Genomic DNA, 144,179 nt, shown 5'->3' on the forward strand with positions numbered 1-144,179 from the left:
TGACCCACGCAGGACACTGAATCACCCACGCAGGACACCCATGACCCACGCAGGACACTCAATGACCCACGCAGGACACTGAATCACCCACGCAGGACACTCAATGGCCCACGCAGGACACTCATGACCCACGCAGGACACTCAATGTCCCACGCAGGACACTCATGACCCAGGCAGGACACTCAATGACCCACGCAGGACACTCAATGACCCACGCAGGACACTCATGACCCACGCAGGACACTGAATCACCCACGCCGGTCACCCATGACCCACGCAGGACACTGAATGACCCATGCAGGACACTCATGACCCACACAGGACACTCAATGACCCACGCAGGACACTCATGACCCACACACGACACTCAATGACCCATGCAAGACACTCAATGACGCACGCAGGATACTCAATGGCACACGCAGGACACTCAATGACCCACGTAGGACACTCATGACCCAGGCAGGACACTCAATGACCCACGCAGGACACTCAATGACCCACGCAGGACACTCATGACCCACGCAGGACACTGAATCACCCACGCCGGACACCCACGACCCACGCAGGACACTGAATGACCCACGCAGGACACTCAATGACCCACACAGGACACTCAATGACCCACGCAGGACACTCATGACCCACACACGACACTCAATGACCCATGCAAGACACTCAATGACGCACGCAGGATACTCAATGGCACACGCAGGACACTCAATGACCCATGCAGGACACTCATGACCCACGTAGGTCACACAATGACCCACGTAGGACACTCATGACACACGCAGTGCACTCAATGTCCCGCGCAGGACACTCAATGACCCACGCAGGACACTCATGACCGACGCAGGACACTCAATGACCCACGCAGGACACTCATGACCCACGCAGGACACTGAATCACCCACGCAGGACACCCATAACCCATGCAGGTCACTCAATGACCCATGCAGGACACTCAATGACACACGCAGGACACTCATGACCCACGCAGGACACTAATGACCCACACAGGACACTCAATGACCCACGCAGGACACTCAATGACCCACGCAGGACACTCATGACCCACGCAGGACACTCAATGAACCACGTAGGACACGCAATGACCCATGCAGGACACTCAATGACCCATGCAGGACACTCAATGACCAACACAGCCACTCAATGACCAACGCACGACTCTCAATGACCCACGCTGGACACTCATGACCCAAACAGGACACTCAATGACCCACGTAGGACACTCATGACCCACACAGGACACTCAATGACTCACGCAGGACACTCATGACCCACGCAGTACACTCAATGACCCACGCAGGTCAGTCATGACCCACGCAGGACACTCAATGACCCACGTAGGACACTCAATGACCCATGCAGGACACTCAATGACCCATGTACGACACTCAATAACCAACACAGCCACTCAATGACCCACGCACGACTCTCAATGACCCACGCTGGACACTCAATGGCCCACGCAGGACACTCAGTGACACACGCAGGACACTCAATGAACCACGCAGGATACTCAAAGGCCCACGCAGGACACTCAATGACCCATGCAGGACTCTCATGACCCACGCAGGACACTCAATGACCCACGTAGGACTCTCAATGACCAACACCGGCCACTCAATGACCCACGCAGGACTCTCAATGGCCCACACAGGACACTCAATGACCCACACAGGACACTCAATGACCCACGCAGGATACTCAATGGCCCACGCAGGATACTCAATGGCCCACGCAGGACACTCAATGACCCATGCAGGACACTCATGACCCACGCAGGACACTCAATGACCCACGTAGGACTCTCAATGACCAACACCGCCCACTCAATGACCCACGCAGGACTCTCAATGACCCACGCTGGACACTCATGACCCAAACAGGACACTCAATGACCCACGCAGGACACTCGTGACCCACGCAGGACACTCAATGACCCACGCAGGACACTCATGGCCCACACAGGACACTCAATGACCAAGGCAGGACACTCATGATCCACGCAGGACACTCATGACCCACACAGGACACTCAATGACCAACGCAGGACACTCAATGGCCCACGCAGGACACTCAATGTCCCACGCAGGACACTCAATGACACACGCAGCACACTCAATGACCCACGCAGGACACTCATGACCCACGCAGGACACTCAATGTCCCACGCAGGACACTCAATGACACACGCAGCACACTCAATGACCCACGCAGGACACTAATGACCCACGCAGGATACTCAATGGCACATGCAGGACACTCAATGACCCACACAGGGCACTCAATGACCCCACACAGGACACTCATGACCCACGCAGGATACTCAATGGCACATGCAGGACACTCAATGACCCATGCAGGACACTCATGACCCACGTAGGACACACAATGACCCACGTAGCACACTCATGACACACGCAGGGCACTCAATGTCCCACGCAGGACCCTCATGACCCACGCATGACACTCAATGACCCACGAAGGACAATGAATCACCCACGCAGGACACCCATAACCCACGCAGGTCACTCAATGACCCGTGCAGGACACTCAATGACACACGCAGGACACTCATGACCCACGCAGGACACTCATGACCCACACAGGACACTCAATGACCCACGCAGGACACTCAATGACCCACGCAGGACACTCATGACCCACGCAGGACACTCAATGACCCACGTAGGACACTCAATGACCCATGCAGGACACTCAATGACCCATGCAGGACACTCAATAACCAACACAGCCACTCAATGACCCACGCACGACTCTCAATGACCCACGCTGGACACTCATGACCCAAACAGGACACTCAATGACCCACGTAGGACACTCATGACCCACACAGGACACTCAATGACCCACGCAGGACACTCATGACCCACGCAGTAAACTCAATGACCCACGCAGGTCACTCATGACCCACGCAGGACACTCAATGACCCACGCAGGACACTCATGACCCACGCAGTAAACTCAATGACCCACGCAGGTCACTCATGACCCACGCAGGACACTCAATGCCCCACGCAGGACGGTCATGACTCACGCAGGACACTCAATGACCCACGCAGGACACTCATGACCCACGCAGGACACTGAATCACCCACGCAGGACACCCATGACCCACGCAGGACACTCAATGACCCACGCAGGACACTGAATCACCCACGCAGGACACTCAATGGCCCACGCAGGACACTCATGACCCACGCAGGACACTCAATGTCCCACGCAGGACACTCATGACCCAGGCAGGACACTCAATGACCCACGCAGGACACTCAATGACCCACGCAGGACACTCATGACCCACGCAGGACACTGAATCACCCACGCCGGTCACCCATGACCCACGCAGGACACTGAATGACCCATGCAGGACACTCATGACCCACACAGGACACTCAATGACCCACGCAGGACACTCATGACCCACACACGACACTCAATGACCCATGCAAGACACTCAATGACGCACGCAGGATACTCAATGGCACACGCAGGACACTCAATGACCCACGTAGGACACTCATGACCCAGGCAGGACACTCAATGACCCACGCAGGACACTCAATGACCCACGCAGGACACTCATGACCCACGCAGGACACTGAATCACCCACGCCGGACACCCACGACCCACGCAGGACACTGAATGACCCACGCAGGACACTCAATGACCCACACAGGACACTCAATGACCCACGCAGGACACTCATGACCCACACACGACACTCAATGACCCATGCAAGACACTCAATGACGCACGCAGGATACTCAATGGCACACGCAGGACACTCAATGACCCATGCAGGACACTCATGACCCACGTAGGTCACACAATGACCCACGTAGGACACTCATGACACACGCAGTGCACTCAATGTCCCGCGCAGGACACTCAATGACCCACGCAGGACACTCATGACCGACGCAGGACACTCAATGACCCACGCAGGACACTCATGACCCACGCAGGACACTGAATCACCCACGCAGGACACCCATAACCCATGCAGGTCACTCAATGACCCATGCAGGACACTCAATGACACACGCAGGACACTCATGACCCACGCAGGACACTAATGACCCACACAGGACACTCAATGACCCACGCAGGACACTCAATGACCCACGCAGGACACTCATGACCCACGCAGGACACTCAATGAACCACGTAGGACACGCAATGACCCATGCAGGACACTCAATGACCCATGCAGGACACTCAATGACCAACACAGCCACTCAATGACCAACGCACGACTCTCAATGACCCACGCTGGACACTCATGACCCAAACAGGACACTCAATGACCCACGTAGGACACTCATGACCCACACAGGACACTCAATGACTCACGCAGGACACTCATGACCCACGCAGTACACTCAATGACCCACGCAGGTCAGTCATGACCCACGCAGGACACTCAATGACCCACGTAGGACACTCAATGACCCATGCAGGACACTCAATGACCCATGTACGACACTCAATAACCAACACAGCCACTCAATGACCCACGCACGACTCTCAATGACCCACGCTGGACACTCAATGGCCCACGCAGGACACTCAGTGACACACGCAGGACACTCAATGAACCACGCAGGATACTCAAAGGCCCACGCAGGACACTCAATGACCCATGCAGGACTCTCATGACCCACGCAGGACACTCAATGACCCACGTAGGACTCTCAATGACCAACACCGGCCACTCAATGACCCACGCAGGACTCTCAATGGCCCACACAGGACACTCAATGACCCACACAGGACACTCAATGACCCACGCAGGATACTCAATGGCCCACGCAGGATACTCAATGGCCCACGCAGGACACTCAATGACCCATGCAGGACACTCATGACCCACGCAGGACACTCAATGACCCACGTAGGACTCTCAATGACCAACACCGCCCACTCAATGACCCACGCAGGACTCTCAATGACCCACGCTGGACACTCATGACCCAAACAGGACACTCAATGACCCACGCAGGACACTCGTGACCCACGCAGGACACTCAATGACCCACGCAGGACACTCATGGCCCACACAGGACACTCAATGACCAAGGCAGGACACTCATGATCCACGCAGGACACTCATGACCCACACAGGACACTCAATGACCAACGCAGGACACTCAATGGCCCACGCAGGACACTCAATGTCCCACGCAGGACACTCAATGACACACGCAGCACACTCAATGACCCACGCAGGACACTCATGACCCACGCAGGACACTCAATGTCCCACGCAGGACACTCAATGACACACGCAGCACACTCAATGACCCACGCAGGACACTAATGACCCACGCAGGACATTCAATGACCCACGCAGGACACTCATGACCCACACAGGACACTCAATGACCCACGCAGGACACTCATGACCCATGCAGGACACTCATGACCCACACAGGACACTCAATGACCCATGCAAGACACTCAATGACCCACGCAGGATACTCAATGGCCCACACAGGACACTCAATGACCCATGCAGGACACTCATGACCCACGCAGGACACTCAATGACCCACGTAGGACACTCATGACCCACGCAGGACACTCAATGTCCCATGCAAGACACTCAATGACCCACGCAGGATACTCAATGGCCCACACAGGTCACTCAATGACCCATGCAGGACACTCATGACCCACGTAGGACACTCAATGACCCACGTAGGACACTCATGACCCACGCAGGACACTCAATGTCCCACGCAGGACACTCATGGCCCCGGGCAGGACACTCAATGACCCACGCAGGACACTCAATGACCCACGCAGGACACTCATGACCCACGCAGGACACTGAATCACCCACGCCGGACACCCATGACCCACGCAGGACACTGAATGACCCATGCAGGACACTCATGACCCACACAGGACACTCAATGACCCACGCAGGACACTCATGACCCACACACGACACTCAATGACCCATGCAAGACACTCAATGACGCACGCAGGATACTCAATGGCACACGCAGGACACTCAATGACCCACGTAGGACACTCATGACCCAGGCAGGACACTCAATGACCCACGCAGGACACTCAATGACCCACGCAGGACACTCATGACCCACGCAGGACACTGAATCACCCACGCCGGACACCCACGACCCACGCAGGACACTGAATGACCCACGCATGACACTGAATCACCCACACAGGACACTCAATGACCCACGCAGGACACTCATGACCCACACACGACACTCAATGACCCATGCAAGACACTCAATGACGCACGCAGGATACTCAATGGCACACGCAGGACACTCAATGACCCATGCAGGACACTCATGACCCACGTAGGCCACACAATGACCCACGTAGGACACTCATGACACACGCAGTGCACTCAATGTCCCACGCAGGACACTCAATGACCCACGCAGGACACTCATGACCGACGCAGGACACTCAATGACCCACGCAGGACACTCATGACCCACGCAGGACACTCAATGAAACACGCAGGACACTCATGACCCACGCAGGACACTAATGACCCACACAGGACACTCAATGACCCACGCAGGACACTCAATGACCCACGCAGGACACTCATGACCCACGCAGGACACTCAATGAACCACGTAGGACACGCAATGACCATGCAGGACACTCAATGACCCATGCAGGACACTCAATGACCAACACAGCCACTCAATGACCAACGCACGACTCTCAATGACCCACGCTGGACACTCATGACCCAAACAGGACACTCAATGACCCACGTAGGACACTCATGACCCACACAGGACACTCAATGACCCACGCAGGACACTCATGACCCACGCAGTACACTCAATGACCCACGCAGGTCAGTCATGACCCACGCAGGACACTCAATGACCCACGTAGGACACTCAATGACCCATGCAGGACACTCAATGACCCATGTACGACACTCAATAACCAACACAGCCACTCAATGACCCACGCACGACTCTCAATGACCCACGCTGGACACTCAATGGCCAACGCAGGACACTCTTGACCCATGCAGGACACTCAATGTCCCACGCAGGACACTCATGACCCACGCAGGACACTCAATGACCCACGCAGGACACTCATGACCCATGCAGGACACTCAATGACCCACGCAGGACACTCATGATCCACGCAGGACACTGAATCACCCACGCAGGACACCCATGACACACGCAGGACACTCAATGACCCATGCAGGACACTCAATGTCGCACGCAGGACACTCATGACCCACGCAGGATTATAAATGGCCCACGCAGGACACTCAATGACACATGCAGGACACTCAATGACCCACACAGGGCACTCAATGACCCCACACAGGACACTCATGACCCACACAGGACACTCATGACCCATGCAAGGCACTCAATGACGCACGCAGGATACTCAATGGCACATGCAGGACACTCAATGACCCATGCAGGACACTCATGACCCACGTAGGACACACAATGACCCACGTAGCACACTCATGACACACGCAGGGCACTCAATGTCCCACGCAGGACCCTCATGACCCACGCATGACACTCAATGACCCACGAAGGACAATGAATCACCCACGCAGGACACCCATAACCCACGCAGGTCACTCAATGACCCGTGCAGGACACTCAATGACACACGCAGGACACTCATGACCCACGCAGGACACTCATGACCCACACAGGACACTCAATGACCCACGCAGGACACTCAATGACCCACGCAGGACACTCATGACCCACGCAGGACACTCAATGACCCACGTAGGACACTCAATGACCCATGCAGGACACTCAATGACCCATGCAGGACACTCAATAACCAACACAGCCACTCAATGACCCACGCACGACTCTCAATGACCCACGCTGGACACTCATGACCCAAACAGGACACTCAATGACCCACGTAGGACACTCATGACCCACACAGGACACTCAATGACCCACGCAGGACACTCATGACCCACGCAGTAAACTCAATGACCCACGCAGGTCACTCATGACCCACGCAGGACACTCAATGACCCACGCAGGACACTCATGACCCACGCAGTAAACTCAATGACCCACGCAGGTCACTCATGACCCACGCAGGACACTCAATGCCCCACGCAGGACGGTCATGACTCACGCAGGACACTCAATGACCCACGCAGGACACTCATGACCCACGCAGGACACTGAATCACCCACGCAGGACACCCATGACCCACGCAGGACACTCAATGACCCACGCAGGACACTGAATCACCCACGCAGGACACTCAATGGCCCACGCAGGACACTCATGACCCACGCAGGACACTCAATGTCCCACGCAGGACACTCATGACCCAGGCAGGACACTCAATGACCCACGCAGGACACTCAATGACCCACGCAGGACACTCATGACCCACGCAGGACACTGAATCACCCACGCCGGTCACCCATGACCCACGCAGGACACTGAATGACCCATGCAGGACACTCATGACCCACACAGGACACTCAATGACCCACGCAGGACACTCATGACCCACACACGACACTCAATGACCCATGCAAGACACTCAATGACGCACGCAGGATACTCAATGGCACACGCAGGACACTCAATGACCCACGTAGGACACTCATGACCCAGGCAGGACACTCAATGACCCACGCAGGACACTCAATGACCCACGCAGGACACTCATGACCCACGCAGGACACTGAATCACCCACGCCGGACACCCACGACCCACGCAGGACACTGAATGACCCACGCAGGACACTCAATGACCCACACAGGACACTCAATGACCCACGCAGGACACTCATGACCCACACACGACACTCAATGACCCATGCAAGACACTCAATGACGCACGCAAAATACTCAATGGCACACGCAGGACACTCAATGACCCATGCAGGACACTCATGACCCACGTAGGCCACACAATGACCCACGTAGGACACTCATGACACACGCAGTGCACTCAATGTCCCACGCAGGACACTCAATGACCCACGCAGGACACTCATGACCGACGCAGGACACTCAATGACCCACGCAGGACACTCATGACCCACGCAGGACACTGAATCACCCACGCAGGACACCCATAACCCATGCAGGTCACTCAATGACCCATGCAGGACACTCAATGACACACGCAGGACACTCATGACCCACGCAGGACACTAATGACCCACACAGGACACTCAATGACCCACGCAGGACACTCAATGACCCACGCAGGACACTCATGACCCACGCAGGACACTCAATGAACCACGTAGGACACGCAATGACCCATGCAGGACACTCAATGACCCATGCAGGACACTCAATGACCAACACAGCCACTCAATGACCAACGCACGACTCTCAATGACCCACGCTGGACACTCATGACCCAAACAGGACACTCAATGACCCACGTAGGACACTCATGACCCACACAGGACACTCAATGACCCACGCAGGACACTCATGACCCACGCAGTACACTCAATGACCCACGCAGGTCAGTCATGACCCACGCAGGACACTCAATGACCCACGTACGACACTCAATAACCAACACAGCCACTCAATGACCCACGCACGACTCTCAATGACCCACGCGGGACACTCAATGGCCAACGCAGGACACTCTTGACCCATGCAGGACACTCAATGTCCCACGCAGGACACTCATGACCCACGCAGGACACTCAATGACCCACGCAGGACACTCATGACCCACGCAGGACACTGAATCACACACGCAGGACACCCATGACACACGCAGGACACTCAATGACCCATGCAGGACACTCAATGTCCCACGCAGGACACTCATGACCCACGCAGGATACTCAATGGCCCACGCAGGACACTCAATGACACATGCAGGACACTCAATGACCCACACAGGGCACTAAATAACCCCACACAGGACACTCATGACCCACACAGGGCACTCATGACCCATGCAAGGCACTCAATGACGCACGCAGGATACTCAATGGCACACGCAGGACACTCAATGACCCATGCAGGAGACTCATGACCCACGTAGGACACACAATGACCCACGTAGGACACTCATGACACACGCAGGGCCCTCAATGTCCCACGCAGGACCCTCATGACCCACGCCGGACACTCAATGACCCACGAAGGACAATGAATCACCCACGCAGGACACCCATAACCCACGCAGGTCACTCAATGACCCGTGCAGGACACTCAATGACACACGCAGGACACTCATGACCCACGCAGGACACTCATGACCCACACAGGACACTCAATGACCCACGCAGGACACTCAATGACCCACGCAGGACACTCATGACCCACGCAGGACACTCAATGACCCACAGAGGACACTCAATGACCCATGCAGGACACTCAATGACCCATGCAGGACACCCAATGACCAACACAGCCACTCAATGACCCACGCACGACTCTCAATGACCCACGCTGGACACTCATGACCCAAACAGGACACTCAATGACCCACGTAGGACACTCATGACCCACACAGGACACTCAATGACCCACGCAGGACACTCATGACACACGCAGTACACTCAATGACCCACGCAGGTCACTCATGACCCACGCAGGACACTCAATGACCTACGTAGGACACTCAATGACCCATGCAGGACACTCAATGACCCACGTACGACACTCAATAACCAACACAGCCACTCAATGACCCACGCACGACTCTCAATGACCCACGCTGGACACACACTGACCCATGCAGGACACTCAATGTCCCACGCAGGACACTCATGACCCAAGCAGGATACTCAATGGCCCACGCAGGACCCTCAATGACCCATGCAGGACACTCATGACCCACGTAGGACACTCAATGACCCACGTAGGACACTCAATGACCAACACAGGACACTCAATGACCCACGCAGGACACTCATGACCCATGCAGTACACTCAATGACCCACACAGGACACTCAATGGCCCACGCAGGACACTCATGACCAAGGCAGGACACTCATGACCCACGCAGGTCACTCAATGACACACACAGGACACTCAAGGACCCACACAGGACACTCAATGGCCCACGCAGGACACTCATGACCCATGCAGGACACTCAATGACCCACGCAGGACACTCATGACCCACACAGGACACTCAATGACCCATGCAAGGCACACAATGACCCACGCAGGATACTCAATGGCCCACGCAGGACACTCAATGACCCATGCAGGACACTCATGACCCACGTAGGACACTCAATGACCCACGTACGACACTCAATAACCAACACAGCCACTCAATGACCCACACACGACTCTCAATGACCCACGCTGGACACTCAATGACCCACGCAGGACAGTCATGACTCATGCAGGTCACTCAATGACCCACGCAGGACACTCATGAGCCACGCAGGACACTGAATCACCCACGCAGGACACCCATGACCCACGCAGGACACTCAATGACCCACGCAGGACACTGAATCACACACGCAGGACACCCATGACACACGCAGGACACTCAATGACCCATGCAGGACACGCATGACCCACGCAGGACACTCAATGACCCACGTAGGACACTCAATGACCAACACAGGACACTCAATGACCCACGCAGGACACTCATGACCCATGCAGTACACTCAATGACCCACACAGGGCTCTCAATGACCCACGCTGGACACTCAATGACCCACGCAGGACAGTCATGACTCACGCAGGACACTCAATGACCCATGCAGGACACTCATGACCCACGTAGGACACTCAATGACCCACATAGGACACTCAATGACCAACACAGGACACTCAATGGCCCACGCAGGACACTCATGACCAAGGCAGGACACTCATGACCCACGCAGGTCACTCAATGACACACACAGGACACTCAAGGACCCACACAGGACACTCAATGGCCCACGCAGGACACTCATGACCCATGCAGGACACTCAATGACCCACGCAGGACACTCATGACCCACACAGGACACTCAATGACCCATGCAAGGCACACAATGACCCACGCAGGATACTCAATGGCCCACGCAGGACACTCAATGACCCATGCAGGACACTCATGACCCACGTAGGACACTCAATGACCCACGTACGACACTCAATAACCAACACAGCCACTCAATGACCCACACACGACTCTCAATGACCCACGCTGGACACTCAATGACCCACGCAGGACAGTCATGACTCATGCAGGTCACTCAATGACCCACGCAGGACACTCATGAGCCACGCAGGACACTGAATCACCCACGCAGGACACCCATGACCCACGCAGGACACTCAATGACCCACGCAGGACACTGAATCACACACGCAGGACACCCATGACACACGCAGGACACTCAATGACCCATGCAGGACACTCAATGTCCCACGCAGGACACTCATGACCCACGCAGGATACTCAATGGCCCACGCAGGACACTCAATGACACATGCAGGACACTCAATGACCCACACAGGGCACTAAATAACCCCACACAGGACACTCATGACCCACACAGGGCACTCATGACCCATGCAAGGCACTCAATGACGCACGCAGGATACTCAATGGCACACGCAGGACACTCAATGACCCATGCAGGAGACTCATGACCCACGTAGGACACACAATGACCCACGTAGGACACTCATGACACACGCAGGGCCCTCAATGTCCCACGCAGGACCCTCATGACCCACGCCGGACACTCAATGACCCACGAAGGACAATGAATCACCCACGCAGGACACCCATAACCCACGCAGGTCACTCAATGACCCGTGCAGGACACTCAATGACACACGCAGGACACTCATGACCCACGCAGGACACTCATGACCCACACAGGACACTCAATGACCCACGCAGGACACTCAATGACCCACGCAGGACACTCATGACCCACGCAGGACACTCAATGACCCACAGAGGACACTCAATGACCCATGCAGGACACTCAATGACCCATGCAGGACACCCAATGACCAACACAGCCACTCAATGACCCACGCACGACTCTCAATGACCCACGCTGGACACTCATGACCCAAACAGGACACTCAATGACCCACGTAGGACACTCATGACCCACACAGGACACTCAATGACCCACGCAGGACACTCATGACACACGCAGTACACTCAATGACCCACGCAGGTCACTCATGACCCACGCAGGACACTCAATGACCTACGTAGGACACTCAATGACCCATGCAGGACACTCAATGACCCACGTACGACACTCAATAACCAACACAGCCACTCAATGACCCACGCACGACTCTCAATGACCCACGCTGGACACACACTGACCCATGCAGGACACTCAATGTCCCACGCAGGACACTCATGACCCAAGCAGGATACTCAATGGCCCACGCAGGACCCTCAATGACCCATGCAGGACACTCATGACCCACGTAGGACACTCAATGACCCACGTAGGACACTCAATGACCAACACAGGACACTCAATGACCCACGCAGGACACTCATGACCCATGCAGTACACTCAATGACCCACACAGGGCTCTCAATGACCCACGCTGGACACTCAATGACCCACGCAGGACAGTCATGACTCACGCAGGACACTCAATGACCCATGCAGGACACTCATGACCCACGTAGGACACTCAATGACCCACGTAGGACACTCAATGACCAACACAGGACACTCAATGGCCCACGCAGGACACTCATGACCAAGGCAGGACACTCATGACCCACGCAGGTCACTCAATGACACACACAGGACACTCAAGGACCCACACAGGACACTCAATGGCCCACGCAGGACACTCATGACCCATGCAGGACACTCAATGACCCACGCAGGACACTCATGACCCACACAGGACACTCAATGACCCATGCAAGGCACACAATGACCCACGCAGGATACTCAATGGCCCACGCAGGACACTCAATGACCCATGCAGGACACTCATGACCCACGTAGGACACTCAATGACCCACGTACGACACTCAATAACCAACACAGCCACTCAATGACCCACACACGACTCTCAATGACCCACGCTGGACACTCAATGACCCACGCAGGACAGTCATGACTCATGCAGGTCACTCAATGACCCACGCAGGACACTCATGAGCCACGCAGGACACTGAATCACCCACGCAGGACACCCATGACCCACGCAGGACACTCAATGACCCACGCAGGACACTGAATCACCCACGCAGGACACACAATGGCCCACGCAGGACACTCATGACCCACACAGGACACTCAAAGTCCCACGCAGGACACTCATGACCCACGCAGGACACTCAATGACCCACGCAGGACACTAACGACCCACACAGGACACTCAATGACCCACGCAAGACACTCAATGACGCACGCAGGTTACTCAATGGCACACGCAGTACACTCAATAACCCATGCAGGGCACTCATGACCCACGTAGGACACACAATGACCCACGTAGGACACTCATGACACACGCAGGGCACTCAATGTCCCACGCAGGACACTCAATGACCCACGCAGGACACTCATGACCCACGCAGGACAATCAATGACCCACGCAGGACACTCATGACCCACGCAGGACACTGAATCACCCACGCAGGACACCCATAACCCACGCAGGTCACTCAATGACCCACGCAGGACACTCAATGACCCACGCACGACACTCATGACCCACACAGGACACTCAATGACCCATGCAAGACACTCAATGACCCACGCAGGATACTCAATGGCCCACGCAGGACACTCAATGACCCATGCAGGACACTCATGACCTACGTAGGACACTCAATGACCCACGTACGACACTCAACAACCAACACAGCCACTCAATGACCCACGCACGACTCTCAATGACCCACGCTGGACACTCAATGACCCACGCAGGACAGTCATGACTCACGCAGGACACTCAATGACCCACGCAGGACACTCATGACCCACGCAGGACACTGAATCACCCACGCAGGACACCCATAACCCACGCAGGTCACTCAATTACCCATGCAGGACACTCAATGACACACGCAGGACACTCATGACCCATGCAGGAAACTCAATGACCCACACAGGACACTCAATGGCCCACGCAGGACACTCATGACCCACGCAGGACACTCATGACCCACGCAGGACACTCAATGACACACGCAGGACACTCAATGACCCACACCGGACACTCAATGGCCCACGCAGGACACACATGACCCACACAGGACACTCAATGACCCACGCAGGACACTCAATGACCCACGCAGGATACTCAATGGCCCACGCAGGACACTCAATGACCCATGCAGGACACTCATGACCCACGCAGGACACTCAATGACCCACGTAGGACACTCAATGACCAACACAGGCCACTCAATGACCCACGCAGGATTCTAAATGACCCACGCTGGACACTCAATGACCCAAGCAGGACACTCAATGACCCACGCAGGACACACATGACCCACACAGGGCACTCAATGACCCACGCAGGAAACTCATGACCCACGCAGGACACTCAATGACACACGCAGGACACTCATGACCCATGCAGAACACTCAATGACCCACACAGGACACTCAATGGCCCACGCAGGACACTCATGACCCACGCAGGACACTCATGACCCACGCAGGATACTCAATGACCCACGCAGGACACTCATGACCCCACAAAGGAACTCATGACCCACACAGGACACTCATGACCCACACAGGACACTCAATGAGCCACACACAGGACACTCAATGACCCACGCAGGATACTGAATGGCCGACGCAGGACACTGAATGACCCATGCAGGACACTCATGACCCACGCAGGACACTCAATGACCCACGTAGGACACTCAATGACCCACGCAGGATACTCAATGGCCCACGCAGGACACTCAATGACCCCACAAAGGAACTCATGACCCACACAGGACACTCATGACCCACACAGGACACTCAATGAGCCACACACAGGACACTCAATGACCCACGCAGGATACTGAATGGCCGACGCAGGACACTGAATGACCCATGCAGGACACTCATGACCCACGCAGGACACTCAATGACCCACGTAGGACACTCAATGACCCACGCAGGATACTCAATGGCCCACGCAGGACACTCAATGACCCATGCAGGACACGCATGACCCACGCAGGACACTCAATGACCCACGCAGGACACTCATGACCCACGCAGGACACTCAAAGACCCACGTAGGACTCTCAATGACCAACACCGGCCACTCAATGACCCACGCAGGATACTCAATGGCCCACACAGGACACTCAATGACCCAAGCAGGACACTCAATGATCCACGCAGGACACTCAATGACCCACGTAGGACACTCAATGACCCATGCAGGACACTCAATGACCCACGTACGACACTCAATAACCAACACAGCCACTCAATGACCCACGCACGACTCTCAATGACACACGCTGGACACTCAATGGCCAACGCAGGACACTCATGACCCACGCAAGACACTCAATGACCCACGCAGGACACTCATGACCCACACAGGACACTCAATGACCCACGCAGGGCACTCAATGACCCACACAGGACACTCAATGACCCACGCAGGACACGCATGACCCACACAGGACACTCATGATCCACGCAGGACACTCAATGACCCACGCAGGACACTCAATGTCCCATGCAGGACACTCAATGAACCACACAGGACACTCAATGACCCACGCAGGACACTCAATGACCCACGTTGGACACTCATGACCCAAGCAGGACACTGAATGACCCACGCAGGACACTCATGACCCACACAGGACACTCAATGTCACACGCAGGACACTCATGACCCACGCAGGACACTCAATGACCCACGCAGGACACTCATGACCCACGCAGGACACTTAATGACCCCACAAAGGACACTCATGACCCACACAGGACACTCATGACCCACACAGGACACTCAATGAGCCACACACAGGACACTCAATGACCCACTCAGGATACTGAATGGCCGACGCAGGACACTCAATGACCCATGCAGGACACTCATGACCCACGCAGGACACTCAATGACCCACGTAGGACACTCAATGACCCACGCAGGATACTCAATGGCCCACGCAGGACACTCAATGACCCATGCAGGACACGCATGACCCACGCAGGACACTCAATGACCCACGTAGGACACGCAATGACCAACACAGGCCACTCAATGACCAACGCGGGATTTTCAATGACCCACGCTGGACACTCATGACCCAAGCAGGACACTCAATGACCCACGCAGGACACTCATGACCCACACAGGACACTCAATGACCCATGCAGGACACTCATGACCCATGCAGGACACTCAATGACCCACGCAGGACACTCATGGATCACGCAGGACACTCAATGACCCACACAGGACACTTCATGGCCCACGCAGGACACTCATAACCAACGCAGGACACTCATGACCCACGCAGGACACTCAATGACCCATGCAGGACACTCAGTGACACACGCAGGACACTCAATGTCCCATGCAGGACACTCAACGAACCACACAGGACACTCAATGACCCACGTCGGACACTCATGACCCACACAGGACACTCAATGACCCACGCAGGACACTCATGACCCACGCAATACACTCAATGACCCACGCAGGTCAGTCATGACCCACGCAGGACACTCAATGACCCACGTAGGACACTCAATGACCCATGCAGGACACTCAATGACCCACGTACGACACTCAATAACCAACACAGCCACTCAATGACCCACGCACGACTCTCAATGACACACGCTGGACACTCAATGGCCAACGCAGGACACTCATGACCCACGCAAGACACTCAATGTCCCACGCAGGACACTCATGACCCACGCAGGACACTCAATGACCCACGCAGGACACTCATGACCCACGCAGGACACTGAATCACACACGCAGGACACCCATGACACACGCAGGACACTCAATGACCCATGCAGGACACTCAATGTCCCACGCAGGACACTCATGACCCACGCAGGATACTCAATGGCCCACGCAGGACACTCAATGACACATGCAGGACACTCAATGACCCACACAGGGCACTAAATAACCCCACACAGGACACTCATGACCCACACAGGGCACTCATGACCCATGCAAGGCACTCAATGACGCACGCAGGATACTCAATGGCACACGCAGGACACTCAATGACCCATGCAGGAGACTCATGACCCACGTAGGACACACAATGACCCACGTAGGACACTCATGACACACGCAGGGCCCTCAATGTCCCACGCAGGACCCTCATGACCCACGCCGGACACTCAATGACCCACGAAGGACAATGAATCACCCACGCAGGACACCCAAAACCCACGCAGGTCACTCAATGACCCGTGCAGGACACTCAATGACACACGCAGGACACTCATGACCCACGCAGGACACTCATGACCCACACAGGACACTCAATGACCCACGCAGGACACTCAATGACCCACGCAGGACACTCATGACCCACGCAGGACACTCAATGACCCACAGAGGACACTCAATGACCCATGCAGGACACTCAATGACCCATGCAGGACACCCAATGACCAACACAGCCACTCAATGACCCACGCACGACTCTCAATGACCCACGCTGGACACTCATGACCCAAACAGGACACTCAATGACCCACGTAGGACACTCATGACCCACACAGGACACTCAATGACCCACGCAGGACACTCATGACACACGCAGTACACTCAATGACCCACGCAGGTCACTCATGACCCACGCAGGACACTCAATGACCTACGTAGGACACTCAATGACCCATGCAGGACACTCAATGACCCACGTACGACACTCAATAACCAACACAGCCACTCAATGACCCACGCACGACTCTCAATGACCCACGCTGGACACACACTGACCCATGCAGGACACTCAATGTCCCACGCAGGACACTCATGACCCAAGCAGGATACTCAATGGCCCACGCAGGACCCTCAATGACCCATGCAGGACACTCATGACCCACGTAGGACACTCAATGACCCACGTAGGACACTCAATGACCAACACAGGACACTCAATGACCCACGCAGGACACTCATGACCCATGCAGTACACTCAATGACCCACACAGGACACTCAATGGCCCACGCAGGACACTCATGACCAAGGCAGGACACTCATGACCCACGCAGGTCACTCAATGACACACACAGGACACTCAAGGACCCACACAGGACACTCAATGGCCCACGCAGGACACTCATGACCCATGCAGGACACTCAATGACCCACGCAGGACACTCATGACCCACACAGGACACTCAATGACCCATGCAAGGCACACAATGACCCACGCAGGATACTCAATGGCCCACGCAGGACACTCAATGACCCATGCAGGACACTCATGACCCACGTAGGACACTCAATGACCCACGTACGACACTCAATAACCAACACAGCCACTCAATGACCCACACACGACTCTCAATGACCCACGCTGGACACTCAATGACCCACGCAGGACAGTCATGACTCATGCAGGTCACTCAATGACCCACGCAGGACACTCATGAGCCACGCAGGACACTGAATCACCCACGCAGGACACCCATGACCCACGCAGGACACTCAATGACCCACGCAGGACACTGAATCACCCACGCAGGACACACAATGGCCCACGCAGGACACTCATGACCCACACAGGACACTCAAAGTCCCACGCAGGACACTCATGACCCACGCAGGACACTCAATGACCCACGCAGGACACTAACGACCCACACAGGACACTCAATGACCCACGCAAGACACTCAATGACGCACGCAGGATACTCAATGGCACACGCAGTACACTCAATAACCCATGCAGGGCACTCATGACCCACGTAGGACACACAATGACCCACGTAGGACACTCATGACACACGCAGGGCACTCAATGTCCCACGCAGGACACTCAATGACCCACGCAGGACACTCATGACCCACGCAGGACAATCAATGACCCACGCAGGACACTCATGACCCACGCAGGACACTGAATCACCCACGCAGGACACCCATAACCCACGCAGGTCACTCAATGACCCACGCAGGACACTCAATGACCCACGCAGGACACTCATGACCCACACAGGACACTCAATGACCCATGCAAGACACTCAATGACCCACGCAGGATACTCAATGGCCCACGCAGGACACTCAATGACCCATGCAGGACACTCATGACCTACGTAGGACACTCAATGACCCACGTACGACACTCAACAACCAACACAGCCACTCAATGACCCACGCACGACTCTCAATGACCCACGCTGGACACTCAATGACCCACGCAGGACAGTCATGACTCACGCAGGACACTCAATGACCCACGCAGGACACTCATGACCCACGCAGGACACTGAATCACCCACGCAGGACACCCATAACCCACGCAGGTCACTCAATTACCCATGCAGGACACTCAATGACACACGCAGGACACTCATGACCCATGCAGGAAACTCAATGACCCACACAGGACACTCAATGGCCCACGCAGGACACTCATGACCCACGCAGGACACTCATGACCCACGCAGGACACTCAATGACACACGCAGGACACTCAATGACCCACACCGGACACTCAATGGCCCACGCAGGACACACATGACCCACACAGGACACTCAATGACCCACGCAGGACACTCAATGACCCACGCAGGATACTCAATGGCCCACGCAGGACACTCAATGACCCATGCAGGACACTCATGACCCACGCAGGACACTCAATGACCCACGTAGGACACTCAATGACCAACACAGGCCACTCAATGACCCACGCAGGATTCTAAATGACCCACGCTGGACACTCAATGACCCAAGCAGGACACTCAATGACCCACGCAGGACACACATGACCCACACAGGGCACTCAATGACCCACGCAGGAAACTCATGACCCACGCAGGACACTCAATGACCCACACAGGACACTCAATGGCCCACGCAGGACACTCATGACCCACGCAGGACACTCATGACCCACGCAGGATACTCAATGACCCACGCAGGACACTCATGACCCCACAAAGGAACTCATGACCCACACAGGACACTCATGACCCACACAGGACACTCAATGAGCCACACACAGGACACTCAATGACCCACGCAGGATACTGAATGGCCGACGCAGGACACTCAATGACCCATGCAGGACACTCATGACCCACGCAGGACACTCAATGACCCACGTAGGACACTCAATGACCCACGCAGGATACTCAATGGCCCACGCAGGACACTCAATGACCCCACAAAGGAACTCATGACCCACACAGGACACTCATGACCCACACAGGACACTCAATGAGCCACACACAGGACACTCAATGACCCACGCAGGATACTGAATGGCCGACGCAGGACACTGAATGACCCATGCAGGACACTCATGACCCACGCAGGACACTCAATGACCCACGTAGGACACTCAATGACCCACGCAGGATACTCAATGGCCCACGCAGGACACTCAATGACCCATGCAGGACACGCATGACCCACGCAGGACACTCAATGACCCACGCAGGACACTCATGACCCACGCAGGACACTCAAAGACCCACGTAGGACTCTCAATGACCAACACCGGCCACTCAATGACCCACGCAGGATACTCAATGGCCCACACAGGACACTCAATGACCCAAGCAGGACACTCAATGACCCACGCAGGACACTCAATGACCCACGTAGGACACTCAATGACCCATGCAGGACACTCAATGACCCACGTACGACACTCAATAACCAACACAGCCACTCAATGACCCACGCACGACTCTCAATGACACACGCTGGACACTCAATGGCCAACGCAGGACACTCATGACCCACGCAAGACACTCAATGTCCCACGCAGGACACTCATGACCCACGCAGGACACTCAATGACCCACGCAGGACACTCATGACCCACGCAGGACACTGAATCACACACGCAGGACACCCATGACACATGCAGGACACTCAATGACCCATGCAGGACACTCAATGTCCCACGCAGGACACTCATGACCCACGCAGGATACTCAATGGCCCACGCAGGACACTCAATGACACATGCAGGACACTCAATGACCCACACAGGGCACTAAATAACCCCACACAGGACACTCATGACCCACACAGGGCACTCATGACCCATGCAAGGCACTCAATGACGCACGCAGGATACTCAATGGCACACGCAGGACACTCAATGACCCATGCAGGAGACTCATGACCCACGTAGGACACACAATGACCCACGTAGGACACTCATGACACACGCAGGGCCCTCAATGTCCCACGCAGGACCCTCATGACCCACGCCGGACACTCAATGACCCACGAAGGACAATGAATCACCGACGCAGGACACCCATAACCCACGCAGGTCACTCAATGACCCGTGCAGGACACTCAATGACACACGCAGGACACTCATGACCCACGCAGGACACTCATGACCCACACAGGACACTCAATGACCCACGCAGGACACTCAATGACCCACGCAGGACACTCATGACCCACGCAGGACACTCAATGACCCACAGAGGACACTCAATGACCCATGCAGGACACTCAATGACCCATGCAGGACACTCAATGACCAACACAGCCACTCAATGACCCACGCACGACTCTCAATGACCCACGCTGGACACTCATGACCCAAACAGGACACTCAATGACCCACGTAGGACACTCATGACCCACACAGGACACTCAATGACCCACGCAGGACACTCATGACACACGCAGTACACTCAATGACCCACGCAGGTCACTCATGACCCACGCAGGACACTCAATGACCTACGTAGGACACTCAATGACCCATGCAGGACACTCAATGACCCACGTACGACACTCAATAACCAACACAGCCACTCAATGACCCACGCACGACTCTCAATGACCCACGCTGGACACACACTGACCCATGCAGGACACTCAATGTCCCACGCAGGACACTCATGACCCACGCAGGATACTCAATGGCCCACGCAGGACCCTCAATGACCCATGCAGGACACTCATGACCCACGTAGGACACTCAATGACCCACGTAGGACACTCAATGACCAACACAGGACACTCAATGACCCACGCAGGACACTCATGACCCATGCAGTACACTCAATGACCCACACAGGACACTCAATGGCCCACGCAGGACACTCATGACCAAGGCAGGACACTCATGACCCACGCAGGTCACTCAATGACACACACAGGACACTCAAGGACCCACACAGGACACTCAATGGCCCACGCAGGACACTCATGACCCATGCAGGACACTCAATGACCCACGCAGGACACTCATGACCCACACAGGACACTCAATGACCCATGCAAGGCACACAATGACCCACGCAGGATACTCAATGGCCCACGCAGGACACTCAATGACCCATGCAGGACACTCATGACCCACGTAGGACACTCAATGACCCACGTACGACACTCAATAACCAACACAGCCACTCAATGACCCACACACGACTCTCAATGACCCACGCTGGACACTCAATGACCCACGCAGGACAGTCATGACTCATGCAGGTCACTCAATGACCCACGCAGGACACTCATGAGCCACGCAGGACACTGAATCACCCACGCAGGACACCCATGACCCACGCAGGACACTCAATGACCCACGCAGGACACTGAATCACCCACGCAGGACACACAATGGCCCACGCAGGACACTCATGACCCACACAGGACACTCAAAGTCCCACGCAGGACACTCATGACCCACGCAGGACACTCAATGACCCACGCAGGACACTAACGACCCACACAGGACACTCAATGACCCACGCAAGACACTCAATGACGCACGCAGGATACTCAATGGCACACGCAGTACACTCAATAACCCATGCAGGGCACTCATGACCCACGTAGGACACACAATGACCCACGTAGGACACTCATGACACACGCAGGGCACTCAATGTCCCACGCAGGACACTCAATGACCCACGCAGGACACTCATGACCCACGCAGGACACTCAATGACCCACGCAGGACACTCATGACCCACGCAGGACACTGAATCACCCACGCAGGACACCCATAACCCACGCAGGTCACTCAATGACCCACGCAGGACACTCAATGACCCACGCACGACACTCATGACCCACACAGGACACTCAATGACCCATGCAAGACACTCAATGACCCACGCAGGATACTCAATGGCCCACGCAGGACACTCAATGACCCATGCAGGACACTCATGACCTACGTAGGACACTCAATGACCCACGTACGACACTCAACAACCAACACAGCCACTCAATGACCCACGCACGACTCTCAATGACCCACGCTGGACACTCAATGACCCACGCAGGACAGTCATGACTCACGCAGGACACTCAATGACCCACGCAGGACACTCATGACCCACGCAGGACACTGAATCACCCACGCAGGACACCCATAACCCACGCAGGTCACTCAATTACCCATGCAGGACACTCAATGACACACGCAGGACACTCATGACCCATGCAGGAAACTCAATGACCCACACAGGACACTCAATGGCCCACGCAGGACACTCATGACCCACGCAGGACACTCATGACCCACGCAGGACACTCAATGACACACGCAGGACACTCAATGACCCACACCGGACACTCAATGGCCCACGCAGGACACACATGACCCACACAGGACACTCAATGACCCACGCAGGACACTCAATGACCCACGCAGGATACTCAATGGCCCACGCAGGACACTCAATGACCCATGCAGGACACTCATGACCCACGCAGGACACTCAATGACCCACGTAGGACACTCAATGACCAACACAGGCCACTCAATGACCCACGCAGGATTCTAAATGACCCACGCTGGACACTCAATGACCCAAGCAGGACACTCAATGACCCACGCAGGACACACATGACCCACACAGGGCACTCAATGACCCACGCAGGAAACTCATGACCCACGCAGGACACTCAATGACACACGCAGGACACTCATGACCCATGCAGGACACTCAATGACCCACACAGGACACTCAATGGCCCACGCAGGACACTCATGACCCACGCAGGACACTCATGACCCACGAAGGACACTCAATGACCCATGCAGGACACTCATGACCCACGCAGGACACTCATGACCCACACAGGACACTCAATGACCCACGCAGGACACTCAATGGCCCACGCAGGACACTCAATGTCCCACGCAGGACACTCAATGACACATGCAGCACACTCAATGACCCACGCAGGACACTCATGACCCACGCAGGACACTCAATGACCCACGCAGGACACTCATGACTCACACAGGACACTCAATGACCCACGCAAGACACTCAATGACACACGCAGGATATTCAATGGCCCACGCAGGACACTCAATGACACATGCAGGACACTCATGACCCACGCAGGACACTCAATGACCCACGCAGGACACTGAATCACCCACGCAGGACACACAATGGCCCACGCAGGACACTCATGACCCACACAGGACACTCAAAGTCCCACGCAGGACACTCATGACCCACGCAGGACACTCAATGACCCACGCAGGACACTAACGACCCACACAGGACACTCAATGACCCACGCAAGACACTCAATGACGCACGCAGGATACTCAATGGCACACGCAGTACACTCAATAACCCATGCAGGGCACTCATGACCCACGTAGGACACACAATGACCCACGTAGGACACTCATGACACACGCAGGGCACTCAATGTCCCACGCAGGACACTCAATGACCCACGCAGGACACTCATGACCCACGCAGGACACTCAATGACCCACGCAGGACACTCATGACCCACGCAGGACACTGAATCACCCACGCAGGACACCCATAACCCACGCAGGTCACTCAATGACCCACGCAGGACACTCAATGACCCACGCACGACACTCATGACCCACACAGGACACTCAATGACCCATGCAAGACACTCAATGACCCACGCAGGATACTCAATGGCCCACGCAGGACACTCAATGACCCATGCAGGACACTCATGACCTACGTAGGACACTCAATGACCCACGTACGACACTCAACAACCAACACAGCCACTCAATGACCCACGCACGACTCTCAATGACCCACGCTGGACACTCAATGACCCACGCAGGACAGTCATGACTCACGCAGGACACTCAATGACCCACGCAGGACACTCATGACCCACGCAGGACACTGAATCACCCACGCAGGACACCCATAACCCACGCAGGTCACTCAATTACCCATGCAGGACACTCAATGACACACGCAGGACACTCATGACCCATGCAGGAAACTCAATGACCCACACAGGACACTCAATGGCCCACGCAGGACACTCATGACCCACGCAGGACACTCATGACCCACGCAGGACACTCAATGACACACGCAGGACACTCAATGACCCACACCGGACACTCAATGGCCCACGCAGGACACACATGACCCACACAGGACACTCAATGACCCACGCAGGACACTCAATGACCCACGCAGGATACTCAATGGCCCACGCAGGACACTCAATGACCCATGCAGGACACTCATGACCCACGCAGGACACTCAATGACCCACGTAGGACACTCAATGACCAACACAGGCCACTCAATGACCCACGCAGGATTCTAAATGACCCACGCTGGACACTCAATGACCCAAGCAGGACACTCAATGACCCACGCAGGACACACATGACCCACACAGGGCACTCAATGACCCACGCAGGAAACTCATGACCCACGCAGGACACTCAATGACACACGCAGGACACTCATGACCCATGCAGGACACTCAATGACCCACACAGGACACTCAATGGCCCACGCAGGACACTCATGACCCACGCAGGACACTCATGACCCACGAAGGACACTCAATGACCCATGCAGGACACTCATGACCCACGCAGGACACTCATGACCCACACAGGACACTCAATGACCCACGCAGGACACTCAATGGCCCACGCAGGACACTCAATGTCCCACGCAGGACACTCAATGACACATGCAGCACACTCAATGACCCACGCAGGACACTCATGACCCACGCAGGACACTCAATGACCCACGCAGGACACTCATGACTCACACAGGACACTCAATGACCCACGCAAGACACTCAATGACACACGCAGGATATTCAATGGCCCACGCAGGACACTCAATGACACATGCAGGACACTCATGACCCACGCAGGACACTCAATGACCCACGTAGGACACTCAATCACCAACACAGGCCACTCAATGACCCACACAGGATTCTAAATGACCCACGCTGGACACTCAATGACCCAAGCAGGACACTCAATGACCCACGCAGGACACTCATGACCCACACAGGACATTCAATGAACCACGCAGGACACTCATGACCCACACAGGACACTCAATGACCCACGCAGGACACTCATGACCCATGCAGTACACTCAATGACCCACACAGGACACTCAATGGCCCACGCAGGACACGCATGACCAAGGCAGGACACTCATGACCCACGCAGGTCATTCAATGACACACGCAGGACGCTCAAGGACCCACACAGGACACTCAATGGCCCACGCAGGACACTCATGCCCCACGCAGGACACTCATGACACACGCAGGACACTCAATGACCCACGCAGGACACTCAATGACCCACGCAGGACACTCATGACCCACACAGGACACTCAATGACCCATGCAAGGCACTCAATGACCCACGCAGGATACTCAATGGCCCACGCAGGACACTCAATGACCCATGCAGGACACTCATGACCCACGTAGGACACTCAATGACCCACGTACGACACTCAATAACCAACACTGCCACTCAATGACCCACGCACGACTCTCAATGACCCACGTAGGACACTCAATGACCCACGCAGGACAGTCATGACTCACGCAGGACACTCAATGACCCACGCAGGACACTCATGACCCACGCAGGACACTGAATCACCCACGCAGGACACCCATGACCCACGCAGGACACTCAATGACCCACGCAGGACACTGAATCACCCACGCAGGACACTCAATGGCCCACGCAGGACACTCATGACCCACACTAGGACACTCAAAGTCCCACGCAGGACACTCATGACCCACGCAGGACACTCAATGACCCACGCAGGACAGTCATGACCCACGCAGGACACTCAATGACCCACGCAGGACACTCAATGACCCACACAGGACACTCAATGACCCATGCAAGACACTCACTGACGCACGCAGGATACTCAATGGCACACGCAGGACACTCAATGACCCATGCAGGACACTCATGACCCACGTAGGACACACAATGACCCATGTAGGACACTCATGACACACGCAGGGCACTCAATGTCCCACGCAGGACACTCAATGACCCACGCAGGACACTCATGACCCACGCAGGACACTCAATGACCCACGCAGGACACTCATGACCCACGCAGGACACTGAATCACCCACGCAGGACACCCATAACCCACGCAGGTCACTCAATGACCCACGCAGGACACTCAATGACCCACGCACGACACTCATGACCCACACAGGACACTCAATGACCCATGCAAGACACTCAATGACCCACGCAGGATACTCAATGGCCCACGCAGGACACTCAATGACCCATGCAGGACACTCATGACCCACGTAGGACACTCAATGACCCACGTACGACACTCAACAACCAACACAGCCACTCAATGACCAACGCACGACTCTCAATGACCCACGCTGGACACTCAATGACCCACGCAGGACAGTCATGACTCACGCAGGACACTCAATGACCCACGCAGGACACTCATGACCCACGCAGGACACTGAATCACCCACGCAGGACACCCATAACCCACGCAGGTCACTCAATTACCCATGCATGACACTCAATGACACACGCAGGACACTCATGACCCATGCAGTAAACTCAATGACCGACACAGGACACTCAATGGCCCACGCAGGACACTCATGACCCACGCAGGACACTCATGACCCACGCAGGACACTCAATGACACACGCAGGACACTCAATGACCCACACCGCACACTCAATGACCCACGCAGGACACACATGACCCACACAGGACACTCAATGACCCACGCACGACACTCAATGACCCACGCAGGATACTCAATGGCCCACGCAGGACACTCAATGACCCATACAGGACACTCATGACCCACGCAGGACACTCAATGACCCACGTAGGACACTCAATGACCAACACAGGCCACTCAATGACCCACGCAGGATTCTAAATGACCCAGGCTGGACACTCAATGACCCAAGCAGGACACTCAATGACCCATGCAGGACACACATGACCCACACAGGGCACTCAATGACCCACGCAGGAAACTCATGACCCACGCAGGACACTCAATGACACACGCTGGACACTCATGACCCATGCAGGACACTCAATGACCCACACAGGACACTCAATGGCCCACACAGGACACTCATGACCCACGCAGGACACCCATGACCCACGCAGGACACTCAATGACCCACGCAGGACACTCATGACCCATGCAGGACACTCAATGTCCCACGCAGGACACTCATGACACACACAGGACACTCAATGAACCAAGCAGGACACTCAATGACCCACGCAGGACACTGATGACCCACACAGGACATTCAATGACCCACGCAGGACACTCATGACCCATACAGGACACTCAATGACCCACGCAGGACACTCATGACCCACACAGGACACTCATTGGCCCATGCAAGGCACTCAATGACCCACGCAGGACACTCATGACCCACGCAGGACACTCAATGACACACGCAGGACACTCAATGGCCCACGCAGGACACTCAATGACCAATGCAGGACACTCATGACCCACGTAGGACACTCATGACCCACGCAGGACACTCATGACCCACGCAGGACACTCAATGACACACGCAGGACACTCAATGGCCCACGCAGGACACTCAATGACCAATGCAGGACACTCATGACCCACGTAGGACACTCAATGACCCACACAGGACACTCAATGACCCACGCAGGATACTCAATGGCCCACGCAGGACACTCAATGACCCATGCAGGACACTCATGACCCACGCAGGACACTCAATGACCCACGCAGGACACTCAATGACCCAAGCAGGACACTCAATGACCCACGCAGGACACACATGACCCACACAGGGCACTGAATGACCCACGCAGGAAACTCATGACCCTCGCAGGACACTCAATGACACACGCAGGACACTCATGACCCATGCAGGGCACTCAATGACCCACACAGGATTCTCAATGGCCCACGCAGGACACTCATGACCCACGCAGGACACTGATGACCCACGCAGGACACTCAATGACCCACACAGGACACTCAATGGCCCACGCAGGACACTCATGACCCACGCAGGACACTGATGACCCACGCAGGACACTCAATGACCAACGCAGGACACTCATGACCCACGCAGGACACTCAATGACCCACGCAGGACACTCATGACACACACAGGACACTCAATGACCCAAGCAGGACACTCAATGACCCACGCAGGACACTGATGACCCACACTGGACATTCAATGACCCACGCAGGACAATCATGACATTTACAGGACACTCAATGACCCACGCAGGACACTCATGACCCATGCAGTACACTCAATGACCCACACAGGACACTCAATGGCCCACGCAGGACACTCATGACCCATGCAGTACACTCAATGACCCACACAGGACACTCAATGACCCACGCAAGACACTCAATGTTCCACGCAGGTTGCTCAATGGCCCACGCAGGACACTCAATGACCCTTGCAGGACACTCATGACCCACGTAGGACACTCAATGACCCACGGAGGACACTCATGACCCACACAGGACACTCAATGACCCACGCAGGACACTCAATGACACACGCAGGATATTCAATGGCCCACGCAGGACACTCAATGACACATGCAGGACACTCATGACCCACGCAGGACACTCAATGACCCACGTAGGACACTCAATCACCAACACAGGCCACTCAATGACCCACACAGGATTCTAAATGACCCACGCTGGACACTCAATGACCCATGCAAGACACTCACTGACGCACGCAGGATACTCAATGGCACACGCAGGACACTCAATGACACATGCAGCACACTCAATGACCCACGCAGGACACTCATGACCCACGCAGGACACTCAATGACCCACGCAGGACACTCATGACTCACACAGGACACTCAATGACCCACGCAAGACACTCAATGATCCACGCAGGTTGCTCAATGGCCCTCGCAGGACACTCAATGACCCTTGCAGGACACTCATGACCCACGTAGGACACTCAATGACCCACGGAGGACACTCATGACACACAGGACACTCAATGACCCACGCTGGACACTCAATGACACACGCAGGATATTCAATGGCCCACGCAGGACACTCAATGACACATGCAGGACACTCATGACCCACGCAGGACACTCAATGACCCACGTAGGACACTCAATCACCAACACAGGCCACTCAATGACCCACACAGGATTCTAAATGACCCACGCTGGACACTCAATGACCCAAGCAGGACACTCAATGACCCACGCAGGACACTCATGACCCACACAGGACATTCAATGACCCACGCAGGACACTCATGACCCACACAGGACACTCAATGACCCACGCAGGACACTCATGACCCATGCAGTACACTCAATGACCCACACAGGACACTCAATGGCCCACGCAGGACACTCATGACCAAGGCAGGACACTCATGACCCACGCAGGTCACTCAATGACACACGCAGGACACTCAAGGACCCACACAGGACACTCAATGGCCCACGCAGGACACTCATGCCCCACGCAGGACACTCATGACACACGCAGGACACTCAATGACCCACGCAGGACACTCATGACCCACGCAGGACACTCAATGACCCACGCAGGACACTCATGACCCACACAGGACACTCAATGACCCATGCAAGGCACTCAATGACCCACGCAGGATACTCAATGGCCCACGCAGGACACTCAATGACCCATGCAGGGCACTCATGACCCACGTAGGACACTCAATGACCCACGTACGACACTCAATAATCAACACAGCCACTCAATGACCTACGAACGACTCTCAATGACCCACGCTGGACACTCAATGACCCACGCAGGACAGTCATGACTCACGCAGGAAACTCAATGACCCACGCAGGACACTCATGACCCACGCAGGACACTGAATCACCCACGCAGGACACCCATGACCCAGGCAGGACACTCAATGACCCACGCAGGACACTGAATCACCCACGCAGGACACTCAATGGCCCACGCAGGACACTCATGACCCACACAGGACACTCAAAGTCCCACGCAGGACACTCATGACCCACGCAGGACACTCAATGACCCACGCAGGACACTCATGACCCACGCAGGACACTCAATGACCCACGCAGGACACTCAATGACCCACACAGGACACTCAATGACCCATGCAAGACACTCAATGACGCACGCAGGATACTCAATGGCACACGCAGGACACTCAATGACCCATGCAGGACACTCAAGACCCACGTAGGACACACAATGACCCACGTAGGACACTCATGACACACGCAGGGCACTCAATGTCCCACGCAGGACACTCAATGACCCACGCAGGACACTCATGACCCACGCAGGACACTCAATGACCCACGCAGGACACTCATGACCCACGCAGGACACTGAATCACCCACGCAGGACACCCATAACCCACGCAGGTCACTCAATGACCCACGCAGGACACTCAATGACCCACGCACGACACTCATGACCCACACAGGACACTCAATGACCCATGCAAGACACTCAATGACCCACGCAGGATACTCAATGGCCCACGCAGGACACTCAATGACCCATGCAGGACACTCATGACCCACGTAGGACACTCAATGACCCACGTACGACACTCAACAACCAACACAGCCACTCAATGACCCACGCACGACTCTCAATGACCCACGCTGGACACTCAATGACACACGCAGGACACTCATGACTCACGCAGGACACTCAATGACCCACGCAGGACACTCATGACCCACGCAGGACACTGATTCACCCACGCAGGACACCCATAACCCACGCAGGTCACTCAATTACCCATGCATGACACTCAATGACACACGCAGGACACTCATGACCCATGCAGGAAACTCAATGACCGACACAGGACACTCAATGGCCCACGCAGGACACTCATGACCCACGCAGGACACTCATGACCCACGCAGGACACTCAATGACACACGCAGGACACTCAATGACCCACACCGCACACTCAATGACCCACGCAGGACACACATGACCCACACAGGACACTCAATGACCCACGCACGACACTCAATGACCCACGCAGGATACTCAATGGCCCACGCAGGACACTCAATGACCCATACAGGACACTCATGACCCACGCAGGACACTCAATGACCCACGTAGGACACTCAATGACCAACACAGGCCACTCAATGACCCACGCAGGATTCTAAATGACCCACGCAGGACACACATGACCCACACAGGACACTCAATGACCCACGCAGGAAACTCAATGACCCACGCAGGACACACATGACCCACACAGGGCACTCAATGACCCACGCAGGAAACTCATGACCCACGCAGGACACTCAATGACACACGCTGGACACTCATGACCCATGCAGGACACTCAATGACCCACACAGGACACTCAATGGCCCACACAGGACACTCATGACCCACGCAGGACACTCATGACCCACGCAGGACACTCAATGACCCACGCAGGACACTCATGACCCATGCAGGACACTCAATGTCCCATGCAGGACACTCATGACACACACAGGACACTCAATGACCCAAGCAGGACACTCAATGACCCACGCAGGACACTCATGACCCATACAGGACACTCAATGACCCACGCAGGACACTCATGACCCACACAGGACACTCATTGACCCATGCAAGGCACTCAATGACCCACGCAGGATACTCAATGGCCCACGCAGGACACTCAATGACCAATGCAGGACACTCATGACCCACGTAGGACACTCAATGACCCACATACGACACTCAACAACCAACACAGCCACTCAATGACCAATGCACGACTCTCAATGACCCACGCTGGACAGTCAATGACCCACGCAGGACAGTCATGACTCACGCAGGACACTCAATAACCCACGCAGGACACTCATGACCCACGCAGGTCACTCAATGACACACGCAGGACACTCAAGGACCCACACAGGACACTCAATGGCCCACGCAGGACACTCATGCCCCACGCAGGACACTCATGACACACGCAGGACACTCAATGACCCACGCAGGACACTCATGACCCACGCAGGACACTCAATGACCCACGCAGGACACTCATGACCCACACAGGACACTCAATGACCCATGCAAGGCACTCAATGACCCACGCAGGATACTCAATGGCCCACGCAGGACACTCAATGACCCATGCAGGGCACTCATGACCCACGTAGGACACTCAATGACCCACGTACGACACTCAATAATCAACACAGCCACTCAATGACCTACGAACGACTCTCAATGACCCACGCTGGACACTCAATGACCCACGCAGGACAGTCATGACTCACGCAGGAAACTCAATGACCCACGCAGGACACTCATGACCCACGCAGGACACTGAATCACCCACGCAGGACACCCATGACCCAGGCAGGACACTCAATGACCCACGCAGGACACTGAATCACCCACGCAGGACACTCAATGGCCCACGCAGGACACTCATGACCCACACAGGACACTCAAAGTCCCACGCAGGACACTCATGACCCACGCAGGACACTCAATGACCCACGCAGGACACTCATGACCCACGCAGGACACTCAATGACCCACGCAGGACACTCAATGACCCACACAGGACACTCAATGACCCATGCAAGACACTCAATGACGCACGCAGGATACTCAATGGCACACGCAGGACACTCAATGACCCATGCAGGACACTCAAGACCCACGTAGGACACACAATGACCCACGTAGGACACTCATGACACACGCAGGGCACTCAATGTCCCACGCAGGACACTCAATGACCCACGCAGGACACTCATGACCCACGCAGGACACTCAATGACCCACGCAGGACACTCATGACCCACGCAGGACACTGAATCACCCACGCAGGACACCCATAACCCACGCAGGTCACTCAATGACCCACGCAGGACACTCAATGACCCACGCACGACACTCATGACCCACACAGGACACTCAATGACCCATGCAAGACACTCAATGACCCACGCAGGATACTCAATGGCCCACGCAGGACACTCAATGACCCATGCAGGACACTCATGACCCACGTAGGACACTCAATGACCCACGTACGACACTCAACAACCAACACAGCCACTCAATGACCAACGCACGACTCTCAATGACCCACGCTGGACACTCAATGACACACGCAGGACACTCATGACTCACGCAGGACACTCAATGACCCACGCAGGACACTCATGACCCACGCAGGACACTGAATCACCCACGCGGGACACCCATAACCCACGCAGGTCACTCAATTACCCATGCATGACACTCAATGACACACGCAGGACACTCATGACCCATGCAGGAAACTCAATGACCGACACAGGACACTCAATGGCCCACGCAGGACACTCATGACCCACGCAGGACACTCATGACCCACACAGGACACTCAATGACACACGCAGGACACTCAATGACCCACACCGCACACTCAATGACCCACGCAGGACACACATGACCCACACAGGACACTCAATGACCCACGCACGACACTCAATGACCCACGCAGGATACTCAATGGCCCACGCAGGACACTCAATGACCCATACAGGACACTCATGACCCACGCAGGACACTCAATGACCCACGTAGGACACTCAATGACCAACACAGGCCACTCAATGACCCACGCAGGATTCTAAATGACCCAGGCTGGACACTCAATGACCCAAGCAGGACACTCAATGACCCACGCAGGACACACATGACCCACACAGGGCACTCAATGACCCACGCAGGAAACTCATGACCCACGCAGGACACTCAATGACACACGCTGGACACTCATGACCCATGCAGGACACTCAATGACCCACACAGGACACTCAATGGCCCACACAGGACACTCATGACCCACGCAGGACACTCATGACCCACGCAGGACACTCAATGACCCACGCAGGACACTCATGACCCATGCAGGACACTCAATGTCCCACGCAGGACACTCATGACACACACAGGACACTCAATGACCCAAGCAGGACACTCAATGACCCACGCAGGACACTCATGACCCATACAGGACACTCAATGACCCACGCAGGACACTCATGACCCACACAGGACACTCATTGACCCATGCAAGGCACTCAATGACCCACGCAGGATACTCAATGGCCCACGCAGGACACTCAATGACCAATGCAGGACACTCATGACCCACGTAGGACACTCAATGACCCACATACGACACTCAACAACCAACACAGCCACTCAATGACCAATGCACGACTCTCAATGACCCACGCTGGACAGTCAATGACCCACGCAGGACAGTCATGGCTCACGCAGGACACTCAATAACCCACGCAGGACACTCATGACCCACGCAGGACACTGAATCACCCATGCAGGACACCCATAACCCACGCTGGTCACTCAATTACCCATGCATGACAGTCAATGACACACGCAGGACACTCATGACCCATGCAGGAAACTCAATGACCCACACAGGACACTCAATGGCCCACGCAGGACACTCATGACCCACGCAGGACACTCATGACCCACGCAGGACACTCAATGACACACGCAGGACACTCAATGACCCATGCAGGACACTCAATGGCCCACGCAGGACACACATGACCCACACAGGACACTCAATGACCCACACAGGACACTCAATGACCCACGCAGGATACTCAATGGCCCACGCAGGACACTCAATGACCCATGCAGGACACTCATGACCCACGCAGGACACTCAATGACCCACGCAGGACACTCAATGACCCAAGCAGGACACTCAATGACCCACGCAGGACACACATGACCCACACAGGGCACTGAATGACCCACGCAGGAAACTCATGACCCTCGCAGGACACTCAATGACACACGCAGGACACTCATGACCCATGCAGGGCACTCAATGACCCACACAGGACACTCAATGGCCCACGCAGGACACTCATGACCCACGCAGGACACTGATGACCCACGCAGGACACTCAATGACCCACACAGGACACTCAATGGCCCACGCAGGACACTCATGACCCACGCAGGACACTGATGACCCACGCAGGACACTCAATGACCCACGCAGGACACTCATGACCCACGCAGGACACTCAATGACCCACGCAGGACACTCATGACACACACAGGACACTCAATGACCCAAGCAGGACACTCAATGACCCACGCAGGACACTGATGACCCACACTGGACATTCAATGACCCACGCAGGACAATCATGACATTTACAGGACACTCAATGACCCACGCAGGACACTCATGACCCATGCAGTACACTCAATGACCCACACAGGACACTCAATGGCCCACGCAGGACACTCATGACCAAGGCAGGACACTCATGACCCACGCAGGTCACTCAATGACACACGCAGGACACTCAAGGACCCACACAGGACACTCAATGGCCCACGCAGGACACTCATGCCCCACACAGGACACTCAATGACCCACGCAGGACACTCAATGACCCACGCAGGACACTCAATGGCCCACGCAGGACACTCAATGACCCATGCAGGACACTCATGACGCTCGCAGGACACTCAATGACCCACATAGGACACTCAATGACCCAAGCAGGACACTCAATGACCCACGCAGGACACACATGACCCACACAGGGCACTCAATGACCCACGCAGGAAACTCATGACCCACGCAGGACACTCAATGACCCACGCAGGACACCCATGACACACACAGGACACTCAATGACCCAAGCAGGACACTCAATGACCCACGCAGGACACTGATGACCCACACAGGACATTCAATGACCCACGCAGCACACTCATGACCCACGCAGGACACTCAATGACCCACGCAGGACACTCATGACCCACGCAGGACACTCAAGGACCCACGCAGGACACTCATGACACACACAGGACACTCAATGACCCAAGCAGGACACTCAATGACCCACGCAGGACACTGATGACCCACACAGGACATTCAATGACCCACGCAGGACACTCATGACCCATACAGGACACTCAATGACCCACGCAGGACACTCATGACCCATGCAGTACACTCAATGACCCACACAGGACACTCAATGGCCCACGAAGGACACTCATGACCAAGGCAGGACACTCATGACCCACGCAGGTCACTCAATTACACACGCAGGACACTTAAGGACCCACACAGGAAACTCATGACCCACGCAGGACACTCATGACACACGCAGGACACTCAATGACCCACGCAGGACACTCATGACCCACGCAGGACACTCAATGACCCACGCAGGACACTCATGACCCACACAGGACACTCAATGACCCATGCAAGGCACACAATGACCCACGCAGGATACTCAATGGCCCACGCAGGACACTCAATGACCCATGGAGGACACTCAATGACCCACGTAGGACACTCAATGACCCACGCAGGATACTCAATGGCCCACGCAGGACACTCAATGACCCATGCAGGACACGCATGACCCACGCAGGACACTCAATGACCCACGTAGGACACTCAATGACCAACACAGGCCACTCAATGACCAACGCAGGATTCTCAATGACCCACTCTGGACACTCATGACCCAAGCAGGACACTCAATGACCCACGCAGGTCACTCATGACCCACACAGGACACTCAATGAACCATGCAGGACACTCATGACCCATGCAGGACACTCAATGACCCACGCAGGACACTCATGACCCACGCAGGACACTCAATGACCCACACAGGACACTTAATGGCCCACGCAGGACACTCATGACCAACGCAGGACACTCATGACCCACGCAGGATACACAATGGCCCACGCAGGACACTCAATGACCCATGCAGGACTCTCATGACCCACGCAGGACACTCAATGACCCACGTAGGACTCTCAATGACCAACACCGGCCACTCAATGACCCACGCAGGGCTCTCAATGGCCCACACAGGACACTCAATGACCCAAGCAGGACACTCAATGACCCACGCAGGATACTCAATGGCCCACGCAGGATACTCAATGGCGCACGCAGGACACTCAATGACCCACGCAGGACACTCATGACCCACGCAGGACACTCAATGACCCACGTAGGACTCTCAATGACCAACACCGGCCACTCAACGACCCACGCAGGACTCTCAATGACCCACGCAGGACACTCATGACCCACACAGGACATTCAATGACCCACGCAGGACACTCATGACCCACACAGGACACTCAATGACCCACGCAGGACACTCATGACCCATGCAGTACACTCAATGACCCACACAGGACACTCAATGGCCCACGCTGGACACTCATGACCAAGGCAGGACACTCATGACCCACGCAGGTCACTCAATGACACACGCAGGACACTCAAGGACCCACACAGGACACTCAATGGCCCACGCAGGACACTCATGCCCCACGCAGGACACTCATGACACACGCAGGACACTCAATGACCCACGCAGGACACTCATGACCCACGCAGGACACTCAATGACCCACGCAGGACACTCAATGACCCACGCAGGACACTCATGACCCACGCAGGACACTCATGACCCACACCGGACACTCAATGACCCACGCAGGACACTCAATGACCCACGCAGGATACTCAATGGCCCACGCAGGACACTCAATGACCCATGCAGGACACTCAATGACCCACGCAGGACACTCATGACCCACACAGGACACTCAATGACCCAATCAGGACACTCAATGGCCCACGCAGGACACTCAATGTCCCACGCAGGACACTCAATGACACATGCAGCACACTCAATGACCCACGCAGGACACTCATGACCCACGCAGGACACTCAATGACCCACGCAGGACACTCATGACTCACACAGGACACTCAATGACCCACACAAGACACTCAATGATCCACGCAGGTTGCTCAATGGCCCACGCAGGACACTCAATGACCCTTGCAGGACACTCATGACCCACGTAGGACACTCAATGACCCACGGAGGACACTCATGACACACAGGACACTCAATGACCCACGCTGGACACTCAATGACACACGCAGGATATTCAATGGCCCACGCAGGACACTCAATGACACATGCAGGACACTCATGACCCACGCAGGACACTCAATGACCCACGTAGGACACTCAATCACCAACACAGGCCACTCAATGACCCACACAGGATTCTAAATGACCCACGCTGGACACTCAATGACCCAAGCAGGACACTCAATGACCCACGCAGGACACTCATGACCCACACAGGACATTCAATGACCCACGCAGGACACTCATGACCCACACAGGACACTCAATGACCCACGCAGGACACTCATGACCCATGCAGTACACTCAATGACCCACACAGGACACTCAATGGCCCACGCAGGACACTCATGACCCACGCAGGACACTCAATGACACACGCAGGACACTCATGACCCATGCAGGAAACTCAATGACCGACACAGGACACTCAATGGCCCACGCAGGACACTCATGACCCACGCAGGACACTCATGACCCACGCAGGACACTCAATGACACACGCAGGACACTCAATGACCCACGCAGATCACTCATGACCCACGCAGGACACTCAATGACCTACGTAGGACACTCAATGACCCATGCAGGACAATCAATGACCCACGTACGACACTCAATAACCAACACAGCCACTCAATGACCCAAGCACGACTCTGAATGACCCACGCTGGACACTCAATGACACACGCAGGACACTCATGACCCACACAGGACACTCAAAGTCCCACGCAGGACACTCATGACCCACGCAGGACACTCAATGACCCACGCAGGACACTCATGACCCACGCAGGACACTCAATGACCCTCGCAGGATTCTAAATGACCCACGCTGGACACTCAATGACCCAAGCAGGACACTCAATGACCCACGCAGGACACTCATGACCCACACAGGACATTCAATGAACCACGCAGGACACTCATGACCCACACAGGACACTCAATGACCCACGCAGGACACTCATGACCCATGCAGTACACTCAATGACCCACACAGGACACTCAATGGCCCAGGCAGGACACGCATGACCAAGGCAGGACACTCATGACCCACGCAGGTCATTCAATGACACACGCAGGACGCTCAAGGACCCACACAGGACACTCAATGGCCCACGCAGGACACTCATGCCCCACGCAGGACACTCATGACACACGCAGGACACTCAATGACCCACGCAGGACACTCATGACCCACGCAGGACACTCAATGACCCACGCAGGACACTCATGACCCACACAGGACACTCAATGACCCATGCAAGGCACTCAATGACCCACGCAGGATACTCAATGGCCCACGCAGGACACTCAATGACCCATGCAGGACACTCATGACCCACGTAGGACACTCAATGACCCACGTACGACACTCAACAACCAACACAGCCACTCAATGACCAACGCACGACTCTCAATGACCCACGCTGGACACTCAATGACACACGCAGGACACTCATGACTCACGCAGGACACTCAATGACCCACGCAGGACACTCATGACCCACGCAGGACACTGAATCACCCACGCAGGACACCCATAACCCACGCAGGTCACTCAATTACCCATGCATGACACTCAATGACACACGCAGGACACTCATGACCCATGCAGGAAACTCAATGACCGACACAGGACACTCAATGGCCCACGCAGGACACTCATGACCCACGCAGGACACTCATGACCCACGCAGGACACTCAATGACACACGCAGGACACTCAATGACCCACGCAGATCACTCATGACCCACGCAGGACACTCAATGACCTACGTAGGACACTCAATGACCCATGCAGGACAATCAATGACCCACGTACGACACTCAATAACCAACACAGCCACTCAATGACCCAAGCACGACTCTGAATGACCCACGCTGGACACTCAATGACACACGCAGGACACTCATGACCCACACAGGACACTCAAAGTCCCACGCAGGACACTCATGACCCACGCAGGACACTCAATGACCCACGCAGGACACTCATGACCCATGCAGGACACTCAATGACCCACGCAGGATTCTAAATGACCCACGCTGGACACTCAATGACCCAAGCAGGACACTCAATGACCCACGCAGGACACTCATGACCCACACAGGACATTCAATGAACCACGCAGGACACTCATGACCCACACAGGACACTCAATGACCCACGCAGGACACTCATGACCCATGCAGTACACTCAATGACCCACACAGGACACTCAATGGCCCAGGCAGGACACGCATGACCAAGGCAGGACACTCATGACCCACGCAGGTCATTCAATGACACACGCAGGACGCTCAAGGACCCACACAGGACACTCAATGGCCCACGCAGGACACTCATGCCCCACGCAGGACACTCATGACACACGCAGGACACTCAATGACCCACGCAGGACACTCATGACCCACGCAGGACACTCAATGACCCACGCAGGACACTCATGACCCACACAGGACACTCAATGACCCATGCAAGGCACTCAATGACCCACGCAGGATACTCAATGGCCCACGCAGGACACTCAATGACCCATGCAGGACACTCATGACCCACGTAGGACACTCAATGACCCACGTACGACACTCAATAACCAACACTGCCACTCAATGACCCACGCACGACTCTCAATGACCCACGTAGGACACTCAATGACCCACGCAGGACAGTCATGACTCACGCAGGACACTCAATGACCCACGCAGGACACTCATGACCCACGCAGGACACTGAATCACCCACGCAGGACACCCATGACCCACGCAGGACACTCAATGACCCACGCAGGACACTGAATCACCCACGCAGGACACTCAATGGCCCACGCAGGACACTCATGACCCACACAGGACACTCAAAGTCCCACGCAGGACACTCATGACCCACGCAGGACACTCAATGACCCACGCAGGACACTCATGACCCACGCAGGACACTCAATGACCCACGCAGGACACTCATGACCCACACAGGACACTCAATGACCCATGCAAGACACTCACTGACGCACGCGGGATACTCAATGGCACACGCAGGACACTCAATGACCCATGCAGGACACTCATGACCCACGTAGGACACACAATGACCCATGTAGGACACTCATGACACACGCAGGGCACTCAATGTCCCACGCAGGACACTCAATGACCCACGCAGGACACTCATGACCCACGCAGGACACACAATGACCCACGCAGGACACTCATGACCCACGCAGGACACTGAATCACCCACGCAGGACACCCATAACCCACGCAGGTCACTCAATGACCCACGCAGGACACTCAATGACCCACGCACGACACTCATGACCCACACAGGACACTCAATGACCCATGCAAGACACTCAATGACCCACGCAGGATACTCAATGGCCCACGCAGGACACTCAATGACCCATGCAGGACACTCATGACCCACGTAGGACACTCAATGACCCACGTACGACACTCAACAACCAACACAGCCACTCAATGACCAACGCACGACTCTCAATGACCCACGCTGGACACTCAATGACACACGCAGGACACTCATGACTCACGCAGGACACTCAATGACCCACGCAGGACACTCATGACCCACGCAGGACACTGAATCACCCACGCAGGACACCCATAACCCACGCAGGTCACTCAATTACCCATGCATGACACTCAATGACACACGCAGGACACTCATGACCCATGCAGGAAACTCAATGACCGACACAGGACACTCAATGGCCCACGCAGGACACTCATGACCCACGCAGGACACTCATGACCCACGCAGGACACTCAATGACACACGCAGGACACTCAATGACCCACACCGCACACTCAATGACCCACGCAGGACACACATGACCCACACAGGACACTCAATGACCCACGCACGACACTCAATGACCCACGCAGGATACTCAATGGCCCACGCAGGACACTCAATGACCCATACAGGACACTCATGACCCACGCAGGACACTCAATGACCCACGTAGGACACTCAATGACCAACACAGGCCACTCAATGACCCACGCAGGATTCTAAATGACCCAGGCTGGACACTCAATGACCCAAGCAGGACACTCAATGACCCACGCAGGACACACATGACCCACACAGGGCACTCAATGACCCACGCAGGAAACTCATGACCCACGCAGGACACTCAATGACACACGCTGGACACTCATGACCCATGCAGGACACTCAATGACCCACACAGGACACTCAATGGCCCACACAGGACACTCATGACCCACGCAGGACACTCATGACCCACGCAGGACACTCAATGACCCACGCAGGACACTCATGACCCATGCAGGACACTCAATGTCCCACGCAGGACACTCATGACACACACAGGACACTCAATGACCCAAGCAGGACACTCAATGACCCACGCAGGACACTGATGACCCACACAGGACATTCAATGACCCACGCAGGACACTCATGACCCATACAGGACACTCAATGACCCACGCAGGACACTCATGACCCACACAGGACACTCATTGACCCATGCAAGGCACTCAATGACCCACGCAGGATACTCAATGGCCCACGCAGGACACTCAATGACCAATGCAGGACACTCATGACCCACGTAGGACACTCAATGACCCACATACGACACTCAACAACCAACACAGCCACTCAATGACCAACGCACGACTCTCAATGACCCACGCTGGACAGTCAATGACCCACGCAGGACAGTCATGACTCACGCAGGACACTCAATAACCCACGCAGGACACTCATGACCCACGCAGGACACTGAATCACCCATGCAGGACACCCATAACCCACGCTGGTCACTCAATTACCCATGCATGACAGTCAATGACACACGCAGGACACTCATGACCCATGCAGGAAACTCAATGACCCACACAGGACACTCAATGGCCCACGCAGGACACTCATGACCCACGCAGGACACTCATGACCCACGCAGGACACTCAATGACACACGCAGGACACTCAATGACCCATGCAGGACACTCAATGGCCCACGCAGGACACACATGACCCACACAGGACACTCAATGACCCACACAGGACACTCAATGACCCACGCAGGATACTCAATGGCCCACGCAGGACACTCAATGACCCATGCAGGACACTCATGACCCACGCAGGACACTCAATGACCCACGCAGGACACTCAATGACCCAAGCAGGACACTCAATGACCCACGCAGGACACACATGACCCACACAGGGCACTGAATGACCCACGCAGGAAACTCAAGACCCTCGCAGGACACTCAATGACACACGCAGGACACTCATGACCCATGCAGGGCACTCAATGACCCACACAGGACACTCAATGGCCCACGCAGGACACTCATGACCCACGCAGGACACTGATGACCCACGCAGGACACTCAATGACCCACACAGGACACTCAATGGCCCACGCAGGACACTCATGACCCACGCAGGACACTGATGACCCACGCAGGACACTCAATGACCCACGCAGGACACTCATGACCCACGCAGGACACTCAATGACCCACGCAGGACACTCATGACACACACAGGACACTCAATGACCCAAGCAGGACACTCAATGACCCACGCAGGACACTGATGACCCACACTGGACATTCAATGACCCACGCAGGACAATCATGACATTTACAGGACACTCAATGACCCACGCAGGACACTCATGACCCATGCAGTACACTCAATGACCCACACAGGACACTCAATGGCCCACGCAGGACACTCATGACCAAGGCAGGACACTCATGACCCACGCAGGTCACTCAATGACACACGCAGGACACTCAAGGACCCACACAGGACACTCAATGGCCCACGCAGGACACTCATGCCCCACACAGGACACTCAATGACCCACGCAGGACACTCAATGACCCACGCAGGACACTCAATGGCCCACGCAGGACACTCAATGACCCATGCAGGACACTCATGACGCTCGCAGGACACTCAATGACCCACGTAGGACACTCAATGACCCAAGCAGGACACTCAATGACCCACGCAGGACACACATGACCCACACAGGGCACTCAATGACCCACGCAGGAAACTCATGACCCACGCAGGACACTCAATGACCCACGCAGGACACCCATGACACACACAGGACACTCAATGACCCAAGCAGGACACTCAATGACCCACGCAGGACACTGATGACCCACACAGGACATTCAATGACCCACGCAGCACACTCATGACCCACGCAGGACACTCAAGGACCCACGCAGGACACTCATGACACACACAGGACACTCAATGACCCAAGCAGGACACTCAATGACCCACGCAGGACACTCATGACCCACACAGGACATTCAATGACCCACGCAGGACACTCATGACCCATACAGGACACTCAATGACCCACGCAGGACACTCATGACCCATGCAGTACACTCAATGACCCACACAGGACACTCAATGGCCCACGCAGGACACTCATGACCAAGGCAGGACACTCATGACCCACGCAGGTCACTCAATTACACACGCAGGACACTTAAGGACCCACACAGGAAACTCATGACCCACGCAGGACACTCATGACACACGCAGGACACTCAATGACCCACGCAGGACACTCATGACCCACGCAGGACACTCATGACCCACACAGGACACTCAATGACCCATGCAAGGCACACAATGACCCACGCAGGATACTCAATGGCCAACGCAGGACACTCAATGACCCATGCAGGACACTCAATGACCCACGTAGGACACTCAACGACCCACGCAGGATACTCAATGGCCCACGCAGGACACTCAATGACCCATGCAGGACACGCATGACCCACGCAGGACACTCAATGACCCACGTAGGACACTCAATGACCAACACAGGCCACTCAATGACCAATGCAGGATTCTCAATGACCCACTCTGGACACTCATGACCCAAACAGGACACTCAATGACCCACGCAGGTCACACATGACCCACACAGGACACTCAATGACCCATGCAGGACACTCATGACCCATGCAGGACACTCAATGACCCACGCAGGACACTCATGACCCACGCAGGACACTCAATGACCCACACAGGACACTTAATGGCCCACGCAGGACACTCATGACCAACGCAGGACACACATGACCCACGCAGGATACACAATGGCCCACGCAGGACACTCAATGACCCATGCAGGACTCTCATGACCCACGCAGGACACTCAATGACCCACGTAGGACTCTCAATGACCAACACCGGCCACTCAATGACCCACGCAGGGCTCTCAATGGCCCACACAGGACACTCAATGACCCAAGCAGGACACTCAATGACCCACGCAGGATACTCAATGGCCCACGCAGGATACTCAATGGCGCACGCAGGACACTCAATGACCCATGCAGGACACTCATGACCCACGCAGGACACTCAATGACCCACGTAGGACTCTCACTGACCAACACCGGCCACTCAACGACCCACGCAGGACTCTCAATGACCCACGCTGGACACTCATGACCCAAACAGGACACTCAATGACCCACGCAGGACACTCATGACCCACGCAGGACACTCATGACCCACGCAGGACACACATGGCCCACGCAGGACACTCAATGACCCACGCAGGACACTCATGACCCACGCAGGACACTCGTGACCCACACCGGACACTCAATAACCCACGCAGGACACTCAATGACCCACGCAGGATACTCAATGGCCCACGCAGGACACTCAATGACCCATGCAGGACACTCAATGACCCACGCAGGACACTCATGACCCACACAGGACACTCAATGACCCACGCAGGACACTCAATGGCCCACGCAGGACACTCAATGTCCCACGCAGGACACTCAATGACACATGCAGCACACTCAATGACCCACGCAGGACACTCATGACCCACGCAGGACACTCAATGACCCACGCAGGACACTCATGACTCACACAGGACACTCAATGACCCACGCAAGACACTCAATGATCCACGCAGGTTGCTCAATGGCCCACGCAGGACACTCAATGACCCTTGCAGGACACTCATGACCCACGTAGGACACTCAATGACCCACGGAGGACACTCATGACCCACACAGGACACTCAATGACCCACGCAGGACACTCAATGACACACGCAGGATATTCAATGGCCCACGCAGGACACTCAATGACACATGCAGGACACTCATGACCCACGCAGGACACTCAATGACCCACGTAGGACACTCAATCACCAACACAGGCCACTCAATGACCCACACAGGATTCTAAATGACCCACGCTGGACACTCAATGACCCAAGCAGGACACTCAATGACCCACGCAGGACACTCATGACCCACACAGGACATTCAATGACCCACGCAGGACACTCATGACCCACACAGGACACTCAATGACCCACGCAGGACACTCATGACCCATGCAGTACACTCAATGACCCACACAGGACACTCAATGGCCCACGCAGGACACTCATGACCAAGGCAGGACACTCATGACCCACGCAGGTCACTCAATGACACACGCAGGACACTCAAGGACCCACACAGGACACTCAATGGCCCACGCAGGACACTCATGCCCCACGCAGGACACTCATGACACACGCAGGACACTCAATGACCCACGCAGGACACTCATGACCCACGCAGGACACTCAATGACCCACGCAGGACACTCATGACCCACACAGGACACTCAATGACCCATGCAAGACACTCAATGACCCACGCAGGATACTCAATGGCCCACGCAGGACACTCAATGACCCATGCAGGGCACTCATGACCCACGCACGACACTCAATGACCCACGTACGACACTCAATAATCAACACAGCCACTCAATGACCTACGCACGACTCTCAATGACCCACGCTGGACACTCAATGACCCACGCACGACAGTCATGACTCACGCAGGACACTCAATGACCCACGCAGGACACTCATGACCCACGCAGGACACTGAATCACCCACGCAGGACACCCATGACCCACGCAGGACACTCAATGACCCACGCAGGACACTGAATCACCCACGCAGGACACTCAATGGCCCACGCAGGACACTCATGACCCACACAGGACACTCAAAGTCCCACGCAGGACACTCATGACCCACGCAGGACACTCAATGACCCACGCAGGACACTCATGACCCACGCAGGACACTCAATGACCCACGCAGGACACTCAATGACCCACACAGGACACTCAATGACCCATGCAAGACACTCAATGACGCACGCAGGATACTCAATGGCACACGCAGGACACTCAATGACCCATGCAGGACACTCAAGACCCACGTAGGACACACAATGACCCACGTAGGACACTCATGACACACGCAGGGCACTCAATGTCCCACGCAGGACACTCAATGACCCACGCAGGACTCTCATGACCCACACAGGACACTCAATGACCCACGCAGGACACACATGACCCACGCAGGACACAGAATCACCCACGCAGGACACCCATAACCCACGCAGGTCACTCAATGACCCACGCAGGACACTCAATGACCAACGCAGGACACTCATGACCCACACAGGACACTCAATGACCCATGCAAGGCACTCAATGACCCACGCAGGACACTCAATGACCCACACAGGACACTCAATGACCCATGCAGGACACTCAATGACCCACGCAGGACAGTCATGACTCACGCAGGTCACTCAATTACCCATGCAGGACACTCAATGACACACGCAGGACACTCATGACCCATGCAGGAAACTCAATGACCCACACAGGACACTCAATGACACACGCAGGACACTCATGACCCATGCAGGAAACTCAATGACCCACACAGGACACTCAATGGCCCACGCAGGACACTCATGACCCACGCAGGACACTCATGACCCACGCAGGACACTGAATCACCCACGCAGGACACCCATAACCCACGCAGGGCACTCAATTACCCATGCAGGACACTCAATGACACACGCAGGACACTCATGACCCATGCAGGAAACTCAATGACCCACGCAGGACACTCAATGGCCCACGAAGGACACTCAATGACCCATGCAGGACACTCAATGACCCACGCAGGACAGTCATGACTCACGCAGGTCACTCAATTACCCATGCAGGACACTCAATGACACACGCAGGACACTCATGACCCATGCAGGAAACTCAATGACCCACACAGGACACTCAATGACACACGCAGGACACTCATGACCCATGCAGGAAACTCAATGACCCACACAGGACACTCAATGGCCCACGCAGGACACTCATGACCCACGCAGGACACTCATGACCCACGCAGGACACTGAATCACCCACGCAGGACACCCATAACCCACGCAGGGCACTCAATTACCCATGCAGGACACTCAATGACACACGCAGGACACTCATGACCCATGCAGGAAACTCAATGACCCACACAGGACACTCAATGACACACGCAGGACACTCAATGACCCACACCGGTCACTCAATGGCCCACGCAGGACACACATGACCCACGCAGGACACTGAATCACCCACGCAGGACACACATAAACCACGCAGGTCACTCAATGACCCATGCAGGACACTCAATGACCCATGCAGGACACTCATGACCCACGCAGTACACTCAATGACCCATGCAGATCACTCATGACCCACGCAGCACACTCAATGACCTACGTAGGACACTCAATGACCCATGCAGGACAATCAATGACCCACGTACGACACTCAATAACCAACACAGCCACTCAATCACCCAAGCACGACTCTGAATGACCCACGCTGGACACTCAATGACACACGCAGGACACTCATGACCCACACAGGACACTCAAAGTCCCACGCAGGACACTCATGACCCACGCAGGACACTCAATGACCCACGCAGGACACTCAATGACCCACGCAGGACACTCAATGACCCACGCAGGATTCTAAATGACCCACGCTGGACACTCAATGACCCAAGCAGGACACTCAATGACCCACGCAGGATACTCAATGGCCCACGCAGGACACTCAATGACCCATGCAGGACACTCAATGACCCACGCAGGACACTCATGACCCACACAGGACACTCAATGACCCACGCAGGACACTCAATGGCCCACGCAGGACACTCAATGTCCCACGCAGGACACTCAATGACACATGCAGCACACTCAATGACCCACGCAGGACACTCATGACCCACGCAGGACACTCAATGACCCACGCAGGACACTCATGACTCACACAGGACACTCAATGACCCACGCAAGACACTCAATGATCCACGCAGGTTGCTCAATGGCCCACGCAGGACACTCAATGACCCTTGCAGGACACTCATGACCCACGTAGGACACTCAATGACCCACGGAGGACACTCATGACCCACACAGGACACTCAATGACCCACGCAGGACACTCAATGACACACGCAGGATATTCAATGGCCCACGCAGGACACTCAATGACACATGCAGGACACTCATGACCCACGCAGGACACTCAATGACCCACGTAGGACACTCAATCACCAACACAGGCCACTCAATGACCCACACAGGATTCTAAATGACCCACGCTGGACACTCAATGACCCAAGCAGGACACTCAATGACCCACGCAGGACACTCATGACCCACACAGGACATTCAATGACCCACGCAGGACACTCATGACCCACACAGGACACTCAATGACCCACGCAGGACACTCATGACCCATGCAGTACACTCAATGACCCACACAGGACACTCAATGGCCCACGCAGGACACTCATGACCAAGGCAGGACACTCATGACCCACGCAGGTCACTCAATGACACACGCAGGACACTCAAGGACCCACACAGGACACTCAATGGCCCACGCAGGACACTCATGCCCCACGCAGGACACTCATGACACACGCAGGACACTCAATGACCCACGCAGGACACTCATGACCCACGCAGGACACTCAATGACCCACGCAGGACACTCATGACCCACACAGGACACTCAATGACCCATGCAAGACACTCAATGACCCACGCAGGATACTCAATGGCCCACGCAGGACACTCAATGACCCATGCAGGGCACTCATGACCCACGCACGACACTCAATGACCCACGTACGACACTCAATAATCAACACAGCCACTCAATGACCTACGCACGACTCTCAATGACCCACGCTGGACACTCAATGACCCACGCACGACAGTCATGACTCACGCAGGACACTCAATGACCCACGCAGGACACTCATGACCCACGCAGGACACTGAATCACCCACGCAGGACACCCATGACCCACGCAGGACACTCAATGACCCACGCAGGACACTGAATCACCCACGCAGGACACTCAATGGCCCACGCAGGACACTCATGACCCACACAGGACACTCAAAGTCCCACGCAGGACACTCATGACCCACGCAGGACACTCAATGACCCACGCAGGACACTCATGACCCACGCAGGACACTCAATGACCCACGCAGGACACTCAATGACCCACACAGGACACTCAATGACCCATGCAAGACACTCAATGACGCACGCAGGATACTCAATGGCACACGCAGGACACTCAATGACCCATGCAGGACACTCAAGACCCACGTAGGACACACAATGACCCACGTAGGACACTCATGACACACGCAGGGCACTCAATGTCCCACGCAGGACACTCAATGACCCACGCAGGACTCTCATGACCCACACAGGACACTCAATGACCCACGCAGGACACACATGACCCACGCAGGACACAGAATCACCCACGCAGGACACCCATAACCCACGCAGGTCACTCAATGACCCACGCAGGACACTCAATGACCAACGCAGGACACTCATGACCCACACAGGACACTCAATGACCCATGCAAGGCACTCAATGACCCACGCAGGACACTCAATGACCCACACAGGACACTCAATGACCCATGCAGGACACTCAATGACCCACGCAGGACAGTCATGACTCACGCAGGTCACTCAATTACCCATGCAGGACACTCAATGACACACGCAGGACACTCATGACCCATGCAGGAAACTCAATGACCCACACAGGACACTCAATGACACACGCAGGACACTCATGACCCATGCAGGAAACTCAATGACCCACACAGGACACTCAATGGCCCACGCAGGACACTCATGACCCACGCAGGACACTCATGACCCACGCAGGACACTGAATCACCCACGCAGGACACCCATAACCCACGCAGGGCACTCAATTACCCATGCAGGACACTCAATGACACACGCAGGACACTCATGACCCATGCAGGAAACTCAATGACCCACGCAGGACACTCAATGGCCCACGAAGGACACTCAATGACCCATGCAGGACACTCAATGACCCACGCAGGACAGTCATGACTCACGCAGGTCACTCAATTACCCATGCAGGACACTCAATGACACACGCAGGACACTCATGACCCATGCAGGAAACTCAATGACCCACACAGGACACTCAATGACACACGCAGGACACTCATGACCCATGCAGGAAACTCAATGACCCACACAGGACACTCAATGGCCCACGCAGGACACTCATGACCCACGCAGGACACTCATGACCCACGCAGGACACTGAATCACCCACGCAGGACACCCATAACCCACGCAGGGCACTCAATTACCCATGCAGGACACTCAATGACACACGCAGGACACTCATGACCCATGCAGGAAACTCAATGACCCACACAGGACACTCAATGACACACGCAGGACACTCAATGACCCACACCGGTCACTCAATGGCCCACGCAGGACACACATGACCCACGCAGGACACTGAATCACCCACGCAGGACACACATAAACCACGCAGGTCACTCAATGACCCATGCAGGACACTCAATGACCCATGCAGGACACTCATGACCCACGCAGTACACTCAATGACCCATGCAGATCACTCATGACCCACGCAGCACACTCAATGACCTACGTAGGACACTCAATGACCCATGCAGGACAATCAATGACCCACGTACGACACTCAATAACCAACACAGCCACTCAATCACCCAAGCACGACTCTGAATGACCCACGCTGGACACTCAATGACACACGCAGGACACTCATGACCCACACAGGACACTCAAAGTCCCACGCAGGACACTCATGACCCACGCAGGACACTCAATGACCCACGCAGGACACTCAATGACCCACGCAGGACACTCAATGACCCACGCAGGATTCTAAATGACCCACGCTGGACACTCAATGACCCAAGCAGGACACTCAATGACCCACGCAGGACACTCATGACCCACACAGGACATTCAATGAACCACGCAGGACACTCATGACCCACACAGGACACTCAATGACCCACGCAGGACACTCATGACCCATGCAGTACACTCAATGACCCACACAGGACACTCAATGGCCCACGCAGGACACGCATGACCAAGGCAGGACACTCATGACCCACGCAGGTCATTCAATGACACACGCAGGACGCTCAAGGACCCACACAGGACACTCAATGACCCATGCAAGGCACTCAATGACCCACGCAGGATACTCAATGGCCCACGCAGGACACTCAATGACCCATGCAGGACACTCATGACCCACGTAGGACACTCAATGACCCACGTACGACACTCAATAACCAACACTGCCACTCAATGACCCACGCACGACTCTCAATGACCCACGTAGGACACTCAATGACCCACGCAGGACAGTCATGACTCACGCAGGACACTCAATGACCCACGCAGGACACTCATGACCCACGCAGGACACTGAATCACCCACGCAGGACACCCATGACCCACGCAGGACACTCAATGACCCACGCAGGACACTGAATCACCCACGCAGGACACTCAATGGCCCACGCAGGACACTCATGACCCACACAGGACACTCAAAGTCCCACGCAGGACACTCATGACCCACGCAGGACACTCAATGACCCACGCAGGACACTCATGACCCACGCAGGACACTCAATGACCCACGCAGGACACTCATGACCCACACAGGACACTCAATGACCCATGCAAGACACTCACTGACGCACGCAGGATACTCAATGGCACACGCAGGACACTCAATGACCCATGCAGGACACTCATGACCCACGTAGGACACACAATGACCCATGTAGGACACTCATGACACACGCAGGGCACTCAATGTCCCACGCAGGACACTCAATGACCCACGCAGGACACTCATGACCCACGCAGGACACTCAATGACCCACGCAGGACACTCATGACCCACGCAGGACACTGAATCACCCACGCAGGACACCCATAACCCACGCAGGTCACTCAATGACCCACGCAGGACACTCAATGACCCACGCACGACACTCATGACCCACACAGGACACTCAATGACCCATGCAAGACACTCAATGACCCACGCAGGATACTCAATGGCCCACGCAGGACACTCAATGACCCATGCAGGACACTCATGACCCACGTAGGACACTCAATGACCCACGTACGACACTCAACAACCAACACAGCCACTCAATGACCAACGCACGACTCTCAATGACCCACGCTGGACACTCAATGACCCACGCAGGACAGTCATGACTCACGCAGGACACTCAATGACCCACGCAGGACACTCATGACCCACGCAGGACACTGAATCACCCACGCAGGACACCCATAACCCACGCAGGTCACTCAATTACCCATGCATGACACTCAATGACACACGCAGGACACTCATGACCCATGCAGGAAACTCAATGACCGACACAGGACACTCAATGGCCCACGCAGGACACTCATGACCCACGCAGGACACTCATGACCCACGCAGGACACTCAATGACACACGCAGGACACTCAATGACCCACACCGCACACTCAATGACCCACGCAGGACACACATGACCCACACAGGACACTCAATGACCCACGCACGACACTCAATGACCCACGCAGGATACTCAATGGCCCACGCAGGACACTCAATGACCCATACAGGACACTCATGACCCACGCAGGACACTCAATGACCCACGTAGGACACTCAATGACCAACACAGGCCACTCAATGACCCACGCAGGATTCTAAATGACCCAGGCTGGACACTCAATGACCCAAGCAGGACACTCAATGACCCACGCAGGACACACATGACCCACACAGGGCACTCAATGACCCACGCAGGAAACTCATGACCCACGCAGGACACTCAATGACACACGCTGGACACTCATGACCCATGCAGGACACTCAATGACCCACACAGGACACTCAATGGCCCACACAGGACACTCATGACCCACGCAGGACACTCATGACCCACGCAGGACACTCAATGACCCACGCAGGACACTCATGACCCATGCAGGACACTCAATGACCCAAGCAGGACACTCAATGACCCACGCAGGACACTGATGACCCACACAGGACATTCAATGACCCACGCAGGACACTCATGACCCATACAGGACACTCAATGACCCACGCAGGACACTCATGACCCACACAGGACACTCATTGACCCATGCAAGGCACTCAATGACCCACGCAGGATACTCAATGGCCCACGCAGGACACTCAATGACCAATGCAGGACACTCATGACCCACGTAGGACACTCAATGACCCACATACGACACTCAACAACCAACACAGCCACTCAATGACCAACGCACGACTCTCAATGACCCACGCTGGACAGTCAATGACCCACGCAGGACAGTCATGACTCACGCAGGACACTCAATAACCCACGCAGGACACTCATGACCCACGCAGGACACTGAATCACCCATGCAGGACACCCATAACCCACGCTGGTCACTCAATTACCCATGCATGACAGTCAATGACACACGCAGGACACTCATGACCCATGCAGGAAACTCAATGACCCACACAGGACACTCAATGGCCCATGCAGGAAACTCAATGGCCCACGCAGGACACACATGACCCACACAGGACACTCAATGACCCACACAGGACACTCAATGACCCACGCAGGATACTCAATGGCCCACGCAGGACACTCAATGACCCATGCAGGACACTCATGACCCACGCAGGACACTCAATGACCCACGCAGGACACTCAATGACCCAAGCAGGACACTCAATGACCCACGCAGGACACACATGACCCACACAGGGCACTGAATGACCCACGCAGGAAACTCATGACCCTCGCAGGACACTCAATGACACACGCAGGACACTCATGACCCATGCAGGGCACTCAATGACCCACACAGGACACTCAATGGCCCACGCAGGACACTCATGACCCACGCAGGACACTGATGACCCACGCAGGACACTCAATGACCCACACAGGACACTCAATGGCCCACGCAGGACACTCATGACCCACGCAGGACACTGATGACCCACGCAGGACACTCAATGACCCACGCAGGACACTCATGACCCACGCAGGACACTCAATGACCCACGCAGGACACTCATGACACACACAGGACACTCAATGACCCAAGCAGGACACTCAATGACCCACGCAGGACACTGATGACCCACACTGGACATTCAATGACCCACGCAGGACAATCATGACATTTACAGGACACTCAATGACCCACGCAGGACACTCATGACCCATGCAGTACACTCAATGACCCACACAGGACACTCAATGGCCCACGCAGGACACTCATGACCAAGGCAGGACACTCATGACCCACGCAGGTCACTCAATGACACACGCAGGACACTCAAGGACCCACACAGGACACTCAATGGCCCACGCAGGACACTCATGCCCCACACAGGACACTCAATGACCCACGCAGGACACTCAATGACCCACGCAGGACACTCAATGGCCCACGCAGGACACTCAATGACCCATGCAGGACACTCATGACGCTCGCAGGACACTCAATGACCCACGTAGGACACTCAATGACCCAAGCAGGACACTCAATGACCCACGCAGGACACACATGACCCACACAGGGCACTCAATGACCCACGCAGGAAACTCATGACCCACGCAGAACACTCAATGACCCACGCAGGACACCCATGACACACACAGGACACTCAATGACCCAAGCAGGACACTCAATGACCCACGCAGGACACTGATGACCCACACAGGACATTCAATGACCCACGCAGCACACTCATGACCCACGCAGGACACTCAATGACCCACGCAGGACACTCATGACCCACGCAGGACACTCAAGGACCCACGCAGGACACTCATGACACACACAGGACACTCAATGACCCAAGCAGGACACTCAATGACCCACGCAGGACACTGATGACCCACACAGGACATTCAATGACCCACGCAGGACACTCATGACCCATACAGGACACTCAATGACCCACGCAGGACACTCATGACCCATGCAGTACACTCAATGACCCACACAGGACACTCAATGGCCAACGCAGGACACTCATGACCAAGGCAGGACACTCATGACCCACGCAGGTCACTCAATTACACACGCAGGACACTTAAGGACCCACACAGGAAACTGAATCACCCACGCAGGACACCCATAACCCACGCAGGTCACTCAATTACCCATGCATGACACTCAATGACACACGCAGGACACTCATGACCCATGCAGGAAACTCAATGACCGACACAGGACACTCAATGGCCCACGCAGGACACTCATGACCCACGCAGGACACTCATGACCCACGCAGGACACTCAATGACACACGCAGGACACTCAATGACCCACACCGCACACTCAATGACCCACGCAGGACACACATGACCCACACAGGACACTCAATGACCCACGCACGACACTCAATGACCCACGCAGGATACTCAATGGCCCACGCAGGACACTCAATGACCCATACAGGACACTCATGACCCACGCAGGACACTCAATGACCAACGTAGGACACTCAATGACCAACACAGGCCACTCAATGACCCATGCAGGATTCTAAATGACCCAGGCTGGACACTCAATGACCCAAGCAGGACACTCAATGACCCACGCAGGACACACATGACCCACACAGGGCACTCAATGACCCACGCAGGAAACTCATGACCCACGCAGGACACTCAATGACACACGCTGGACACTCATGACCCATGCAGGACACTCAATGACCCACACAGGACACTCAATGGCCCACACAGGACACTCATGACCCACGCAGGACACTCATGACCCACGCAGGACACTCAATGACCCACGCAGGACACTCATGACCCATGCAGGACACTCAATGTCCCACGCAGGACACTCATGACACACACAGGACACTCAATGACCCAAGCAGGACACTCAATGACCCACGCAGGACACTGATGACCCACACAGGACATTCAATGACCCACGCAGGACACTCATGACCCATACAGGACACTCAATAACCCACGCAGGACACTCATGACCCACACAGGACACTCATTGACCCATGCAAGGCACTCAATGACCCACGCAGGATACTCAATGGCCCACGCAGGACACTCAATGACCAATGCAGGACACTCATGACCCACGTAGGACACTCAATGACCCACATACGACACTCAACAACCAACACAGCCACTCAATGACCAACGCACGACTCTCAATGACCCACGCTGGACAGTCAATGACCCACGCAGGACAGTCATGACTCACGCAGGACACTCAATAACCCACGCAGGACACTCATGACCCACGCAGGACACTGAATCACCCATGCAGGACACCCATAACCCATGCTGGTCACTCAATTACCCATGCATGACAGTCAATGACACACGCAGGACACTCATGACCCATGCAGGAAACTCAATGACCCACACAGGACACTCAATGGCCCATGCAGGACACTCAATGGCCCACGCAGGACACACATGACCCACACAGGACACTCAATGACCCACACAGGACACTCAATGACCCACGCAGGATACTCAATGGCCCACGCAGGACACTCAATGACCCATGCAGGACACTCATGACCCACGCAGGACACTCAATGACCCACGCAGGACACTCAATGACCCAAGCAGGACACTCAATGACCCACGCAGGACACACATGACCCACACAGGGCACTGAATGACCCACGCAGGAAACACATGACCCTCGCAGGACACTCAATGACACACGCAGGACACTCATGACCCATGCAGGGCACTCAATGACCCACACAGGACACTCAATGGCCCACGCAGGACACTCATGACCCACGCAGGACACTGATGACCCACGCAGGACACTCAATGACCCACACAGGACACTCAATGGCCCACGCAGGACACTCATGACCCACGCAGGACACTGAATCACCCATGCAGGACACCCATAACCCACGCTGGTCACTCAATTACCCATGCATGACAGTCAATGACACACGCAGGACACTCATGACCCATGCAGGAAACTCAATGACCCACACAGGACACTCAATGGCCCATGCAGGACACTCAATGGCCCACGCAGGACACACATGACCCACACAGGACACTCAATGACCCACACAGGACACTCAATGACCCACGCAGGATACTCAATGGCCCACGCAGGACACTCAATGACCCATGCAGGACACTCATGACCCACGCAGGACACTCAATGACCCACGCAGGACACTCAATGACCCAAGCAGGACACTCAATGACCCACGCAGGACACACATGACCCACACAGGGCACTGAATGACCCACGCAGGAAACTCATGACCCTCGCAGGACACTCAATGACACACGCAGGACACTCATGACCCATGCAGGGCACTCAATGACCCACACAGGACACTCAATGGCCCACGCAGGACACTCATGACCCACGCAGGACACTCATGACCCACGCAGGACACTCAATGACCCACACAGGACACTCAATGGCCCACGCAGGACACTCATGACCCACGCAGGACACTGATGACCCACGCAGGACACTCAATGACCCACGCAGGACACTCATGACCCACGCAGGACACTCAATGACCCACGCAGGACACTCATGACACACACAGGACACTCAATGACCCAAGCAGGACACTCAATGACCCACGCAGGACACTGATGACCCACACTGGACATTCAATGACCCACGCAGGACAATCATGACATTTACAGGACACTCAATGACCCACGCAGGACACTCATGACCCATGCAGTACACTCAATGACCCACACAGGACACTCAATGGCCCACGCAGGACACTCATGACCAAGGCAGGACACTCATGACCCACGCAGGTCACTCAATGACACACGCAGGACACTCAAGGACCCACACAGGACACTCAATGGCCCACGCAGGACACTCATGCCCCACACAGGACACTCAATGACCCACGCAGGACACTCAATGACCCACGCAGGACACTCAATGGCCCACGCAGGACACTCAATGACCCATGCAGGACACTCATGACGCTCGCAGGACACTCAATGACCCACGTAGGACACTCAATGACCCAAGCAGGACACTCAATGACCCACGCAGGACACACATGACCCACACAGGGCACTCAATGACCCACGCAGGAAACTCATGACCCACGCAGGACACTCAATGACCCACGCAGGACACCCATGACACACACAGGACACTCAATGACCCAAGCAGGACACTCAATGACCCACGCAGGACACTCAAAGTCCCACGCAGGACACTCATGACCCACGCAGGACACTCAATGACCCACGCAGGACACTCATGACCCACGCAGGACACTCAATGACCCACGCAGGACACTCAATGACCCACACAGGACACTCAATGACCCATGCAAGACACTCAATGACGCACGCAGGATACTCAATGGCACACGCAGGACACTCAATGACCCATGCAGGACACTCAAGACCCACGTAGGACACACAATGACCCACGTAGGACACTCATGACACACGCAGGGCACTCAATGTCCCACGCAGGACACTCAATGACCCACGCAGGACTCTCATGACCCACACAGGACACTCAATGACCCACGCAGGACACTCATGACCCACGCAGGACACAGAATCACCCACGCAGGACACCCATAACCCACGCAGGTCACTCAATGACCCACGCAGGACACTCAATGACCAACGCAGGACACTCATGACCCACACAGGACACTCAATGACCCATGCAAGGCACTCAATGACCCACGCAGGACACTCAATGGCCCACGAAGGACACTCAATGACCCATGCAGGACACTCAATGACCCACGCAGGACAGTCATGACTCACGCAGGTCACTCAATTACCCATGCAGGACACTCAATGACACACGCAGGACACTCATGACCCATGCAGGAAACTCAATGACCCACACAGGACACTCAATGACACACGCAGGACACTCATGACCCATGCAGGAAACTCAATGACCCACACAGGACACTCAATGGCCTATGCAGGACACTCATGACCCACGCAGGACACTCATGACCCACGCAGGACACTGAATCACCCACGCAGGACACTCAATGACCCACGCAGGGCACTCAATTACCCATGCAGGACACTCAATGACACACGCAGGACACTCATGACCCATGCAGGAAACTCAATGACCCACACAGGACACTCAATGACACACGCAGGACACTCAATGACCCACACCGGTCACTCAATGGCCCACGCAGGACACACATGACCCACGCAGGACACTGAATCACCCACGCAGGACACACATAAACCACGCAGGTCACTCAATGACCCATGCAGGACACTCAATGACCCACACAGGACACTCAATGGCCCACGCAGGACACTCATGACCCACGCAGGACACTGATGACCCACGCAGGACACTCAATGACCCACGCAGGACACTCATGACCCACGCAGGACACTCAATGACCCACGCAGGACACTCATGACACACACAGGACACTCAATGACCCAAGCAGGACACTCAATGACCCACGCAGGACACTGATGACCCACACTGGACATTCAATGACCCACGCAGGACAATCATGACATTTACAGGACACTCAATGACCCACGCAGGACACTCATGACCCATGCAGTACACTCAATGACCCACACAGGACACTCAATGGCCCACGCAGGACACTCATGACCAAGGCAGGACACTCATGACCCACGCAGGTCACTCAATGACACACGCAGGACACTCAAGGACCCACACAGGACACTCAATGGCCCACGCAGGACACTCATGCCCCACACAGGACACTCAATGACCCACGCAGGACACTCAATGACCCACGCAGGACACTCAATGGCCCACGCAGGACACTCAATGACCCATGCAGGACACTCATGACGCTCGCAGGACACTCAATGACCCACGTAGGACACTCAATGACCCAAGCAGGACACACATGACCCACACAGGGCACTCAATGAACAACGCAGGAAACTCATGACCCACGCAGGACACCCATGACACACACAGGACACTCAATGACCCAAGCAGGACACTCAATGACCCACGCAGGACACTGATGACCCACACAGGACATTCAATGACCCACGCAGCACACTCATGACCCACGCAGGACACTCAATGACCCACGCAGGACACTCATGACCCACGCAGGACACTCAAGGACCCACGCAGGACACTCATGACACACACAGGACACTCAATGACCCAAGCAGGACACTCAATGACCCACGCAGGACACTGATGACCCACACAGGACATTCAATGACCCACGCAGGACACTCATGACCCATACAGGACACTCAATGACCCACGCAGGACACTCATGACCCATGCAGTACACTCAATGACCCACACAGGACACTCAATGGCCCACGCAGGACACTCATGACCAAGGCAGGACACTCATGACCCACGCAGGTCACTCAATTACACAGGCAGGACACTTAAGGACCCACACAGGAAACTCATGACCCACGCAGGACAGTCATGACTCACGCAGGACACTCAATGACCCACGCAGGACACTCATGACCCACGCAGGACACTGAATCACCCACGCAGGACACCCATAACCCACGCAGGTCACTCAATTACCCATGCATGACACTCAATGACACACGCAGGACACTCATGACCCATGCAGGAAACTCAATGACCGACACAGGACACTCAATGGCCCACGCAGGACACTCATGACCCACGCAGGACACTCATGACCCACGCAGGACACTCAATGACACACGCAGGACACTCAATGACCCACACCGCACACTCAATGACCCACGCAGGACACACATGACCCACACAGGACACTCAATGACCCACGCACGACACTCAATGACCCACGCAGGATACTCAATGGCCCACGCAGGACACTCAATGACCCATACAGGACACTCATGACCCACGCAGGACACTCAATGACCCACGTAGGACACTCAATGACCAACACAGGCCACTCAATGACCCACGCAGGATTCTAAATGACCCAGGCTGGACACTCAATGACCCAAGCAGGACACTCAATGACCCACGCAGGACACACATGACCCACACAGGGCACTCAATGACCCACGCAGGAAACTCATGACCCACGCAGGACACTCAATGACACACGCTGGACACTCATGACCCATGCAGGACACTCAATGACCCACACAGGACACTCAATGGCCCACACAGGACACTCATGACCCACGCAGGACACTCATGACCTACGCAGGACACTCAATGACCCACGCAGGACACTCATGACCCATGCAGGACACTCAATGTCCCACGCAGGACACTCATGACACACACAGGACACTCAATAACCCAAGCAGGACACTCAATGACCCACGCAGGACACTGATGACCCACACAGGACATTCAATGACCCACGCAGGACACTCATGACCCATACAGGACACTCAATGACCCACGCAGGACACTCATGACCCACACAGGACACTCATTGACCCATGCAAGGCACTCAATGACCCACGCAGGATACTCAATGGCCCACGCAGGACACTCAATGACCAATGCAGGACACTCATGACCCACGTAGGACACTCAATGACCCACAGACGACACTCAACAACCAACACAGCCACTCAATGACCAACGCACGACTCTCAATGACCCACGCTGGACAGTCAATGACCCACGCAGGACAGTCATGACTCACGCAGGACACTCAATAACCCACGCAGGACACTCATGACCCACGCAGGACACTGAATCACCCATGCAGGACACCCATAACCCACGCTGGTCACTCAATTACCCATGCATGACAGTCAATGACACACGCAGGACACTCATGACCCATGCAGGAAACTCAATGACCCACACAGGACACTCAATGGCCCATGCAGGACACTCAATGGCCCACGCAGGACACACATGACCCACACAGGACACTCAATGACCCACACAGGACACTCAATGACCCACGCAGGATACTCAATGGCCCACGCAGGACACTCAATGACCCATGCAGGACACTCATGACCCACGCAGGACACTCAATGACCCACGCAGGACACTCAATGACCCAAGCAGGACACTCAATGACCCACGCAGGACACACATGACCCACACAGGGCACTGAATGACCCACGCAGGAAACACATGACCCTCGCAGGACACTCAATGACACACGCAGGACACTCATGACCCATGCAGGGCACTCAATGACCCACACAGGACACTCAATGGCCCACGCAGGACACTCATGACCCACGCAGGACACTGATGACCCACGCAGGACACTCAATGACCCACACAGGACACTCAATGGCCCACGCAGGACACTCATGACCCACGCAGGACACTGAATCACCCATGCAGGACACCCATAACCCACGCTGGTCACTCAATTACCCATGCATGACAGTCAATGACACACGCAGGACACTCATGACCCATGCAGGAAACTCAATGACCCACACAGGACACTCAATGGCCCATGCAGGACACTCAATGGCCCACGCAGGACACACATGACCCACACAGGACACTCAATGACCCACACAGGACACTCAATGACCCACGCAGGATACTCAATGGCCCACGCAGGACACTCAATGACCCATGCAGGACACTCATGACCCACGCAGGACACTCAATGACCCAAACAGGATTCTTAATGACCCACGCTGGACACTCAATGACCCAAGCAGGACACTCAATGACCCACGCAGGACACACATGACCCACACAGGGCACTGAATGACCCACGCAGGAAACTCATGACCCTCGCAGGACACTCAATGACACACGCAGGACACTCATGACCCATGCAGGGCACTCAATGACCCACACAGGACACTCAATGGCCCACGCAGGTCACTCATGACCCACGCAGGACACTGATGACCCACGCAGGACACTCAATGACCCACACAGGACACTCAATGGCCCACGCAGGACACTGATGACCCACGCAGGACACTGATGACCCACGCAGGACACTCAATGACCCACGCAGGACACTCATGACCCACGCAGGACACTCAATGACCCACGCAGGACACTCATGACACACACAGGACACTCAATGACCCAAGCAGGACACTCAATGACCCACGCAGGACACTGATGACCCACACTGGACATTCAATGACCCACGCAGGACAATCATGACATTTACAGGACACTCAATGACCCACGCAGGACACTCATGACCCATGCAGTACACTCAATGACCCACACAGGACACTCAATGGCCCACGCAGGACACTCATGACCAAGGCAGGACACTCATGACCCACGCAGGTCACTCAATGACACACGCAGGACACTCAAGGACCCACACAGGACACTCAATGGCCCACGCAGGACACTCATGCCCCACACAGGACACTCAATGACCCACGCAGGACACTCAATGACCCACGCAGGACACTCAATGGCCCACGCAGGACACTCAATGACCCATGCAGGACACTCATGACGCTCGCAGGACACTCAATGACCCACGTAGGACACTCAATGACCCAAGCAGGACACTCAATGACCCACGCAGGACACACATGACCCACACAGGGCACTCAATGACCCACGCAGGAAACTCATGACCGACGCAGGACACTCAATGACCCACGCAGGACACCCATGACACACACAGGACACTCAATGACCCAAGCAGGACACTCAATGACCCACGCAGGACACTCAAAGTCCCACGCAGGACACTCATGACCCACGCAGGACACTCAATGACCCACGCAGGACACTCATGACCCACGCAGGACACTCAATGACCCACGCAGGACACTCAATGACCCACACAGGACACTCAATGACCCATGCAAGACACTCAATGACGCACGCAGGATACTCAATGGCACACGCAGGACACTCAATGACCCATGCAGGACACTCAAGACCCACGTAGGACACACAATGACCCACGTAGGACACTCATGACACACGCAGGGCACTCAATGTCCCACGCAGGACACTCAATGACCCACGCAGGACTCTCATGACCCACACAGGACACTCAATGACCCACGCAGGACACTCATGACCCACGCAGGACACAGAATCACCCACGCAGGACACCCATAACCCACGCAGGTCACTCAATGACCCACGCAGGACACTCAATGACCAACGCAGGACACTCATGACCCACACAGGACACTCAATGACCCATGCAAGGCACTCAATGACCCACGCAGGACACTCAATGGCCCACGAAGGACACTCAATGACCCATGCAGGACACTCAATGACCCACGCAGGACAGTCATGACTCACGCAGGTCACTCAATTACCCATGCAGGACACTCAATGACACACGCAGGACACTCATGACCCATGCAGGAAACTCAATGACCCACACAGGACACTCAATGACACACGCAGGACACTCATGACCCATGCAGGAAACTCAATGACCCACACAGGACACTCAATGGCCTATGCAGGACACTCATGACCCACGCAGGACACTCATGACCCACGCAGGACACTGAATCACCCACGCAGGACACTCAATGACCCACGCAGGGCACTCAATTACCCATGCAGGACACTCAATGACACACGCAGGACACTCATGACCCATGCAGGAAACTCAATGACCCACACAGGACACTCAATGACACACGCAGGACACTCAATGACCCACACCGGTCACTCAATGGCCCACGCAGGACACACATGACCCACGCAGGACACTGAATCACCCACGCAGGACACACATAAACCACGCAGGTCACTCAATGACCCATGCAGGACACTCAATGACCCACACAGGACACTCAATGGCCCACGCAGGACACTCATGACCCACGCAGGACACTGATGACCCACGCAGGACACTCAATGACCCACGCAGGACACTCATGACCCACGCAGGACACTCAATGACCCACGCAGGACACTCATGACACACACAGGACACTCAATGACCCAAGCAGGACACTCAATGACCCACGCAGGACACTGATGACCCACACTGGACATTCAATGACCCACGCAGGACAATCATGACATTTACAGGACACTCAATGACCCACGCAGGACACTCATGACCCATGCAGTACACTCAATGACCCACACAGGACACTCAATGGCCCACGCAGGACACTCATGACCAAGGCAGGACACTCATGACCCACGCAGGTCACTCAATGACACACGCAGGACACTCAAGGACCCACACAGGACACTCAATGGCCCACGCAGGACACTCATGCCCCACACAGGACACTCAATGACCCACGCAGGACACTCAATGACCCACGCAGGACACTCAATGGCCCACGCAGGACACTCAATGACCCATGCAGGACACTCATGACGCTCGCAGGACACTCAATGACCCACGTAGGACACTCAATGACCCAAGCAGGACACACATGACCCACACAGGGCACTCAATGAACAACGCAGGAAACTCATGACCCACGCAGGACACCCATGACACACACAGGACACTCAATGACCCAAGCAGGACACTCAATGACCCACGCAGGACACTGATGACCCACACAGGACATTCAATGACCCACGCAGCACACTCATGACCCACGCAGGACACTCAATGACCCACGCAGGACACTCATGACCCACGCAGGACACTCAAGGACCCACGCAGGACACTCATGACACACACAGGACACTCAATGACCCAAGCAGGACACTCAATGACCCACGCAGGACACTGATGACCCACACAGGACATTCAATGACCCACGCAGGACACTCATGACCCATGCAGTACACTCAATGACCCACACAGGACACTCAATGGCCCACGCAGGACACTCATGACCAAGGCAGGACACTCATGACCCACGCAGGTCACTCAATTACACAGGCAGGACACTTAAGGACCCACACAGGAAACTCATGACCCACGCAGGACAGTCATGACTCACGCAGGACACTCAATGACCCACGCAGGACACTCATGACCCACGCAGGACACTGAATCACCCACGCAGGACACCCATAACCCACGCAGGTCACTCAATTACCCATGCATGACACTCAATGACACACGCAGGACACTCATGACCCATGCAGGAAACTCAATGACCGACACAGGACACTCAATGGCCCACGCAGGACACTCATGACCCACGCAGGACACTCATGACCCACGCAGGACACTCAATGACACACGCAGGACACTCAATGACCCACACCGCACACTCAATGACCCACGCAGGACACACATGACCCACACAGGACACTCAATGACCCACGCACGACACTCAATGACCCACGCAGGATACTCAATGGCCCACGCAGGACACTCAATGACCCATACAGGACACTCATGACCCACGCAGGACACTCAATGACCCACGTAGGACACTCAATGACCAACACAGGCCACTCAATGACCCACGCAGGATTCTAAATGACCCAGGCTGGACACTCAATGACCCAAGCAGGACACTCAATGACCCACGCAGGACACACATGACCCACACAGGGCACTCAATGACCCACGCAGGAAACTCATGACCCACGCAGGACACTCAATGACACACGCTGGACACTCATGACCCATGCAGGACACTCAATGACCCACACAGGACACTCAATGGCCCACACAGGACACTCATGACCCACGCAGGACACTCATGACCTACGCAGGACACTCAATGACCCACGCAGGACACTCATGACCCATGCAGGACACTCAATGTCCCACGCAGGACACTCATGACACACACAGGACACTCAATAACCCAAGCAGGACACTCAATGACCCACGCAGGACACTGATGACCCACACAGGACATTCAATGACCCACGCAGGACACTCATGACCCATACAGGACACTCAATGACCCACGCAGGACACTCATGACCCACACAGGACACTCATTGACCCATGCAAGGCACTCAATGACCCACGCAGGATACTCAATGGCCCACGCAGGACACTCAATGACCAATGCAGGACACTCATGACCCACGTAGGACACTCAATGACCCACAGACGACACTCAACAACCAACACAGCCACTCAATGACCAACGCACGACTCTCAATGACCCACGCTGGACAGTCAATGACCCACGCAGGACAGTCATGACTCACGCAGGACACTCAATAACCCACGCAGGACACTCATGACCCACGCAGGACACTGAATCACCCATGCAGGACACCCATAACCCACGCTGGTCACTCAATTACCCATGCATGACAGTCAATGACACACGCAGGACACTCATGACCCATGCAGGAAACTCAATGACCCACACAGGACACTCAATGGCCCATGCAGGACACTCAATGGCCCACGCAGGACACACATGACCCACACAGGACACTCAATGACCCACACAGGACACTCAATGACCCACGCAGGATACTCAATGGCCCACGCAGGACACTCAATGACCCATGCAGGACACTCATGACCCACGCAGGACACTCAATGACCCACGCAGGACACTCAATGACCCAAGCAGGACACTCAATGACCCACGCAGGACACACATGACCCACACAGGGCACTGAATGACCCACGCAGGAAACACATGACCCTCGCAGGACACTCAATGACACACGCAGGACACTCATGACCCATGCAGGGCACTCAATGACCCACACAGGACACTCAATGGCCCACGCAGGACACTCATGACCCACGCAGGACACTGATGACCCACGCAGGACACTCAATGACCCACACAGGACACTCAATGGCCCACGCAGGACACTCATGACCCACGCAGGACACTGAATCACCCATGCAGGACACCCATAACCCACGCTGGTCACTCAATTACCCATGCATGACAGTCAATGACACACGCAGGACACTCATGACCCATGCAGGAAACTCAATGACCCACACAGGACACTCAATGGCCCATGCAGGACACTCAATGGCCCACGCAGGACACACATGACCCACACAGGACACTCAATGACCCACACAGGACACTCAATGACCCACGCAGGATACTCAATGGCCCACGCAGGACACTCAATGACCCATGCAGGACACTCATGACCCACGCAGGACACTCAATGACCCAAACAGGATTCTTAATGACCCACGCTGGACACTCAATGACCCAAGCAGGACACTCAATGACCCACGCAGGACACACATGACCCACACAGGGCACTGAATGACCCACGCAGGAAACTCATGACCCTCGCAGGACACTCAATGACACACGCAGGACACTCATGACCCATGCAGGGCACTCAATGACCCACACAGGACACTCAATGGCCCACGCAGGTCACTCATGACCCACGCAGGACACTGATGACCCACGCAGGACACTCAATGACCCACACAGGACACTCAATGGCCCACGCAGGACACTGATGACCCACGCAGGACACTGATGACCCACGCAGGACACTCAATGACCCACGCAGGACACTCATGACCCACGCAGGACACTCAATGACCCACGCAGGACACTCATGACACACACAGGACACTCAATGACCCAAGCAGGACACTCAATGACCCACGCAGGACACTGATGACCCACACTGGACATTCAATGACCCACGCAGGACAATCATGACATTTACAGGACACTCAATGACCCACGCAGGACACTCATGACCCATGCAGTACACTCAATGACCCACACAGGACACTCAATGGCCCACGCAGGACACTCATGACCAAGGCAGGACACTCATGACCCACGCAGGTCACTCAATGACACACGCAGGACACTCAAGGACCCACACAGGACACTCAATGGCCCACGCAGGACACTCATGCCCCACACAGGACACTCAATGACCCACGCAGGACACTCAATGACCCACGCAGGACACTCAATGGCCCACGCAGGACACTCAATGACCCATGCAGGACACTCATGACGCTCGCAGGACACTCAATGACCCACGTAGGACACTCAATGACCCAAGCAGGACACTCAATGACCCACGCAGGACACACATGACCCACACAGGGCACTCAATGACCCACGCAGGAAACTCATGACCCACGCAGGACACTCAATGACCCACGCAGGACACCCATGACACACACAGGACACTCAATGACCCAAGCAGGACACTCAATGACCCACGCAGGACACTGATGACCCACACAGGACATTCAATGACCCACGCAGCACACTCATGACCCACGCAGGACACTCAATGACCCACGCAGGACACTCATGACCCACGCAGGACACTCAAGGACCCACGCAGGACACTCATGACACACACAGGACACTCAATGACCCAAGCAGGACACTCAATGACCCACGCAGGACACTGATGACCCACACAGGACATTCAATGACCCACGCAGGACACTCATGACCCATACAGGACACTCAATGACCCATGCAGTACACTCAATGACCCACACAGGACACTCAATGGCCCACGCAGGACACTCATGACCCATACAGGACACTCATGACCCATGCAGTACACTCAATGACCCACACAGGACACTCAATGGCCCACGCAGGACACTCATGAACAAGGCAGGACACTCATGACCCACGCAGGTCACTCAATTACACACGCAGGACACTTAAGGACCCACACAGGAAACTCATGACCCACGCAGGACACTCATGACACACGCAGGACACTCAATGACCCACGCAGGACACTCATGACCCACGCAGGACACTCAATGACCCACGCAGGACACTCATGACCCACACAGGACACTCAATGACCCATGCAAGGCACACAATGCCCCACGCAGGATACTCAATGGCCCACGCAGGACACTCAATGACCCATGCAGGACACACAATGACCCACGTAGGACACTCAATGACCCACGCAGGATACTCAATGGCCCACGCAGGACACTCAATGACCCATGCAGGACACGCATGACCCACGCAGGACACTCAATGACCCACGTAGGACACTCAATGACCAACACAGGCCACTCAATGACCAATGCAGGATTCTCAATGACCCACTCTGGACACTCATGACCCAAGCAGGACACTCAATGACCCACGCAGGTCACTCATGACCCACACAGGACACTCAATGACCCATGCAGGACACTCATGACCCATGCAGGACACTCAATGACCCACGCAGGACACTCATGACCCACGCAGGACACTCAATGACCCACACAGGACACTTAATGGCCCACGCAGGACACTCATGACCAACGCAGGACACTCATGACCCACGCAGGATACACAATGGCCCACGCAGGACACTCAATGACCCATGCAGGACTCTCATGACCCACGCAGGACACTCAATGACCCACGTAGGACTCTCAATGACCAACACCGGCCACTCAATGACCCACGCAGGGCTCTCAATGGCCCACACAGGACACTCAATGACCCAAGCAGGACACTCAATGACCCACGCAGGATACTCAATGGCCCACGCAGGATACTCAATGGCGCACGCAGGACACTCAATGACCCATGCAGGACACTCATGACCCACGCAGGACACTCAATGACCCACGTAGGACTCTCAATGACCAACACCGGCCACTCAACGACCCACGCAGGACTCTCAATGACCCACGCTGGAACTCATGACCCAAACAGGACACTCAATGACCCACGCAGGACACTCATGACCCACGCAGGACACTCATGACCCACGCAGGACACACATGGCCCACGCAGGACACTCAATGACCCACGCAGGACACTCATGACCCACGCAGGACACTCATGACCCACACCGGACACTCAATGACCCACGCAGGACACTCAATGACCCACGCAGGATACTCAATGGCCCACGCAGGACACTCAATGACCCATGCAGGACACTCAATGACCCACGCAGGACACTCATGAGCCACACAGGACACTCAATGACCCACGCAGGACACTCAATGGCCCACGCAGGACACTCAATGTCCCACGCAGGACACTCAATGACACATGCAGCACACTCAATGACCCACGCAGGACACTCATGACCCACGCAGGACACTCAATGACCCACGCAGGACACTCATGACTCACACAGGACACTCAATGACCCACGCAAGACACTCAATGATCCACGCAGGTTGCTCAATGGCCCACGCAGGACACTCAATGACCCTTGCAGGACACTCATGACCCACGTAGGACACTCAATGGCCCACGCAGGGCACTCATGACCCACGCAGGACACTCATGACCCATGCAGGACACTCAATGACCCACACAGGGCACTCAATGGCCCACGCAGGACACTCATGACCCATGCAGGACACTCAATGACCCACACAGGACACTCAATGGCCCACGCAGGACACTCAATGACACACGCAGCACACTCAATGACCCACGCAGGACAATCATGACCCACGCAGGACACTCAATGACCCACGCAGGACACTCATGACCCACACAGGACACTCAATGACCCATGCAAGGCACTCAATGACCCACGCAGGATACTCAATGGCCCACGCAGGACACTCAATGACCAATGCAGGACACTCATGACCCACGTAGGACACTCAATGACCCACAGACGACACTCAACAACCAACACAGCCACTCAATGACCAACGCACGACTCTCAATGACCCACGCTGGACAGTCAATGACCCACGCAGGACAGTCATGACTCACGCAGGACACTCAATAACCCACGCAGGACACTCATGACCCACGCAGGACATTGAATCACCCATGCAGGACACCCATAACCCACGCTGGTCACTCAATTACCCATGCATGACAGTCAATGACACACGCAGGACACTCATGACCCATGCAGGAAACTCAATGACCCACACAGGACACTCAATGGCCCATGCAGGACACTCAATGGCCCACGCAGGACACACATGACCCACACAGGACACTCAATGACCCACACAGGACACTCAATGACCCACGCAGGATACTCAATGGCCCACGCAGGACACTCAATGACCCATGCAGGACACTCATGACCCACGCAGGACACTCAATGACCCACGCAGGACACTCAATGACCCAAGCAGGACACTCAATGACCCACGCAGGACACACATGACCCACACAGGGCACTGAATGACCCACGCAGGAAACACATGACCCTCGCAGGACACTCAATGACACACGCAGGACACTCATGACCCATGCAGGGCACTCAATGACCCACACAGGACACTCAATGGCCCACGCAGGACACTCATGACCCACGCAGGACACTGATGACCCACGCAGGACACTCAATGACCCACACAGGACACTCAATGGCCCACGCAGGACACTCATGACCCACGCAGGACACTGAATCACCCATGCAGGACACCCATAACCCACGCTGGTCACTCAATTACCCATGCATGACAGTCAATGACACACGCAGGACACTCATGACCCATGCAGGAAACTCAATGACCCACACAGGACACTCAATGGCCCATGCAGGACACTCAATGGCCCACGCAGGACACACATGACCCACACAGGACACTCAATGACCCACACAGGACACTCAATGACCCACGCAGGATACTCAATGGCCCACGCAGGACACTCAATGACCCATGCAGGACACTCATGACCCACGCAGGACACTCAATGACCCACGCAGGACACTCAATGACCCAAGCAGGACACTCAATGACCCACGCAGGACACACATGACCCACACAGGGCACTGAATGACCCACGCAGGAAACTCATGACCCTCGCAGGACACTCAATGACACACGCAGGACACTCATGACCCATGCAGGGCACTCAATGACCCACACAGGACACTCAATGGCCCACGCAGGACACTCATGACCCACGCAGGACACTGATGACCCACGCAGGACACTCAATGACCCACACAGGACACTCAATGGCCCACGCAGGACACTCATGACCCACGCAGGACACTGATGACCCACGCAGGACACTCAATGACCCACGCAGGACACTCATGACCCACGCAGGACACTCAATGACCCACGCAGGACACTCATGACACACACAGGACACTCAATGACCCAAGCAGGACACTCAATGACCCACGCAGGACACTGATGACCCACACTGGACATTCAATGACCCACGCAGGACAATCATGACATTTACAGGACACTCAATGACCCACGCAGGACACTCATGACCCATGCAGTACACTCAATGACCCACACAGGACACTCAATGGCCCACGCAGGACACTCATGACCAAGGCAGGACACTCATGACCCACGCAGGTCACTCAATGACACACGCAGGACACTCAAGGACCCACACAGGACACTCAATGGCCCACGCAGGACACTCATGCCCCACACAGGACACTCAATGACCCACGCAGGACACTCAATGACCCACGCAGGACACTCAATGGCCCACGCAGGACACTCAATGACCCATGCAGGACACTCATGACGCTCGCAGGACACTCAATGACCCACGTAGGACACTCAATGACCCAAGCAGGACACTCAATGACCCACGCAGGACACACATGACCCACACAGGGCACTCAATGACCCACGCAGGAAACTCATGACCCACGCAGGACACTCAATGACCCACGCAGGACACCCATGACACACACAGGACACTCAATGACCCAAGCAGGACACTCAATGACCCACGCAGGACACTGATGACCCACACAGGACATTCAATGACCCACGCAGCACACTCATGACCCACGCAGGACACTCAATGACCCACGCAGGACACTCATGACCCACGCAGGACACTCAAGGACCCACGCAGGACACTCATGACACACACAGGACACTCAATGACCCAAGCAGGACACTCAATGACCCACGCAGGACACTGATGACCCACACAGGACATTCAATGACCCACGCAGGACACTCATGACCCATACAGGACACTCAATGACCCACGCAGGACACTCATGACCCATGCAGTACACTCAATGACCCACACAGGACACTCAATGGCCCACGCAGGACACTCATGAACAAGGCAGGACACTCATGACCCACGCAGGTCACTCAATTACACACGCAGGACACTTAAGGACCCACACAGGAAACTCATGACCCACGCAGGACACTCATGACACACGCAGGACACTCAATGACCCACGCAGGACACTCATGACCCACGCAGGACACTCAATGACCCACGCAGGACACTCATGACCCACACAGGACACTCAATGACCCATGCAAGGCACACAATGCCCCACGCAGGATACTCAATGGCCCACGCAGGACACTCAATGACCCATGCAGGACACACAATGACCCACGTAGGACACTCAATGACCCACGCAGGATACTCAATGGCCCACGCAGGACACTCAATGACCCATGCAGGACACGCATGACCCACGCAGGACACTCAATGACCCACGTAGGACACTCAATGACCAACACAGGCCACTCAATGACCAATGCAGGATTCTCAATGACCCACTCTGGACACTCATGACCCAAGCAGGACACTCAATGACCCACGCAGGTCACTCATGACCCACACAGGACACTCAATGACCCATGCAGGACACTCATGACCCATGCAGGACACTCAATGACCCACGCAGGACACTCATGACCCACGCAGGACACTCAATGACCCACACAGGACACTTAATGGCCCACGCAGGACACTCATGACCAACGCAGGACACTCATGACCCACGCAGGATACACAATGGCCCACGCAGGACACTCAATGACCCATGCAGGACTCTCATGACCCACGCAGGACACTCAATGACCCACGTAGGACTCTCAATGACCAACACCGGCCACTCAATGACCCACGCAGGGCTCTCAATGGCCCACACAGGACACTCAATGACCCAAGCAGGACACTCAATGACACACGCAGGATACTCAATGGCCCACGCAGGATACTCAATGGCGCACGCAGGACACTCAATGACCCATGCAGGACACTCATGACCCACGCAGGACACTCAATGACCCACGTAGGACTCTCAATGACCAACACCGGCCACTCAACGACCCACGCAGGACTCTCAATGACCCACGCTGGAACTCATGACCCAAACAGGACACTCAATGACCCACGCAGGACACTCATGACCCACGCAGGACACTCATGACCCACGCAGGACACACATGGCCCACGCAGGACACTCAATGACCCACGCAGGACACTCATGACCCACGCAGGACACTCATGACCCACACCGGACACTCAATGACCCACGCAGGACACTCAATGACCCACGCAGGATACTCAATGGCCCACGCAGGACACTCAATGACCCATGCAGGACACTCAATGACCCACGCAGGACACTCATGACCCACACAGGACACTCAATGACCCACGCAGGACACTCAATGGCCCACGCAGGACACTCAATGACCCACGCAGGACACTCATGACCCACGCAGGACACTGAATCACCCACACAGGACACCCATGACCCACGCAGGACACTCAATGACCCACGCAGGACACTGAATCACCCACGCAGGCACTCAATGGCCCACGCAGGACACTCATGACCCACACAGGACACTCAAAGTCCCACGCAGGACACTCATGACCCACGCAGGACACTCAATGACCCACGCAGGACACTCATGACCCACGCAGGACACTCAATGACCCACGCAGGACACTCAATGACCCACACAGGACACTCAATGACCCATGCAAGACACTCAATGACGCACGCAGGATACTCAATGGCACACGCAGGACACTCAATGACCCCTGCAGGACACTCAAGACCCACGTAGGACACACAATGACCCACGTAGGACACTCATGACACACGCAGGGCACTCAATGTCCCACGCAGGACACTCAATGACCCACGCAGGACTCTCATGACCCACACAGGACACTCAATGACCCACGCAGGACACTCATGACCCACGCAGGACACAGAATCACCCACGCAGGACACCCATAACCCACGTAGGTCACTCAATGACCCACGCAGGACACTCAATGACCAACGCAGGACACTCATGACCCACACAGGACACTCATGACCCACGCAGGACACTCAATGACCCACGCAGGACACTCATGACACACACAGGACACTCAATGACCCAAGCAGGACACTCAATGACCCACGCAGGACACTGATGACCCACACTGGACATTCAATGACCCACGCAGGACAATCATGACATTTACAGGACACTCAATGACCCACGCAGGACACTCATGACCCATGCAGTACACTCAATGACCCACACAGGACACTCAATGGCCCACGCAGGACACTCATGACCAAGGCAGGACACTCATGACCCACGCAGGTCACTCAATGACACACGCAGGACACTCAAGGACCCACACAGGACACTCAATGGCCCACGCAGGACACTCATGCCCCACACAGGACACTCAATGACCCACGCAGGACACTCAATGACCCACGCAGGACACTCAATGGCCCACGCAGGACACTCAATGACCCATGCAGGACACTCATGACGCTCGCAGGACACTCAATGACCCACGTAGGACACTCAATGACCCAAGCAGGACACTCAATGACCCACGCAGGACACACATGACCCACACAGGGCACTCAATGACCCACGCAGGAAACTCATGACCCACGCAGGACACTCAATGACCCACGCAGGACACCCATGACACACACAGGACACTCAATGACCCAAGCAGGACACTCAATGACCCACGCAGGACACTGATGACCCACACAGGACATTCAATGACCCACGCAGCACACTCATGACCCACGCAGGACACTCAATGACCCACGCAGGACACTCATGACCCACGCAGGACACTCAAGGACCCACGCAGGACACTCATGACACACACAGGACACTCAATGACCCAAGCAGGACACTCAATGACCCACGCAGGACACTGATGACCAACACAGGACATTCAATGACCCACGCAGGACACTCATGACCCATACAGGACACTCAATGACCCACGCAGGACACTCATGACCCATGCAGTACACTCAATGACCCACACAGGACACTCAATGGCCCACGCAGGACACTCATGAACAAGGCAGGACACTCATGACCCACGCAGGTCACTCAATTACACACGCAGGACACTTAAGGACCCACACAGGAAACTCATGACCCACGCAGGACACTCATGACACACGCAGGACACTCAATGACCCACGCAGGACACTCATGACCCACGCAGGACACTCAATGACCCACGCAGGACACTCATGACCCACACAGGACACTCAATGACCCATGCAAGGCACACAATGCCCCACGCAGGATACTCAATGGCCCACGCAGGACACTCAATGACCCATGCAGGACACACAATGACCCACGTAGGACACTCAATGACCCACGCAGGATACTCAATGGCCCACGCAGGACACTCAATGACCCATGCAGGACACGCATGACCCACGCAGGACACTCAATGACCCACGTAGGACACTCAATGACCAACACAGGCCACTCAATGACCAATGCAGGATTCTCAATGACCCACTCTGGACACTCATGACCCAAGCAGGACACTCAATGACCCACGCAGGTCACTCATGACCCACACAGGACACTCAATGACCCATGCAGGACACTCATGACCCATGCAGGACACTCAATGACCCACGCAGGACACTCATGACCCACGCAGGACACTCAATGACCCACACAGGACACTTAATGGCCCACGCAGGACACTCATGACCAACGCAGGACACTCATGACCCACGCAGGATACACAATGGCCCACGCAGGACACTCAATGACCCATGCAGGACTCTCATGACCCACGCAGGACACTCAATGACCCACGTAGGACTCTCAATGACCAACACCGGCCACTCAATGACCCACGCAGGGCTCTCAATGGCCCACACAGGACACTCAATGACCCAAGCAGGACACTCAATGACCCACGCAGGATACTCAATGGCCCACGCAGGATACTCAATGGCGCACGCAGGACACTCAATGACCCATGCAGGACACTCATGACCCACGCAGGACACTCAATGACCCACGTAGGACTCTCAATGACCAACACCGGCCACTCAACGACCCACGCAGGACTCTCAATGACCCACGCTGGAACTCATGACCCAAACAGGACACTCAATGACCCACGCAGGACACTCATGACCCACGCAGGACACTCATGACCCACGCAGGACACACATGGCCCACGCAGGACACTCAATGACCCACGCAGGACACTCATGACCCACGCAGGACACTCATGACCCACACCGGACACTCAATGACCAACGCAGGACACTCAATGACCCACGCAGGATACTCAATGGCCCACGCAGGACACTCAATGACCCATGCAGGACACTCAATGACCCACGCAGGACACTCATGCCCCACACAGGACACTCAATGACCCACGCAGGACACTCAATGACCCACGCAGGACACTCAATGGCCCACGCAGGACACTCAATGACCCATGCAGGACACTCATGACGCTCGCAGGACACTCAATGACCCACGTAGGACACTCAATGACCCAAGCAGGACACTCAATGACCCACGCAGGACACACATGACCCACACAGGGCACTCAATGACCCACGCAGGAAACTCATGACCCACGCAGGACACTCAATGACCCACGCAGGACACCCATGACACACACAGGACACTCAATGACCCAAGCAGGACACTCAATGACCCACGCAGGACACTGATGACCCACACAGGACATTCAATGACCCACGCAGCACACTCATGACCCACGCAGGACACTCATGACCCACGCAGGACACTCAAGGACCCACGCAGGACACTCATGACACACACAGGACACTCAATGACCCAAGCAGGACACTCAATGACCCACGCAGGACACTGATGACCCACACAGGACATTCAATGACCCACGCAGGACACTCATGACCCATACAGGACACTCAATGACCCACGCAGGACACTCATGACCCATGCAGTACACTCAATGACCCACACAGGACACTCAATGGCCCACGCAGGACACTCATGAACAAGGCAGGACACTCATGACCCACGCAGGTCACTCAATTACACACGCAGGACACTTAAGGACCCACACAGGAAACTCATGACCCACGCAGGACACTCATGACACACGCAGGACACTCAATGACCCACGCAGGACACTCATGACCCACGCAGGACACTCAATGACCCACGCAGGACACTCATGACCCACACAGGATACTCAATGACCCATGCAAGGCACACAATGCCCCACGCAGGATACTCAATGGCCCACGCAGGACACTCAATGACCCATGCAGGACACACAATGACCCACGTAGGACACTCAATGACCCACGCAGGATACTCAATGGCCCACGCAGGACACTCAATGACCCATGCAGGACACGCATGACCCACGCAGGACACTCAATGACCCACGTAGGACACTCAATGACCAACACAGGCCACTCAATGACCAATGCAGGATTCTCAATGACCCACTCTGGACACTCATGACCCAAGCAGGACACTCAATGACCCACGCAGGTCACTCATGACCCACACAGGACACTCAATGACCCATGCAGGACACTCATGACCCATGCAGGACACTCAATGACCCACGCAGGACACTCATGACCCACGCAGGACACTCAATGACCCACACAGGACACTTAATGGCCCACGCAGGACACTCATGACCAACGCAGGACACTCATGACCCACGCAGGATACACAATGGCCCACGCAGGACACTCAATGACCCATGCAGGACTCTCATGACCCACGCAGGACACTCAATGACCCACGTAGGACTCTCAATGACCAACACCGGCCACTCAATGACCCACGCAGGGCTCTCAATGGCCCACACAGGACACTCAATGACCCAAGCAGGACACTCAATGACCCACGCAGGATACTCAATGGCCCACGCAGGATACTCAATGGCGCACGCAGGACACTCATGACCCACGCAGGACACTCAATGACCCACGTAGGACTCTCAATGACCAACACCGGCCACTCAACGACCCACGCAGGACTCTCAATGACCCACGCTGGAACTCATGACCCAAACAGGACACTCAATGACCCACGCAGGACACTCATGACCCACGCAGGACACTCATGACCCACGCAGGACACACATGGCCCACGCAGGACACTCAATGACCCACGCAGGACACTCATGACCCACGCAGGACACTCATGACCCACACCGGACACTCAATGACCCACGCAGGACACTCAATGACCCACGCAGGATACTCAATGGCCCACGCAGGACACTCAATGACCCATGCAGGACACTCAATGACCCACGCAGGACACTCATGACCCACACAGGACACTCAATGACCCACGCAGGACACTCAATGGCCCACGCAGGACACTCAATGACCCACGCAGGACACTCATGACCCACGCAGGACACTGAATCACCCACGCAGGACACCCATGACCCACGCAGGACACTCAATGACCCACGCAGGACACTGAATCACCCACGCAGGACACTCAATGGCCCACGCAGGACACTCATGACCCACACAGGACACTCAAAGTCCCACGCAGGACACTCATGACCCACGCAGGACACTCAATGACCCACGCAGGACACTCATGACCCACGCAGGACACTCAATGACCCACGCAGGACACTCAATGACCCACACAGGACACTCAATGACCCATGCAAGACACTCAATGACGCACGCAGGATACTCAATGGCACACGCAGGACACTCAATGACCCCTGCAGGACACTCAAGACCCACGTAGGACACACAATGACCCACGTAGGACACTCATGACACACGCAGGGCACTCAATGTCCCACGCAGGACACTCAATGACCCACGCAGGACTCTCATGACCCACACAGGACACTCAATGACCCACGCAGGACACTCATGACCCACGCAGGACACAGAATCACCCACGCAGGACACCCATAACCCACGCAGGTCACTCAATGACCCACGCAGGACACTCAATGACCAACGCAGGACACTCATGACCCACACAGGACACTCAATGACCCATGCAAGGCACTCAATGACCCACGCAGGACACTCAATGGCCCACGAAGGACACTCAATGACCCATGCAGGACACTCAATGACCCACGCAGGACAGTCATGACTCACGCAGGTCACTCAATTACCCATGCAGGACACTCAATGACACACGCAGGACACTCATGACCCATGCAGGAAACTCAATGACCCACACAGGACACTCAATGACACACGCAGGACACTCATGACCCATGCAGGAAACTCAATGACCCACACAGGACACTCAATGGCCCACGCAGGACACTCATGACCCACGCAGGACACTCATGACCCACGCAGGACACTGAATCACCCACGCAGGACACCCATAACCCACGCAGGGCACTAAATTACCCATGCAGGACACTCAATGACACACGCAGGTCACTCATGACCCACACAGGACACTCAATGACCCATGCAGGACACTCATGACCCATGCAGGACACTCAATGACCCACGCAGGACACTCATGACCCACGCAGGACACTCAATGACCCACACAGGACACTTAATGGCCCACGCAGGACACTCATGACCAACGCAGGACACTCATGACCCACGCAGGATACACAATGGCCCACGCAGGACACTCAATGACCCATGCAGGACTCTCATGACCCACGCAGGACACTCAATGACCCACGTAGGACTCTCAATGACCAACACCGGCCACTCAATGACCCACGCAGGGCTCTCAATGGCCCACACAGGACACTCAATGACCCAAGCAGGACACTCAATGACCCACGCAGGATACTCAATGGCCCACGCAGGATACTCAATGGCGCACGCAGGACACTCAATGACCCATGCAGGACACTCATGACCCACGCAGGACACTCAATGACCCACGTAGGACTCTCAATGACCAACACCGGCCACTCAACGACCCACGCAGGACTCTCAATGACCCACGCTGGAACTCATGACCCAAACAGGACACTCAATGACCCACGCAGGACACTCATGACCCACGCAGGACAATCATGACCCACGCAGGACACACATGGCCCACGCAGGACACTCAATGACCCACGCAGGACACTCATGACCCACGCAGGACACTCATGACCCACACCGGACACTCAATGACCCACGCAGGACACTCAATGACCCACGCAGGATACTCAATGGCCCACGCAGGACACTCAATGACCCATGCAGGACACTCAATGACCCACGCAGGACACTCATGACCCACACAGGACACTCAATGACCCACGCAGGACACTCAATGGCCCACGCAGGACACTCAATGTCCCACGCAGGACACTCAATGACACATGCAGCACACTCAATGACCCACGCAGGACACTCATGACCCACGCAGGACGCTCAATGACCCACGCAGGACACTCATGACTCACACAGGACACTCAATGACCCACGCAAGACACTCAATGATCCACGCAGGTTGCTCAATGGCCCACGCAGGACACTCAATGACCCTTGCAGGACACTCATGACCCACGTAGGACACTCAATGACCCACGGAGGACACTCATGACCCACACAGGACACTCAATGACCCACGCAGGACACTCAATGACACACGCAGGATATTCAATGGCCCACGCAGGACACTCAATGACACATGCAGGACACTCATGACCCACGCAGGACACTCAATGACCCACGTAGGACACTCAATCACCAACACAGGCCACTCAATGACCCACACAGGATTCTAAATGACCCACGCTGGACACTCAATGACCCAAGCAGGACACTCAATGACCCACGCAGGACACTCATGACCCACACAGGACATTCAATGACCCACGCAGGACACTCATGACCCACACAGGACACTCAATGACCCACGCAGGACACTCATGACCCATGCAGTACACTCAATGACCCACACAGGACACTCAATGGCCCACGCAGGACACTCATGACCAAGGCAGGACACTCATGACCCACGCAGGTCACTCAATGACACACGCAGGACACTCAAGGACCCACACAGGACACTCAATGGCCCACGCAGGACACTCATGCCCCACGCAGGACACTCATGACACACGCAGGACACTCAATGACCCACGCAGGACACTCATGACCCACGCAGGACACTCAATGACCCACGCAGGACACTCATGACCCACACAGGACACTCAATGACCCATGCAAGGCACTCAATGACCCACGCAGGATACTCAATGGCCCACGCAGGACACTCAATGACCCATGCAGGGCACTCATGACCCACGTAGGACACTCAATGACCCACATACGACACTCAATAATCAACACAGCCACTCAATGACCTACGCACGACTCTCAATGACCCACGCTGGACACTCAATGACCCACGCAGGACAGTCATGACTCACGCAGGACACTCAATGACCCACGCAGGACACGCATGACCCACGCAGGACACTGAATCACCCACGCAGGACACCCATGACCCACGCAGGACACTCAATGACCCACGCAGGACACTGAATCACCCACGCAGGACACTCAATGGCCCACGCAGGACACTCATGACCCACACAGGACACTCAAAGTCCCACGCAGGACACTCATGACCCACGCAGGACACACAATGACCCACGCAGGACACTCATGACTCACGCAGGACACTCAATGACCCACGCAGGACACTCAATGACCCACACAGGACACTCAATGACCCATGCAAGACACTCAATGACGCACGCAGGATACTCAATGGCACACGCAGGACACTCAATGACCCATGCAGGACACTCAAGACCCACGTAGGACACACAATGACCCACGTAGGACACTCATGACACACGCAGGGCACTCAATGTCCCACGCAGGACACTCAATGACCCACGCAGGACTCTCATGACCCACACAGGACACTCAATGACCCACGCAGGACACTCATGACCCACGCAGGACACAGAATCACCCACGCAGGACACCCATAACCCACGCAGGTCACTCAATGACCCACGCAGGACACTCAATGACCAATGCAGGACACTCATGACCCACACAGGACACTCAATGACCCATGCAAGGCACTCAATGACCCACGCAGGACACTCAATGGCCCACGAAGGACACTCAATGACCCATGCAGGACACTCAATGACCCACGCAGGACAGTCATGACTCACGCAGGTCACTCAATTACCCATGCAGGACACTCAATGACACACGCAGGACACTCATGACCCATGCAGGAAACTCAATGACCCACACAGGACACTCAATGACACACGCAGGACACTCATGACCCATGCAGGAAACTCAATGACCCACACAGGACACTCAATGGCCCACGCAGGACACTCATGACCCACGCAGGACACTCATGACCCACGCAGGACACTGAATCACCCACGCAGGACACCCATAACCCACGCAGGGCACTCAATTACCCATGCAGGACACTCAATGACACACGCAGGACACTCATGACCCATGCAGGAAACTCAATGACCCACACAGGACACTCAATGACACACGCAGGACACTCAATGACCCACACCGGTCACTCAATGGCCCACGCAGGACACACATGACCCACGCAGGACACTGAATCACCCACGCAGGACACACATAAACCACGCAGGTCACTCAATGACCCATGCAGGACACTCAATGACCCATGCAGGACACTCATGACCCACGCAGTACACTCAATGACCCACGCAGATCACTCATGACCCACGCAGGACACTCAATGACCTACGTAGGACACTCAATGACCCATGCAGGACAATCAATGACCCACGTACGACACTCAATAACCAACACAGCCACTCAATGACCCAAGCACGACTCTGAATGACCCACGCTGGACACTCAATGACACACGCAGGACACTCATGACCCACACAGGACACTCAAAGTCCCACGCAGGACACTCATGACCCACGCAGGACACTCAATGACCCACGCAGGACACTCATGACCCACGCAGGACACTCAATGACCCACGCAGGACACTCATGACCCACACAGGACACTCAATGACCATGCAAGACACTCAATGACGCACGCAGGATACTCAATGGTACACGCAGGTCACTCAATGACCCATGCAGGACACTCATGACCCACGTAGGACACACAATGACCCACGCTGGACACTCAATAACCAACACGGCCACTCAATGACCCACGCACGACTCTGAATGATCCACGCTGGACACTCAATGACCCACGCAGGACACTCATGACCCACGCAGGACACTGAATCACCCACGCAGGACACCCATAACCCACGCAGGTCACTCAATTACCCATGCAGGACACTCAATGACACACGCAGGACACTCATGACCCATGCAGGAAAGTCAATGACCCACACAGGACACTCAATGGCCCACGCAGGACACTCAATGACACACGCAGGACACTCATGACCCACGCAGGACACTCAATGACACACGCAGGACACTCAATGACCCACACCGGACACTCAATGGCCCACGCAGGACACACATGACCCACACAGGACACACATGACCCACGCAGGACACCCATAACACACGCAGGTCACTCAATTACCCATGCAGGACACTCAATGACCCACGCAGGACACTCATGACCCACGCAGTACACTCAATGACCCACGCAGGTCACTCATGACCCACGCAGGACACTCAATGACCTACGTAGGACACTCAATGACCCATGCAGGACACTCAATGACACACGTACGACACTCAATAACCAACACAGCCACTCAATGACCCACGCACGACTCTGAATGACCCACGCTGGACACTCAATGACCCACGCAGGGCACTCAATGACCCACACAGGACACTCAATGACCCACGCAGGACACTCATGACCCACACAGGACACTCATGACCCAGGCAGGACACTCAATGACCCACACAGGACACTCAATGTCCCATGCAGGACACTCAACGAACCACACAGGACACTCAATGACCCACGCAGGACACTCAATGACCCACGCTGGACACTCATGACCCAAGCAGGACACTCAATGACCCACGCAGGACACTCATGACCCACACAGGACACTCAATGACCCACGCAGGACACTCATGACCCACCCAAGACACTCAATGACCCACGCAGGACACTCATGACCCACGCACGACACTCAATGACCCCACAAAGGACACTCATGGCCCACACAGGACACTCATGACCCACACAGGACACTCAATGAGCCACACACAAGACACTCAATGACCCACGCAGGACACTGAATGGCCGACGCAGGACACTCAATGACCCATGCAGGACACTCATGACCCACGCAGGACACTCAATGACCCACGTAGGACACTCAATGACCCACGCAGGATACTCAATGGCCCACGCAGGACACTCAATGACCCATGCAGGACACGCATGACCCACGCAGGACACTCAATGACCCACGTAGGACACTCAATGACCAACACAGGCCACTCAATGACCAACGCAGGATTCTCAATGACCCATGCTGGACACTCATTACCCAAGCAGGACACTCAATTATCCACGCAGGACACTCATGACCCACACAGGACACTCAATGACCCATGCAGGACACTCATGACCCATGCAGGACACTCAATGACCCACGCAGGACACTCATGACCCACGCAGGACACTCAATGACCCACACAGGACAATTAATGGCCAATGCAGGACACTCATGACCAACGCAGGACACTCATGACCCACGCAGGACACTCAATGACCCACGCTGGACACTCAGTAACACACGCATGACACTCAATGAACCACGCAGGATACTCAATGGCCCACGCAGGACACTCAATGACCCATGCAGGACACTCATGGCCCACGCAGGACACTCAATAACCCACGTAGGAGTCTCAATGACCAACACCGGCCACTCAATGACCCACGCAGGAGTCTCAATGGCCCACACAGGACACTCAATGACCCACGCAGAACACTCAATGACCCACGCAGGATACTCAATGGCCCACGCAGGATACTCAATGGCCCACGCAGGACACTCAATGACCCATGCAGGACACTCATGACCCACGCAGGACACTCAATGACCCACGTAGGACTCTCAATGACCAACACCGGCCACTCAATGACCCAGGCAGGACTCTCAATGACCCACGCTGGACACTCATGACCCAAACAGGACACTCAATGACCCACGCAGGACACTCATGACCCACGCAGGACACTCAATGACCCACGCAGGACACTCATGGCCCACGCAGGACACTCAATGACCCACGCAGGACACTCATGACCCACGCAGAACACTCATGACCCACACAGGACACTCAATGACCCACGCAGGACACTCAATGGCCCACGCAGGACACTCAATGACCCACACAGGACAATTAATGGCCAATGCAGGACACTCATGACCAACGCAGGACACTCATGACCCACGCAGGACACTCAATGACCCACGCTGGACACTCAGTAACACACGCAGGACACTCAATGAACCATGCAGGATACTCAATGGCCCACGCAGGACACTCAATGACCCATGCAGGACACTCATGGCCAACGCAGGACACTCAATAACCCACGTAGGACTCTCAATGACCAACACCGGCCACTCAATGACCCACGCAGGACACTCAATGACCCACGCAGAACACTCAATGACCCACGCAGGATACTCAATGGCCCACGCAGGACACTCAATGACCCATGCAGGACACTCATGACCCACGCAGGACACTCAATGACACACGCAGGATACTCAATGGCCCACGCAGGACACTCAATGACCCATGCAGGACACTCATGACCTTCGCAGGACACTCAATGACCCACGTAGGACTCTCAATGACCAACACCGGCCACTCAATGACCCAGGCAGGACTCTCAATGACCCACGCTGGACACTCATGACCCAAACAGGACACTCAATGACCCACGCAGGACACTCATGACCCACGCAGGACACTCAATGACCCACGCAGGACACTCATGGCCCACGCAGGACACTCAATGACCCACGCAGGACACTCATGACCCACGCAGAACACTCATGACCCACACAGGACACTCATGACCCACGCAGGACACTCAATGACACACGCAGGACACTCAATGACCCACACCGGACACTCAATGGCCCACGCAGGACACACATGACCCACACAGGACACACATGACCCACGCAGGACACCCATAACACACGCAGGTCACTCAATTACCCATGCAGGACACTCAATGACCCACGCAGGACACTCATGACCCACGCAGTACACTCAATGACCCACGCAGGTCACTCATGACCCACGCAGGACACTCAATGACCTACGTAGGACACTCAATGACCCATGCAGGACACTCAATGACACACGTACGACACTCAATAACCAACACAGCCACTCAATGACCCACGCACGACTCTGAATGACCCACGCTGGACACTCAATGACCCACGCAGGGCACTCAATGACCCACACAGGACACTCAATGACCCACGCAGGACACTCATGACCCACACAGGACACTCATGACCCAGGCAGGACACTCAATGACCCACACAGGACACTCAATGTCCCATGCAGGACACTCAACGAACCACACAGGACACTCAATGACCCACGCAGGACACTGAATCACCCACGCAGGACACACATAAACCACGCAGGTCACTCAATGACCCATGCAGGACACTCAATGACCCATGCAGGACACTCATGACCCACGCAGTACACTCAATGACCCACGCAGATCACTCATGACCCACGCAGGACACTCAATGACCTACGTAGGACACTCAATGACCCATGCAGGACAATCAATGACCCACGTACGACACTCAATAACCAACACAGCCACTCAATGACCCAAGCACGACTCTGAATGACCCACGCTGGACACTCAATGACACACGCAGGACACTCATGACCCACACAGGACACTCAAAATCCCACGCAGGACACTCATGACCCACGCAGGACACTCAATGACCCACGCAGGACACTCATGACCCACGCAGGACACTCAATGACCCACGCAGGACAGTCATGACCCACACAGGACACTCAATGACCATGCAAGACACTCAATGACGCACGCAGGATACTCAATGGTACACGCAGGTCACTCAATGACCCATGCAGGACACTCATGACCCACGTAGGACACACAATGACCCACGCTGGACACTCAATAACCAACACGGCCACTCAATGACCCACGCACGACTCTGAATGATCCACGCTGGACACTCAATGACCCACGCAGGACACTCATGACCCACGCAGGACACTGAATCACCCACGCAGGACACCCATAACCCACGCAGGTCACTCAATTACCCATGCAGGACACTCAATGACACACGCAGGACACTCATGACCCATGCAGGAAAGTCAATGACCCACACAGGACACTCAATGGCCCACGCAGGACACTCAATGACACACGCAGGACACTCATGACCCACGCAGGACACTCAATGACACACGCAGGACACTCAATGACCCACACCGGACACTCAATGGCCCACGCAGGACACACATGACCCACACAGGACACACATGACCCACGCAGGACACCCATAACACACGCAGGTCACTCAATTACCCATGCAGGACACTCAATGACCCACGCAGGACACTCATGACCCACGCAGTACACTCAATGACCCACGCAGGTCACTCATGACCCACGCAGGACACTCAATGACCTACGTAGGACACTCAATGACCCATGCAGGACACTCAATGACACACGTACGACACTCAATAACCAACACAGCCACTCAATGACCCACGCACGACTCTGAATGACCCACGCTGGACACTCAATGACCCACGCAGGGCACTCAATGACCCACACAGGACACTCAATGACCCACGCAGGACACTCATGACCCACACAGGACACTCATGACCCAGGCAGGACACTCAATGACCCACACAGGACACTCAATGTCCCATGCAGGACACTCAATGACCCACGCAGGACACTCATGACCCACACAGGACATTCAATGACCCACGCAGGACACTCATGACCCACACAGGACACTCAATGACCCACGCAGGACACTCATGACCCATGCAGTACACTCAATGACCCACACAGGACACTCAATGGCCCACGCAGGACACTCATGACCAAGGCAGGACACTCATGACCCACGCAGGTCACTCAATGACACACGCAGGACACTCAAGGACCCACACAGGACACTCAATGGCCCACGCAGGACACTCATGCCCCACGCAGGACACTCATGACACACGCAGGACACTCAATGACCCACGCAGGACACTCATGACCCACGCAGGACACTCAATGACCCACGCAGGACACTCATGACCCACACAGGACACTCAATGACCCATGCAAGGCACTCAATGACCCACGCAGGATACTCAATGGCCCACGCAGGACACTCAATGACCCATGCAGGGCACTCATGACCCACGTAGGACACTCAATGACCCACATACGACACTCAATAATCAACACAGCCACTCAATGACCTACGCACGACTCTCAATGACCCACGCTGGACACTCAATGACCCACGCAGGACAGTCATGACTCACGCAGGACACTCAATGACCCACGCAGGACACGCATGACCCACGCAGGACACTGAATCACCCACGCAGGACACCCATGACCCACGCAGGACACTCAATGACCCACGCAGGACACTGAATCACCCACGCAGGACACTCAATGGCCCACGCAGGACACTCATGACCCACACAGGACACTCAAAGTCCCACGCAGGACACTCATGACCCACGCAGGACACACAATGACCCACGCAGGACACTCATGACTCACGCAGGACACTCAATGACCCACGCAGGACACTCAATGACCCACACAGGACACTCAATGACCCATGCAAGACACTCAATGACGCACGCAGGATACTCAATGGCACACGCAGGACACTCAATGACCCATGCAGGACACTCAAGACCCACGTAGGACACACAATGACCCACGTAGGACACTCATGACACACGCAGGGCACTCAATGTCCCACGCAGGACACTCAATGACCCACGCAGGACTCTCATGACCCACACAGGACACTCAATGACCCACGCAGGACACTCATGACCCACGCAGGACACAGAATCACCCACGCAGGACACCCATAACCCACGCAGGTCACTCAATGACCCACGCAGGACACTCAATGACCAATGCAGGACACTCATGACCCACACAGGACACTCAATGACCCATGCAAGGCACTCAATGACCCACGCAGGACACTCAATGGCCCACGAAGGACACTCAATGACCCATGCAGGACACTCAATGACCCACGCAGGACAGTCATGACTCACGCAGGTCACTCAATTACCCATGCAGGACACTCAATGACACACGCAGGACACTCATGACCCATGCAGGAAACTCAATGACCCACACAGGACACTCAATGACACACGCAGGACACTCATGACCCATGCAGGAAACTCAATGACCCACACAGGACACTCAATGGCCCACGCAGGACACTCATGACCCACGCAGGACACTCATGACCCACGCAGGACACTGAATCACCCACGCAGGACACCCATAACCCACGCAGGGCACTCAATTACCCATGCAGGACACTCAATGACACACGCAGGACACTCATGACCCATGCAGGAAACTCAATGACCCACACAGGACACTCAATGACACACGCAGGACACTCAATGACCCACACCGGTCACTCAATGGCCCACGCAGGACACACATGACCCACGCAGGACACTGAATCACCCACGCAGGACACACATAAACCACGCAGGTCACTCAATGACCCATGCAGGACACTCAATGACCCATGCAGGACACTCATGACCCACGCAGTACACTCAATGACCCACGCAGATCACTCATGACCCACGCAGGACACTCAATGACCTACGTAGGACACTCAATGACCCATGCAGGACAATCAATGACCCACGTACGACACTCAATAACCAACACAGCCACTCAATGACCCAAGCACGACTCTGAATGACCCACGCTGGACACTCAATGACACACGCAGGACACTCATGACCCACACAGGACACTCAAAGTCCCACGCAGGACACTCATGACCCACGCAGGACACTCAATGACCCACGCAGGACACTCATGACCCACGCAGGACACTCAATGACCCACGCAGGACACTCATGACCCACACAGGACACTCAATGACCATGCAAGACACTCAATGACGCACGCAGGATACTCAATGGTACACGCAGGTCACTCAATGACCCATGCAGGACACTCATGACCCACGTAGGACACACAATGACCCACGCTGGACACTCAATAACCAACACGGCCACTCAATGACCCACGCACGACTCTGAATGATCCACGCTGGACACTCAATGACCCACGCAGGACACTCATGACCCACGCAGGACACTGAATCACCCACGCAGGACACCCATAACCCACGCAGGTCACTCAATTACCCATGCAGGACACTCAATGACACACGCAGGACACTCATGACCCATGCAGGAAAGTCAATGACCCACACAGGACACTCAATGGCCCACGCAGGACACTCAATGACACACGCAGGACACTCATGACCCACGCAGGACACTCAATGACACACGCAGGACACTCAATGACCCACACCGGACACTCAATGGCCCACGCAGGACACACATGACCCACACAGGACACACATGACCCACGCAGGACACCCATAACACACGCAGGTCACTCAATTACCCATGCAGGACACTCAATGACCCACGCAGGACACTCATGACCCACGCAGTACACTCAATGACCCACGCAGGTCACTCATGACCCACGCAGGACACTCAATGACCTACGTAGGACACTCAATGACCCATGCAGGACACTCAATGACACACGTACGACACTCAATAACCAACACAGCCACTCAATGACCCACGCACGACTCTGAATGACCCACGCTGGACACTCAATGACCCACGCAGGGCACTCAATGACCCACACAGGACACTCAATGACCCACGCAGGACACTCATGACCCACACAGGACACTCATGACCCAGGCAGGACACTCAATGACCCACACAGGACACTCAATGTCCCATGCAGGACACTCAACGAACCACACAGGACACTCAATGACCCACGCAGGACACTCAATGACCCACGCTGGACACTCATGACCCAAGCAGGACACTCAATGACCCACGCAGGACACTCATGACCCACACAGGACACTCAATGACCCACGCAGGACACTCATGACCCACCCAAGACACTCAATGACCCACGCAGGACACTCATGACCCACGCACGACACTCAATGACCCCACAAAGGACACTCATGGCCCACACAGGACACTCATGACCCACACAGGACACTCAATGAGCCACACACAAGACACTCAATGACCCACGCAGGACACTGAATGGCCGACGCAGGACACTCAATGACCCATGCAGGACACTCATGACCCACGCAGGACACTCAATGACCCACGTAGGACACTCAATGACCCACGCAGGATACTCAATGGCCCACGCAGGACACTCAATGACCCATGCAGGACACGCATGACCCACGCAGGACACTCAATGACCCACGTAGGACACTCAATGACCAACACAGGCCACTCAATGACCAACGCAGGATTCTCAATGACCCATGCTGGACACTCATTACCCAAGCAGGACACTCAATTATCCACGCAGGACACTCATGACCCACACAGGACACTCAATGACCCATGCAGGACACTCATGACCCATGCAGGACACTCAATGACCCACGCAGGACACTCATGACCCACGCAGGACACTCAATGACCCACACAGGACAATTAATGGCCAATGCAGGACACTCATGACCAACGCAGGACACTCATGACCCACGCAGGACACTCAATGACCCACGCTGGACACTCAGTAACACACGCATGACACTCAATGAACCACGCAGGATACTCAATGGCCCACGCAGGACACTCAATGACCCATGCAGGACACTCATGGCCCACGCAGGACACTCAATAACCCACGTAGGAGTCTCAATGACCAACACCGGCCACTCAATGACCCACGCAGGAGTCTCAATGGCCCACACAGGACACTCAATGACCCACGCAGAACACTCAATGACCCACGCAGGATACTCAATGGCCCACGCAGGATACTCAATGGCCCACGCAGGACACTCAATGACCCATGCAGGACACTCATGACCCACGCAGGACACTCAATGACCCACGTAGGACTCTCAATGACCAACACCGGCCACTCAATGACCCAGGCAGGACTCTCAATGACCCACGCTGGACACTCATGACCCAAACAGGACACTCAATGACCCACGCAGGACACTCATGACCCACGCAGGACACTCAATGACCCACGCAGGACACTCATGGCCCACGCAGGACACTCAATGACCCACGCAGGACACTCATGACCCACGCAGAACACTCATGACCCACACAGGACACTCAATGACCCACGCAGGACACTCAATGGCCCACGCAGGACACTCAATGACCCACACAGGACAATTAATGGCCAATGCAGGACACTCATGACCAACGCAGGACACTCATGACCCACGCAGGACACTCAATGACCCACGCTGGACACTCAGTAACACACGCAGGACACTCAATGAACCATGCAGGATACTCAATGGCCCACGCAGGACACTCAATGACCCATGCAGGACACTCATGGCCAACGCAGGACACTCAATAACCCACGTAGGACTCTCAATGACCAACACCGGCCACTCAATGACCCACGCAGGACACTCAATGACCCACGCAGAACACTCAATGACCCACGCAGGATACTCAATGGCCCACGCAGGACACTCAATGACCCATGCAGGACACTCATGACCCACGCAGGACACTCAATGACACACGCAGGATACTCAATGGCCCACGCAGGACACTCAATGACCCATGCAGGACACTCATGACCTTCGCAGGACACTCAATGACCCACGTAGGACTCTCAATGACCAACACCGGCCACTCAATGACCCAGGCAGGACTCTCAATGACCCACGCTGGACACTCATGACCCAAACAGGACACTCAATGACCCACGCAGGACACTCATGACCCACGCAGGACACTCAATGACCCACGCAGGACACTCATGGCCCACGCAGGACACTCAATGACCCACGCAGGACACTCATGACCCACGCAGAACACTCATGACCCACACAGGACACTCATGACCCACGCAGGACACTCAATGACACACGCAGGACACTCAATGACCCACACCGGACACTCAATGGCCCACGCAGGACACACATGACCCACACAGGACACACATGACCCACGCAGGACACCCATAACACACGCAGGTCACTCAATTACCCATGCAGGACACTCAATGACCCACGCAGGACACTCATGACCCACGCAGTACACTCAATGACCCACGCAGGTCACTCATGACCCACGCAGGACACTCAATGACCTACGTAGGACACTCAATGACCCATGCAGGACACTCAATGACACACGTACGACACTCAATAACCAACACAGCCACTCAATGACCCACGCACGACTCTGAATGACCCACGCTGGACACTCAATGACCCACGCAGGGCACTCAATGACCCACACAGGACACTCAATGACCCACGCAGGACACTCATGACCCACACAGGACACTCATGACCCAGGCAGGACACTCAATGACCCACACAGGACACTCAATGTCCCATGCAGGACACTCAACGAACCACACAGGACACTCAATGACCCACGCAGGACACTGAATCACCCACGCAGGACACACATAAACCACGCAGGTCACTCAATGACCCATGCAGGACACTCAATGACCCATGCAGGACACTCATGACCCACGCAGTACACTCAATGACCCACGCAGATCACTCATGACCCACGCAGGACACTCAATGACCTACGTAGGACACTCAATGACCCATGCAGGACAATCAATGACCCACGTACGACACTCAATAACCAACACAGCCACTCAATGACCCAAGCACGACTCTGAATGACCCACGCTGGACACTCAATGACACACGCAGGACACTCATGACCCACACAGGACACTCAAAGTCCCACGCAGGACACTCATGACCCACGCAGGACACTCAATGACCCACGCAGGACACTCATGACCCACGCAGGACACTCAATGACCCACGCAGGACAGTCATGACCCACACAGGACACTCAATGACCATGCAAGACACTCAATGACGCACGCAGGATACTCAATGGTACACGCAGGTCACTCAATGACCCATGCAGGACACTCATGACCCACGTAGGACACACAATGACCCACGCTGGACACTCAATAACCAACACGGCCACTCAATGACCCACGCACGACTCTGAATGATCCACGCTGGACACTCAATGACCCACGCAGGACACTCATGACCCACGCAGGACACTGAATCACCCACGCAGGACACCCATAACCCACGCAGGTCACTCAATTACCCATGCAGGACACTCAATGACACACGCAGGACACTCATGACCCATGCAGGAAAGTCAATGACCCACACAGGACACTCAATGGCCCACGCAGGACACTCAATGACACACGCAGGACACTCATGACCCACGCAGGACACTCAATGACACACGCAGGACACTCAATGACCCACACCGGACACTCAATGGCCCACGCAGGACACACATGACCCACACAGGACACACATGACCCACGCAGGACACCCATAACACACGCAGGTCACTCAATTACCCATGCAGGACACTCAATGACCCACGCAGGACACTCATGACCCACGCAGTACACTCAATGACCCACGCAGGTCACTCATGACCCACGCAGGACACTCAATGACCTACGTAGGACACTCAATGACCCATGCAGGACACTCAATGACACACGTACGACACTCAATAACCAACACAGCCACTCAATGACCCACGCACGACTCTGAATGACCCACGCTGGACACTCAATGACCCACGCAGGGCACTCAATGACCCACACAGGACACTCAATGACCCACGCAGGACACTCATGACCCACACAGGACACTCATGACCCAGGCAGGACACTCAATGACCCACACAGGACACTCAATGTCCCATGCAGGACACTCAACGAACCACACAGGACACTCAATGACCCACGCAGGACACTCAATGACCCACGCTGGACACTCATGACCCAAGCAGGACACTCAATGACCCACGCAGGACACTCATGACCCACACAGGACACTCAATGACCCACGCAGGACACTCATGACCCACCCAAGACACTCAATGACCCACGCAGGACACTCATGACCCACGCACGACACTCAATGACCCCACAAAGGACACTCATGGCCCACACAGGACACTCATGACCCACACAGGACACTCAATGAGCCACACACAAGACACTCAATGACCCACGCAGGACACTGAATGGCCGACGCAGGACACTCAATGACCCATGCAGGACACTCATGACCCACGCAGGACACTCAATGACCCACGTAGGACACTCAATGACCCACGCAGGATACTCAATGGCCCACGCAGGACACTCAATGACCCATGCAGGACACGCATGACCCACGCAGGACACTCAATGACCCACGTAGGACACTCAATGACCAACACAGGCCACTCAATGACCAACGCAGGATTCTCAATGACCCATGCTGGACACTCATTACCCAAGCAGGACACTCAATTATCCACGCAGGACACTCATGACCCACACAGGACACTCAATGACCCATGCAGGACACTCATGACCCATGCAGGACACTCAATGACCCACGCAGGACACTCATGACCCACGCAGGACACTCAATGACCCACACAGGACAATTAATGGCCAATGCAGGACACTCATGACCAACGCAGGACACTCATGACCCACGCAGGACACTCAATGACCCACGCTGGACACTCAGTAACACACGCATGACACTCAATGAACCACGCAGGATACTCAATGGCCCACGCAGGACACTCAATGACCCATGCAGGACACTCATGGCCCACGCAGGACACTCAATAACCCACGTAGGAGTCTCAATGACCAACACCGGCCACTCAATGACCCACGCAGGAGTCTCAATGGCCCACACAGGACACTCAATGACCCACGCAGAACACTCAATGACCCACGCAGGATACTCAATGGCCCACGCAGGATACTCAATGGCCCACGCAGGACACTCAATGACCCATGCAGGACACTCATGACCCACGCAGGACACTCAATGACCCACGTAGGACTCTCAATGACCAACACCGGCCACTCAATGACCCAGGCAGGACTCTCAATGACCCACGCTGGACACTCATGACCCAAACAGGACACTCAATGACCCACGCAGGACACTCATGACCCACGCAGGACACTCAATGACCCACGCAGGACACTCATGGCCCACGCAGGACACTCAATGACCCACGCAGGACACTCATGACCCACGCAGAACACTCATGACCCACACAGGACACTCAATGACCCACGCAGGACACTCAATGGCCCACGCAGGACACTCAATGACCCACACAGGACAATTAATGGCCAATGCAGGACACTCATGACCAACGCAGGACACTCATGACCCACGCAGGACACTCAATGACCCACGCTGGACACTCAGTAACACACGCAGGACACTCAATGAACCATGCAGGATACTCAATGGCCCACGCAGGACACTCAATGACCCATGCAGGACACTCATGGCCAACGCAGGACACTCAATAACCCACGTAGGACTCTCAATGACCAACACCGGCCACTCAATGACCCACGCAGGACACTCAATGACCCACGCAGAACACTCAATGACCCACGCAGGATACTCAATGGCCCACGCAGGACACTCAATGACCCATGCAGGACACTCATGACCCACGCAGGACACTCAATGACACACGCAGGATACTCAATGGCCCACGCAGGACACTCAATGACCCATGCAGGACACTCATGACCTTCGCAGGACACTCAATGACCCACGTAGGACTCTCAATGACCAACACCGGCCACTCAATGACCCAGGCAGGACTCTCAATGACCCACGCTGGACACTCATGACCCAAACAGGACACTCAATGACCCACGCAGGACACTCATGACCCACGCAGGACACTCAATGACCCACGCAGGACACTCATGGCCCACGCAGGACACTCAATGACCCACGCAGGACACTCATGACCCACGCAGAACACTCATGACCCACACAGGACACTCATGACCCACGCAGGACACTCAATGACACACGCAGGACACTCAATGACCCACACCGGACACTCAATGGCCCACGCAGGACACACATGACCCACACAGGACACACATGACCCACGCAGGACACCCATAACACACGCAGGTCACTCAATTACCCATGCAGGACACTCAATGACCCACGCAGGACACTCATGACCCACGCAGTACACTCAATGACCCACGCAGGTCACTCATGACCCACGCAGGACACTCAATGACCTACGTAGGACACTCAATGACCCATGCAGGACACTCAATGACACACGTACGACACTCAATAACCAACACAGCCACTCAATGACCCACGCACGACTCTGAATGACCCACGCTGGACACTCAATGACCCACGCAGGGCACTCAATGACCCACACAGGACACTCAATGACCCACGCAGGACACTCATGACCCACACAGGACACTCATGACCCAGGCAGGACACTCAATGACCCACACAGGACACTCAATGTCCCATGCAGGACACTCAACGAACCACACAGGACACTCAATGACCCACGCAGGACACTCAATGACCCACGCTGGACACTCATGACCCAAGCAGGACACTCAATGACCCACGCAGGACACTCATGACCCACACAGGACACTCAATGACCCACGCAGGACACTCATGATCCACCCAAGACACTCAATGACCCACGCAGGACACTCATGACCCACGCACGACACTCAATGACCCCACAAAGGACACTCATGACCCACACAGGACACTCATGACCCACACAGGACACTCAATGAGCCACACACAAGACACTCAATGACCCACGCAGGACACTGAATGGCCGACGCAGGACACTCAATGACCCATGCAGGACACTCATGACCCACGCAGGACACTCAATGACCCACGTAGGACACTCAATGACCCACGCAGGATACTCAATGGCCCACGCAGGACACTCAATGACCCATGCAGGACACGCATGACCCACGCAGGACACTCAATGACCCACGTAGGACACTCAATGACCAACACAGGCCACTCAATGACCAACGCAGGATTCTCAATGACCCATGCTGGACACTCATTACCCAAGCAGGACACTCAATTATCCACGCAGGACACTCATGACCCACACAGGACACTCAATGACCCATGCAGGACACTCATGACCCATGCAGGACACTCAATGACCCACGCAGGACACTCATGACCCACGCAGGACACTCAATGACCCACACAGGACAATTAATGGCCAATGCAGGACACTCATGACCAACGCAGGACACTCATGACCCACGCAGGACACTCAATGACCCACGCTGGACACTCAGTAACACACGCATGACACTCAATGAACCACGCAGGATACTCAATGGCCCACGCAGGACACTCAATGACCCATGCAGGACACTCATGGCCCACGCAGGACACTCAATAACCCACGTAGGAGTCTCAATGACCAACACCGGCCACTCAATGACCCACGCAGGAGTCTCAATGGCCCACACAGGACACTCAATGACCCACGCAGAACACTCAATGACCCACGCAGGATACTCAATGGCCCACGCAGGATACTCAATGGCCCACGCAGGACACTCAATGACCCATGCAGGACACTCATGACCCACGCAGGACACTCAATGACCCACGTAGGACTCTCAATGACCAACACCGGCCACTCAATGACCCAGGCAGGACTCTCAATGACCCACGCTGGACACTCATGACCCAAACAGGACACTCAATGACCCACGCAGGACACTCATGACCCACGCAGGACACTCAATGACCCACGCAGGACACTCATGGCCCACGCAGGACACTCAATGACCCACGCAGGACACTCATGACCCACGCAGAACACTCATGACCCACACAGGACACTCAATGACCCACGCAGGACACTCAATGGCCCACGCAGGACACTCAATGACCCACACAGGACAATTAATGGCCAATGCAGGACACTCATGACCAACGCAGGACACTCATGACCCACGCAGGACACTCAATGACCCACGCTGGACACTCAGTAACACACGCAGGACACTCAATGAACCATGCAGGATACTCAATGGCCCACGCAGGACACTCAATGACCCATGCAGGACACTCATGGCCCACGCAGGACACTCAATAACCCACGTAGGACTCTCAATGACCAACACCGGCCACTCAATGACCCACGCAGGACACTCAATGACCCACGCAGAACACTCAATGACCCACGCAGGATACTCAATGGCCCACGCAGGATACTCAATGGCCCACGCAGGACACTCAATGACCCATGCAGGACACTCATGACCCACGCAGGACACTCAATGACCCACGTAGGACTCTCAATGACCAACACCGGCCACTCAATGACCCAGGCAGGACACTCATGACCCACGCAGGACACTCAATGACCCACGCAGGACACTCATGGCCCACGCAGGACACTCAATGACCCACGCAGGACACTCATGACCCACGCAGAACACTCATGACCCACACAGGACACTCAATGACCCACGCAGGACACTCAATGGCCCACGCAGGATACTCAATGGCCCACGCAGGACACTCAATGATCCATGCAGGACACTCATGACCCACGCAGGACACTCAATGACACACACAGGACACTCAATGACCCATGCAGGAAACTCAATGACCCACACAGGACATTCAATGGCACACGCAGGACACTCATGACCCACGCAGGACACTCATGACCCACGCAGGACACTCAATGACACACGCAGGACACTCAATGACCCACACCGGTCACTCAATGGCCCACGCAGGACACACATGACCCACGCAGGACACTGAATCACCCACGCAGGACAAACATAACCCACGCAGGTCACTCAATGACCCATGCAGGACACTCAATGACCCACGCAGGACACTCATGACCCACGCAGTACACTCAATGACCTACGTAGGACACTCAATGACCCATGCAGGACACTCAATGACCCACGTACGACACTCAATAACCAACACAGCCACTCAATGACCCAAGCACGACTCTGAATGACCCACGCTGGACACTCAATGGCCCACGCAGGACACTCATGACCCACACAGGACACTCAAAGTCCCACGCAGGACACTCATGACCCACGCAGGACACTCAATGACCCACGCAGGACACTCATGATCCACACAGGACACTCAATGACCCATGCAAGACACTCAATGACGCACGCAGGATACTCAATGGTACACGCAGGTCACTCAATGACCCATGCAGGACACTCATGACCCACGTAGGACACTCAATGACCCACACAGGACACTCAATGGCCCACGCAGGACACTCATGACCCACGCAGGACACTCATGACCAACGCCGGACACTCAATGGCCCACGCAGGACACTCATGACCCACGCAGGACACTCAATGTCCCACGCAGGACACTCAATGACACACGCAGCACACTCAATGACCCACGCAGGACAATCATGACCCATGCAGGACACTCAATGACCCACGCAGGACACTCATGACCCACACAGGACACTCAATGACCCACGCAAGACACTCAATGATCCACGCAGGTTGCTCAATGACCCACGCAGGACACTCAATGACCCTTGCAGGACACTCATGACCCACGTAGGACACTCAATGACCCACGGAGGACACTCATGACCCACACAGGACACTCAATGACCCACGCAGGACACTCAATGACCCACGCAGGATATTCAATGGCCCACGCAGGACACTCAATGACACATGCAGGACACTCATGACCCACGCAGGACACTCAATGACCCACGTAGGACACTCAATGACCAACACAGGCCACTCAATGACCCAAACAGGATTCTCAATGACCCACGCTGGACACTCAATGACCCAAGCAGGACACTCAATGACCCACGCAGGACACTCATGACCCACACAGGACATTCAATGACCCACGCAGGACACTCATGACCCACACAGGCCACTCAATGACCCACGCAGGACACTCATGACCCATGCAGTACTCTCAATGACCTACACAGGACACTCAATGGCCCACGCAGGACACTCCTGACCAAGGCAGGACACTCATGACCCACGCAGGTCACTCAATGACACACGCAGGACACTCAAGGACCCACACAGGACACTCAATGGCCCAAGCAGGACACTCATGCCCCACGCAGGACACTCATGACACACGCAGGACACTCAATGACCCACGCAGGTCACTCAATGACCCATGCAGGACACTCATTACCCACACAGCCACTCAATGACACACACACGACTCTGAATGACCCACGCTGGACACTCAATGGCCCACGCAGGACACTCATGACCCACACAGGACACTCAAAGTCCCACGCAGGACACTCATGACCCACGCAGGACACTCAATGACCCACGCAGGACACTCATGACCCACCTAGGACACTCAATGACCCACGCAGGACACTCATGACCCACACAGGACACTCAATGACCCATGCAAGACACTCAATGACGCACGCAGGATACTCAATGGTACACGCAGGTCACTCAATGACCCATGCAGGACACTCATGACCCACGTAGGACACTCAATGACCCACACAGGACACTCAATGGCCCACGCAGGACACTCATGACCCACGCAGGACACTCATGACCCACGCAGGACACTCAATGACACACGCAGGACACTCAATGACCCACACCGGACACTCAATGGCCCACGCAGGACACTCATGACCCACGCAGGACACTCAATGTCCCACGCAGGACACTCAATGACACACGCAGCACACTCAATGACCCACGCAGGACAATCATGACCCACGCAGGACACTCAATGACACACGCAGGACACTCATGACCCACACAGGACACTCAATGACCCACGCAAGACACTCAATGATCCACGCAGGTTGCTCAATGTCCCACGCAGGACACTCAATGACCCTTGCAGGACACTCAATGACCCACGCAGGACACTCATGACCCACGCAGGACACTCAATGACCCACGCAGGACACTCATGACCCACACAGGACACTCAATGACCCATGCAAGACACTCACTGACGCACGCAGGATACTCAATGGCACACGCAGGACACTCAATGACCCATGCAGGACACTCATGACCCACGTAGGACACACAATGACCCATGTAGGACACTCATGACACACGCAGGGCACTCAATGTCCCACGCAGGACACTCAATGACCCACGCAGGACACTCATGACCCACGCAGGACACTCAATGACCCACGCAGGACACTCATGACCCACGCAGGACACTGAATCACCCACGCAGGACACCCATAACCCACGCAGGTCACTCAATGACCCACGCAGGACACTCAATGACCCACGCACGACACTCATGACCCACACAGGACACTCAATGACCCATGCAAGACACTCAATGACCCACGCAGGATACTCAATGGCCCACGCAGGACACTCAATGACCCATGCAGGACACTCATGACCCACGTAGGACACTCAATGACCCACGTACGACACTCAACAACCAACACAGCCACTCAATGACCAACGCACGACTCTCAATGACCCACGCTGGACACTCAATGACCCACGCAGGACAGTCATGACTCACGCAGGACACTCAATGACCCACGCAGGACACTCATGACCCACGCAGGACACTGAATCACCCACGCAGGACACCCATAACCCACGCAGGTCACTCAATTACCCATGCATGACACTCAATGACACACGCAGGACACTCATGACCCATGCAGGAAACTCAATGACCGACACAGGACACTCAATGGCCCACGCAGGACACTCATGACCCACGCAGGACACTCATGACCCACGCAGGACACTCAATGACACACGCAGGACACTCAATGACCCACACCGGACACTCAATGACCCACGCAGGACACACATGACCCACACAGGACACTCAATGACCCACGCAGGACACTCAATGACCCACGCAGGATACTCAATGGCCCACGCAGGACACTCAATGACCCATGCAGGACACTCATGACCCACGCAGGACACTCAATGACCCACGTAGGACACTCAATGACCAACACAGGCCACTCAATGACCCACGCAGGATTCTAAATGACCCAGGCTGGACACTCAATGACCCAAGCAGGACACTCAATGACCCACGCAGGACACACATGACCCACACAGGGCACTCAATGACCCACGCAGGAAACTCATGACACACGCAGGACACTCAATGACACACGCAGGACACTCATGACCCATGCAGGACACTCAATGACCCACACAGGACACTCAATGGCCCACGCAGGACACTCATGACCCACGCAGGACACTCATGACCCACGCAGGACACTCAATGACCCACGCAGGACACTCATGACCCACGCAGGACACTCAATGTCCCACGCAGGACACTCATGACACACACAGGACACTCAATGACCCAAGCAGGACACTCAATGACCCACGCAGGACACTGATGACCCACACAGGACATTCAATGACCCACGCAGGACACTCATGACCCATAAAGGACACTCAATGACCCACGCAGGACACTCATGACCCACACAGGACACTCATTGACCCATGCAAGGCACTCAATGACCCACGCAGGATACTCAATGGCCCACGCAGGACACTCAATGACCAATGCAGGACACTCATGACCCACGTAGGACACTCAATGACCCACATACGACACTCAACAACCAACACAGCCACTCAATGACCAACGCACGACTCTCAATGACCCACGCTGGACAGTCAATGACCCACGCAGGACAGTCATGACTCACGCAGGACACTCAATAACCCACGCAGGACACTCATGACCCACGCAGGACACTGAATCACCCACGCAGGACACCCATAACCCACGCTGGTCACTCATTTACCCATGCATGACACTCAATGACACACGCAGGACACTCATGACCCATGCAGGAAACTCAATGACCCACACAGGACACTCAATGGCCCACGCAGGACACTCATGACCCACGCAGGCCACTCATGACCCACGCAGGACACTCAATGACACACGCAGGACACTCAATGACCCATGCAGGACACTCAATGGCCCACGCAGGACACACATGACCCACACAGGACACTCAATGACCCACACAGGACACTCAATGTCCCACGCAGGACACTCAATGACACACGCAGGACACTCAATGACCCATGCAGGACACTCATGACCCACGCAGGACACTCAATGTCCCACGCAGGACACTCAATGACACACGCAGGACACTCAATGACCCATGCAGGACACTCATGACCCACGCAGGACACTCAATGACCCACGTAGGACACTCAATGACCCAAGCAGGACACTCAATGACCCACGCAGGACACTCATGACCCATGCAGTACTCTCAATGACCTACACAGGACACTCAATGGCCCACGCAGGACACTCCTGACCAAGGCAGGACACTCATGACCCACGCAGGTCACTCAATGACACACGCAGGACACTCAAGGACCCACGCTGGACACTCAATGGCCCACGCAGGACACTCATGACCCACACAGGACACTCAAAGTCCCACGCAGGACACTCATGACCCACGCAGGACACTCAATGACCCACGCAGGACACTCATGACCCACCTAGGACACTCAATGACCCACGCAGGACACTCATGACCCACACAGGACACTCAATGACCCATGCAAGACACTCAATGACGCACGCAGGATACTCAATGGTACACGCAGGTCACTCAATGACCCATGCAGGACACTCATGACCCACGTAGGACACTCAATGACCCACACAGGACACTCAATGGCCCACGCAGGACACTCATGACCCACGCAGGACACTCATGACCCACGCAGGACACTCAATGACACACGCAGGACACTCAATGACCCACACCGGACACTCAATGGCCCACGCAGGACACTCATGACCCACGCAGGACACTCATGACCCACGCAGGACACTCAATGACCCACGCAGGACACTCATGACCCACGCAGGACACTCAATGTCCCACGCAGGACACTCATGACACACACAGGACACTCAATGACCCAAGCAGGACACTCAATGACCCACGCAGGACACTGATGACCCACACAGGACATTCAATGACCCACGCAGGACACTCATGACCCATAAAGGACACTCAATGACCCACGCAGGACACTCATGACCCACACAGGACACTCATTGACCCATGCAAGGCACTCAATGACCCACGCAGGATACTCAATGGCCCACGCAGGACACTCAATGACCAATGCAGGACACTCATGACCCACGTAGGACACTCAATGACCCACATACGACACTCAACAACCAACACAGCCACTCAATGACCAACGCACGACTCTCAATGACCCACGCTGGACAGTCAATGACCCACGCAGGACAGTCATGACTCACGCAGGACACTCAATAACCCACGCAGGACACTCATGACCCACGCAGGACACTGAATCACCCACGCAGGACACCCATAACCCACGCTGGTCACTCATTTACCCATGCATGACACTCAATGACACACGCAGGACACTCATGACCCATGCAGGAAACTCAATGACCCACACAGGACACTCAATGGCCCACGCAGGACACTCATGACCCACGCAGGCCACTCATGACCCACGCAGGACACTCAATGACACACGCAGGACACTCAATGACCCATGCAGGACACTCAATGGCCCACGCAGGACACACATGACCCACACAGGACACTCAATGACCCACACAGGACACTCAATGTCCCACGCAGGACACTCAATGACACACGCAGGACACTCAATGACCCATGCAGGACACTCATGACCCACGCAGGACACTCAATGTCCCACGCAGGACACTCAATGACACACGCAGGACACTCAATGACCCATGCAGGACACTCATGACCCACGCAGGACACTCAATGACCCACGTAGGACACTCAATGACCCAAGCAGGACACTCATTGACCCACGCAGGACACTCATGACCCATGCAGTACTCTCAATGACCTACACAGGACACTCAATGGCCCACGCAGGACACTCCTGACCAAGGCAGGACACTCATGACCCACGCAGGTCACTCAATGACACACGCAGGACACTCAAGGACCCACGCTGGACACTCAATGGCCCACGCAGGACACTCATGACCCACACAGGACACTCAAAGTCCCACGCAGGACACTCATGACCCACGCAGGACACTCAATGACCCACGCAGGACACTCATGACCCACCTAGGACACTCAATGACCCACGCAGGACACTCATGACCCACACAGGACACTCAATGACCCATGCAAGACACTCAATGACGCACGCAGGATACTCAATGGTACACGCAGGTCACTCAATGACCCATGCAGGACACTCATGACCCACGTAGGACACTCAATGACCCACACAGGACACTCAATGGCCCACGCAGGACACTCATGACCCACGCAGGACACTCATGACCCACGCAGGACACTCAATGACACACGCAGGACACTCAATGACCCACACCGGACACTCAATGGCCCACGCAGGACACTCATGACCCACGCAGGACACTCAATGTCCCACGCAGGACACTCAATGACACACGCAGCACACTCAATGACCCACGCAGGACAATCATGACCCACGCAGGACACTCAATGACACACGCAGGACACTCATGACCCACACAGGACACTCAATGACCCACGCAAGACACTCAATGATCCACGCAGGTTGCTCAATGTCCCACGCAGGACACTCAATGACCCTTGCAGGACACTCAATGACCCACGCAGGACACTCATGACCCACGCAGGACACTCAATGACCCACGCAGGACACTCATGACCCACACAGGACACTCAATGACCCATGCAAGACACTCACTGACGCACGCAGGATACTCAATGGCACACGCAGGACACTCAATGACCCATGCAGGACACTCATGACCCACGTAGGACACACAATGACCCATGTAGGACACTCATGACACACGCAGGGCACTCAATGTCCCACGCAGGACACTCAATGACCCATGCAGGACACTCATGACCCACGCAGGACACTCAATGACCCACGCAGGCCATCATGACCCACGCAGGACACTGAATCACCCACGCAGGACACCCATAACCCACGCAGGTCACTCAATGACCCACGCAGGACACTCAATGACCCACGCACGACACTCATGACCCACACAGGACACTCAATGACCCATGCAAGACACTCAATGACCCACGCAGGATACTCAATGGCCCACGCAGGACATTCAATGACCCATGCAGGACACTCATGACCTACGTAGGACACTCAATGACCCACGTACGACACTCAACAACCAACACAGCCACTCAATGACCAACGCACGACTCTCAATGACCCACGCTGGACACTCAATGACCCACGCAGGACAGTCATGACTCACGCAGGACACTCAATGACCCACGCAGGACACTCATGACCCACGCAGGACACTGAATCACCCACGCAGGACACCCATAACCCACGCAGGTCACTCAATTACCCATGCATGACACTCAATGACACACGCAGGACACTCATGACCCATGCAGGAAACTCAATGACCGACACAGGACACTCAATGGCCCACGCAGGACACTCATGACCCACGCAGGACACTCATGACCCACGCAGGACACTCAATGACACACGCAGGACACTCAATGACCCACACCGGACACTCAATGACCCACGCAGGACACACATGACCCACACAGGACACTCAATGACCCACGCAGGACACTCAATGACCCACGCAGGATACTCAATGGCCCACGCAGGACACTCAATGACCCATGCAGGACACTCATGACCCACGCAGGACACTCAATGACCCACGTAGGACACTCAATGACCAACACAGGCCACTCAATGACCCACGCAGGATTCTAAATGACCCAGGCTGGACACTCAATGACCCAAGCAGGACACTCAATGACCCACGCAGGACACACATGACCCACACAGGGCACTCAATGACCCACGCAGGAAACTCATGACCCACGCAGGACACTCAATGACACACGCAGGACACTCATGACCCATGCAGGACACTCAATGACCCACACAGGACACTCAATGGCCAACGCAGGACACTCATGACCCACGCAGGACACTCATGACCCACGCAGGACACTCAATGACCCACGCAGGACACTCATGACCCACGCAGGACACTCAATGTCCCACGCAGGACACTCATGACACACACAGGACACTCAATGACCCAAGCAGGACACTCAATGACCCACGCAGGACACTGATGACCCACACAGGACATTCAATGACCCACACAGGACACTCATGACCCATACAGGACACTCAATGACCCACGCAGGACACTCATGACCCACACAGGACACTCATTGACCCATGCAAGGCACTCAATGACCCACGCAGGATACTCAATGGCCCATGCAGGACACTCAATGACGATTGCAGGACACTCATGACCCACGTAGGACACTCAATGACCCACATACGACACTCAACAACCAACACAGCCACTCAATGACCAACGCACGACTCTCAATGACCCACGCTGGACAGTCAATGACCCACGCAGGACAGTCATGACTCACGCAGGACACTCAATAACCCACGCAGGACACTCATGACCCACGCAGGACACTGAATCACACACGCAGGACACCCATAACCCACGCTGGTCACTCATTTACCCATGCATGACACTCAATGACACACGCAGGACACTCATGACCCATGCAGGAAACTCAATGACCCACACAGGACACTCAATGACCCATGCAGGACACTCATGACCCACGTAGGACACTCAATGACCCACACAGGACACTCAATGGCCCACGCAGGACACTCATGACCCACGCAGGACACTCATGACCAACGCCGGACACTCAATGGCCCACGCAGGACACTCATGACCCACGCAGGACACTCAATGTCCCACGCAGGACACTCAATGACACACGCAGCACACTCAATGACCCACGCAGGACAACCATGACCCACGCAGGACACTCAATGACCCACGCAGGACACTCATGACCCACACAGGACACTCAATGACCCACGCAAGACACTCAATGATCCACGCAGGTTGCTCAATGACCCACGCAGGACACTCAATGACCCTTGCAGGACACTCATGACCCACGTAGGACACTCAATGACCCACGGAGGACACTCATGACCCACACAGGACACTCAATGACCCACGCAGGACACTCAATGACCCACGCAGGATATTCAATGGCCCACGCAGGACACTCAATGACACATGCAGGACACTCATGACCCACGCAGGACACTCAATGACCCACGTAGGACACTCAATGACCAACACAGGCCACTCAATGACCCAAACAGGATTCTCAATGACCCACGCTGGACACTCAATGACCCAAGCAGGACACTCAATGACCCACGCAGGACACTCATGACCCACACAGGACATTCAATGACCCACGCAGGACACTCATGACCCACACAGGCCACTCAATGACCCACGCAGGACACTCATGACCCATGCAGTACTCTCAATGACCTACACAGGACACTCAATGGCCCACGCAGGACACTCCTGACCAAGGCAGGACACTCATGACCCACGCAGGTCACTCAATGACACACGCAGGACACTCAAGGACCCACACAGGACACTCAATGGCCCACGCAGGACACTCATGCCCCACGCAGGACACTCATGACACACGCAGGACACTCAATGACCCACGCAGGTCACTCAATGACCCACGCAGGACACTCATTACCCACACAGCCACTCAATGACACACACACGACTCTGAATGACCCACGCTGGACACTCAATGGCCCACGCAGGACACTCATGACCCACACAGGACACTCAAAGTCCCACGCAGGACACGCATGACCCACGCAGGACACTCAATGACCCACGCAGGACACTCATGACCCACCTAGGACACTCAATGACCCACGCAGGACACTCATGACCCACACAGGACACTCAATGACCCATGCAAGACACTCAATGACGCACGCAGGATACTCAATGGTACACGCAGGTCACTCAATGACCCATGCAGGACACTCATGACCCACGTAGGACACTCAATGACCCACACAGGACACTCAATGGCCCACGCAGGACACTCATGACCCACGCAGGACACTCATGACCCACGCAGGACACTCAATGACACACGCAGGACACTCAATGACCCACACCGGACACTCAATGGCCCACGCAGGACACTCATGACCCACGCAGGACACTCAATGTCCCACGCAGGACACTCAATGACACACGCAGCACACTCAATGACCCACGCAGGACAATCATGACCCACGCAGGACACTCAATGACACACGCAGGACACTCATGACCCACACAGGACACTCAATGACCCACGCAAGACACTCAATGATCCACGCAGGTTGCTCAATGTCCCACGCAGGACACTCAATGACCCTTGCAGGACACTCAATGACCCACGCAGGACACTCATGACCCACGCAGGACACTCAATGACCCACGCAGGACACTCATGACCCACACAGGACACTCAATGACCCATGCAAGACACTCACTGACGCACGCAGGATACTCAATGGCACACGCAGGACACTCAATGACCCATGCAGGACACTCATGACCCACGTAGGACACACAATGACCCATGTAGGACACTCATGACACACGCAGGGCACTCAATGTCCCACGCAGGACACTCAATGACCCACGCAGGACACTCATGACCCACGCAGGACACTCAATGACCCACGCAGGACACTCATGACCCACGCAGGACACTGAATCACCCACGCAGGACACCCATAACCCACGCAGGTCACTCAATGACCCACGCAGGACACTCAATGACCCACGCACGACACTCATGACCCACACAGGACACTCAATGACCCATGCAAGACACTCAATGACCCACGCAGGATACTCAATGGCCCACGCAGGACACTCAATGACCCATGCAGGACACTCATGACCCACGTAGGACACTCAATGACCCACGTACGACACTCAACAACCAACACAGCCACTCAATGACCAACGCACGACTCTCAATGACCCACGCTGGACACTCAATGACCCACGCAGGACAGTCATGACTCACGCAGGACACTCAATGACCCACGCAGGACACTCATGACCCACGCAGGACACTGAATCACCCACGCAGGACACCCATAACCCACGCAGGTCACTCAATTACCCATGCATGACACTCAATGACACACGCAGGACACTCATGACCCATGCAGGAAACTCAATGACCGACACAGGACACTCAATGGCCCACGCAGGACACTCATGACACACGCAGGACACTCATGACCCACGCAGGACACTCAATGACACACGCAGGACACTCAATGACCCACACCGGACACTCAATGACCCACGCAGGACACACATGACCCACACAGGACACTCAATGACCCACGCAGGACACTCAATGACCCACGCAGGATACTCAATGGCCCACGCAGGACACTCAATGACCCATGCAGGACACTCATGACCCACGCAGGACACTCAATGACCCACGTAGGACACTCAATGACCAACACAGGCCACTCAATGACCCACGCAGGATTCTAAATGACCCAGGCTGGACACTCAATGACCCAAGCAGGACACTCAATGACCCACGCAGGACACACATGACCCACACAGGGCACTCAATGACCCACGCAGGAAACTCATGACCCACGCAGGACACTCAATGACACACGCAGGACACTCATGACCCATGCAGGACACTCAATGACCCACACAGGACACTCAATGGCCCACGCAGGACACTCATGACCCACGCAGGACACTCATGACCCACGCAGGACACTCAATGACCCACGCAGGACACTCATGACCCACGCAGGACACTCAATGTCCCACGCAGGACACTCATGACACACACAGGACACTCAATGACCCAAGCAGGACACTCAATGACCCACGCAGGACACTGATGACCCACACAGGACATTCAATGACCCACGCAGGACACTCATGACCCATAAAGGACACTCAATGACCCACGCAGGACACTCATGACCCACGCAGGACACTCAATGTCCCACGCAGGACACTCAATGACACACGCAGCACACTCAATGACCCACGCAGGACAATCATGACCCACGCAGGACACTCAATGACACACGCAGGACACTCATTGACCCATGCAAGGCACTCAATGACCCACGCAGGATACTCAATGGCCCACGCAGGACACTCAATGACCAATGCAGGACACTCATGACCCACGTAGGACACTCAATGACCCACGTACGACACTCAACAACCAACACAGCCACTCAATGACCAACGCACGACTCTCAATGACCCACGCTGGACAGTCAATGACCCACGCAGGACAGTCATGACTCACGCAGGACACTCAATAACCCACGCAGGACACTCATGACCCACGCAGGACACTGAATCACCCACGCAGGACACCCATAACCCACGCTGGTCACTCATTTACCCATGCATGACACTCAATGACACACGCAGGACACTCATGACCCATGCAGGAAACTCAATGACCCACACAGGACACTCAATGGCCCACGCAGGACACTCATGACCCACGCAGGCCACTCATGACCCACGCAGGACACTCAATGACACACGCAGGACACTCAATGACCCATGCAGGACACTCAATGGCCCACGCAGGACACACATGACCCACACAGGACACTCAATGACCCACACAGGACACTCAATGACCCACGCAGGATACTCAATGGCCCACGCAGGACACTCAATGACCCATGCAGGACACTCATGACCCACGCAGGACACTCAATGACCCACGTAGGACACTCAATGACCCAAGCAGGACACTCAATGACCCACGCAGGACACTCATGACCCATGCAGTACTCTCAATGACCTACACAGGACACTCAATGGCCCACGCAGGACACTCCTGACCAAGGCAGGACACTCATGACCCACGCAGGTCACTCAATGACACACGCAGGACACTCAAGGACCCACGCTGGACACTCAATGGCCCACGCAGGACACTCATGACCCACACAGGACACTCAAAGTCCCACGCAGGACACTCATGACCCACGCAGGACACTCAATGACCCACGCAGGACACTCATGACCCACCTAGGACACTCAATGACCCACGCAGGACACTCATGACCCACACAGGACACTCAATGACCCATGCAAGACACTCAATGACGCACGCAGGATACTCAATGGTACACGCAGGTCACTCAATGACCCATGCAGGACACTCATGACCCACGTAGGACACTCAATGACCCACACAGGACACTCAATGGCCCACGCAGGACACTCATGACCCACGCAGGACACTCATGACCCACGCAGGACACTCAATGACACACGCAGGACACTCAATGACCCACACCGGACACTCAATGGCCCACGCAGGACACTCATGACCCACGCAGAACACTCAATGTCCCACGCAGGACACTCAATGACACACGCAGCACACTCAATGACCCACGCAGGACAATCATGACCCACGCAGGACACTCAATGACACACGCAGGACACTCATGACCCACACAGGACACTCAATGACCCACGCAAGACACTCAATGATCCACGCAGGTTGCTCAATGTCCCACGCAGGACACTCAATGACCCTTGCAGGACACTCAATGACCCACGCAGGACACTCATGACCCACGCAGGACACTCAATGACCCACGCAGGACACTCATGACCCACACAGGACACTCAATGACCCATGCAAGACACTCACTGACGCACGCAGGATACTCAATGGCACACGCAGGACACTCAATGACCCATGCAGGACACTCATGACCCACGTAGGACACACAATGACCCATGTAGGACACTCATGACACACGCAGGGCACTCAATGTCCCACGCAGGACACTCAATGACCCACGCAGGACACTCATGACCCACGCAGGACACTCATTGACCCACGCAGGCCATCATGACCCACGCAGGACACTGAATCACCCACGCAGGACACCCATAACCCACGCAGGTCACTCAATGACCCACGCAGGACACTCAATGACCCACGCACGACACTCATGACCCACACAGGACACTCAATGACCCATGCAAGACACTCAATGACCCACGCAGGATACTCAATGGCCCACGCAGGACACTCAATGACCCATGCAGGACACTCATGACCTACGTAGGACACTCAATGACCCACGTACGACACTCAACAACCAACACAGCCACTCAATGACCAACGCACGACTCTCAATGACCCACGCTGGACACTCAATGACCCACGCAGGACAGTCATGACTCACGCAGGACACTCAATGACCCACGCAGGACACTCATGACCCACGCAGGACACTGAATCACCCACGCAGGACACCCATAACCCACGCAGGTCACTCAATTACCCATGCATGACACTCAATGACACACGCAGGACACTCATGACCCATGCAGGAAACTCAATGACCGACACAGGACACTCAATGGCCCACGCAGGACACTCATGACCCACGCAGGACACTCATGACCCACGCAGGACACTCAATGACACACGCAGGACACTCAATGACCCACACCGGACACTCAATGACCCACGCAGGACACACATGACCCACACAGGACACTCAATGACCCACGCAGGACACTCAATGACCCACGCAGGATACTCAATGGCCCACGCAGGACACTCAATGACCCATGCAGGACACTCATGACCCACGCAGGACACTCAATGACCCACGTAGGACACTCAATGACCAACACAGGCCACTCAATGACCCACGCAGGATTCTAAATGACCCAGGCTGGACACTCAATGACCCAAGCAGGACACTCAATGACCCACGCAGGACACTCATGACCCACACAGGGCACTCAATGACCCACGCAGGAAACTCATGACCCACGCAGGACACTCAATGACACACGCAGGACACTCATGACCCATGCAGGACACTCAATGACCCACACAGGACACTCAATGGCCCACGCAGGACACTCATGACCCACGCAGGACACTCATGACCCACGCAGGACACTCAATGACCCACGCAGGACACTCATGACCCACGCAGGACACTCAATGTCCCACGCAGGACACTCATGACACACACAGGACACTCAATGACCCAAGCAGGACACTCAATGACCCACGCAGGACACTGATGACCCACACAGGACATTCAATGACCCACGCAGGACACTCATGACCCATACAGGACACTCAATGACCCACGCAGGACACTCATGACCCACACAGGACACTCATTGACCCATGCAAGGCACTCAATGACCCACGCAGGATACTCAATGGCCCACGCAGGACACTCAATGACCAATGCAGGACACTCATGACCCACGTAGGACACTCAATGACCCACATACGACACTCAACAACCAACACAGCCACTCAATGACCAACGCACGACTCTCAATGACCCACGCTGGACAGTCAATGACCCACGCAGGACAGTCATGACTCACGCAGGACACTCAATAACCCACGCAGGACACTCATGACCCACGCAGGACACTGAATCACCCACGCAGGACACCCATAACCCACGCTGGTCACTCATTTACCCATGCATGACACTCAATGACACACGCAGGACACTCATGACCCATGCAGGAAACTCAATGACCCACACAGGACACTCAATGGCCCACGCAGGACACTCATGACCCACGCAGGACACTCATGACCCACGCAGGACACTCAATGACACACGCAGGACACTCAATGACCCATGCAGGACACTCAATGGCCCACGCAGGACACACATGACCCACACAGGACACTCAATGACCCATGCAGGACACTCAATGGCCCACGCAGGACACACATGACCCACACAGGACACTCAATGACCCACACAGGACACTCAATGACCCACGCAGGATACTCAATGGCCCACGCAGGACACTCAATGACCCATGCAGGACACTCATGACCCACGCAGGATACTCAATGACCCACGTAGGACACTCAATGACCCAAGCAGGACACTCAATGACCCACGCAGGACACACATGACCCACACAGGGCACTGAATGACCCACGCAGGAAACTCATGACCCACGCAGGACACTCAATGACCCACGCAGGACACTCATGACCCATGCAGGACACTCAATGACCCACACAGGACACTCAATGGCCCACGCAGGACACTCATGACCCACGCAGGACACTGATGACCCACGCAGGACACTCAATGACCCACGCAGGACACTCATGACCCAAGCCGGACACTCAATGACCCACGCAGGACACTCATGACACACACAGGACACTCAATGACCCAAGCAGGACACTCAATGACCCACGCAAGACACTGATGACCCACACTGGACATTCAATGACCCACGCAGGACAATCATGACCCATACAGGACACTCAATGACCCACGCAGGACACTCATGACCCATGCAGTACACTCAATGACCCACACAGGACACTCAATGGCCCACGCAGGACACTCATGACCAAGGCAGGACACTCATGACCCACGCAGGTCACTCAATGACACACGCAGGACACTCAAGGACCCACACAGGACACTCAATGGCCCACGCAGGACACTCATGCCCCACACAGGACACTCAATGACCCACAGGACACTCAATGACCCACGCAGGATACTCAATGGCCCACGCAGGACACTCAATGACCCACGCAGGACACTCATGACGCTCGCAGGACACTCAATGACCCACGTAGGACACTCAATGACCCAAGCAGGACACTCAATGACCCACGCAGGACAGACATGACCCACACAGGGCACTCAATGACCCACGCAGGAAACTCATGACCCACGCAGGACACTCAATGACCCACGCAGGACACCCATGACACACACAGGACACTCAATGACCCAAGCAGGACACTCAATGACCCACGCAGGACACTGATGACCCACACAGGACATTCAATGACCCACGCAGCACACTCATGACCCGCGCAGGACACTCAATGACCCACGCAGGACACTCAAGGACCCACGCAGGACACTCATGACACACACAGGACACTCAATGACCCAAGCAGGACACTCAATGTCCCACGCAGGACACTGATGACCCACACAGGACATTCAATGACCCACGCAGGACACTCATGACCCATACAGGACACTCAATGACCCACGCAGGACACTCATGACCCATGCAGTACACTCAATGACCCACACAGGACACTCAATGGCCCACGCAGGACACTCATGACCAAGGCAGGACACTCATGACCCACGCAGGTCACTCAATTACACATGCAGGACACTTAAGGACCCACACAGGAAACTCATGACCCACGCAGGACACTCATGACACACGCAGGACACTCAATGACCCACGCAGGACACTCATGACCCACGCAGGACACTCAATGACCCACGCAGGACACTCATGACCCACGCAGGACACTCAATGACCCATGCAAGGCACACAATGACCCACGCAGGATAATCAATGGCCCACGCAGGACACTCAATGACCCATGCAGGACACTCAATGACCCACGTAGGACACTCAATGACCCACGCAGGATACTCAATGGCCCACGCAGGACACTCAATGACCCATGCAGGACACACATGACCCACGCAGGACACTCAATGACCCACGTAGGACACTCAATGACCAACACAGGCCACTCAATGACCAACGCAGGATTCTCAATGACCCACTCTGGACACTCATGACCCAAGCAGGACACTCAATGACCCACGCAGGACACTCATGACCCACACAGGACACTCAAAGTCCCACGCAGGACACTCATGACCCACGCAGGACACTCAATGACCCACGCAGGACACTCATGACCCACCTAGGACACTCAATGACCCACGCAGGACACTCATGACCCACACAGGACACTCAATGACCCATGCAAGACACTCAATGACGCACGCAGGATACTCAATGGTACACGCAGGTCACTCAATGACCCATGCAGGACACTCATGACCCACGTAGGACACTCAATGACCCACACAGGACACTCAATGGCCCACGCAGGACACTCATGACCCACGCAGGACACTCATGACCCACGCAGGACACTCAATGACACACGCAGGACACTCAATGACCCACACCGGACACTCAATGGCCCACGCAGGACACTCATGACCCACGCAGGACACTCAATGTCCCACGCAGGACACTCAATGACACACGCAGCACACTCAATGACCCACGCAGGACAATCATGACCCACGCAGGACACTCAATGACACACGCAGGACACTCATGACCCACACAGGACACTCAATGACCCACGCAAGACACTCAATGATCCACGCAGGTTGCTCAATGTCCCACGCAGGACAATCAATGACCCTTGCAGGACACTCAATGACCCACGCAGGACACTCATGACCCACGCAGGACACTCAATGACCCACGCAGGACACTCATGACCCACACAGGACACTCAATGACCCATGCAAGACACTCACTGACGCACGCAGGATACTCAATGGCACACGCAGGACACTCAATGACCCATGCAGGACACTCATGACCCACGTAGGACACACAATGACCCATGTAGGACACTCATGACACACGCAGGGCACTCAATGTCCCACGCAGGACACTCAATGACCCACGCAGGACACTCATGACCCACGCAGGACACTCAATGACCCACGCAGGCCATCATGACCCACGCAGGACACTGAATCACCCACGCAGGACACCCATAACCCACGCAGGTCACTCAATGACCCACGCAGGACACTCAATGACCCACGCACGACACTCATGACCCACACAGGACACTCAATGACCCATGCAGGACACTCATGACCTACGTAGGACACTCAATGACCCACGTACGACACTCAACAACCAACACAGCCACTCAATGACCAACGCACGACTCTCAATGACCCACGCTGGACACTCAATGACCCACGCAGGACAGTCATGACTCACGCAGGACACTCAATGACCCACGCAGGACACTCATGACCCACGCAGGACACTGAATCACCCACGCAGGACACCCATAACCCACGCAGGTCACTCAATTACCCATGCATGACACTCAATGACACACGCAGGACACTCATGACCCATGCAGGAAACTCAATGACCGACACAGGACACTCAATGGCCCACGCAGGACACTCATGACCCACGCAGGACACTCATGACCCACGCAGGACACTCAATGACACACGCAGGACACTCAATGACCCACACCGGACACTCAATGACCCACGCAGGACACACATGACCCACACAGGACACTCAATGACCCACGCAGGACACTCAATGACCCACGCAGGATACTCAATGGCCCACGCAGGACACTCAATGACCCATGCAGGACACTCATGACCCACGCAGGACACTCAATGACCCACGTAGGACACTCAATGACCAACACAGGCCACTCAATGACCCACGCAGGATTCTAAATGACCCAGGCTGGACACTCAATGACCCAAGCAGGACACTCAATGACCCACGCAGGACACACATGACCCACACAGGGCACTCAATGACCCACGCAGGAAACTCATGACCCACGCAGGACACTCAATGACACACGCAGGACACTCATGACCCATGCAGGACACTCAATGACCCACACAGGACACTCAATGGCCCACGCAGGACACTCATGACCCACGCAGGACACTCATGACCCACGCAGGACACTCAATGACCCACGCAGGACACTCATGACCCACGCAGGACACTCAATGTCCCACGCAGGACACTCATGACACACACAGGACACTCAATGACCCAAGCAGGACACTCAATGACCCACGCAGGACACTGATGACCCACACAGGACATTCAATGACCCACGCAGGACACTCATGACCCATACAGGACACTCAATGACCCACGCAGGACACTCATGACCCACACAGGACACTCATTGACCCATGCAAGGCACTCAATGACCCACGCAGGATACTCAATGGCCCACGCAGGACACTCAATGACCAATGCAGGACACTCATGACCCACGTAGGACACTCAATGACCCACATACGACACTCAACAACCAACACAGCCACTCAATGACCAACGCACGACTCTCAATGACCCACGCTGGACAGTCAATGACCCACGCAGGACAGTCATGACTCACGCAGGACACTCAATAACCCACGCAGGACACTCATGACCCACGCAGGACACTGAATCACCCACGCAGGACACCCATAACCCACGCTGGTCACTCATTTACCCATGCATGACACTCAATGACACACGCAGGACACTCATGACCCATGCAGGAAACTCAATGACCCACACAGGACACTCAATGGCCCACGCAGGACACTCATGACCCACGCAGGACACTCATGACCCACGCAGGACACTCAATGACACACGCAGGACACTCAATGACCCATGCAGGACACTCAATGGCCCACGCAGGACACACATGACTCACACAGGACACTCAATGACCCACACAGGACACTCAATGACCCACGCAGGATACTCAATGGCCCACGCAGGACACTCAATGACCCATGCAGGACACTCATGACCCACGCAGGACACTCAATGACCCACGTAGGACACTCAATGACCCAAGCAGGACACTCAATGACCCACGCAGGACACACATGACCCACACAGGGCACTGAATGACCCACGCAGGAAACTCATGACCCACGCAGGACACTCAATGACCCACGCAGGACACTCATGACCCATGCAGGACACTCAATGACCCACACAGGACACTCAATGGCCCACGCAGGACACTCATGACCCACGCAGGACACTGATGACCCACGCAGGACACTCAATGACCCACGCAGGACACTCATGACCCAAGCCGGACACTCAATGACCCACGCAGGACACTCATGACACACACAGGACACTCAATGACCCAAGCAGGACACTCAATGACCCACGCAAGACACTGATGACCCACACTGGACATTCAATGACCCACGCAGGACAATCATGACCCATACAGGACACTCAATGACCCACGCAGGACACTCATGACCCATGCAGTACACTCAATGACCCACACAGGACACTCAATGGCCCACGCAGGACACTCATGACCAAGGCAGGACACTCAATGACACACGCAGGTCACTCAATGACACACGCAGGACACTCAAGGACCCACACAGGACACTCAATGGCCCACGCAGGACACTCATGCCCCACACAGGACACTCAATGACCCACGCAGGACACTCAATGACCCACGCAGGATACTCAATGGCCCACGCAGGACACTCAATGACCCACGCAGGACACTCATGACGCTCGCAGGACACTCAATGACCCACGTAGGACACTCAATGACCCAAGCAGGACACTCAATGACCCACGCAGGACAGACATGACCCACACAGGGCACTCAATGACCCACGCAGGAAACTCATGACCCACGCAGGACACTCAATGACCCACGCAGGACACCCATGACACACACAGGACACTCAATGACCCACGCAGGACACTGATGACCCACACAGGACATTCAATGACCCACGCAGCACACTCATGACCCGCGCAGGACACTCAATGACCCACGCAGGACACTCAAGGACCCACGCAGGACACTCATGACACACACAGGACACTCAATGACCCAAGCAGGACACTCAATGTCCCACGCAGGACACTGATGACCCACACAGGACATTCAATGACCCACGCAGGACACTCATGACCCATACAGGACACTCAATGACCCACGCAGGACACTCATGACCCATGCAGTACACTCAATGACCCACACAGGACACTCAATGGCCCACGCAGGACACTCATGACCAAGGCAGGACACTCATGACCCACGCAGGTCACTCAATTACACATGCAGGACACTTAAGGACCCACACAGGAAACTCATGACCCACGCAGGACACTCATGACACACGCAGGACACTCAATGACCCACGCAGGACACTCATGACCCACGCAGGACACTCAATGACCCACGCAGGACACTCATGACCCACGCAGGACACTCAATGACCCATGCAAGGCACACAATGACCCACGCAGGATAATCAATGGCCCACGCAGGACACTCAATGACCCATGCAGGACACTCAATGACCCACGTAGGACACTCAATGACCCACGCAGGATACTCAATGGCCCACGCAGGACACTCAATGACCCATGCAGGACACACATGACCCACGCAGGACACTCAATGACCCACGTAGGACACTCAATGACCAACACAGGCCACTCAATGACCAACGCAGGATTCTCAATGACCCACTCTGGACACTCATGACCCAAGCAGGACACTCAATGACCCACGCAGGACACTCATGACCCACACAGGACACTCAATGACCCATGCAGGACACTCATGACCCATGCAGGACACTCAATGACCCACGCAGGACACTCATGACCCACGCAGGACACTCAATGACCCACACAGGACACTTATTGGCCCACGCAGGACACTCATGACCAACGCAGGACACTCATGACCCACGCAGGATACACAATGGCCCACGCAGGACACTCAATGACCCATGCAGGACTCTCATGACCCACGCAGGACACTCAATGACCCACGTAGGACTCTCAATGACCAACACCGGCCACTCAATGACCCACGCAGGGCTCTCAATGGCCCACACAGGACACTCAATGACCCAAGCAGGACACTCAATGACCCACGCAGGATACTCAATGGCCCACGCAGGATACTCAATGGCGCACGCAGGACACTCAATGACCCATGCAGGACACTCATGACCCACGCAGGACACTCAATGACCCATGTAGGACTCTCAATGACCAACACCGGCCACTCAACGACCCACGCAGGACTCTCAATGACCCACGCTGGACACTCATGACCCAAACAGGACACTCAATGACCCACGCAGGACACTCATGACCCACGCAGGACACTCATGACCCACGCAGGACACACATGGCCCACGCAGGACACTCAATGACCCACGCAGGACACTCATGACCCACGCAGGACACTCATGACCCACACCGGACACTCAATGACCCACGCAGGACACTCAATGACCCACGCAGGATACTCAAAGGCCCACGCAGGACACTCAATGACCCATGCAGGACACTCAATGACCCACGCAGGACACTCATGACCCACACAGGACACTCAATGACGCACGCAGGACACTCAATGGCCCACGCAGGACACTCAATGTCCCACGCAGGACACTCAATGACACATGCAGCACACTCAATGACCCACGCAGGACACTCATGACCCACGCAGGACACTCATTGACCCACGCAGGACACTCATGACTCACACAGGACACTCAATGACCCACGCAAGACACTCAATGATCCACGCAGGTTGCTCAATGGCCCACGCAGGACACTCAATGACCCTTGCAGGACACTCATGACCCACGTAGGACACTCAATGACCCACGGAGGACACTCATGACCCACACAGGGCACTCAATGACCCACGCAGGACACTCAATGACACACGCAGGAAATTCAATGGCCCACGCAGGACACTCAATGACACATGCAGGACACTCATGACCCACGCAGGACACTCAATGACCCACGTAGGACACTCAATCACCAACACAGGCCACTCAATGACCCACACAGGATTCTAAATGACCCACGCAGGACACTCAATGACCCAAGCAGGACACTCAATGACCCACGCAGGACACTCATGACCCACTCAGGACATTCAATGACCCTCGCAGGACACTCCTGACCCACACAGGACACTCAATGACCCACGCAGGACACTCATGACCCATGCAGTACTCTCAATGACCCACACAGGACACTGAATCACCCACGCAGGACACCCATGACCAAGGCAGGACACTCATGACCCACGCAGGTCACTCAATGACACACGCAGGACACTCAAGGACCCACACAGGACACTCAATGGCCCACGCAGGACACTCATGCCCCACGCAGGACACTCATGACACACGCAGGACACTCAATGACCCACGCAGGACACTCATGACCCACGCAGGACACTCAATGACCCACGCAGGACACTCATGACCCACACAGGACACTCAATGACCCATGCAAGGCACTCAATGACCCACGCAGGATACTCAATGGCCCACGCAGGACACTCAATGACCCATGCAGGGCACTCATGACCCACGTAGGACACTCAATGACCCACGTACGACACTCAATAATCAACACAGCCACTCAATGACCTACGCACGACTCTCAATGACCCACGCAGGACACTCAATGGCCCACGAAGGACACTCAATGACCCATGCAGGACACTCAATGACCCACGCAGGACAATCATGACCCACGCAGGACACTCAATGACACACGCAGGACACTCATGACCCACACAGGACACTCAATGACCCACGCAAGACACTCAATGATCCACGCAGGTTGCTCAATGTCCCACGCAGGACACTCAATGACCCTTGCAGGACACTCAATGACCCACGCAGGACACTCATGACCCACGCAGGACACTCAATGACCCACGCAGGACACTCATGACCCACACAGGACACTCAATGACCCATGCAAGACACTCACTGACGCACGCAGGATACTCAATGGCACACGCAGGACACTCAATGCCCCATGCAGGACACTCATGACCCACGTAGGACACACAATGACCCATGTAGGACACTCATGACACACGCAGGGCACTCAATGTCCCACGCAGGACACTCAATGACCCACGCAGGACACTCATGACCCACGCAGGACACTCAATGACCCACGCAGGCCATCATGACCCACGCAGGACACTGAATCACCCACGCAGGACACCCATAACCCACGCAGGTCACTCAATGACCCACGCAGGACACTCAATGACCCACGCACGACACTCATGACCCACACAGGACACTCAATGACCCATGCAAGACACTCAATGACCCACGCAGGATACTCAATGGCCCACGCAGGACACTCAATGACCCATGCAGGACACTCATGACCTACGTAGGACACTCAATGACCCACGTACGACACTCAACAACCAACACAGCCACTCAATGACCAACGCACGACTCTCAATGACCCACGCTGGACACTCAATGACCCACGCAGGACAGTCATGACTCACGCAGGACACTCAATGACCCACGCAGGACACTCATGACCCACGCAGGACACTGAATCACCCACGCAGGACACCCATAACCCACGCAGGTCACTCAATTACCCATGCATGACACTCAATGACACACGCAGGACACTCATGACCCATGCAGGAAACTCAATGACCGACACAGGACACTCAATGGCCCACGCAGGACACTCATGACCCACGCAGGACACTCATGACCCACGCAGGACACTCAATGACACACGCAGGACACTCAATGACCCACACCGGACACTCAATGACCCACGCAGGACACACATGACCCACACAGGACACTCAATGACCCACGCAGGACACTCAATGACCCACGCAGGATACTCAATGGCCCACGCAGGACACTCAATGACCCATGCAGGACACTCATGACCCACGCAGGACACTCAATGACCCACGTAGGACACTCAATGACCAACACAGGCCACTCAATGACCCACGCAGGATTCTAAATGACCCAGGCTGGACACTCAATGACCCAAGCAGGACACTCAATGACCCACGCAGGACACACATGACCCACACAGGGCACTCAATGACCCACGCAGGAAACTCATGACCCACGCAGGACACTCAATGACACACGCAGGACACTCATGACCCATGCAGGACACTCAATGACCCACACAGGACACTCAATGGCCCACGCAGGACACTCATGACCCACGCAGGACACTCATGACCCACGCAGGACACTCAATGACCCACGCAGGACACTCATGACCCACGCAGGACACTCAATGTCCCACGCAGGACACTCATGACACACACAGGACACTCAATGACCCAAGCAGGACACTCAATGACCCACGCAGGACACTGATGACCCACACAGGACATTCAATGACCCACGCAGGACACTCATGACCCATACAGGACACTCAATGACCCACGCAGGACACTCATGACCCACACAGGACACTCATTGACCCATGCAAGGCACTCAATGACCCACGCAGGATACTCAATGGCCCACGCAGGACACTCAATGACCAATGCAGGACACTCATGACCCACGTAGGACACTCAATGACCCACATACGACACTCAACAACCAACACAGCCACTCAATGACCAACGCACGACTCTCAATGACCCACGCTGGACAGTCAATGACTCACGCAGGACACTCAATAACCCACGCAGGACACTCATGACCCACGCAGGACACTGAATCACCCACGCAGGACACCCATAACCCACGCTGGTCACTCATTTACCCATGCATGACACTCAATGACACACGCAGGACACTCATGACCCATGCAGGAAACTCAATGACCCACACAGGACACTCAATGGCCCACGCAGGACACTCTTGACCCACGCAGGACACTCATGACCCACGCAGGACACTCAATGACACACGCAGGACACTCAATGACCCATGCAGGACACTCAATGGCCCACGCAGGACACACATGACCCACACAGGACACTCAATGACCCACACAGGACACTCAATGACCCACGCAGGATACTCAATGGCCCACGCAGGACACTCAATGACCCATGCAGGACACTCATGACCCACGCAGGACACTCAATGACCCACGTAGGACACTCAATGACCCAAGCAGGACACTCAATGACCCACGCAGGACACACATGACCCACACAGGGCACTGAATGACCCACGCAGGAAACTCATGACCCACGCAGGACACTCAATGACCCACGCAGGACACTCATGACCCATGCAGGACACTCAATGACCCACACAGGACACTCAATGGCCCACGCAGGACACTCATGACCCACGCAGGACACTGATGACCCACGCAGGACACTCAATGACCCACGCAGGACACTCATGACCCAAGCCGGACACTCAATGACCCACGCAGGACACTCATGACACACACAGGACACTCAATGACCCAAGCAGGACACTCAATGACCCACGCAGGACACTGATGACCCACACTGGACATTCAATGACCCACGCAGGACAATCATGACCCATACAGGACACTCAATGACCCACGCAGGACACTCATGACCCATGCAGTACACTCAATGACCCACACAGGACACTCAATGGCCCACGCAGGACACTCATGACCAAGGCAGGACACTCATGACCCACGCAGGTCACTCAATGACACACGCAGGACACTCAAGGACCCACACAGGACACTCAATGGCCCACGCAGGACACTCATGCCCCACACAGGACACTCAATGACCCACGCAGGACACTCAATGACCCACGCAGGATACTCAATGCCCCACGCAGGACACTCAATGACCCACGCAGGACACTCATGACGCTCGCAGGACACTCAATGACCCACGTAGGACACTCAATGACCCAAGCAGGACACTCAATGACCCACGCAGGACAGACATGACCCACACAGGGCACTCAATGACCCACGCAGGAAACTCATGACCCACGCAGGACACTCAATGACCCACGCAGGACACCCATGACACACACAGGACACTCAATGACCCAAGCAGGACACTCAATGACCCACGCAGGACACTGATGACCCACACAGGACATTCAATGACCCACGCAGCACACTCATGACCCGCGCAGGACACTCAATGACCCACGCAGGACACTCATGACCCACGCAGGACACTCAAGGACCCACGCAGGACACTCATGACACACACAGGACACTCAATGACCCAAGCAGGACACTCAATGTCCCACGCAGGACACTGATGACCCACACAGGACATTCAATGACCCACGCAGGACACTCATGACCCATACAGTACACTCAATGACCCACACAGGACACTCAATGGCCCACGCAGGACACTCATGACCAAGGCAGGACACTCATGACCCACGCAGGTCACTCAATTACACATGCAGGACACTTAAGGACCCACACAGGAAACTCATGACCCACGCAGGACACTCAATGACCCACGCAGGACACTCATGACCCACGCAGGACACTCAATGACCCACGCAGGACACTCATGACCCATGCAGGACACTCAATGACCCATGCAAGGCACACAATGACCCACGCAGGATAATCAATGGCCCACGCAGGACACTCAATGACCCATGCAGGACACTCAATGACCCACGTAGGACACTCAATGACCCACGCAGGATACTCAATGGCCCACGCAGGACACTCAATGACCCATGCAGGACACGCATGACCCACGCAGGACACTCAATGACCCACGTAGGACACTCAATGACCAACACAGGCCACTCAATGACCAACGCAGGATTCTCAATGACCCACTCTGGACACTCATGACCCAAGCAGGACACTCAATGACCCACGCAGGACACTCATGACCCACACAGGACACTCAATGACCCATGCAGGACACTCATGACCCATGCAGGACACTCAATGACCCACGCAGGACACTCATGACCCACGCAGGACACTCAATGACCCACACAGGACACTTATTGGCCCACGCAGGACACCCATGACCAACGCAGGACACTCATGACCCACGCAGGATACACAATGGTACACGCAGGTCACTCAATGACCCATGCAGGACACTCATGACCCACGTAGGACACTCAATGACCCACGGAGGACACTCATGACCCACACAGGGCACTCAATGACCCATGCAGGACACTCAATGACCCACGCAGGACACTCATGACCCACGCAGGACACTCAATGACCCACACAGGACACTTATTGGCCCACGCAGGACACCCATGACCAACGCAAGACACTCAATGATCCACGCAGGTTGCTCAATGGCCCACGCAGGACACTCAATGACCCTTGCAGGACACTCATGACCCACGTAGGACACTCAATGACCCACGGAGGACACTCATGACCCACACAGGGCACTCAATGACCCATGCAGGACACTCAATGACACACGCAGGAAATTCAATGGCCCACGCAGGACACTCAATGACACATGCAGGACACTCATGACCCACGCAGGACACTCAATGACCCACGTAGGACACTCAATCACCAACACAGGCCACTCAATGACCCACACAGGATTCTAAATGACCCACGCAGGACACTCAATGACCCAAGCAGGACACTCAATGACCCACGCAGGACACTCATGACCCACTCAGGACATTCAATGACCCTCGCAGGACACTCCTGACCCACACAGGACACTCAATGACCCACGCAGGACACTCATGACCCATGCAGTACACTCAATGACCCACACAGGACACTGAATCACCCACGCAGGACACCCATGACCAAGGCAGGACACTCATGACCCACGCAGGTCACTCAATGACACACGCAGGACACTCAAGGACCCACACAGGACACTCAATGGCCCACGCAGGACACTCATGCCCCACGCAGGACACTCATGACACACGCAGGACACTCAATGACCCACGCAGGACACTCATGACCCACGCAGGACACTCAATGACCCACGCAGGACACTCATGACCCACACAGGACACTCAATGACCCATGCAAGGCACTCAATGACCCACGCAGGATACTCAATGGCCCACGCAGGACACTCAATGACCCATGCAGGGCACTCATGACCCACGTAGGACACTCAATGACCCACGTACGACACTCAATAATCAACACAGCCACTCAATGACCTACGCACGACTCTCAATGACCCACGCAGGACACTCAATGGCCCACGAAGGACACTCAATGACCCATGCAGGACACTCAATGACCCACGCAGGACAGTCATGACTCACGCAGGTCACTCAATTACCCATGCAGGACACTCAATGACACACGCAGGACACTCATGACCCATGCAGGAAACTCAATGACCCACACAGGACACTCAATGACACACGCAGGACACTCATGACCCATGCAGGAAACTCAATGACCCACACAGGACACTCAATGGCCCACGCAGGACACTCATGACCCACGCAGGACACTCATGACCCACGCAGGACACTGAATCACCCACGCAGGACACCCATAACCCACGCAGGGCACTCAATTACCCATGCAGGACACTCAATGACACACGCAGGACACTCATGACCCATGCAGGAAACTCAATGACCCACACAGGACACTCAATGACACACGCAGGACACTCAATGACCCACACCGGTCACTCAATGGCCCACGCAGGACACACATGACCCACGCAGGACACTGAATCACCCACGCAGGACACACATAAACCACGCAGGTCACTCAATGACCCATGCAGGACACTCAATGACCCATGCAGGACACTCATGACCCACGCAGTACACTCAATGACCCAGGCAGATCACTCATGACCCACGCAGGACACTCAATGACCTACGTAGGACACTCAATGACCCATGCAGGACAATCAATGACCCACGTACGACACTCAATAACCAACACAGCCACTCAATGACCCAAGCACGACTCTGAATGACCCACGCTGGACACTCAATGACACACGCAGGACACTCATGACCCACACAGGACACTCAAAGTCCCACGCAGGACACTCATGACCCACGCAGGACACTCAATGACCCACGCAGGACACTCATGACCCACGCAGGACACTCAATGACCCACGCAGGATTCTAAATGACCCACGCTGGACACTCAATGACCCAAGCAGGACACTCAATGACCCACGCAGGACACTCATGACCCACACAGGACATTCAATGAACCACGCAGGACACTCATGACCCACACAGGACACTCAATGACCCACACAGGACACTCATGACCCATGCAGTACACTCAATGACCCACACAGGACACTCAATGGCCCACGCAGGACACGCATGACCAAGGCAGGACACTCATGACCCACGCAGGTCATTCAATGACACACGCAGGACGCTCAAGGACCCACACAGGACACTCATGACCCATACAGGACACTCAATGACCCACGCAGGACACTCATGACCCACACAGGACACTCATTGACCCATGCAAGGCACTCAATGACCCACGCAGGATACTCAATGGCCCACGCAGGACACTCAATGACCCATGCAGGACACTCATGACCCACGTAGGACACTCAATGACCCACGTACGACACTCAATAACCAACACTGCCACTCAATGACCCACGCACGACTCTCAATGACCCACGTAGGACACTCAATGACCCACGCAGGACAGTCATGACTCACGCAGGACACTCAATGACCCACGCAGGACACTCATGACCCACGCAGGACACTGAATCACCCACGCAGGACACCCATGACCCACGCAGGACACTCAATGACACACGCAGGACACTGAATCACCCACGCAGGACACTCAATGGCCCACGCAGGACACTCATGACCCACACAGGACACTCAAAGTCCCACGCAGGACACTCATGACCCACGCAGGACACTCAATGACCCACGCAGGACACTCATGACCCACGCAGGACACTCAATGACCCACGCAGGACACTCATGACCCACACAGGACACACAATGACCCATGCAAGACACTCACTGACGCACGCAGGATACTCAATGGCACACGCAGGACACTCAATGACCCATGCAGGACACTCATGACCCACGTAGGACACACAATGACCCATGTAGGACACTCATGACACACGCAGGGCACTCAATGTCCCACGCAGGACACTCAATGACCCACGCAGGACACTCATGACCCACGCAGGACACTCAATGACCCACGCAGGACACTCATGACCCACGCAGGACACTGAATCACCCACGCAGGACACCCATAACCCACGCAGGTCACTCAATGACCCACGCAGGACACTCAATGACCCACGCACGACACTCATGACCCACACAGGACACTCAATGACCCATGCAAGGCACTCAATGACCCACGCAGGATACTCAATGGCCCACGCAGGACACTCAATGACCCATGCAGGACACTCATGACCCACGTAGGACACTCAATGACCCACGTACGACACTCAACAACCAACACAGCCACTCAATGACCAACGCACGACTCTCAATGACCCACGCTGGACACTCAATGACCCACGCAGGACAGTCATGACTCACGCAGGACACTCAATGACCCACGCAGGACACTCATGACCCACGCAGGACACTGAATCACCCACGCAGGACACCCATAACCCACGCAGGTCACTCAATTACCCATGCATGACACTCAATGACACACGCAGGACACTCATGACCCATGCAGGAAACTCAATGACCGACACAGGACACTCAATGGCCCACGCAGGACACTCATGACCCACGCAGGACACTCATGACCCACGCAGGACACTCAATGACACACGCAGGACACTCAATGACCCACACCGCACACTCAATGACCCACGCAGGACACACATGACCCACACAGGACACTCAATGACCCACGCACGACACTCAATGACCCACGCAGGATACTCAATGGCCCACGCAGGACACTCAATGACCCATACAGGACACTCATGACCCACGCAGGACACTCAATGACCCACGTAGGACAATCAATGACCAACACAGGCCACTCAATGACCCACGCAGGATTCTAAATGACCCAGGCTGGACACTCAATGACCCAAGCAGGACACTCAATGACCCACGCAGGACACACATGACCCACACAGGGCACTCAATGACCCACGCAGGAAACTCATGACCCACGCAGGACACTCAATGACACACGCTGGACACTCATGACCCATGCAGGACACTCAATGACCCACACAGGACACTCAATGGCCCACACAGGACACTCATGACCCACGCAGGACACTCATGACCCACGCAGGACACTCAATGACCCACGCAGGACACTCATGACCCATGCAGGACACTCAATGTCCCACGCAGGACACTCAATGACACACACAGGACACTCAATGACCCAAGCAGGACACTCAATGACCCACGCAGGACACTGATGACCCACACAGGACATTCAATGACCCACGCAGGACACTCATGACCCATACAGGACACTCAATGACCCACGCAGGACACTCATGACCCACACAGGACACTCATTGACCCATGCAAGGCACTCAATGACCCACGCAGGATACTCAATGGCCCACGCAGGACACTCAATGACCAATGCAGGACACTCATGACCCACGTAGGACACTCAATGACCCACATACGACACTCAACAACCAACACAGCCACTCAATGACCAACGCACGACTCTCAATGACCCACGCTGGACAGTCAATGACCCACGCAGGACAGTCATGACTCACGCAGGACACTCAATAACCCACGCAGGACACTCATGACCCACGCAGGACACTGAATCACCCATGCAGGACACCCATAACCCACGCTGGTCACTCAATTACCCATGCATGACAGTCAATGACACACGCAGGACACTCATGACCCATGCAGGAAACTCAATGACCCACACAGGACACTCAATGGCCCATGCAGGACACTCAATGGCCCACGCAGGACACACATGACCCACACAGGACACTCAATGACCCACACAGGACACTCAATGACCCACGCAGGATACTCAATGGCCCACGCAGGACACTCAATGACCCATGCAGGACACTCATGACCCACGCAGGACACTCAATGACCCACGCAGGACACTCAATGACCCAAGCAGGACACTCAATGACCCACGCAGGACACACATGACCCACACAGGGCACTGAATGACCCACGCAGGAAACTCATGACCCTCGCAGGACACTCAATGACACACGCAGGACACTCATGACCCATGCAGGGCACTCAATGACCCACACAGGACACTCAATGGCCCACGCAGGACACTCATGACCCACGCAGGACACTGATGACCCACGCAGGACACTCAATGACCCACACAGGACACTCAATGGCCCACGCAGGACACTCATGACCCACGCAGGACACTGAATCACCCATGCAGGACACCCATAACCCACGCTGGTCACTCAATTACCCATGCATGACAGTCAATGACACACGCAGGACACTCATGACCCATGCAGGAAACTCAATGACCCACACAGGACACTCAATGGCCCATGCAGGACACTCAATGGCCCACGCAGGACACACTTGACCCACACAGGACACTCAATGACCCACACAGGACACTCAATGACCCACGCAGGATACTCAATGGCCCACGCAGGACACTCAATGACCCATGCAGGACACTCATGACCCACGCAGGACACTCAATGACCCACGCAGGACACTCAATGACCCAAGCAGGACACTCAATGACCCACGCAGGACACACATGACCCACACAGGGCACTGAATGACCCACGCAGGAAACTCATGACCCTCGCAGGACACTCAATGACACACGCAGGACACTCATGACCCATGCAGGGCACTCAATGACCCACACAGGACACTCAATGGCCCACGCAGGACACTCATGACCCACGCAGGACACTGATGACCCACGCAGGACACTCAATGACCCACACAGGACACTCAATGGCCCACGCAGGACACTCATGACCCACGCAGGACACTGATGACCCACGCAGGACACTCAATGACCAATGCAGGACACTCATGACCCACGCAGGACACTCAATGACCCACGCAGGACACTCATGACACACACAGGACACTCAATGACCCAAGCAGGACACTCAATGACCCACGCAGGACACTGATGACCCACACTGGACATTCAATGACCCACGCAGGACACTCATGACCCATGCAGGACACTCAATGTCCCACGCAGGACACTCATGACACACACAGGACACTCAATGACCCAAGCAGGACACTCAATGACCCACGCAGGACACTGATGACCCACACAGGACATTCAATGACCCACGCAGGACACTCATGACCCATACAGGACACTCAATGACCCACGCAGGACACTCATGACCCACACAGGACACTCATTGACCCATGCAAGGCACTCAATGACCCACGCAGGATACTCAATGGCCCACGCAGGACACTCAATGACCAATGCAGGACACTCATGACCCACGTAGGACACTCAATGACCCACATACGACACTCAACAACCAACACAGCCACTCAATGACCAATGCACGACTCTCAATGACCCACGCTGGACAGTCAATGACCCACGCAGGACAGTCATGACTCACGCAGGACACTCAATAACCCACGCAGGACACTCATGACCCACGCAGGACACTGAATCACCCATGCAGGACACCCATAACCCACGCTGGTCACTCAATTACCCATGCATGACAGTCAATGACACACGCAGGACACTCATGACCCATGCAGGAAACACAATGACCCACACAGGACACTCAATGGCCCATGCAGGACACTCAATGGCCCACGCAGGACACACATGACCCACACAGGACACTCAATGACCCACACAGGACACTCAATGACCCACGCAGGATACTCAATGGCCCACGCAGGACACTCAATGACCCATGCAGGACACTCATGACCCACGCAGGACACTCAATGACCCACGCAGGACACTCAATGACCCAAGCAGGACACTCAATGACCCACGCAGGACACACATGACCCACACAGGGCACTGAATGACCCACGCAGGAAACTCATGACCCTCGCAGGACACTCAATGACACACGCAGGACACTCATGACCCATGCAGGGCACTCAATGACCCACACAGGACACTCAATGGCCCACGCAGGACACTCATGACCCACGCAGGACACTGATGACCCACGCAGGACACTCAATGACCCACACAGGACACTCAATGGCCCACGCAGGACACTCATGACCCACGCAGGACACTGAATCACCCATGCAGGACACCCATAACCCACGCTGGTCACTCAATTACCCATGCATGACAGTCAATGACACACGCAGGACACTCATGACCCATGCAGGAAACTCAATGACCCACACAGGACACTCAATGGCCCATGCAGGACACTCAATGGCCCACGCAGGACACACTTGACCCACACAGGACACTCAATGACCCACACAGGACACTCAATGACCCACGCAGGATACTCAATGGCCCACGCAGGACACTCAATGACCCATGCAGGACACTCATGACCCACGCAGGACACTCAATGACCCACGCAGGACACTCAATGACCCAAGCAGGACACTCAATGACCCACGCAGGACACACATGACCCACACAGGGCACTGAATGACCCACGCAGGAAACTCATGACCCTCGCAGGACACTCAATGACACACGCAGGACACTCATGACCCATGCAGGGCACTCAATGACCCACACAGGACACTCAATGGCCCACGCAGGACACTCATGACCCACGCAGGACACTGATGACCCATGCAGGACACTCAATGACCCACACAGGACACTCAATGGCCCACGCAGGACACTCATGACCCACGCAGGACACTGATGACCCACGCAGGACACTCAATGACCAATGCAGGACACTCATGACCCACGCAGGACACTCAATGACCCACGCAGGACACTCATGACACACACAGGACACTCAATGACCCAAGCAGGACACTCAATGACCCACGCAGGACACTGATGACCCACACTGGACATTCAATGACCCACGCAGGACAATCATGACATTTACAGGACACTCAATGACCCACGCAGGACACTCATGACCCATGCAGTACACTCAATGACCCACACAGGACACTCAATGACCCACGCAGGACACTCATGACCAAGGCAGGACACTCATGACCCACGCAGGTCACTCAATGACACACGCAGGACACTCAAGGACCCACACAGGACACTCAATGGCCCACGCAGGACACTCATGCCCCACACAGGACACTCAATGGCCCACGCAGGACACTCAATAACCCACGCAGGACACTCAATGGCCCACGCAGGACACTCAATGACCCATGCAGGACACTCATGACGCTCGCAGGACACTCAATGACCCACGTAGGACACTCAATGACCCAAGCAGGACACTCAATGACCCACGCAGGACACACATGACCCACACAGGGCACTCAATGACCCACGCAGGAAACTCATGACCCACGCAGGACACTCAATGACCCACGCAGGACACCCATGACACACACAGGACACTCAATGACCCAAGCAGGACACTCAATGACCCACGCAGGACACTGATGACCCACACAGGACATTCAATGACCCACGCAGCACACTCATGACCCACGCAGGACACTCAATGACCCACGCAGGACACTCATGACCCACGCAGGACACTCAAGGACCCACGCAGGACACTCATGACACACACAGGACACTCAATGACCCAAGCAGGACACTCAATGACCCACGCAGGACACTGATGACCCACACAGGACATTCAATGACCCACGCAGGACACTCATGACCCATACAGGACACTCAATGACCCACGCAGGACACTCATGACCCATGCAGTACACTCAATGACCCACACAGGACACTCAATGGCCCACGCAGGACACTCATGACCAAGGCAGGACACTCATGACCCACGCAGGTCACTCAATTACACACGCAGGACACTTAAGGACCCACACAGGAAACTCATGACCCACGCAGGACACTCATGACACACGCAGGACACTCAATGACCCACGCAGGACACTCATGACCCACGCAGGACACTCAATGACCCACGCAGAACACTCATGACCCACACAGGACACTCAATGACCCATGCAAGGCACACAATGCCCCACGCAGGATACTCAATGGCCCACGCAGGACACTCAATGACCCATGCAGGACACACAATGACCCACGTAGAACACTCAATGACCCACGCAGGATACTCAATGGCCCACGCAGGACACTCAATGACCCATGCAGGACACGCATGACCCACGCAGGACACTCAATGACCCACGTAGGACACTCAATGACCAACACAGGCCACTCAATGACCAATGCAGGATTCTCAATGACCCACTCTGGACACTCATGACCCAAGCAGGACACTCAATGACCCACGCAGGTCACTCATGACCCACACAGGACACTCAATGACCCATGCAGGACACTCATGACCCATGCAGGACACTCAATGACCCACGCAGGACACTCATGACCCACGCAGGACACTCAATGACCCACACAGGACACTTAATGGCCCACGCAGGACACTCATGACCAACGCAGGACACTCATGACCCACGCAGGATACACAATGGCCCACGCAGGACACTCAATGACCCATGCAGGACTCTCATGACCCACGCAGGACACTCAATGACCCACGTAGGACTCTCAATGACCAACACCGGCCACTCAATGACCCACGCAGGGCTCTCAATGGCCCACACAGGACACTCAATGACC

Source organism: Chiloscyllium plagiosum, unplaced genomic scaffold, assembly GCF_037043375.1.
Source record: "Chiloscyllium plagiosum isolate Xiang-an unplaced genomic scaffold, Cpla_swu_hap1 HiC_scaffold_51, whole genome shotgun sequence".
Classification (NCBI taxonomy): domain Eukaryota; kingdom Metazoa; phylum Chordata; class Chondrichthyes; order Orectolobiformes; family Hemiscylliidae; genus Chiloscyllium; species Chiloscyllium plagiosum.